Raw genomic sequence first — 119367 nt, forward strand, 5'->3', positions numbered from 1 at the left:
GGGCAATGTAACCACAATGGCAGCTACTCTCATAGTGTTCCTATGGACCATTGCCTCACATCCTCAGCACAATATTGCTCTTAACAACACTAGCAGAACTGTATTGACACAAGAGCAAAAAAAAGAGAAAAGACCAACAATAAAGTAATCATTATAGCATTGCGTCATTTATTAAACACTCCATCCTGCCAAAAAAACAGTCTACCACTACTACTAATTTTTTATTTATACCCCACCCATCTGGCTGGGTTGTCCCAGCCACTCTGGCCAGCTTCCAACACACATAAAAATAATAACAAAGCATCAAACCTTAATAGTAACAATCAGATTGTATATAAAAAATCACAATAACTTTAAAATAAACAGGTTATATCAAATAAAGCAATATTCAATAATCCTACCACATCACATTCACCAGCCAGTAACTTTATATTAAAAAATGAGATTGGCACGGCTTGTTTTCGAGAAACCCATGCTGGGTCTTAGTAATCACAGCATCCTTTTCTAAGTGTTCACATACCGACCATTGATTGATCTGTTCTAGGAGATTTCCTGGTATCAATGTCAAGCTGACCAGTCTTCTTTTCCCCGCTTTTTGAAGGTGGGGATAGCATTTGCCCGCTTCCAGTCTGCAACCTCAGCTGTTCTCCATGAATTCTCAAAGATTATAGACTGAGTCTCCTTTAGTACCCTTGGGTGCAGCTCATTAGCCCCTGGATATTGGAATTCATTTAAAGTGGCTAAGTGTTCCTTTAATCACCTCTTCCTTTGTGATTTCCCCCCTTTTAAAATCAACCTCCCTCTTTGTGTGTGGATTATGCAGTTTTCATTATATAAGGATCCACAGTCAGAGAATGAATTTACTGTTAGCAAGTATGATTTCCAAACCATCATTTAAGCAAGGAAAGAACGATGGTGAAGATGATTAAAATTTGTTAGTTGTTTTATCTTGCCCAGGGCAACCCACAGAGACTTACAACCAAACAAGCTGAAAGAATAAATCTCCCACAAACATACATTAAAACCAAGAAGAACAAATAAATACATTAAAACATCCCACCCGCTTCTAAAAGGTCATGGATAGTTAAAGGCCAAAGGTCTGGTTATAGAGGAAAGTTTATGACTGGTACCTAAAGATATATAATGATGGTAGCAGGTGTTCCTCCACAAACAGGGAGCCACTGCAGAGAAGGCCCTTTCTCATGTTGCCATCCTCCACACCTCTCATGGAGGAGGCACATGAAGAAGGGCCTCAGATGATGAGCAGAGGGTCCGGGATGGTTCATACAGGGAGACACAGTCCTTGAAGTATTGCGGTCCAGTGCCATTTAAGTCTTTATAGGTCAAAATCAACACTTTGAATTGGGCCTGGAAACTAACTGGCAGCCAGTTCAGTCAAGTGATGATAGTTTGTTGTATTATTTCCAAATTCCACCCACCCTTTTAGACCTCTCTCAAGGGCAGGGAGGCTGTTTATAGAAGGAGATATTGCTATTTACAGGCTCGAAGCATCAGGTTCCAAATGCCACCAAGACTAAATGTAGAGGGGTGGTGTTTCTTTTTTAAAAAGAAAGTATCAAGAATAGTATCCAGGAGTGGCTGCCAGATGCATGCCTACACGAGTTGGGAATGCACATGGCAGGCAGAGAAGTGTTTCTGAGATAGCTGCGGTTACATGCCCTTCAGTAAATGTTCACAAAAGAGTGGCTCCAGAAGATTAAGTTCCCGACCATAACATGAATGTGTTCACTGACAAATTACTAAGGGAACAATTCTACCACCACTGTGCAGAATAGTGGAGGAAGGTGGTATGGCACATTAGGAACTTCTCTGCAGAAAGGATGCTGGCAGATAGAGGAGTACCATCATTGATGGATGGAGGTCCCAGCTGGGTCCAGGTGGGTGGAAAGGAGCTGTTGGTGGTGGCAAGCATAAATCCCTGAAATGGGTGTTTGGGGAGCACGGATTTTTTAGGATTGAAATTGTTGCACTTTAAACCGACCAGCAGGCCTGATTAGGCCCCCGAAACAGACTTTGGACATGCCTGGCTTAAATCATAGCACCATCATGGCAGAACAAAATGGCGTTGGCTTCTGCCACCCTGATCTATTTACATAGAGAGCAAAATGTTTGCAAAAGCGTCCAGTGTTACTCAGTGCGACACATGCCTAGTAAACAGCTTTCCTAACACAATGAAAGTGCATTCCACTCCCTATAATAGAATCTTACCCTCTCCAAAGAGGAGAGGTGGGCATTGGCTTGCTTTTCTAGATGCCTAAATGATTGTTTGATGGCATCAATTGAACCTTTCATAAAGAATTCCTGGTGGTATTTGGCAGCTTGGGGGAAAGATCCATTTGTTGCTTGTGGTCTCGGAAACACTTATCCTTGAAAAAGCAAAATCAGCTTCCCAAGGTTTGAAAGCAGCTTTGAAGAGTTCCTAAGGGGTCGTGGTAGAATTGTAAAAACATGTGTAAGGGCAAGGTCTGAGTGCACATGAGGCAGTCATCTTGCTAGTGCTAAGCAGGTTTGGAGCTGGCCTGTGCTAGCATGGGAGAGCTTCTGAAAACCCCATCTGTGCCACCTCAGGCTCCATGATAGAAGAAAGATATAAAAGAAAAGAAACATTTGGATCCCAGGACTTGGTTATTATGCGGATAGTGTCATTATAGGGTTTAGTCACTAGGTGGCACAGAATTTCTTTGTATCTGGCTGGTGTCAGAAATTTCCTGTGCCTCTCCTGTTCTTCTTGTTTAAGGTGGGGTCGAGTGTGTGAGCCCAAGGCTATGGTACATAGTGGCATTGTGACTTCCAAACAAGTTGCACAGTTCGGTGACATGCAACGTGTTTTGTGCTAGATGCTGCAAGGAAAAGAGAGGAGAGCCACGCAGTGGCAACAGTTTCCTTTTTTAGGCTGTTCAGAGCCTAAAGCTGTCGGACTTCCAGTGAAATTTAAAGCATCCCAAATCTGAGACCCAAATGTGAATGTGCTCTCAAGCTTCCTTTACCATGACATGGAATCAACTCGCTTTGGCTAGGTGTGACTAGACAATTTCCTAGGTTTGTGCCTAGCATGTTAAGAGCCAGTTTCAACTGCACCCTTTCCCCGCAGCTGACGCAAAATGTGAAATGAGAAGAAAGAGACAGATTTGATATACTGCTTTCTGCCTGTTGAAAGTGGTTGAAATATACATTTATCTTAAACCGCATGGTATGCTTAAAAAAAATCTTTTGGATCAGTGACTCACTCTGCATGAAATCCAGAAACAGGCATTGCCAAAATCTTGTTGATAAGATCTACAGCTACAGTCCTTAATGCACTTACTGTAAAATAGTTTGACTGAAAATAATTTGAATATTCAAGTGAGAAATGGACTTCTAGGCAGCCTTTGCCAACTTGATGCTTTCCAGCAATTTTTGAAATATATTTTAAAAAAAATAAAAATTGTCCAGTAGGACCTTAGAGACCAACTAAGTTTGTTCTTGGTATAAGCTTTTGTGTGCATGAAGAAGTGTGCATGCACATGAAAGCTTATACCAAGAACAAACTTAGTTGGTCTCTAAGGTGCTACTGGACAATTTTTTATTTTTTATATATATATTGACTGTGTCAGACCAACACGGCTACCTGCCTGAATCTAGCAGTTCTTTATTATCCAGCCAGCATAGGCTGTGGCTGGTGGGCATTGGAGTCTCACCGAGTTTGGAATGCCTTGCTTCAGTAGTGACTTCTTCATGATGCTTTTTTCAAGGGCATCTTGATGTATCTTTTGTCCCAACTGTCTGGACTAGATCTTGCGGTTTTTCCTCATGTTTGACTATGTTTCCCAGCTCAATTTAGAAGATGTTTGTGAAGGATAAAGGAAGCAGCAGGCGTAGTGTGTAGCATACATGTGAGCAGATGTCAGAAGACCAATTGCTTCGTGAAACTTTCTTCTTTTCATTTGATGACAAGGCTAAGGAGTGCCCAGGGAGCCGGGTGTTTAACAGCCAGAGACCCCAAGACAGTCATTGTATTGTTCATAAACAACAAAATACCTTTGCTTGATCTATATGGTCTCTGTACATGTGCGGCAGAGTCTTGTTCCATGTCAGAAAGGAAATGAGACCTGCTATGTTTAAACACCATTGAAGCTGCTAATGAAATGATCTTTACATCAGAGATAAAAATTATGCAGCAAGCTAATGGAATTGGCTTGTCAGTCTTTCTGACAAGCAGTTTCTGTAACTCATAGTCTAATCAATAGAGATACTTGGGAGTAAGTCCCACTAAACTCTGTGAGAGTTTTCTGTTGTTTTCTGTTGCTTCAGCAGAAGTTGTTCTTCCTTATGTCTAGTAAACATACCCCTGCCGTCTGGTACAACAGAAACCAAGTGTGATAGATATTTTGCCAAGATGTTGGGACAAATCATTCTTTGGAAATAAAAAAGCTCATGCAGGCTATTAAGAGGTTCTCCAGTGAAGGGTCTCGTTCTGGAGATTCTGTCTAGAGATTAGGAAGAACTTCTTGAAGGTACATGCTGTTCGCCAATAGAACAGACTGTGTCAGAATATAGTGAACTTTTCCTTCATTAGCTGTCTTTAAGTAGAGGCTGGGAGGGCCCTAGCTCAGTGCTTTGCATGTAGAAGTTCCACGTTCAATCCCAGGTGTAGCTGGAAGTGACTCTTGCCTGAAATCCTGGAGAGCAGCTCATAGTCAGTGTAGACAATACTGAGTTAGATGGCTCAGTGGTCTGATCCACTATCAGGTAGCTTCCTATAATCCTATATCCCTGTGATGGCTACTTGTCAGGGCTGCTGTAGTAGGAGGGTTTGATCCAGTGAATCCAGGAGGTTGAACCAGTTGACCCTTAAGGTACCACATGAGCATTTTACATGCAATCACTTTGCCTCTATCAAACTTATTCTTGTACACACAGACCTCTTCAAACCCTTCATGGATGCTTTCCATGCCATTTAAATGCTGAAATCCATAGAATCTTTCTGCCTCAGTTCCCCAGCTGTAAAATGGGTAAAATAAGGAAGGTGCAAATGACTTTGTAAAAAGTGTCCTTCGGTTTCCTACAACTGTGCCAGGGGTGTGGTACCATTTTCAGTCTGAGGGCCACATTCCATTCTGAGCAACTTTCTTGGGGCCACATGCCATTCCTGGGTGAGGCAATGGGTATAAATTTTTACCTTTGTACAACAGCCTAGTTTCTGTATGCACTCCTGCACCCTTCTTACTTCTCTATCTTGTCTCTAAGCAAGAGGACACATTCCAGAGTCGGGAAAACAAAGCAAGGATAATAGCAGATGTAGAGGTTGTGAAGCAGAGACAATGGTGTGTGTGTGTGTGTGTGTAGAAACCTCTGACTTTGCATGGCAATGGTAGCATCCATTGCTCTGCTTCTGGTCCTGCCCACCAGTTCCATATACCTCCTGGAAGGTGTCCAATACAGTGGTACCTCAGGTTAAGTACTTAATTTGTTCCGGAGGTCTGTTCTTAACCTGAAACTGTTCTTAACCTGAAGCACCACTTTAGCTAATGGGGCCTCCTGCTGCTGCCGCGCTACCGGAGCACGATTTCTGTTCTTATCCTGAAGCAAAGTTCTTAACTTGAAGCACTATTTCTGGGTTAGCGGAGTCTGAAGCATATGTAACCTGAAGCGTATGTAACCCGAGGTACCACTGTACTGAAATATGACCCTTGGGGTGAAAAAAGCTTCTTCATTCCTGTGCTAGAAGGTACACTGAATTTTCCACAAGTCTGTGCTGATTCCTCCAATGCAATGCAAGCCCCTTGAAAATCTTCCCTAGAGGGTTGAGGGTTCCCTAGAATTCCCACCAGAACTGCATGGTATATGGTATAGAGCAGTGTTCTTCGACATTGGGCCCCCAGACAACCCCCTTCATTCCTAAATACTGGCTAAGCTGGCTGCAGGTGATGGGAGTCATAGTCTCCCATCTGGGTACCCAAGGTATAGAGGGCTACCTATATGTTGATGAAAGTGGGGTGCCTGGCCTTGCGCTAGTGGAAGCACTTCTACCAGCACAAAGCTACCACTGGCTGCAATGCAATGTGTGGGGTTTTCATAGGAGACCAGTGAAACATATTATCTCCCCCGCTCACCTTCTGAAATGGTGCAGCCCCAAGAGGGTTTGGCCATGAGCCTCCTCTGAATGTTTGAAAGAGCTCATCAAGCCAAAATCAGGAGAGATCAGCCAAGTAGGAGGCGTGCTAATCCCTTATGTAAACAGAAGCACTTGCAGTGGAGAGGAATGATTCAGTGCAGTGCAGCTTGGTGCCAATAATAAAAAAGAGATAATATGTAAGATGACATACAGGAAAAGAAATAGGTTTTGGAAGTGTGCTCTTGGCTGGGATGGGAGTACTCATCCTGGGATGGTAGAGTCTTCATTTGATGTGTTTTACTTTAACACTGTATTGGGAAAGGCAACAGGCAAAATCCTGGAAAATACAAACGGGTGTCTACCAGGGATTGGCCCCAATTACTGTTTCATGGCCCCTTCTGCGCTGTTTTCTTAAAAAGCAGTATAATATCACTTTAAATATTCATGGCTCCTCCAAAGGAATCCTGGGAACTGGATCCTGGAAGACCCCTATTCCCTCACAATTCTCAGGGTGATTTACCAATCAATCCCGGTGTCTCCCAACACCTCTCAGCAAACTTTTAATTCCCAGGATTCTTTGATGGAGGCCATGAGTGCTTAAAGTAGCATGATAGTGCTTCCCATGTTTGGTGTGGACAGGACCATATCTAGAATTCAAATGATTAGATATTCACAGGTTTCCATAGCAACTTTGAGTGTGGGTGGGTGGGTGGGGTGGGCTGGCAGTGGAGGAAAGCATCTTGACTCCACTGCAGTATTTATTAAGAATTTTCCTGTTGCCTTAAAAAAAATACAGGGTTGCTGTCAAATCAGGGGTATGAGAACCAGTTGCCCTGGATATGTTGTCGGACTAAAACTCCCATCATTCCTGACTAGTGGTCATGCTGGCTAGGGTTGATTGAAGCTGAATCCAACAGCACCTGGAAGGCCACAGACTTACCATATGTGGTATAGGCAAGTGGCCAAAAGCTTAATTTTGTTTTTACGATGGCCTCTTTAGAAAGGAATGACACATTTAAACATCAGCAAATTGGCATGTTCCATACCAAAGGCTGAGTTCACTGGCCCAGGGTCAGTTTAAAAGAGACGCACATCTGTCAGAGCAGAATTGCCATCCTTTTGATGGCTTCATAACTTTAATGCCTTCAAGATGGGCAGAAACTCTTCTCACCACCGTATGTCCTGATCTATCCTCAACCATTCATGCTCTAGTTAGGCAGCTCTGTAACACAGTCTTGGGGGGAGAAGGGGGCTGTTCTATGAATAGGTTGTCTGAAAGAGCCCTGAGTTATTTAGTATTCATTTGACTTGGAAGTCAAAGTTATTGACTAAAAGCCATGCTTGAAATCCAAAACTGAGCTACGAGGGAACCACACACAGTACCTGCAAACTCTGCCAGGGTATGAGTCAAAGTTGGGCATTCTTTCATTAGACGACAGAACTTTAAATTTATGAACTTGAACAAACTCATTAGATTCATCCTGAATTTGCAGTTTTAAAAAATGTGGCCAAGTAACAGAAGAGCTAGTTTCTGCAGTGTGCAGGGGCGGGGGCTCCCCACCACTGGTGTAGCATACAGGTGTTAGATATGACAGCTGTTAATTCCTCATTTATTCACTCATGTAGGTCAAGTGTCTGAGTCTGTGACCTCAAGGTTAGAACAAGAAAAGGAGGAGAGTCACAGGAAAGCTGAGAATTTCCCTGCAAAACAAGGACTCATTATATAACTGAAAAGCCACACAAAAGGTTGGCTGTGTTTGTAAGAGCAATTGCCTCCCACTTCCGCAGAGTGCTGAGTTCAGTTTAGCACAACGGGATGTGCAGGTGATAAGCATTTTTAAACATCCGGCTCTATTTAAATGTCTATTAGGAAGTGGGGAGGGGGTTGCTGCTACTGCTGCTTCTTTTGGAAAATCTTTTCCTCACCAACAATGGGATGTTGAGAAATAAACACTTCAGCAAGCAAAATCTGTGTAATATAACAGTTGCAGAACAGACTGCTGTGGGGGTGTGGAAGGGGGAAACCAACTTTCATTTTTATTTTTTTGTCCCATTCATGGTCTGTATAACAAGGTGGGATCATACAGCTCAGCATGTGATGGCTATTCAAAAGTTGATTCCATGGCAGCTCTAATCATGTGGAAGTTCAGTCACTAAGTAACCTCTGACTATATGATGAATCAAGTTGGACTGCACTTCCTAATAATGGAAAGCAGTGTTCAATATGAAATTATTGAGCTTATCAGAGAGCAAGTCTTGCCTGAAGCTTCACTTCTTCTGCAAAGGTAAGCCCAGTCTTGATTATCTTCTAGTTCTTCAAGAGTGTCAACAAGCTTGTGAATTGAGGTGGTCCAATAAGCACTGCGTACTTCGACTTTCAGAAAGCCTTTGACAAATTGTCACTTTTCAGACCTTCTGGAACTTACATCATTTGATAGAAAAATAGGAAACTAATAATGAGCCTGATCCATTACTGGCAGCGGTTCAGCATTTCAGGCAGGGGGCATTCCCAGTCCTACCTGTAGATGTCAAAGATTGAAACTGGGACCTTCTGCATGCAATTTTTGTTTCATAATAACAAGGCTCATAATTAGTTGGCTTTAATTACTAGGAGCTCGCAATTATTGCTATTGAGATGATCCCAAGACAGAGTAAACTGGCAGGTATTCTTTAACTATAACCATCACTGCAGCCCCCTAGATAAGAATAACTTTGCAACTAATGATTGAATGGAAACTTGCATCCTTTGCTTTGTTTTTTGTAGTGTTACCAGTGCCTTGCATCTCTCTCTCCCCCTGATACTCTATTACTACTTGGCTGCTATGCCATTGGGGATTTGCACCAAGAACAGATACTTCAGGGTTAACTTTTCAGTGGCTTATTTTTTGAGTGGGAGGATACGTTGCTAAGTTCCCCTTTTCCTAATTGTTTTTTAAGTTGATTCTAGCAGTCAAGATTCCAGAGTCTGCATAGACTGTGGGAGAGATGCCCATTATACTAGAACACTTCAACATCATCAAACTGCTGCCAACAATGTTTCCTGTGGAACATTGGTTTTAATCTTGTGTTATTCCTCCAAACACAGATGTTCAGGATCCTGTTAGGTGATTCTTAGCCCAACTGGGGTCATGCCTAGTCTATAAGTACTATGGCATCATGCCCAGAACGCCACGTAATGAGATGTACTCTACTGTTCTGTACTATCCAGGAAGATTCTCTGAAATAGATCTAAGCAGTAGGTAATTTAAGATGACACCTGTTATATAAGAGCTGAATTGTCATTACTAATTCCTAGTGTACAGAGACTTTAGATGCTTTTTATTTTACATTTAATTTCGCTCTCTCTTATTAAAAAATGGCTTAAATGTCATTTAAAAATTGGATCTAGTACACCCAATTTGAGTCACACAACTCAAACAGATTAATTTTTGTTGTGTACGTGTGTATAAAATTTGTTGTACATATTTCAACAAACCTAAAGTTTAAGAGTTAGTAGCCCAGATGTTGTAAAGGTTGAAGAAGGTAACAGTGGTTACCCAGACCTCCTTACTGGTTGTGAAGAGGCCCCCATAACAGTTCAAGCTTCAGAGCTCCAAAAATGTAGGTCCACCACTGCCTACTGTATAAATGTAAATTGGTATTCATTGTTCTACCCAACACTGGCATGTGGCCCCTGGAAAGTTACAGGGGCTGAAGAAGCTCCCCCACACTTGCCTTACAGGATCTCTGACATGGAAGGCTGAGGCCACCCAGTGTCTGATATGGACCCCCTGCTTCTGCCACCTCCCTTTGCTGCAACACTGTCTACTTTGCTTTCCTTTTCCCATAGGCATGGATGGCAGCAGTTCATTTATAAGCAACATGTACGCAGCCAGTGATTTTTTTCTGGGGGTACACAGGGAAACGCATTCCCCTAAACATTTTGTGAATCTAAATTTGGCCTCATTGAGGGGCAGTATTTCAATATAAGTAGGAAAATGACAGTGCCCCTAAATATTTTCTTAGAAAAAAAGTACTGTACAGCATATAAGCTACAGTGTGTGTGTGTGAGAGAGAGAGAGAGAGAGAGAGAGACAGACAGACAGACACAGACACACAGAGAGAAACTATTTGTCTATTATTACCATAATAACCCCAAATGTTGAGAATCAAACTGGCTCTTTTCTGCATAACTCTGCCTCCTCCTCTTCATCTAGAGCTCCTTCATTAGTCATACTGGTCATGCTAGTCACTTTTGGCACTGACTTTGAAAAAGATTAGAAAGAAAGAGAAGCACAAGGGGTTTTTTGTATGATCCAGTATGTCTTGGAAGAATCATATAAACATACAAAGTTGCCCTATAGATGAGTGGTCTGACAGTGGTACGCCAGGGTTTCCAACAAAGGTTGTTCCCAGATCTTTGTGGGTGGAGAAACCAGGGATCGAAATGTTCCAGCATTGCAGGGGGGTAGACTAGATGTACAATCTTTGGGGTGGTATGTTCTGGGCCCGTACGACCAGTTGCTTCCGTTTCATCAAGGGGAAAGCCATGCACCTAGTGTATGAAGAACAAAATGGCACACAACACAGTGCTGCTAGTGAACCTAACGTGGTTCAGTCATTGGCACCACAATTGCATTGGATGCAGTGCTGAGTTTATTGGCAACTTGAATATTTGACTGGTCCATAGCTGCGCAGGCACTGGGCATCACATGAACACCATGGTACAATTAGGGCGGATCTGGCTCACAAATCTGTATTAGAACACATTCAGAGTCGGAGGCCCACGACTGTAAAGTGGGGATTAACATATCTTAGAATGGCTTACTCTGTGGTATCAGAAAGCATAAACAGCACCACGTAATGCCAATGATGAATATGAAGTTTTGAAATATTCTACTAATTATGGGCATAAAAGTACTTTGGAGACTGATAACAACTCTGTGAGACTGTCAAGAGTTCCAAAAAGGATCTGAAAATTCACAGCAACACGTTTGTTGGCTCAGCTTCCCAAACATGTGCAACTTAGTCATGTCCACCCATTTGCCCTGAATCCCTGATATTATAACAACAACATCCTCTGCTTCTGCACTTCAGTCTCTGCAAGCTCTTTGGGGTGGAAGTCACAAGCTTCTTGCACTTGAGCCTTGTGCTGTGTGGTGGGTCTATGCCTGGCAGATGTTAAACAATGATTTTTTTAAAAAAAAAATAGCCCACCTGGAGTAGGCAGCCTGGGATCTTCTCTGAAGTGAAACTTGATGCTTTTCAGCAAAGACACACCTCTTTCAGGGTGTTGTGCAAATTTCTCTATTTTAACCGTAGGGACAGGAAATATGAAATGGGACAGCCAGGATCCAAAGATCACGTAGGCCGAAGTTGACAAACAGTAAATTAGAGGCTTGTGATGGAGCTGTTGCCACGAGTACCGTGAATTGTCAGAAGGTTGGACATTTGGGCAAGTTGCTGCCTCTATGCTACCAGGTTTTTGCAGCATAGACATTGCTCCCTCTGTCTGAAACAGCTCTGCAGGGCTTTTTTTCCCTCCTCCTCCTTGCTTCTCATGCTTGATTATTTCCTGACTCTGCAGTGGGATGGGTCTGCTGCAAAAGATTCTGGTTCTTTTTGCAGGACTGATCTTGGCCTTCTTTTTTTATTCGGGAAATGAAGACTTTAAGCCGGGTAAGTTGTTGTTGTTTTTAAGTAAAGACATTTTAAAATAAAAGCAGGGGGGAGACGGAGGGGGAGAAAGAGAAAGGAGTCACACTGGAATGGTTTTTATACAGGAACTGGTGCAAGCCTAAAACGAAACATGTCTGGGTGTTGCTTGCATTGCCGATAATAGAAGGCTTTGCTTGGCAAGCCTTTGAAATACATCATGCAACAGGCAGGGCTTTTTTTTTTTTTCTTCCTGCAAACAGGTGTGGTTAGGAGGCTTGCCATTTGGATTCTCCAACAGCCTTTCATATTCTGTCTATTTTGAAAAGGATTGGGCTTTCTTTAAAGTTGCTTAATTGTACAATTGCTTCAAAAACTTCAAGAAAGCTGAACGTATGAAGTGGCTTGAAAAAGAAATGCATGTTCATGTTTAATTAGAGTAAAATAACAACAACAACAAAAATAAATGGCTGTCTTGGCATTCTGCATCCTTTTTGGAATGTTAGCAATTCTTATGACTGCTGGTTTCTTGGGAGAAGAATGCAGATTAGACTGGAAGATTGTTGGGACTGGGCAACTGATCGGCAGGCAGAAATGGCTGTTTCTCTTCTTGAGCTTCTTGCCCTTTTATGATTTAGTATTGGGTGGTGTGTTTAATGCGATCTTTATAAATGGCTGTCCCTATATCTTGCTCTCCAGAAATGCTGAAAGGGAAGCGTGTGATTGTTACTGGGGCAAGCACTGGAATTGGTGAGCAGATGGCATACCACCTGGCACGCATGGGCTCCCACATACTGATCACTGCGCGAACAGAAGCCAAGCTCCAGAAAGTAAATGTCATATACTCATATATGCATGCCTTTTACTGGGCATGCTTCTGTAGAGTCACCTGCACACACAGGTGATAGATAATGTGTAACCCCATGAATGTAAAATTCATATTTATGTGCATTGGGATAAACATTCACATACGGGTGACAATAAATTGCCAAACATGACAGGAAGGAAGGGAGAGTCGTATGCTTTACTAAAATTCAGATTTATATAAATTTATTTATTTCCAGATGCAATTTAGGTTTTGCAGTTTTACCACCAGCAGAGTGTGAATGCATGTCTCAATTTACAGGAATATCACTTTACAGGAATATCAATGCATTTGCTCATAAAAATGGAAGAGAGAGGCAGTAGGTGCCGTTACAGAAGTGTGACTCATGGGAAAAGGGATCCACATATAAGGGCATTCAAAAATTATGAAAGAAAAGATAAAAATTTGGAAAATTCCTGGTGGGTTGCATGCAGGCCTTTTCTTGTGCTTACATTACTTTCAGGTTGGTTATGGGATGTTTCTGAGCATTTTTTCCCTTTCATTCTGCAAATCCTCTCTCCAGTGGTCTGTACTCTGCAGCATTCCTGGGTGCCTGCATTTCCTGAAAAAGCCATGATGTCCTTGGCTGCACTTTTCTGTAAGCATGGGAAAGCGGGGAGGCTCCTGGCAGCTATTGGCTGCTGTTGTTTGAAAAGTAAAGGGTTTTAATTTTATTTTTTCCTTTTAAAGAAACCATTGAAAAATGATTTTTAAAGGACTTCCTTCAAAAAACAAAACAAAAAAACCCCACCAAATCAGTGATCACACTGTTCTCTGTGCCTTGGCAGCCAGCCCTCCTGGCTTCCTATGTTTCAATTCAAACTCAGGGGAAGAAATCATGCAGTAACATCCCCCCATGGGCCTTTACCAGATCAGGAAGTGCAGGCTGCTGGGAAGACTGTGGAGCTCTGGAGAAACATTTCATGGAAAGAAAAACACAAGACGCACCCACAGCCACTTTGCAGTGATAAGATAAGCCTGACCCCTCATCCACTCAAATTCTAAATCCTAAAGTGAGAAAGAGGCGGGACGGTGGAAGTCTCTTCTGCAATGGAAGAATACTTTTTCAGAACCTGAAGAACAGAGAGTTCAGTACACAGCACTAGGAAAAACCACCCAAGGGTCACCATGCATGTCAATAATGACAAACAGCAGTGTGAGAAGCACAGATGTGGGAAGATTATTGCCCTAGAGTGGAAAAAGAAACAACCCAGGAGGTTTTATAGACAATAGACAATAGCAACCCACACAGCGACTTGAAATGCTGGAACTCAACTCCATTTGTTCCTATTTGCACCCTTAGCCAGGCAAGAAGAGGCAGTGTGTATTAGGTTCATTAAGGGCCACAACTTTATTTGTGTTTTATACAACAAATTCACAGTGAGACTTGAAGCTGTGCAGCCCTAAGGCCTGCCCCTCCTAACCTGAATTGTTCGCATTGCTCCCGACATACACATATTTGTATGCAACGTCACCTAATATCTTTTCAAGGATTTTCTCCCAACATTTTAGAGCATTCGGGCTCATCCTGCCATGATCACACAGAGCTGTGGGCATTGCCTCTGCTTCGCTTCTGGCCACTAAGCCAAGCTGATGAAATTGCACTGTCTGAGTAGAGAACAGGGCATTGGCAATGCCATTATCCAATTCTGGGACATGGCAGGCAAGAAGCAGTACTTTAAAGATAAGGCACCATAGTGTAAATGACTTCACCAAACCCTTCTGATTTCAGAGTTAGGAGATTAACAACATGCCCTTTTGCAAGATTGTCAAGCCAGAAATGGGACATGGAGTTGGCGAACAATCAGACACTGCCATCATTTCAAAGAATTCTAAAAATCTAAGGTCCTGTGATTGCATGTTAGAGCGGGATGGGAATGCCTATTGGCCTGCTTCTTGGTTGGTTGCCTTTGCCATTAATCCAGGCGTAGGCAAACTCAGCCCTCCAGATGTTTTGGGACTACAACTCCCATCATCCCTAGCTAACAGGACCAGTAGTCAGGGATGATGGGAGTTGTAATCCCAAAACATCTGGAGGGCTGAGTTTGTCTATGCCTGCATTAATCTATCCCTTCTTGAGACACATTAAATTTAACAACATCCAGCAATATCAGTCCCTGGACCCTTATGCTCCACAAGTAGCTATATTTTCCCCAAACCCCAGTTGCACTAGAACAACTGTTTACAGGGGGAGTTAACCACCAAGGACGCAGGGGGTTAAGCCTGGGACCTTTTGCCAGTGTAATCTGTGCATTAGCACTGAGCCAATGCCTGCTTGGAGCTGTTAGGATAGTGTTGGTACAGCCAAAGTCTTGCAGCACAGGAGGGGGGGGAAATCTCTTTGCCAGCAGTGCCCAACATGCTCCATCACTCACTGCAAAGTCAAGGAAGAAGGGCTGGTGAGGGGTGGAGTGATTCCTTCATTGATGTGGCTTCAGCCTTGAAGCTGGTGTGCCCACTTGCATGCATGCATCTGCATGTCTAGTGTCGAGCTTGCTTCTTTCTGGCACGGGCGCACTGCCTTTCCTCCAGCCACTCATGGGAACACAGGAAGTTGCCACTGGTCCATCTAGCTCAGCACTGTCTCCATCAGGGATAGCCAGCATGGAGCCCTCCAGATCATCCTTGAACATCCATCATCCTTGAACATTGGATGATGGGATCTGTAGCCAACAACATCTGTTGGGGGCAGCACATTGACTACCCCAGCTGTTGTTCAACTACAACTCCCATCATCCCTCACTAGCAGGACCAGTGGTCGTGGAAGATGGGAATTGTAGTTCAAAAAACAGCTAGAGACCCAAGTCTGGGAAACCCTGCACCAGACTTTCAGCCTAGCAAGTTTTGGCAGAAGTGGGTCCAAGCTAGGGATCTTTATCTTTGTACACTGACTGAATTACTTAACAGAAAAAGTAACAAAGCCTATGATAGGGTTAACTACTGCAACTACGCCAGCACTCTATGCTTAGTACATACTTATGCATCACCTTTGCTTAGATTTTAATAGCCTTTATATTTAAATTATTTGTTATATTGTAAAGAAGAATGCAAAAACTAGTTACTAGAGAGCCAGTGACACTTACAATTAAGTCTGTCAAACTGGAATAATGAAGAGGATTTTCCACCTGCCCTGATTATAGAAAATCCAATGGACTCCTGAATATTGTTGCAGACTTTAAAATGCAGCTCTTGCTCAATACAAAATATGGTCATGATTACAGACACATTTTTAGGACTTCCAATACATTTGTAAAAGCAAGCTAGAAGCCTGACATGGCTGTGACAGCAGCTGTTGCGGTGACACCAGTAAGGGATAAAGTTCTAAAGCCAGAGCCCATACCCAGAATTTGCAAGTTCATTTTAAGAATGTTCAAGCCCATTTTGCTTCATTTTGATTTTTACAATTGAGAAATTTGGTGTTCTTGCAGCTGGAAACTTTGATGAAGCTGCTTTTTCCATTGGAAATTCCCCACTAATAATGCTGACCCTTTAAGCACACAGCCTCCACCCCACCCCCGAAAAAATGTTGTGCTCAGAGTATTCTGGTAAGCTGAACTAGCCAGCTGTTTCCTTGCAATGCTGCATAGCATAGGAATTTAATTTGCTGGGATGCAAAAGGGGCTGAAAGGGCAACGAGCCTCCAGAATTCTCCTTTCCTCTTTGTTTCAGGTGGTTGCTCAGTGCTTGGAGCTGGGGGCAGCATCTGCCAGCTACATAAATGGCAGCATGGAAGACATGGCATTCGCTCAGTCTGTGGTGAAGAAAGCAGAGGAATTGTGGGGTATGCTTACTTTATAAGGACATCAGAAGTGCTGTGCTGGATCAGACCAAAAGCCCATCAAGTCCAGGGCCCTGTTTGCCACAGTGGTCAACTAATAATAATAATAATAATAATAATAATAATAATAATAATAATTAATACCTTTATTGTCAATGTACAACCTGTGTACAATGAAATTAACCGAGCCTCCCCCCCGCCGACAAACACTCAATCTCATTGCAGTCTGTGTGCTTGTCACACAACACACCAACCCCGAATGTCAGTTGCACTATATTATTTTCCATTCAGCAGCCTAACAGCCCATGGATAGAAACTGTTTTTTAGCCTGTTGATATGACTGATTATACGTCTATATCTCCTACCCGAAGGTAGAAGATTAAAGAGGTGCTGGCTGGGGTGTGAATCGTCCCTGAGAATTTTTCTTGCTCTCCTAAGGCAATGATCCCTTGCAATGTCATCTAGCGGGCTCAGGGAACAGCCCATGATATCATGTGCTGTGTTCACCACCCTCTGTAAAGACTTTGTGTCCGTGGCTGTCAAGCCAACGTACCACACTGTGATACAATATGAGAGGACACTTTCTATTGTGGACCAGTAGAAGGAGGTCATCAGCTGTTGTTTAACATTGTTCTTTTGCAAGACCCTGAGAAAATTGAGTCTCTGTTGGGCCTTCCTAACCACCTGAGTTATATTGTTTTTCCAAGTGAGGTCTTCACTAAGGTAAACTCCCAGGAATTTAAGGGAAGAGACTCTCTCCACACCAGATACCCATAGGGAGCTCATACGCAGGACATGAAGATAATAGCCCTCTCCCACTCATGATCTCATCAGTCAATATTCAGGGGTAGACTGCCACAGAACCTGGAGCTTCTACACAGCCATCATAAATTGATAGCCTTATCCTCCATAATGGATTGTTTGGTCACCTTTTAAAGCTGTCCAAGTTGGTGATCATTCATCACTACATCTTGTAGCAACAAATTCCAGAAATTAATAGTGGAAAGTTTAGTGGGTCAGAGCAATGCAGGAAACTCAACCCTGCCATCAAGTGCCTCGCAACTCACCCCTGCTGTATGTCTGTCCACACTGGCGCAGCACCTATGGGTGCTTCCAGGAGGTGTTTATTGTGGGATGAGCACTCCCCGTAGCTGCAGATTTTTCACAGCATCCACATTGGCACCAGTGCCAGCCTGTTCTCCTCTATTTAATCTAAGTGCATCCTTTCTAAGGAAAATAAAACCTGTTACCAACATCGTTAGAATATTAAGGCCCTGTGTGGAAGTGCTGTGTATTACGAGTAGAGAAAAGAAGAATCCCAAAATCATCCCTGTAAAAGCGTGGGAGGATAACGGACAAAACACTGGAATGCAGTGCTTATCTGTATTCCCTGTAATATATGAATGAATAAAATATTCCAGGGGAAAGGCAAGTTTGGAAGCAACCTGAATCTCACACATTCACTCAATTTGAAGAGATTCTTCTAAACCTGCTCCTCACAGTCCACTTGGATTTTCACTATGCTGAATACCGTAATTTGGTATCATTCACAACCTTGGTCACCGCAATGCTCACTCCAAATCATAATAATGCGTTCCAATAGAACTCCTTGGTGGAACACTAGACTACTTACTCCCCTGTTTTTGTTAAAACTGCCCTTTTATGCCTAATATTTAGCTAATTAACACATACTACTATGTTGTGGCTTTGGTGAAGTACTCAATCAAAGAAAAGATGTCCTGAAATCTTCAGTTCCAAAATGGCCACTACCATAGTAGTATAAGCATCACTCATTAACCTGATACAGAAAGCTAGTCCGAGTTCTGCTATGCTATTAAGTGCTCTTAAAGCTTTCCAAAGCTTTCCAAAGCTTTAAGCTCTGTTTTTGATTCTCATGGGCTGCAACTCTCTGTGAATCAGGAATGTGGAGCCTTCTGGCCCAGTACGACCCCAGTTGCTCACACTCACCAAACCATTTTGCAGAAGCTTTTGTGACATGATTGCATGGCTGACACACTGGGAACTGAACCATGGACCTCCCTAGCTAGAAGCACACAACTGGAAGTACTCCAAATCTACCTGAAGAGTTTGGCTCCGGTGTGAAGTGTTAACAGCCTTATATGCCCTGAATCAGGCACAGGCTTGTACGGAGCATCATAACTCACTGAAATATAGATGGCCTGATAGAAAACCTTGCCCAGCCTTACCTCTGCTGAAGATCAGAGCTAGATCACACCCAGGAAAATGTGAATCATTGCTTCAGGGTTGTCATTCTAACATTGTTTCCTTGAGATAACAAGCCTGTTGCAAGCACAAGCTGAGTCCAGAAACTCTGGACCAAATGCAGGAAAAAATGGCAGTGACACAGCTGAGTCCTTCAGTTAGGCACCTCAAATTATACAGACACATGGGTTGGAACCAGGCATCCAAGTATCTTTTATTTTAGAAATTAAACAGCATTGCTAGGATAGCAGAGCAAGACAATTCTAACAACCCTTTTCTGTTTTTAGGAGGTCTAGATATGCTTATTCTGAATCATGTTAGCCCTGCCTTCTTAAGCTATTTCAATAGTGATGTTGCGTATATGCAAAAGGTCCTGAATATCAATTTCTTAAGCTATGTGACCATGACAGCTGCAGCTCTTCCCATGCTTAAGAACAGCGGAGGAAGCCTCGTAGTGGTTTCATCCTTGGCAGGTGAGTACAAACAGCATTTGTGTGAAGTAGCTCTCAGCGGCCCTCAGAGCCTTAGAGCTCCTTAAAACATTTCTGATTTCCCTGCTATGATCGCCGTGCACGTTGATGACTGCGAACATATATGACTGCACACTCAGCTGGTTGCAGCTTCCAATTGTGCATACCCTCAGCCAACTCCAAAAAAGATCACGTGTGGTGGTCAGCTCACATCTTTAATGTGTTTTCTTACCTGAAATGCTCCCATTAATGAAAAAAACCATCTCTGAGCTGCTCACCTTGTTAAGGAATAGCAAGGCTAAGGAATTTTCCATAACAGTGACTCTGGTGACTGTTCTCCTTTGTAGGGTGCAAAACAAACCCGGTGTGAATTATATGGATGGGTCTACTCAATTCTTCCTTTGGCACTTCTGCAAGGATGCCCTCTAGTCCCTTCTCCTCTCTGCTTGTGAGACAGGCCAGGGGCTAAATTTTGAATGTCTCCTGCCACTGCTCAGGGAATGGTATCCAAGTGTTCTACTATTGGTATCTCAATTGAATTTCATATATTCATAATAATCCTCATAGCAGCTTTACCCTAGCACAGGGGACGGGACTCTATAGTCCTCCAGGTGTTGCTAGACTACAACTCCCATCAACCTTAGGTCCTGGTCAGGATGGCTAAGGGACAGGGATGATGGGAGTTGTAGTCCAGCAACCTCTGGAGGACTAAACTTTCTCCACTTGTGCCCTAAGCATTTGACAGGATCTCTGGGCCACAGTCCGGCAGCCTTGTGCTTTTATTAATATTAATAATAATATTAATATTTTGGATTTGATATCCCGCTTTATCACTCCCCTTCAGGAGTCTCAAAGCGGCTAACATTCTTTCCCTTCCTCCCCCACAACAAACACTCTGTGAGGTGAGTGGGGCTGAGAGACCTCAGGGAAGTGTGACTGGCCCATGGTCACCCAGCAGCTGCATGTGGAGGAGCAGGGAAGCAAACCTGGTTCACCAGATTACGAGTCCACTGCTCTTAACCACTACACCACACTGGCTAATACTCTTATTAAGTATGGTTCTGTACAATTCTTCATTGCATTTCTATCAGAATGTTTCTGTTCTGCTTTAAAATTTCACAGGCTATAATCAGAGTTGCATATAACTGCTAATATACAAAACAGCCCTATAGAGGGGGCGGGGAGGGGAAAACAGTTCATCTTGAGTGCTTTGAAAGATATGCAATATCTTTTTTAAAATTCTTACAAGGTCCAGTTATGCCATAAGTTCAAGTTTCTGAGTGCTTACATAACTTGGAAACATTTTATAAACAAAATAATAAGTAAACAAATGGAAGCAGGAAGGGGGAAAATATCTCTCACAGAGATGCAAGCAATGCTGGTTTTACTTTGCCACCTGCAGGAGTATAGTGGAATTTACCCATGACTGTACTATTGTTATACTGTATTTGCAGGCAAAGTTGCATTCCCATTCACTGTTTACTATTCTGCAACAAAATTTGCCCTGGATGGGTTTTTCAGCTCCTTGAGGCAAGAATTTGCCATGCAGAACACCAACGTTTCCATCACACTCTGCGTCCTTGGACTCATCGATACAGGTACAATTTAACATTTTGAAACCTGACTATAAGGACCTGGTTTTCATTGGCAGGTTTGTGCTGTGCTCAAAATCCTTCAGATCTCAACTTCAACAACGTGAACGTAAATATGGATCATTTGTTTATTGCCTTTTTTCTAATCTAAAACACCATAGATTGTAATGCCACGAAATCGCCAAGAAACGTTTTCTCAAGTAGGGCTTGCCCATAAATTATGTTTGGACAGTGAAGCCAGTGGATAAGACATGCAAATTGCTTCTGAAGTGAATATGCAAGCTTTTGCATTAATGATGAAGTGTTATTTCTAACTCAAAAGCATCCATTTGCATCAGTAGAATATAAAATGGTTCCTCAGTTCTTCTCTATATTTCATATATTATTTAGAAGAGAAGGAACAGTGCTGAAGAGAAGAGGGCAATGTTTAACGGTACATTTCTAGGTCTGGAATTGACTGTAAGCTTTCCTTCCCTCCAAACCATGTGAGCTTCTTTGACTTCCTTTTACATAGAGACCCTTTTACATAAACACACCCATGCACATGCAACGGCACAAAGACACAAGAGTTACCATTGGAAACAGCCAGCACATGTAACTCAAAATTCCTGAGAACTTGAAAGAGTGATTTCTAACAAATCACTTGTCTAACGCACAAGTTGTAGGGATCCACTTGGGCAAAACCATGACCGGATGGCAACCACCACAAGCTGTAATGTTTCATCCTATGAAGGCAGTACCAAATATGGTCTACAGTACACTCCTGATGTGGAAACTGCCACTGCAATTAATCATCTGAATTCCTCTGAAATCGTCTATTCTCACATACCACCCCCACACACTTGGAAATTCAGTGATGCACTACAGTGGTACCTCGGGTTAAGTACTTAATTCGTTCCGGAGGTCTGTACTTAACCTGAAACTGTTCTTAACCTGAAGCACCACTTTAGCTAATTGGGCCTCCTACTGCTGCCGCGCCGCCAGAGCACAATTTCTGTTCTCATCCTGAAGCAAAGTTCTTAACCTGAAGCAATATTTCTGGGTTAACGGAGTCTGTAACCTGAAGTGTATGTAACCTGAAGCGTATGTAACCCAAGGTACCACTGTATTTAGTGGAAACAAAGCCAGGCAAAGTTTCTTATCAGCTCCACTAGACTGAAATCCTTTACACATTTATCTGAGGCTGAGCCCCATTAAACCTAATGGGGTTTACTTCTGAGTAGACAGGTATAAGCAGGGGTAGACAATCTAAGGCTGGATGTGGCCCAATCGCCTTCTCAATCCGGCCCATGGATGGTCCGGGAATCGGCGTGTTTTTACATGAGTAGAATGTGTCCTTTTATTTAAAATGCATCTCTGGGTTATTTGTGGGGCATAGGAATTTGTTCATTCCCCCCCCCCAAAAAAAAAAAATATATAGTCCGGCCCACCACATGGTCTGAGGGATGGTGGACCGGCCCACGGGTGAAAAAGGTTGCTGATCCCTGGGTATAATTCACTCTGCCCAGTAGGCACTTGTTGACTAACTTCTTGAACAGAGGGTACCTACTTAACTCGAGTTCCTTTTCTTCCCTTAGAAACGGCCATGAAAGCAGTTTCTGGAGTGGTCCAGATGTCTGCAGCACCAAAGGAGGAATGTGCACTGGAAATCATTAAGGGAGGAGCACTGCGCCAAAGGGAGATTTATTATGAATATTTATCTACAAGAATCCCTGTATTGATCCGGGACTGGGCTCCAAATCTCCTGGATTATATCATTCAGAGGAATTATAACGTTGAAAAACTGAAAGATTAACTGCTCTTTAGCTTTTCTTATTTTATATATTAGCCACATTGAGTCCCTGTCAGGGAAAAAGGCGGGGTATAAATAAATATAATAGCACCTAGAACTTAAGAGCACTGAGAACTTAGTGCACTTGGAAATAAAGCTCTGCCCAAATTTCAGATTTGGCACCCACATGCAAAAATCAAATGTGAAAATTTGAAGTCTTTGGGGTTCATTTTTTTTGACAGAGCTAGTTTTGCTGATAAAAAGGTAAAGTTATAGGTCTGTATCCAAAGATGTCACTCAACTGACTGTAAGTCTTCCATTGTCAGAGGAGGGAAGGGAGGGCGTTTTATGACAGCCCCCCCTCCCAATCTGCATTCCCCCTCCCAATCTGCTGTGAGACCCTTCAGAGTAGATTTAGGGAGACATGGGGATTAGAAGAAGGAAATAGATTTCCTTACTATATCACTTATGGAAGCCTTGTTGTCAGTTGAGAAACGACGATTGATACATCCCATGAGGTTTTGCACTTTAAAAAATAAACCAACAGAGAAACACTGAACTACCTAAATCCATATTTGAAAATGTTGTAAAAAAAATGTGTCAGGGAAATATAAAGTTGATTTCTTGCAAGAAATTGTCTCCAAAATTTTAGCTCTAGCTGCCCAGAATGGGTACAAGGAGACGTAAAATTAAAGCTATATGTAATATTGCTTTCCCTCCTCCCTCCAGAAAAAAAGACATTATTTCATTTTTAAAACCTGATCTTTAAAGTTATAACATACATATTATGCTACTGATTTTATTAAGGGATGGTTTTGTATTTATGGCCTTTTAAGCAATGTTTTTTTGTGCATCCAATGGCTCCCCCATCTGGTGGATTGTGGATTAGATTCACAGGCACCACATTGATCTGAACACATGCCAGCGAGCTGAAACTAGGGCATGGCAGCTCTTGAAACCACGCTGTGCTTTAATATATTGCTTCTGCGTAAGAATTGTCTACTTTTAAAGCTACTGTTATATAATCTTGTTTGTGGTTTATTTGAAGGGGGAAGCAAGTTACACCACAGTTTAGCATTATTCAGGAAAACCTAACTGTAAACATGAGGAAATACTCTATCTGTCCCACAGCCCCCACCACTCTGGAATGCCCTCCCAGTAGGGATTCCTGTATTTGAGCCCTACTTATTTTAGCCACTGTTCATTAGGTTGGCAATGTTCCTGATGTTACTATGATTTATCTTTGTCTAGATTTGTCTCTAACTGTTGTTAAATAGCCATGTAGCATCTTGATCTCAAGCTATCCTCTCCTCTCCAGAGAGTAAATATCATTATTAGGAAATGCACCTTATTTCAGAGTATTCTTGTCCCAGCAAATAGGCTTCCTATTCAGAGATTCAAATGAAGTAACTCCTATGGACTGCCAGTTCCTGTCCCCTGAATGACCAATATCTCATTCAAAGACTGACATTGCTCCTTAAAGTATTACTTGATTATATTTGAATAGAAAATGCAATACTGCTTAATTTACCCCTAATTTCAAGGTGTTTTCACTTTGATTATCTCTCATTCAGAAAGATTGTAACCCTCACTGTGAGGTCCAGGAACCATAAGGGGAAAGAGCACAGTTTTCTGATTCTCAGAAATATTAGGCATCCAGCAGTTTTTGTTCTGTCACATTTCTCCTAAAAGCTCAGCATGAGAAATGAGCTGTATTGAAAACACAGCTCTTCTCATTTTATTGTATCAAAGGCTTAGCTTAGGCAAATTGTTAGACTTGCAGCCTGAAAGCTTTGCTCATCAGGAAACAAAATTATTTTAAGCTTCTCCAACTGAGCCTGTGGAGAAATGAAGACAAATTGTTGGGCAAAGCTTGCTATTTGAACCCAGATGAACACAGAGCCAGATGAATCAGTGCAAAAGGGATTGATGCATGGGTTCATGGCAAAATGTGAAGGATTTTAAAGAAGAAGGGAAGGCCTAGAAAATGAAAGGGTTTGTTCTGTTGTCCCCCGGCACAGTAAAATCAATACAAGTTTGAAGCTGTACAACTATGATTTGTCCCATTGGTGAGGTCAGAGGTGAGAGGCATACGTTGCCTTCTGACACCATCAAAACAAATAAAATCTCAGTTTGGTGGCAACCTGGGAAAATTTCCTGTCTGCTGTACAGGCATGGAGGAGAAACTTGATTAGCCAAACTTACCCGATTCTCACTCTCTGAAATCATTTGCAAACTAAAACACAACCATGCTTCAAAATTCACACTTTCCAAATTTTGTGGTGCAGTTCTCCAGCTAAGTAATGTGTACAAAAATGCACATAGTAGGGTAAAGTCTGAATAACAATACATCTATTGGTGAAAATAAGATACAAAATTGCATTATATTAGCAGAAGTTGTTTTGTTTGTTTGTTCCAGAGCATTCCTAGCAAAAACTCTGCTCAGAGACAGAGCTTTTAAGTGCGGGCCTGTGCCTGGAAAGAACAGGGCAAAGGGTAGGCGTGGATAAGCCCTATATGAAGCAAAATTCACACAAAAATGTTGATGAATTTTCATGAGGACTTATTTTGAAAAAATGCAAATTGACTTGGAAGTGTAAAGAACTGAGCTGAAAACTGGAAAATTAGAAGCCAAGAGAAACCAGATTAACATCTTCACCCATTCCTACTCCCATATCACCTATTTATGCCATCAAATCAAGACTCACTTCATTTTAGAGCACCCCAAATTTTACAGTACTAATATTTACAATACTACAATACTAATGTTATCACCTTGTTTGTTTGCCACTCTTGCCAGCCATTTCTAAGCTCTGCCTCTAGAGTTCATTTTCCAATGTTCATGACTGGACTTAAACTTTGTTTTCAGTAGACTTCGCCCTCTCTTTCAGTATCAGTATTGTGTTTTTATAGTAGGAAGAATGACAGGTAACATAATGGGATCCATCGGGTGAATATTGCTTTAAACAGTGAACTGGTTGGTGTGAACTTGCAAATCGGTCCCCAAGTAATTTTTCAATTAAACTGATGGGATTATGCAATGGAGGGAACTGGGCTCTTCTGTGACTGTGAGATGCTTGTCCTACAACTTCTCACAGCCTACTACTGTAGGATTGTACACCAAGGAAAGTGCCTTCTAACTAAGGGCATACATTAAAATAATATCTACTAAAACAGTTGTCTGTGCTATTTTTTTCTCTCAGTTGTGACATCCTAGTTATTGACTTTCCTCGGGACAGTTCGCAAAGCATCTGCTCTTATATCCTTTCCGCACCAAAGGCCTATTTATTTCCCCAAGCCTTTAAAACCAATCTTAGTTAATATTTTTTATAATCTGCTGCTATGGCTTCAATTTTTGCACCAATGGTCGTGATTTATATTTCATCTGGGTTTTTTAAATTTAAATTTTTTGTTGTTGTCTTGATTTCATTACTGTTCTTTTTAGCATTAGCAATTGTGGGAGTGTTTGTAAGTAAAGGTGGGATAAATATTTAAACAAACAAACAAGCTAGAATTTGGCATAACACAGACACCATCTTCAGTGTTGCCAACAACCTGCAGAGGAAGAGGAAGAAGTAAATCCTGCTGTATTAAATGCGGCTCACTCCCAGGAAAGTGTGAACACTTGCAGCCTAAGTTGGAAGTTTATAGTGTGCTTTAAGTTGCTCATAGTATTATAGATACAGGATGGGTCAATGGGCCACAGTCACTAGTCTAAGGGCACATCTTTTTTAAAAAAATTGAATTGTTGGCAGAAGTCAGAATGATGGAGGACTTCCTGGTTGAAAGCTCACAAAAGAAACCACTATTCTACTGCCACCTTAAAAGCTTGACTGTCACAATGCTTGAGAATGGATGAACATTAATTTCTTCTCAAATCAAGGAATTCTTAATCCAAAAGGTATCATGGCTGATGCCATTATATCATGGTTGACTCGGTTCCAGGGTGCAAACCACAGTCCCTTGGAACGAAGTACAGGCTCAAGGCGCCAAAACAGAAATTCAGCAAAGAACTGTTGCTGCAGTCCCAATGATAGTGAAAGAAATACATTGACTGCCCAACCACAATGAGGTCAAACTATTATACCATGAACCTGCTTGCAGAGTTGTGGGCTTCCTGTCTCCTCCCTTGTCATATCAGAGTAAGCCAGAATGAGAGACAGAGAAAGAGAGGAACTAGGGTAAAGTGTTGTGGCTTATAGTTCCTGTTTTGTTTTGTTTTTTGCTTTTCTTAACGGAGCAGCAAAGTGAAGCCGTCCGAATGAAAATGACAGTTGCAGCATGTTAGTACTTGATAGCTAAACGGGCATCTTCTCGTTTGTGCCTCGGCAAGTGAAGAGCCAGGCTTCTCGGATCTTGTTGAGTTCACTCGGGCCCAGCATGGAAAAGCAAAGGTAAGGACTTCCCTTGTTCGTAATGACCTTCCATTTTCGTTTGTGGATTATAGAAAGCAAACGCAATCTACAAAAAGGAACGTTTTGCTTTTGAGCCTCTGACAACACAATTAACAACGTGCAGCCATAACATGAGCAGGCATTACTTCCCCTGATTAAACTGGTGTGTATGCGGCCATGCCTGCAAGGGAAAGATAAAGGGCATCTGTGTTCATCCGAGGCAAATACTTCGGCCAAGACTGGAAGAAGGAAACCAATAATGTGCTTAAAAGGCCTCAGCGGTGTGCCCAGTTTTGTGGGTTAAATAAAGAGAGCACTTCTCACCTTCATAGTCTGGTTTTAATCTAAGGTAAAAACCTTGTAGCCAAGCAGCTACAAAATAAAGTAATGGCATCCGGAGAAGGTAGGTAGTTCCTAAGCTCTCTGTGGGGGGGGGGGGAACCTGTTGCATAAGTTTTTTGGGGTACAGAATTAATTCATATGCCAGGCTGAATGGGCTTCAAAATCCTCATTTAAAATATTGTCTAGTTTTAGACTTTGAAATGGATTGATTTTTGAAAATAAAGAACTGGTTATGTTTAGTATAAAATTACATGATATGTCTGAACCTTCCACTTTTTAAAAGGAACTCGCAGGAAAAACCAAACAAACTATGACTGCAGTGGTGGTGGACATTAAGAGGGAGTGAGGTGGTGATCACCATACATTTCTCCCCCTCCCTGCCTTTATGACAGTTAAACACTTACAGCACACAGCTTTCATTATTTCTTCAAGCAAGCAGAAATAGCAGCTTTTCATGCTGCCTCTCAGTCTAAACTGGACGTGGCAGAAAATAGAGGAGGGAAAAGGTGGCATGGAACCAGTAAAAGAGAATGAGGATGAAATAATGTGTCAGCTAAATAACTAGACCTGCTGGTATAGGGTGGGATACAAATTTAATTTAACGATAATGATAATGTTAATAATAATAATGTAACATATCTCATTCAGGATATCTCACCTGAGAATTTTGCAGGGCCACCCCTACCAATAGGAAATGAGATGCACCTGCCTCAGGTAGCAGATACTGGGGGACGGCAGCAGCAGCCCTCGGTTGTTCCTGCTAAGACAAGCCTGGCCATTCCCCTCTGTTGGAGGACAGAGCTGTGTTTGCTACATGGCATGCCTTTGCCTCTCTGAACCGACTTGCTGCCTCACATGTTGTGCAGGACACTGTCCCATCACCCAAGCTGAATAAAGATTTAGCTGCCAAGCTTCTAGGCTTGGAATGCTCAGAGAAGGACACCCTGTACTTTGCCTCAAACAGCAAAATGTCTTGGTCCAGCCCTGGTATTTGGCTCATAAAATGTGCCAAGACAAGATGTGCAAAGAAAGTCTGAATGCAAGAAAAAAGCAAGGAAATTGCAAAACAAACCTATTTTCTGTATGCCCTCAAGCAGGAGCTTTGGTACAGTGTTCCAATACTAGAAAGTAAATGGAATTAAATTCAGACAGAATTTTGTAGAAAGAGGACAGCCTGTCTAACAACCATGTGGCAAATGCAAATGTGAATATATTGTGTGTGCGTGCAGAAAAATGAACAATTAAATTTTAGTGGCAGGGAGACGAAACCTGAATTGCTTATTTCTACCATTTTATCTAATCATTTGTGAACATCAATTGTGGTGGCAATTAGTGAACAACTTATGGAACACGTATTGCAGTTCCCACCAATTGGCTGCCTCGTGTCATAACAACAGTGTTGTGGATAAGAAGCTAGCCAGCAAGGACAGATACTTTTTCAGCTTTTGCAGCTTTCTGTTATTTAAATTAATACTTTATTATATCCTATAATTATTTCTATCCTGTTTTTTAGGATATAAATCCTATGAAGGAAGTTTAATCGCAAACATATGCCTTGACTTTCCACTTAACCCTGTCTGTATACATTGTTTTTTAAATATTCTGTTGGGAGCCACCCAGAGTGGCTGGGGAAACCCAGCCGGATGGGCGGGGTATAAATTATTATTATTAGTAGTAGTATTAATCCATTTACCTTTATAAGGCTATCCAGTAGGCCAATGGCATTGTCCAGTATGGGAAGAAGATAGGTGCTCAGGCTGTGAGTGGGAGAAAGAGTTGAAAATGAAGAACAAATTCCTGAATGGTTTTTGATAAAAAGGTTATGAAGAATACAAGTAAAAGGAATCCTACTGAATAAACATTAAAAAGGCAAAACATATTGCTTATTGTGGCTCCTTGATACAATCTTTTTTCACTAATCTTGGTATTCTTCATGTTATCTCATTGGACTAGCAATAAGCAGCAAAGGTTTTGGTAGAGACCCTATGCAGATTGGAGATCCAAGCACGATGAATTTTGCTAGGTGCAATCTGCCTCCAGTTTCTCACTGCACCAGAGGCAGATTTCCTGCAGTGCTAAACTGGGAAATAGGGACTGATAATATATATTGGATAGAGTTAACACTACAGCAGATCTTTCCAAGGAATAGTGTGTCGGCTGCAGTGTGTAGGTGTGTTGCACGAACACTCCCTGCACTTCTCCTGGGGCTGGAAAGGGGTCAGTTTAACTTCCGGTTTGCTAGTAAAACTGAATTACCATGTCACGAAATTATGCATGTCTAAAAAGTGTGTTGCCAACGTGAAAAGTTTAGAAAGCTTTGTGCTACAGCAAGGTAGCCAGTAGGGTTCTGTGCATGAACAGCATAGCCCTCAGCAAGTCTAGCCAATGTAATGCCCTCCAGATACTTTTGTACTACAACTCCCATCATCTATGAACACTAGCCATGCTGGCAGGGCATGATGGGAGTTGGAGTCCAATAATATCTGGAGGGCACTTCTTCTGCACTACAGTCTTCCTTTTAGATCATTCCAGCAATACTGATCCTGATAATTTCAGGTTGTCATGAAATGTGAGATAAAGATGATTCATTTGAAAGTCATCCTGTGAGCCTGCATTTCTGTGGTTGGCTACATGAATGTTTCAAGTCATGTATAAATTATCCACCCTTTGTGTTAACTCTTTCAATTGTTTTTAAGAGACTATTCCCATCTAAGAAGGAAATACTTTCACAAGAGAAAGACTGAAAATTATGTCAACCATATACTTATTTTTAAACAGAGATTGCATTGCACCTCAAAACAGGAGATACATAATAGGGAGGAGCGCCTTTGCTTTTTGAGATACACATGCATAATCACACATACATTCATCATAGAATTTTCCTAATTTCACTGGCTCCTGCCAGAAGTGGCCTGAATAACATACCCTCCAACCTTTCTCCAGGGAAAATAGGGACGTCCCATTTCATAATGATTATTTTACTATTTATACGCCACACATCTTACTGGGTTCTCCCAGCCACTCTGGGCAGCTTCCAACATATATAAAAACATAAGGGGGGGGGGACAGTAAAAAAAATCCTTCCCTATACAGGATTGCCTTCAAACGGATTGGGAGTCAGATAATTCCATACCTTCCACCATTTCACCAATGAAAATAGGAACATCCTATGGAAAAGTGGGACATTCCAGGATCAAATTGGAAACCAGGACGGCTTCTCTAAATCAGGGACATCCCTGGAAAATAGGGACACTTGGAGGGTCTGGGATATTGGATCCAGTATGCAAAATGTGTGGCAGCTGTCTTCTTTGGTGGGCAGCAATCATGTGTCTTCTAAATCCAGAGAGTGAAGCTTGCTTTGAATAATATTAGTTAAGCAAAGTACACATTCCATCATGCACTGTGGGTGCCTCTATTTTTTTCCTCAGTAGAGAAAACAGCAGCTTGAGGAGGGAGCAGCTGAGGTTGGGATACAGTGGGAGGGAAGGTTTTCAAAAAACTACTTCCCCAGCATTATTTCTCAAGTCCTATTAGAGGAGAAGAGACTGGGGGGGGGGCGGTTTAAAAGAGAAAATCCATGCCTCAGGAAATCCATTCTCAAAGTGTAGTTTGGCCCTGGATCTTCAGTGGGTATACAGCTGTGCCTAGCATCCAATATGCACTGACCTTTGGACTAAAACAAAACCCCTGTGTTGCAATACAGAATAATCTTCTCAAATACAGCCACAACACACGGCTAATAAGTATGGTAAATGTATTTTTAGTAGTAGTAGTTAGAATATAACCCAAAATTTACAAATCATAAACATCATTATATAACGTATATATAAATCCATAAACAAGAAATAGTCAACGTAATGAACTGCTGTCAGGGAACACCACGACACAGGCAGAATGCCTTTCAACAGATATTGTCCAACAGTATTGTAGTGGTGGGTATGTAGAATTCAATAATGAACAGCAAACAAGCAGAACAGTGTTTCCAGATTAAGTCAACTGTTTCAAAGATGAATCTTCGACAGCTAATAATAAAATTAAATACATTACATACAATGAATGAAAACAAAAATAACAGTGACCAACCTGCATATTAGATAATCAATAAAAAACGAACAAATGTGGAATACATACCAAATAATTTCTAATAAATTATCCATTCAGGTAAATGGGATACTTACTAATAATACATTTACCATAGTTATTAGCCACGTGTTGCGGCTGTATTTGAGCTGACCTTTGGACTGGCAAGCAATGAGGGAATGAAGATGGGCAATTTACCAAGTGCTTAATGCTGGGAAATTTGTCAGTTTCTTAAAACATCTGCTAAATAAAGCACAGTATGCTTGAAGTGCAGCAGCAGAGAGGCCTGTGGCTAGCTCTGTCACACACAGCAACTGCTCTTACTTCACCCAGTCCATTAACCAGCTGTGCTGCTATGGTGTGACACAACCTATGCCTCCACACATTGCTGCAGCACTTTGTCTCTACTTCCTGGTTGCATGTTAAGGGAAGCAAATGATTCATACGTTCTGAAACTGCAAGTCTATATATATGTGGGCTAATGGTGTTGTTTCAAAAAGGTGGATAAAGTATTTTTGAAGTTGTCTTTCTCTTAGGAGGAAAAAAAATCTGCCTTTAAGAATAGATGGTGCTGCTCTTAAGCTTGCAAAGTCCTCTGCTTATTTGGGCTTTTGTTTGATTTTTAGCCTATAAAGCTATATCGTGTAATGTTGTAGATTATCTAGGGTATTTTATATCCACAAGTCATAGAATCATAGAATCATAGAGTTGGAAGAGACCACAAGGGCCATCGAGTCCAACCCCCTGCCAAGCAGGAAACACCATCAGAGCACTCCTGACATATGGTTGTCAAGCCTCTGCTTAAAGACCTCCAAAGAAGGAGACTCCACCACACTCCTTGGCAGCAAATTCCACTGTCGAACAGCTCTTACTGTCAGGAAGTTCTTCCTAATGTTTAGGTGGAATCTTCTTTCTTGTAGTTTGGAACCATTGCTCCGTGTCCGCTTCTCTGGAGCAGCAGAAAACAACCTTTCTCCCTCCTCTATGTGACATCCTTTTATATATTTGAACATGGCTATCATATCACCCCTTAACCTCCTCTTCTCCAGGCTAAACATGCCCAGCTCCCTTAGCTGTTCCTCATAAGGCATCGTTTCCAGGCCTTTGACCATTTTGGTTGCCCTCCTCTGGATACGTTCCAGTTTGTCAGTGTCCTTCCTGAACTGTGGCGCCCAGAACTGGACACAGTACTCCAGGTGAGGTCTGACCAGAGCAGAATACAGTGGCACTATTACTTCCCTTGATCTAGATGCTATACTCCTATTGATGCAGCCCAGAATTGCATTGGCTTTCTTAGCTGCTGCGTCACACTGTTGGCTCATGTCAAGTTTGTGGTCAACCAAGACTCCTAGATCCTTTTCACATGTAGTGCTCTCAAGCCAGGTGTCACCCATCTTGTATTTGTGCCTCTCATTTTTTTTGCCCAAGTGCAATACTTTACATTTCTCCCTGTTAAAATTCATCTTGTTTGTTTTGGCCCAGTTCTCTAATCTGTCAAGGTCGTTTTGAAGTGTGATCCTGTCCTCTGGGGTGTTAGCCACCCCTCCCAGTTTGGTGTCATCTGCAAATTTGATCAGGATGCCCTTGAGTCCATCATCCAAGTCGTTGATAAAGATGTTGAATAAGACCGGGCCGAAGACAGAACCCTGTGGCACCCCACTAGTCACTCTTCTCCAGGATGAAGAGGAACCATTGATGAGCACCCTTTGGGTTCGGTCAGTCAGCCAGTTACAAATCCACTGAGTGGTAGCATAGTCAAGACCGCATTTTACCAGCTTCTTTACAAGAATATCATGGGGCACCTTGTCAAATGCCTTGCTGAAATCAAGGTAGGCTACATCCACTGCGTTCCCTTCATCTACCAGGCTTGTAATTCTGTCAAAAAACGAGATCAGGTTCGTCTGACATGACTTATTTTTCAGAAATCCATGCTGACTATTGGTGATCACAGCATTCCTTTCTAGGTGCTCACAGACTGTTTGCTTAATGATCTGCTCCAGAATCTTCCCTGGTATTGATGTCAGACTGACTGGGCGGTAATTATTTGGGTCCTCTCTTTTCCCCTTTTTGAAAATAGGGACAACATTTGCCCTCCTCCAGTCTGCCGGGACTTCGCCTGTTCTCCAGGAATTCTCAAAGATGACTGCCAGTGGTTCTGAATCACATCTGCCAGTTCTTTTAATACTCTTGGATGCAGTTCATCTGGCCCTGGAGACTTGAATACATCTAGACTAGCCAAGTATTCTTGTACTATCTCCTTAGTTATTCTGGGCTGTGTTTCCTCTGCTGAATCATTTGCTCCAAATTCTTCAGGTCGGGCATTGTTTTCTTTATCGGAGAAGACTGAGGCAAAGAAGGCATTGAGGAGTTCAGCCCTTTCTGTGTCCCCTGTTTGCATTTCACCATCTTCTCCTCTGAGTGACCCCACTGTTTCTTTGTTCTTCCTTTTGCTACGAACATACCCATAAAAGCCTTTTTTGTTGCTTTGAACCTCTCTAGCAAGCCTGAGTTCATTCTGTGCTTTAGCTTTTCTGACTTTGTGTCTACACGTGCTGGCTATTTGTTTGAATTCCTCTTTGGTGGTTTCCCCCCTTTTCCATTTTTTGTACACATCCTTTTTTAATCTTAACTCAGTTAAAAGTTCTTTAGATAGCCACCCTGGCTTCTTTAGGCACCTTCCATGTTTCCGTCTCATTGGTATTGCCTGAAGTTGTGCTTTTACTATCTCCTTCTTAACAAACTCCCAGCCATCATGAACTCCCTTTCCTTTTAGTATTACTGTCCATGGGATCTCACCCAGCACTTCCCTAAGTTTTATGAAGTCGGCTTTCTTCCCTAAGTTTTATGAAGTGGTTGTTGTTGTTTTTATTAGCTTTGTAATTGCCATGTGTTCAGTCACTAGGGTTGCTAGACAATCAAGTCTGACCTGAAGAGTCTCCAGGTGGAGCGCAAGAGTACTACTACTACTACTAATAATAATAATATTCAACCTGGCAGGGCCTGGTTGAATGACAGTATTGATGCTCTGAGGTGTCAGCCCACCTCTGCTCCCTTCTCCCAATTAATCTCCATCTCTAGGGCTCACCCTTATGACACCATCAGGGGCCGCCTCCAGGTCTCAGGGTTGGGCCCTGAAATCTCAGGTTCTGGGATGCTCCTGACCTAGGAATGCTAGCAATCATAATCACAACCAAAAAGCCAATTCAAGATGGAAGGAAACCCCTAAAATAATGTTCACCTCACACCAGTGCTTTTTTCCTGGGGGGACGGAGGGGGACGCATACCCCTAAACATTTTGTGAATGTAAGTTTGGCCTCATTGAGAGGCAGTATTTCAATATGAGTAGGAAAATGAGAATGCAGTACCCCTAAACTTTTTTTGGGGGGGAGCACTGCCTAACACATTGAAATCAAGGCGATTCTTTTTCTAGGGCGATTTCTTTTTGCTGCTGTTTTTTATATTTGTTAGCTACGGTAAACTGATAATTTTTAAACTATATAGAAATGTTTTAAACAAATTGTCAATGAACATGCTCCACCCCTACACTGAGTGTGGAAGATATTTGCCCCCAAATATAGTATTATAGCCCTGGGCATTAAATATAAAAAGCCAGGATATAAACGAAATAATGGGGTTGGCAGAGTGGACTGTACCATTTCAGACTTTGAGGGGGCTGTCCCATTTTTTTTTATCCCATTCCCACATTATCATCATTTTCAGCACTATTATAAATTGTTGATTGCTTGTAAAACACACCAAAGGTCTCCAACTTATTTAAGGCCGTAAGCAAAACTGCTTATAAGTTTTTTTTAAAAATGGCATTCATAAAAAATAGAAAAGCAAGCCCCAAAAACATTTTTTTTTTAACAGAAGGCAATTCACCAGCAACTTGGAATGGTACAGCCCATTTTGAAGCCCCTTGCATCCCACCTTCATTCTGCTTTGTGTTAACATGGGGCTCTTACCTTCACTTTGGAAGTGAGGTGAGAATCGCTTCATCTGCCAAGGGGACAGACACCCACCTGTCTGTGATGGGGGTTTTGACCTAAAGAGAAGCTATCCTGGTGGAGCAGGCCTAGGAGTCCTACAGTCTAGTAAGCTGCAGGCCCAGAGCACAGACTTGGATGGAGGACATTGCAGAGTAGTCAGATCAAAATGCTGCAGCCAGAGATAAAGGCATCAGCTGGGAGAGGGGTGACTTTTTAAGCAGCTGAGTGCAATGGACACCAATTACGTTCCCTTACACATCTTCCAGCTGTGCATCAAAGAGGTAACAGTGCTTATTTTATTGCAGTGTGGTGAGGCTGTAGGTAGGGATTGTGTTTCTCTCTCTCTCTCTCTCTCTCTCTCTCTCTCTCTCTATATATATATATATATATAAAGAAGTGGTTATTTTTAAGTTGATTATTTATTTTTAAAATAAGGATAATAACCTGAATTTCAATACAAACATTTGATTTGTAGTTATAATTGAGTACCTGGCTTGTGTGAGAACATTGCATTTTTGCCTTTCTCTGTAAGAGCCGAGCTACAGGTGATGTTAGTTACAGAGTTTGGCTAGTTTTATGTTTTTAACTAATACCTTGGGGTGGGGCTGAGCTGGAGCAGGACCATAGTATGGGGAGAAGGATTTAGCACACCGCCCCCCCACGCTCCAATTGGAATCACAACCCCATCTGGTATTTGCAATGCGGGGGGGGGGGGGCTACCATTGTTTCCAATACATTAGCAGTAGTTCATGTATTTGATTTTTGTGGTACATTATGAAGATGTATATATCTTATAAATCAAAGAGCATCAGTATTTACTTTCCATTGTATGAAGAATAGCTGTTGCAGCCAGAAAGTGCTGGCCATTACTTCTGGAAGTCTGGGCATGTTAGCTCAGAATCCAAAGAGTGACTTAAGTTCACAAAGGAGCCATTACACTATACTAACGGGTTTTTTAAAAAAACTTTTCACTTTTCATTGAACTGATGATCCCCCTCCCTTATCATCTCTCACGAACTGCTTTTGAAACACCCCTGTTTTAAAAGCAGTTTTACATGCAACAGCTGCTTGAAAAAAAGCAAGTAAACCCTTGGGCTTACAAAAGCTAGCTTCATAGTTCTTTGGGTCCTGGCCTTATTCAGAACTTCTCCCAAAAGAATGTTGGGAACTGTAGTTTTTAAGGTTGCTAAGAGGTTTTAAGAAACCTATTCCCCTCACATATAGTTTCCAGAGCGATTTAACAATCAGTCCCTCTGTATCACCCTTCAATAACACAATAAAACATCAATATAAAATAAAATACAGCCCAAAACAGCAAGAGCAGCAGTTTAAAGCAGTGTAAAAGCCAGACCCAATAAATTTGCTAAAAGTCAGGAAGAATAAAAAGAGTTTCTCCCAGTGCCAAAAGGATAATAATGTTGGTATTAATTGAGCATCACTGTGAAGATGGTTCCAAAGTATGCAACCACAGCCATACATCCTGGTTTCTGCTTGCCCTCTTCAAACTGCAACGCAGAGCATCTGTTGCGAGTGCTTCCCTGCCCTTGGCAAGCTGCTGAGCTGTAAGTAATATAACTGTTCCAATGATCAAAATAAAGCAACAGTCCCCTTGATTGCCATGTGTTTAATTCCCAGTAGGTGAAGCCTCCGCAGTTCACGGAAACCGTCCTCCACATTGGTCAAGCCCAGAAATCAAGACTCCAAGAAAGAGGTAGGTTGCAGGAAGAATTGGACCAGATCATACAAAACACACACTGGGACCAGATCATACAAAACACACACTGAACCTGTGAGTAATGATACTTGGAATCTGCAGAACCTTCTGCAATAAACTTTTTGAGCCCTTTGCTCCTGTTTCCCTGATTATGGTTCCTTCTTCATCTCGGGTGCCAGACATTGGTCCGCTTTTACTCTTGGTTTTCTTCTCCCACGCCCACATTGTCGCTTTCTGCCATGCTGCTAACCAAGCTAGGCTTAGTATTGCAAAACTGAGACAGGTAGGTAGATATGAGACTAGACAGTCCTTAAAGTACCTGGGACCTAAAGCTTGAAGGGCTGTAAGCATCAAAAGCAGCACCTTGAATTGGGCTTGGAAGTGAACTGGCTAACAGTGCGCATTTCTCAAAACTGTCAAGTTACGCTCCCATCAAGCAATTCCACTTAAAATCCTGGCTGTTGCATTTTAAACCAGTTCCAGCTTCCTAGTCCGCATGGTCAAGCATACTGTTGCAGCTAGGTAAAGGGGACCCCTGAACATTAGGTCAGTCGTGACCGAGTTTGGGGTTGCGGCGCTCATCTCGCTTTATTGGCCGAGGGAGCCGGCGTACAGCTTCCGCGTCATGTGGCCAGCATGACTAAGCCGCTTCTGGCGAACCAGAGCAGCGCATGGAAACACCGTTTACCTTCCTGCTGGAGCGGTACCTATTTATCTACTTGCACTTTGACGTGCTTTCGAACTGATAGGTTGGCAGGAGCAGGGACCGAGCAACGGGAGCTCACCCCGTCGCGGGGATTTGAACCGCCGACCTTCTGATCAGCAAGTCCTAGGCTCTGTGGTTTAACCCACAGCACCACCCGCGTCCCTTTTACTGTTGCAGCTAGATAACTGTTAAACTGGGGAGAGTATGGACAGAAATAAAGCTCTGCTAGCCACTAAATTGTAGTGTAAGGCCAATCCTGTTCTAACCTTCTTTCCTGAATGCCTAGCATGCTCACATGATCCTCCTTTCAGCCACCATTCTTAGAATATGCACAGGGATTATCCCACTGGCTTAAAGGATGGATAAGGGTTTTTTTTGAAGTTTGTTGGGTTCTCTTTCCCCCACCCCCACTACCCTGTTTTCTATTTCTGATGGAAAACCAAAGAATCGAATCCTTTCATATAGTTGACTCCTAGGACAAATTACGTACATACTTGTAACATATGAGTTGTCAAGATTTTAATGAGGGAAGGAGGAGGTTAACAACTCACTCTTTATATAGGGACAGGGTCACAAGGTAATGCCAAAACAAAGGCATTCATTCTTCTGTCTGAATTCTGGCACAACCTGCCTATGTAACTTGGATTAAGTCTGATATACACGGAAAACTGCCTTTAGCTGCAGTTTTGGGGCTTTAGTTTGTAAGCCTTCTTCAAGGTGAACATAAATATATTTAACTGTGTAGCATTAAGCAATAGAACATGGCATCCCTAATACAACAGCCTTTGGACAGTGTGGAGAACAGAGAAAGTAAAGCTACTACAGGAGGTAAGTGGTGGCGGGGTTTTTTAAAGGAACAGTGGCATGCCTGCTCATTGTTACAATGAGCTTTGCCCTCAGAATTTGTCATCTCTAGATGTTCCTTTGATGACTCCCAAGCAATCTGCAAAGCACACTCTCTGCAGCCCTTAAACCTAAGCAGAAGGTGAAATGCAAAAAGCATCTGGAGGAAGAAACCCACTTTCAAAAATTGCAACTATTGCAGATAGCTGTGTGCATTAACCAGTGATTTTCCTAGTCCAAAAGCTTTACAGATCTTCAGGGAGATAAAAAAAAATACTCAAAATATTGGGCACTACATTGGATTTCTTTTGTATTTTAGTAGTAGATTAATTTTAGTTTCATTGAAAAATCACATGCATTTTAAAAAAATCATGGAATTTGCATTTTGGTCCAGCATAAAACGGGGGGGGGGGGGGAAGGGTGAGTGGGAAGGTTAATTAGATGAATGATCCTCTTCTAAAATATTATTCTAGGATTTTCCCACATGTTGTTGAAATCACAAAAGACTTAAATAACAGGAGAACAGTAAGGTCTGGAGCTTTTAAAATAACCCTGCTCAAGTGAAACAGTAAAATTTCCACAATATGCAATATGATATGAACAGTACAGTTTGCTTCATCTTCCAGAAGCTCAGAATTTAGTTACCCTACCCTCATGACAGCATATTTGATTTTATGAAAAAACGTTTTCATTTTGGGGTCAATTGCATCCTATTCCATAGATGCATTGTGTGTATTATTGTATACAGAAATCTCCCACAGCCTAACATCCTGCTAACTTCTGTTCTCACAGTTTCCCCAGGAAGGTGACTCTCAAGTGTATTTGGAAAGTGTTCTGCACTGCCGTGTCTTGTGCCATCAGTATGATAAAAGAGATTTTCAAATCCCATGGCTGGCGTGGCCCCAGGCATGAAAGTTATGAAGAAAAATATGAACGCCGGCAGGAAAAGCGAGAAACCCTGCGCAGAAGGAGGAACAGGACCACATGCCGTCTCACGGATAAATGCCAGAGCAAAGAAGCCAAGGAGCTACTTCAAAGACGCCGAGAAAAAGTGATACTCAGAAGAAGAAATTTAATAATGGAAGGGCCAGGAAGGAAGGAAGTGCATTTGACTCCTGGCACAGACATGTCCCTGGTTCCTGAGAACAAACCTGGAGATTTAGGGGAGAGATCAGCATATTTGAGATCTTTGCCTGCTAACCAGGTAATATCTGAACATAAGGGCAATGGGACTTTCTCCCCGCACAGGGCTACAATTCCCATAATTCCCTGTGAAAAGAGATTGATTGTTACAACTCAGAGAATTGTAGCTCCATGAGATGATGGAGGTCTTTCTCAGCATCTATCGCAAACTATTGTTCACAGATTCTTTGTGTGAAGCCATGGTTGTTAAGGTGGTATAATAGTGCTTTAAATGAATGATACAAATGTGGCCTCAGTGACTTCAGTGGCCCATTTTCCTTGAGAAACGTCTATCTCAGTGGTAGAAATCCCAGGTTCAATTTCCAGCAGCTCCAGATAGGACTGGGAATATCCCCTCTTTTGAACCCTTCTGGAGAGCCATTGCCCATCAGTGTGGACATACCTGAGTTAGCTGTATCAAAGTTCTAACAGAGGCCGCTCCTGATGTTTTATAACTTCCTGTTGATCAAGGCTGGGGGATTAGTAATGAATAGCCTCTGGTTTTATCTTTTGTTAAACTGCTTAGAAATCTTTGGCTAAACGGTGGCATATAAATGTTTCAAATAGCCATGGCGGGGGGGGGGGGGATGACTTACCAACTTGAATTAGCTAAAGGCAAAGCTAAAATATTTTATTTTTATATAGTGTGGTGTGATTTTACCTCATACACAAATCAAAAAGCTATTTATCAAAGCTTTTATTCAGATCATGGGAAAGAGACTTAAGTACAAACTATAATATGGTGATGACTGAAATTTCCAAGTTGCCAATGGATCTTACACACAGGGCTTACTACATAAGAAGGAATCTATGTTAAACATACTACTTCCTATTAGTAATTACAAGATGTAGCTCTGCCGTTCTTCTTGTTTGTTTTCACGTTTTGGAAACAAAAGAATCAAAACAAATATTTCAAATAAATAAATTAGCCCCTGAATAGCTTTCATAAATTACTCCAGGGTCAGTTTTTGTTCTTGTAGTCAGAAAGCTTCAATTACTGGTGATGACAACAGTGTTTTGTTTTGTTTAATAGCAAAGTAGTGCTATTTTGTCACTTAAATGGTTCATTTCCTCAAATTATTTTATTTTTTAAGTCCCATCCTTCCACGGGCAGACAATCTGATACTGGGGCAATTTAGAGGTAATTTGGCACTAATACCACCCAACTCTATTTCAATGTGGCTTGAGACCAATATGTTGAAGAGACACATGTTCTTACTTTGTTTCAGGAGTCTTGGGATAACTGTACCTCTCAGCTTCATACCAAATCTGTGCAGCATAGCTTCACTGACACTTTTGCACAAGGCAACTTGAACTCCTCTCCCGAAAACATGTTCACTGTGAAAGTTTACACAACCTGTAAAGGTAAGACTCTGCAAACTTTGAAATCAGTTTAGCAAAAACTAGTATGCAATTTATTTCTAAATTTTACATGATTCCACTTGAACTGGTTGGACATTCTTTCAGATAATGGCAAGACTTCAAATGTCCACTTAGGTAGGAATAAGCCTCACTGAACACAGTGGTATTTATTTCCCATAAACATGATTAAAATGTTGCCATTAAGATGCAAATGCTTCCATTTCAAAGACTCTGGAATGGAAGTATTTCCCCCCTCTGCTGTTCCTTTCATAAATAAACAGCATACGTAAACGCAAAATAAATATGTCCAATCATATTTAACTTTCCATTCTTGAAAGGAGTTATATGGAATTTATTCATTTTTTGTTTTTACAGGTACCCAAACCACAGATGAGTCGAGTACAGTAAAGAAAAGCTCAGGCCAACAGACAGAGTAAGGAAGCACATTGTTTGGTTTTTGTATGGACACATTTGATGATTACCTATACTATTCACTAGACACTTTTGATCATTTACCTCTTTCCTACGGCATCATTCTTTGCAATAGTGGCACATCCTCTTTTGACATAGTCTTCTCCTTTTTTTCTTTTTCAGTTGTGGAACAGCAGTTTTAGATAAGGTATGGAATACAAGAAATGTGAAACCTATTTTAAGACATTAATGATTGATATACTCTGTGTAGCAGCACACATCAGATCCTAGAGATAAAATATATTTGGTGGTAAAGACTATAAGCTGCCCAAACGAACCTGTACATGTGTTTCCACTTTAGCTTATAGTAATACTTTCCTTTTCTGCTGCCTGCCTGGGATTGCAAAACAACCACAGCAGCATCATACCAATTTGAAACTGGGTTTGGGGAATCCTTGAAAAATACTGACTAAGCTCTGGAAAACTTCTCAAAGAAAACAGCTTATATTATATTTTGATGGGGTTGGGGTTGAGCTGGATGACCTCTAGATCCCTTCCTTGTGAGCTTTTTAAACAAATAATGAGACTTTCATTTTCTGCTGCCTGTCTGGGACTTCAAAACAGTCGCAGGGTGGGCAATTGTTAAAGGCCACTGAGCCATGCAGTGACTTTCATCTTGGATAAACCTGGGCAGGTCATATCACTGTGCTGCAGCCAATTGTGGATTATTCTCCAAATCAGCCTCCTCTCCAGATGTTTTGGGCTACAATTTGCACCAGACTGATGGGAGATGTAGCCCAAAACATCTGAAGCACACCAGGCTGGGACGAGCTGCCTTTCCCAATAGTCTTTGTATCATAGAAGGCTTTGCCTTGAATACTTCTTATCAAGTACCCTTAACTTTGCAATGCCCACCAGTATCCATAGCCTAAACACACTGAATGTTTGGTCTATCTGTTACCTTGCCAAGAATACAAGCTTCATTTTGAGGCTTGCAGATTGATAGTGCCTGTTTAATTTCCTTGACATACGCTAATACTTCCATGTTCAACTCAAGCAGAACTTTAAATCCATTTATTTCAATTTCAGGAGATTATTCAACTTTCTAACTACCTCAAGGTGAGTAATTAACACTAAATCAGAACATTTTTCAAGAAGAGTTGTGCCAGGACTTTTTTGTTTCTTCTGAAAGGACTTCTGTCCTTCAGATGGGACCATAACTGTAAATGAGACATGCACCAATTGGGGAAAATTACCTCAGATTTTGCTCTCAGAGGCTTGAGAAAAGCATTATTTAGAGTCAAACATTTCCTCACATTTGGTGCCTTAGCAAACACCTTGAAGGCAATACCAATGGAGAAAAGTTAGCGTGTGGCTTTAGGCCTTGTGCATATTTTCACTAGGTAAAGGCTGCTACCCATTTTCCTGGACATTTGGATTACCAATAGTGCTAAGTATAAAAACAGACAGTTAGATTAATGGATTAATAATCTTTTAAAGTATTTTTTTTAAAAAAATAATCCCACCCCATGTGAATCAAGCAGCAGGTTTAAAAAAGAGAGTTTAAATTATTTAAAATGCAATTAATTGCTTTGCCTACAGTACATCCCTGGTTCAATCCCTAGCATCTTTAGGTGAGGTGAGGCTGAACTCCTGGAAAGTCCTCAGGTTCTATTCATGCAAAGCCAACTTCTCCCTGCCTACTGCATCACTCCTTGCCATATCCTTGCTGTTCCAGAAGGTCCCCCTAACATCAGAAGCATCTTTGTAGAGGACATAGGAAGCTGTAGTACATGGAGAGTTGCAGGGATGGATTAGCAATAACTAGTTGCAAGGGGACGCAGGTGGTGCTGTGGTCTAAACCACAGAGCCCAGGGCTTGCTGATCAGAAGGTCGGTGGTTTGAATCCCTGCAACGGGGTAAGCTCCCATTGCTCGGTCCCTGCTCCTGCCAACCTAGCAGTTTGAAAGCACGTCAAAGTGCAAGTAGATAAATAGGTACTGCTCTGGCGGGAAGGTAAATGGCGTTTCCATGTGCTGCTCTGGTTCGCCAGAAGTGGCTTAGTCATGCTGGCCACATGACCCAGAAGCTGTACACCGGCTCCCTTGGCCAGTAAAGTGAGATGAACGCCGCAACCCCAGAGTTGATCACAACTGGACCTAACAGTCAGGGGTCCCTTTACCTTTAGTTGCGAGTAAGTGCTTTCTGCTAGTGCAAAACCACATTTTTTAATAATAATAATAATAATAATAATCTGCAGTTTTGCGCAAGTTTCATCAAGCAGTCATTACAATGCCATCCAATTTATTGCTGAGCAGTATGATTGTGTATGTATCTACTCAAAAGTGAACCCACTTGAGTTCATTGGGACTTACTCACCTGCGAGCTTGAATAGGATTGAAGTCTATGAGTTGCTCTGTTGAGCAGCAGCCTTGGTCCTTGGAGGTGGGGAAAGGTCTGAAAACCTAGAAAGCTTCTGACAGTCATTGGAAAGGGCAAGCTAGAGGGACCAGCGGTCTGATCTTAACGCAACGCTGGGATTTCCTTCTGAAAGCCTAACAGGAATGATAACAGTGGTGTGCAGGAAATGGCATCTCAGGCACAGATAAGTGAAGAAGATAGAGGGGAAGAGTTGCGGTTTAAAGGTGGCCCCTTGCGAGCAATGGGGTCAACAAATGCAGGTTGATAGCCAGCTTACGGGAAGCTGGTGTGAGAGCATGTGCAGAATCAGAGCCCCAGAAGAGATTTGTCAATGCAGGGTGCCTCTTTTGTGTGAAGCAGTCAAGCTGTTCTGAACCAGCCTGGCAGCAATTTCTACTGGGAAATTAAGGGAAACCTTATTACTGACACAGCAGATGGGTGTGACATCCACAGCATATATTTAAAGCACATGACTTCCCCCAAGGAATCATGGGAACTGTTGTTTGTGAAAGGTGCTGGGAATTATAGCTCTGTTGGGGGCAAACTATAGTTCCTGGGATTCTTTGGGGGAAGCCATGTGCTTTAAATGTATAGTGTGGATGCATTGGGGAATAAGTACACCTTTTGCACACTTTGCTGAGCCTGATTCCTCCTTTCCTTTTTTCAGGAGGCACTTCATCGGGAGCTACTGCTGAAGCAGAAGATGGCCATCTTACAGGAACTTTTTGCCGCGTTGCTGCAAGCGGCAGAAAGGTCCTGGAAGGTACTGATTAGCCATGCTGAGATTATCTATAGCAGGTGACAGGGTGGGGTGGTGACACTCACCTGCTCTTTGATTTGCCATAATGCTGCTGTTTACCAGGAGGTAGAGGAGTAAGGACAAGGCACCTGCACATCTTATCACTATCTTACCCAGAGTGATCAGATGCATCAGTGAACATGGTTCCTGGACCTTTCATTCTTAGGTCCAGGTCATTCCTTGTCCAGAAGAGACAATTTCAGTAGGTGCAGTGCTCTGTTGTGACAAGGTGTGCTTGCCAAGAATCTCCCTTTCTAGGCATCTACAAGAGGGAAAAGAAAAGTACCACATTCCAAATATGAGTTGAACATTTCCTGGTAAGTACGCTTAAGATTTAGCCATGCACTCATATGCACCAATGCTCAACTTGACCCTGTGTGCAAAAACGACTTATCTGCTTTCCATAGAACAAAGCTCAAAATGCATAAAAGCATCAGGTGTTTCAGATAAAAGCTATGGACTTAGAAACCATAACCATGGTTCAGACTGACAGAATATCAGGATTGTTATTTATTCCTTCCTATCCCATTTCTCTGCTTCCTTCTTACCTGGCTTTTATTCTGTTTGAAAAACTTAATTTTTTAAAAAACCCCAATTTTTTATTATTATTTTTATTAAAAAACCCAATTTTTATTAAAAAACCCAATTTTATCAGAGTTAGCACCCTGAAAATTAGAAAATGCATTTTAAGTGCTTGAGACTTGTGTAACTCTGTCCAATCAAGTGCTTCATGTGCCACCACATTTGTCCAAAGTGTGTAAACAAGGCTCACAAAAAAAGAAGATTGTAGCAGACCTGGGGCCTTTCATTGACACTTCAGTATTGCAGAGAAGTATCACAATCTGAGAGTGATTTTGCTCAGTATCACTTTGGTGACTCCAGTCCCTGTTTCACTATGATCAGACTAGATAACCAGAGAGTAGGAGTCTTGCTCCATGGTAGAGTGCCTTCATGTGGGGCAGAGGGCGGGAGAACATTTGTGCTCATTTTATATCAAGTTTTTAAATTTTAGGTCAGTGTTAGTAGTCTACTACAAGTGGGAACTCACTCTGTTGAGGTGAGGGGGAAATGGTTTCTGAAAACAAGGAAACAATCTTTAAATAGCAGGCCATTTCTGTACTGGGCTATTGCAGTGCATGTGTTTTTTCTGCGGTAATATCATAGGCCACTTGCAAATAGGTGCCTATAGGAGCCATACAGACAGGCTTTATCACCCTTTTGAGAGGAGGAATCAAGTTTTTGTGGATTCAGCAGGGATCATATTGAAAAACCGCCAGACCAGTAAAAGCACATCCTTTTATGGGATGAAAGAAATGTGTTTGGGTTGTTAGCAAGGATGGTCTTATTGTACTGCCCCAAAGCCCCACAAAATGTTAGGTCCTCTCTACAGCCTAAACAGCTTTTTACAGTTAGACAGGTAGGCAGCATTGAAAGTTAAGCCCTTAAAATGCTGCAGGCAGTTTAAAAAAAGAAAAGCAATGCAAAGTAGTTTGCCCAAAAATAAGATCAGCAAGAGCTCTGACAGAAGAGAAATGCCAAAGAATATGTGCAGTCTGATGCTTTTGTGGTTTGAGACTTCCTCTGTGAAAGACTTCAGTCAAGCTTCAAGAGGAGTGAGGAAAAAATAGCTTGACACCCTCGCTGGCAGGAAGTGTCTCTGAAACCTCAGCTTAGCAACAGGTGGGTTTGCACTTCACCTCTCAGCAGTGATGTTGTAGAAAATAGTTTTCCACTGCAGCCTTTGTCTTAACAGCTTACCTCTAGAGAGGAACAAATAGCCTGCTGCTGGGATTTCAAAAACAAACACAGATTGGAAGGTTTGAGATTTGGCACGGCAAATGTCAGATGAGAGATGAGTTAATTAAAAAACAAGAGCCTCTTTAAAACCGTAGGTGGCATCTAACATTTTCAGTGCCTCAAAATGTCTAAGGAGCAAACTTGACGTGATGCCTGTCTTGTAGTTTGTTCTGCCATGTTTGATTTTTAAAGAAATAAGCAGTTGGCACAGAGTCCGGATCAGGAGTGTAAGTGGGGGGAAGCTTTCACCCCTTTTTTTCCAAATAAGAGAAGAGAAATAAATCTGATTTGGAAATGGCTATGTGGCTCCTCTGGAAACCTATAGGCTAGTGTCCTGTAGCATCCTTTAATTTCTTTCCTAGCGATGCTCATAACTATGTCCAGCACACTCCTGAAGGGACCACATGCTCTTTTCTTTTCTTTTCTTTTCTTTTTGATCCCTCAGATTTGCACAAAACCAGAAAACTGCACAAGCAAACAGCATTAAATATTTGCACACCAGCTATTGAGCAGCACCATTATTCTGAAAAGTGTATGCTGACAATTTACGATTCTTTTAATTTTATTTTCCAGCTATGCAGACAATTATTTCTGGAGTGCTCTTGAATGGAGAAGCATAGCCTTCCATATCTCTCAGATTTGAACAAAATCGGGAAACTGTACAAGCAAACCACATGAAAATTGGGTGCTGAGAATTTACAGTTCCTTGACTGTATGCTATTGCACACTTCCTGGACAGGGAGATTTAAAAAACAGCCCCCAAGTTGTGCACACAGCTATCTGGGCATGCCCTGTCTGTGCCTAATAGGCATAATAGAATTTGCATAATAGATTCAGCAGTTTGGAAGATGGGGACAAACACAAAAGAGAACACCTACTGGTATGAACAGGAAAAAACAAAGTTGTTCCTCATACACATGTGATCTAATTTGAACAAGGGAAGAAGTGGATTAACAGCTAGATAATTCTCCAGTGCGGACATGCCCTGTGAATGTGATTTCTGTCTGTTGCCTCAGGATCGTGTGGTGTTACTGAAAGTGTGCTGCAACATAGTACCTCCTTGTAGGTGTTGTTAGCCCATTTTGGACACAAGTGGAAGCACTAGTTTGTTACCATGCCTTAAGAGACTCAAGTACCTAAATTCCCCTTTCCTTGGTATTTCAAAGGGTGCTGCCCTAGGCACCAGCTCCATTAATTTTGAGCATTGCTCTTTGGAAAGCAGATTTGCCGTTTTGCACATTGGATTAATGCACAGAGGCATTTCCTAGGGATCTGAGCCATCGTTTTTGTGCTTCATCACAAGCATATTAAGAAATGCTCCACTCAGGTTTGGTGTGCAGTACTTTGCTAGGTAGGTGTTTAGAAGAGGAGATTCTGGAAGGTACGCCTTGTCATGACAGGGCTCTGCAGTGGTGAGGAAAGCAGCACCTATTGAAATGTTCTCCTCAGAGATGGCTTCCACCCAACGACGAAAGGTCCAGGAACCCTGTTCTGTGATGCACCAAGTCACTCTCAATAAGACAGTGATAAAATGCATAGATACAAATAACTAGGGAGTGCTGGAGATGGAGGCACTTCCAGACTGCCATTATTTCAGCTGAATTGCTCATATTTTGCAAAAAACAAAAAACAACTCTGGAAAACATGAGTGAACCAGGGCACAGGGATATGGGGACGTGGGTTCGTTTTCTTTTTTGTTTGTTTGTTAGACAAATCTTTGGAAGTTGAGGATGTAAAATTCCAACCTTTTCCCCGCCCTCCTCTTAGGGTCAGCTAAATGAAGATAAACTCAAGTGCAGGCTGAGTGCCCTGGAGAATCAGTTGCAGACTTGCACCCAGGTAACATATTCTTAATAGTTTTAACATTGTTTCAATTCTATAAATGTTTGGTTGTTTTTTGTTTTTTTTTTTAAATGTTTTTAGCTGTTCCTGTTTTATATGTCAGCCTCATTGAGTCCCTGTCAGGGGAAAAAGTGGGGTATAAATAAATATATAATAATTATAATATAATGTAATCATCTTGGGCTCAAAAAAGGACGGTTTCTCCCCTCTGAGAGAATCTTCATAATTATGCCAGCAATGGCCAGTCTTTGTATTCTTGGGGCTGCTCTGTGTTTCAGAGATGAGTGCTTGGGCATGACCTACTTGACTCCCTCATGGAGATTCCAATTCTGTTATAACATTGCCATGCTCTAGATCACAAGTGGGCAACCCTTTTTTTCTCCCCTCCTTTTTAAAAATTTCTTTTCCAGTATACCCCCAATAATAGCCAAATTATAACAATAACAATTAATTCCCAAATTATACAATTATCAAAAAAACCAAGCAATTTCCAATTAATACATTTTTGTTAACGTGGCTCCCTGCATGGTGGTTTGGGTGCATTTCCGATCTTATATCACTGCTTCCCATAATCTTACTTAATGCCAGTTACATTTCACTTATTATAATAATCCCTTAGTCAACAGCTACTACATAATTAATGATTTCCGTTCGTGATGTTACAATATATAAATTTATAAAGCTTCCAGTGAGGAACTCAAACTATTATCTTTTATTCTGCCCTGTATGTGAAAACCATTATGTCCTTGGAGATTCCTTCTGTCCATATATGGTGTTGTCTCTTTCACTTCCTAGCTGTTGTTTTCTCCCATCATGGCTTGGGGTGGAACTGAATCTCGAAGTTTCTCAGAGCTCTTATCTCTCCGTCCCTTGCTTTGATGTCTCGGAACAGGCAACAGTCTGCTCGAAACCATTCTGTCTCACTAGCAAAACATGTCGCAAATCTCCTTTCCAACTTTCCAATCTCTGTGGCGTTCTAATCACAGCCCCCAAATTCTTTTCCTTCCAGCAAGAGATTTATGGCCCAATTAAACTTTATCTTAGATTATATTCCGTCAGTAGCACACACAAATCTCAGTCTCTTTTTCCTTGTCTATTGTTTTTAAACGGAGGTGAGGTGAATTACATGGTCTTTCCAACATAGTCATACTTGAGCTTCCCCTCCCCCTCCTTCATTTCAGATCACACGCAGTTTCCATTTTTCCTTGTTAATATCAATATTACTCCAACGTCCCTTCCTCACTTATGAATATCCTTTTATATTATATTCCGGAGAGGGTTGCTGAATCATAAATATATAAAAGAAGCTTAGAATAAACAAACCATGGGTTTCCCTCTCCCCAACCATCTCAGGCCAAAGAAAATCTTATCTCAATTCAAACCTTTGATCCATGTAACTGCAGTATGTTGTTACAACCCTTTTCCATCATGTGCTGGGACAGTGGACCCTCCGGATACGAATTAAATTCGTACCGGGGTTCCGTACTTAACCTGAAAAGTCCATAACTGGAGGCGCTGCTTCTGCACACGCATGGCGCACAGAGTGTTTCGGCACATGCGTACGGCGCACAGAGCACTTCTATGCATGTGTGCGTGGCAAAACCCAGACGTATACACTTCCGGGTTTGCTGCGTTCACAACCCAAAAGTTATGTATCCAGAGCGGTATGTAACTCGAGGTCCACTGTACTTTAAAACCAATTAAAGATCCAATTAAACGGAGAACCTCTGCTTCTTAATGGCGGCATAAATAGGAGTGTGTGCACATCCACATTCTCTAGCAAATGGGTTTAATAATTGCCCAGTGTGAAAAAATTCCAGGGCATGTTGTCTACTTTGGTGAACTATGGGTCGTAATGGTTTTAATATTTTTAAATTGGGCATTCTTCTTCAGTTCTCCGTTTGTTTGTTTAGAGTCACTCAAAGCGGAGCTTAAAGAGGATTCTGCTGGAGATGGAAGATCAAAAGCAGAACTATGAGCTGAAAGCGAAAGAGTCTCTTCAGAAACTCCTTGAGGAGAAACTGCAGGTGGAAGGGCAGCTCCAGAATGCCCAGGTAGGTGTGGAATTTCAGCCTGGAACAAGGACAGGATTGGGCAGCAATTTACACAACATGCTCCATCTTTACATACATGTGGGAATTTTGTTGTGCATTCAGTACAAGGCTGAAGCTCCAGAGCAATGTGAGAGGTGTGTTTTTGGAGCATGGTTGCTGACAATAACCACTTGGCTGCATCATTGTGGTCAGGTCTGCCTGAAGCATAACCTTAACCACATTGCTCAATTGAAAGAGCATGGTGGGGATTTTGCCTGCCTTCACTACACCAACTTCCACAGGCTTTTCTTTACCCTGCTAAGCATGTTATTACCCCACGCCATGTACAAGGGGGTTATTTCAGGTAACATGTGTAACAACTCTGCAAAGCAGCCACATGTCTTTCTGTGGTGGGTGGTTAATTATGTACCTTCAGAAAGTATTAAGCTGGTGCAGTATACTTACTAAAAGACTTGAGCCAATCAGGCATTCTCTGGCTCAGATGTCACCTCTACTACTTTTTCTCTACCTAAAGCTCCAACAAGGGGTGTGTTCACATTACCTCCTTAGAGTGTGCTTAAGTTGTTTGGGTTTTCGGATGTATTTCATAGGCTTAAGGACTCCAGTCATTGTGAATCTGGTTTGAGAAACAATGCATCAAACACCAGCATTTTTGAAGCAAGGTACAGTCATACCTTGGATCCCAAATGCCTTGCAAGTTGAACGTTTTGGCTCCCGAATGCCACAAACCTGAACATTTTGGAAGTTGAACGGACTTCCGGAACGGATTCTGTTTGACTTCTGAGATACCACTGTACAGGATGCAAATGCATTTTGGATAACTTGGTGTGAACATGGATTAAAAACCCAGTGCTTGGAATGACGTGTGCACAGTAAACAGGACTGTGAACACAACCAAGGCATCTTACTGTACTTATTTTTAAATGTTCTGTTAGCAGTATACAATACTGCACAAAGGAGAGAAAAGCTCTAAATAAAATCCCACATTAATAAATGAATGCATTTATCAATCATTTGAATTAATTTTCAGCAAAGCTTCAGTATTCTACAGATCCCAAATAGAGCCCGACATAATAACTAACACAGACACACATGTGCACAGTGACTGGCTACATTGCAGACCTTTTATTTTATGTCTTTGAAAACTGGTTGTCCAGCAGCCACATGGGGAGGAGAGTTAACCTATTCCTCCTGCACCATCTCACAAAGAGAAAAAGGCCTCATCCCTCTTGCCCTTTGGAGCAGCTATTTTCTACAGCAGTTTTAGAGGGTAATTTTTCATTGGGAAAGTATCATATAGAGCAGGGGTTGTAATGTGGTTCCCTCCAGATTTTTATTTTTTGGACTACAACTCCCATCACTCTCTACCATTGCTCATGATTGGCTGATGGGAGTTATAGTCCAAGAAAAAGAATATATGGAGGGAACCACATTGGCTACCTTTGGTATAAGGGAAGACTTCGCTTCCTTCCTCCGCATTTCCTAGTCCAATTTGGGGACCTGCTTGTGCTATTTGTTTTTGGAAAGAATGAAGGATACATAAATGTGATCAAATATTAAACATATTATCTGGATTGGCCCTTCACATCCCCACTAGATGGCACCATATAGAAAGCTACCGTATGCGGCATAAAATAGAAGATTGCTAGTGGAGCAAGATCTGTTGACTGAAATGTTTGAGCTTTTGTTTCATTCAGCCATCCTTCAGGCAGAAATATCAACTGCTGCTTTATTGCAGAGAAATGGGGGAAATGTGTCTGGTGATGATGATTCCCCTCTTGCTTCTGAGGTTGCCAGATAGTATTTCTGGAAGTAAATTTGAAAATAGCAAATGCCCAAAGCTCTCTTTAATAGCACACATCTTGAAGGAAAACAGCAGTAGGGAGAGGATTAAGGTTAGCCTAAGGTATCCACATCCATAAATTTCAGGGACAGATCAGTTATTGTGACACAAGCAAATAAATGCAGACAGAAAGAAGACGAAAATTGAGTTGCATGACAGAACTTCTCTGCCCTCTTGGGAAACCCCAGGAACAATTTTTTGGGAGGGGCAGAAGAGATGGAAGGGAAGTTCCGTTGTGTTATAATGAATGTGGTATTTTCCATCTACAGCAGGTTGAATCACAGAATCATGGAGGTAATTAAGCCCAATTCCCTGCTCAGTGCACTCAATGCACACATTAGGGGTGGTTAACTGGAGGTCTGTAGGCTTGTGTCTGTGGGTCTGTGTTAACTGGAGGCCTGTGGGCTTGTATGGAGATACAGCCACCGATTTTACCTGCAGTAGTGGAATCTGTGGCCAGTGATATTGTGGTGCTAGGATGGGCCGTGCCCAGTGCTATGATGGGAAGGAAAGCTTTCCCTGCTCTTCTGTTGATCTGTATCAATCAGAAGAGGAGCTCTGTGCCTGCCTCTGTGTGAGAGAGACTTGTGCTCTGTGCTTGTATGTACAAGACTGTGAGTTAGCCACATACACTTTGTGGCCACCCCCACTGCTGATCTGTGGCAGGACCAGAATGAGACAGTGTGGCCCTTAGACCCTCAGCTAGCCTGGAACTACTGCATGCCTGAGAGCCTCCTAACCTCTGCTTAAATTCCCTCAACAAAGGAGAGAGCCCAGCTCCTCCTGGGACACTGTTAGGGAGTTTCATTTCCGTGCCATCTCCTCCTGTTGGCTCTAGTCCTGCCACCTGAGACAGTTGACCTCTTGAGTTCCCATCCCAAGCCATGGAGATCACAGCTTGCTTTATCCACGCCACCTGCTCCCTTTGTCGCTGTCGAGAAGGCATGCTTGTCGACTTTCACCCTTACATGTGACCATGTTCTTCCTAGAGAGCCCTAGCCGTTGCAGAAGAAGACTGTGCCCTCTGGAAAGAACACTACAACACATTAAATGAAGACTGGAGCCAGCTGACTGACAAGCACATTGAACTGGAAAACACTCTTCATGTCCTGGAGAACAAACTTCAGGTAGCTTCCTTGTCCTTCTGTGAGACCAACTTTCCTTGCACAGCAGCAAGTCTTGCAATCAGTTCTCAAAGTCAGAATTTAAAATAGGAATAATAGTGGCTAACACCACAGGATTCTTGAGAGGGTGAGTCATGGCCAGAGAATGAACGAATTGTTGCTGAGAAATGCACATTCCCCAAAGCATGCTGGGGATTATGCGTGTTGGCTGGAGAATGTACAAAATTCAGTGCAGATATGCATATTTCCCAGGGCCTGTTAATAGCATGCGTAATGAACGGAGACTGTACAAATTTCAGTTTATACATGGTTTTTTCAAAAAAAATTAATATTGATATCTTATTGGAAAATATAATCTACATATAAAACAATATGTACATTTCTGAAGACCTGTTGGCGACTATGTATAATGACTGGGAAAGGTGCACAATTCTCTATTCACAGGCAGATTATATGCTTGAGGCCTGAATATGCGCAATGGATAGTTGTTATACACATTTACTGCTCAACCTATATTAGCCCTGTCCTGCCCTTTTAATGCCCATGCACCTCTCAGGACAGCTTACAACCATTAAAAATCACAATACAATATTAAAACAACAATAAAAATACATAAAATATGCAGCATTAAGAGCAACAGAGATCACTGATAAAAATGGCCTCAGATAATACTTAGCAACAGGGCATTTTTTCTAGAAAAAGAGGTGTAGGTACTTGTTGACCTTTTTTTTTTTAGAGAGAGCTCCCACCACAGCCACAGCAGCCTAGAGAGGAATGTTCAAGCTGGAAAAAAAAGCCCTGCTTAGTAGGCAAAAGCATCACACAAAACCAAAAAATTAATCACCATCCTAAAACAACAACTAGAGAAGGGGCCATCTGCATTTTATGGTATTCCAAAGTGTCCGTGCAGCAGTCCCTGAAAAGGTCTTATCTCTTGTTGTCATCAGCCATACCCATATCCTAGTTGTGACACAGAGAATGGCCTCTCTTTCTGATCTTATGGAGCAGACAGGATGAAGGATGGGAGACAATGATCCTTTAAGCATCCTGGGCCCATGTTAGACCTCATCCTGAACGTGATGGTCTAGTTCATAGCTGCTGTGCTGAGAATAGTGACTCATTATGCCAGTACAGGAGGCCAGTTCGGGGCTTCTGTTGCTGCGCTTGCACCACACCATCCCCCCACTTGCCACCTTGTTCCTTTTCCCATCTCCCTCCTGGTGAGCAGCAGCTGCTCACCTGCTGGAATGTCAGGTAAGTGGCCCCCCCTCACCACACCACAAGAATTCCCACAAGCCTTTCTCTAGTTATTTCTTTGCTAACCAGTTCCTTGTTATTGCGACTGTTTGCTACCTGCAGTGGTCCGACAACCAGAACTTTCAGCTGCACCAAGCCTTGCAGAGCTCTGAGACTGAACGTGCCCAGCTCTATTCCAGAATTAATAATCTGCAGGAAGACTACAAGGTCACAATTGAGTGTCTCAGTGTAGTGGAAGGTAAGACATTTGTAGAGGAAACAGGAGATTGGATGCTGACTGATCTGGGTCTTAAGCAGAGCAGGAAAATGAAAAGTTACAGGTTTCCAAAAATAAATAAATACATGACTCTTAGAACTAACCTGCTGTTTTGAGCATAGTGTCAACTGTTAGGTTTCAGTCAGTTATTTTTAGGGGGAAGAAGGTGATTCAAATGTTGGTGAGAAACAAGTGACACAGCCCTTATTTACAGCTGTACCTCCTCTGAATGGGCAGAGTAGATTGCTTGTCTGAAAGATGACTCTAATGTCTAGCTTGGAAGCTAGACTTGAGGATACTTCTTACCAAAAGTGCTAGCTTTCTACATGCTGCGCTAGAGATTCTTGTGAGCAAGCAATTCTCTGTATGCATTCAGTCATATGGACGATTGTACTGCATACCTCCCTGAACATGTGGGTATTTATTTTTTGTTTTGAATATGCATATACAGCCTGCCATGTAAAATATATTCAGGCAATGTACAAGAAGTCAAAGTCAGGTCACTTCCTCAGGAAAAAATAACTTTTTGGGAAACGTGGATCCTATTTCTGTTTGTGCTGGGAGCTGCTTGAGGAATACCAAACAAGGTATATAATGCGTAGATCTGTTTTCCCCATCTGAGCAGTGGCAATAACACATTTTTGATTCCTATTGTTTCAGTAAAAGCAAAACATTTACAAATTGCAAAACCACAGTGTAGTGCTGACTCCTCAATTTCAGTGGGCTGAAGCATGAGTCCCACCTGAATACAACTCTCACCTGTGGTGGCAAATACTGCTGTTTGGGAAAAGGAAAAGCCCTGCATGGAGTCAACTGTGTTGTTCCTGAATGGTTTTGTTAATTTCAGGCAAGCTGCGAAGTGAAGAAAGAGATAAGCTACAGCTGGAGGCAACAATTAAACATTTGCACAGTAAGTAAATCATAGCGATCCAAAGAAATTGACAGTGAACATGCAGGACCACAAAGAGAGCGTTCACACATTGTGCTTCATGGTATAATAGCCCTATTTAAAATCCCTCTGGGTATAATTCATTTGGTTCCTATAAAAGTGTAAATATTTGAGAGTACAGAGATAATTACTGTATACTTCAATTTTTACAGCTGTTTTCCTTTGCTACAGTCACTTGTGGAGAGGGACAGGAAGGGGGTGTTGCCAGCTGTACATCTGAATGTGGCAATAGTTTTCTGATTATGTTTAATAATAGGTTGTGTCATTGAAAGAGTGCCCAGTAAGGGATGACATAATGAAGGATGCTTTGTGCAAGAGGATTTTTGCATATGACCACAACTCCCATGTTGGCAAATAACATGTACTTCTCATGTACACCACACGGAGCATTTGAACATGTGGTGCACAGGCAGGAAAATGTTGTATACATTGATCTTTGCAAAAATAGCTGCGATTTGTGCTCCCACGTTAACTCCTACTTGCAAAGGAGCCAGCTGTCCCCAATCATAACGTGTGAAGTGCACACATTTGATGATTCAAACTACCAAAGATCAAGAGATTTTATTTAATTTCTCAGAACTCCTTGGTTACTTGATTACCAAAAGAATAAAAGGGACAGCATTGCTCAGGTTTTCAGCAGATCAACCTTTGGAGCAACTGATGAGCAATTTTCAGTCCCAAGTCAAGTCCAAAATACCTGCTGGCAGGATAAGGTGGCAAGTTACCGTATTTAAGGATGTGCACCTAACCCACCATAATAAGTGCACAGGTTGTTTCAGTGTGTGCTGGTTCCCTGCTTGTCCTTTAGACTAAGTAGGGATTGTTGCAGCACCAGTACAGTCTATGCGGTCTGCAACTGTTTGCAACACTTATGCAACTGTTTGACTTGTTTGTGAAGAACTGAATTGAGTGAGACAGAAAAGCAGTGTGGAAATAGAGAAGCAATTGGTTCGTGCAAACATTCTGCATTATGATCTGCTCTGGTTTCTTCCATTTGCAGATGGGATGCAGAATCAGTCCAGTTCACGAAGATGAGATGCAAAGAACTCATCTAAACTAGTAGTGGGACTTCTGGGCATCTGGGATTTTGTGACTGGTACTCTAAGAACCACTCCTCGCAGGATAGGACTGGATCTAGACTCTAGTTTTATGTGTGCTCTCAGATTAAGAATCACAAATAGAAGCATTCCACATAGCGTGTATTGTTACTGGTCTGCAAAAGGCTGCTTGAAATATATATCAAACTGTTAGAAGTTTTCTCCTCTGTTGGCATGAAGCTGTATCTATTGGAGCAAGCTTTTATTGGAGCAAGCTTCTTGTACAATAAATGATTTTTGCTCGAACATTGATGTCCACTTTGTTTTTGTTTTTCAAAGTAGTTTTTATTAAAGATTTTCTTGGGTTACGTAAAGGTAAAGGGACCTCTGACCGTTAGGTCCAGTCACGGACGACTCTGGGGTTGTGGCGCTCATCTCGCTTTACTAGCTGAGGGAGCCGACGTACAGCTTCCGGGTCATGTGGCCAGCATGACTAAGCAGCTTCTGGCGAACCAGAGCAGCACACAGAAACGCTGTTTACCTTCCTGCCAGAGCGGTACCTATTTATCTACTTGCACTTTGACGTGCTTTCAAACTGCTAGGTTGGCAGGAGCAGGGATTGAGCAATGGGAGCTCACCCTGTTGCGGGGATTCGAACCACTGACCTTCTGATCAGCAAGCTCTAGGCGCAGTGGTTTTTTCTCCAGATCAGTTACATTCAATGTGAGACATTAATGTTTTATACAGTACAGCATAAGGTTTGGGGAGTGATGTCCAGCTTTGTTGATTTTACCACATTGCTGATTTTTTTATTTTAAAAAATTAAACTATGAAGTATAAACAGAGGAGAGCACACTGGTGCTGTGATGCCTGCTGAGATTCCCAGATAGCTCAGAGAATTGTGAAAGTATCCATTTTGTTCTGTAGCTAGCAGGTCTGGACTCAGCTCAGCCAGAACCAAACAGTCCAAAGACCACGAAGGGGGGAGAGAAAGCAGCCTGGAGGACCAGCTGCAAAAGAGGACATCCCAGCTTGCAGCTAAGGAAAAAGAGGTGAGGAAGTGACTCAAGCAGCTAATGAGATTAAAGGATCTCATTGGGAGATTAACTGCTATTTTCAAATGCCTTCCAATGCAGATCCGAAAACTCTGGATGGCAACAGACACCTGCTATGTGTGCATCATTTCAGTGTGTATACCTGATAACCAGACGGCTGAAAACTCATTAAAAAATAAAAATAAGCACATTGATTTGAAAGTCTTGCTTTCAGCCACTTTTTCCTATTGGTTGCATCTGCATTCAGACGTTAACACTGAAGGAGTGTTCTATCCAATCTGCAGGACTTTTCCCAGCCTATAGCCCAAACTTGGCCCCCAGGCCTTAGTTTTCCTGTCTCCATTTGAACTGGACATGGTAGTGACAAACCTGTGTTACATCACTGTAGTACTCAATGCCAGAGTAGGCCCATTGAAGTTAATGGAATGACTAACATCGGTTTATTTATTTCTTTGGAGCTACTTAGAGTATAACTTAGTTGAATGCAACCCATGGTGGTGGCATTCTGGGTTTATCAGCGAAAGAGGCACTCGGGTATTGAGTAAGAACCTTCCCTCTGCTTGCTGCTCCCTGCCCCCACTGCCTTTTTCCCAGCCAGACTCACCTGTGGTTAGTTGGAAAGCATTGGGAGTATGCAGACTACATGGATTGTGCTGCAGGTACATGAGGATTTAACAGACTTTACCTCCATCCTCCTTTTGCTCTTGTGATTGGATACCCCAGATTTAAACATATTTAAATCTACTGCACTCATGTCTAGTTTGGCTCTAAGTCAGTGTTTGAAACTCCCATTGTTCTGGGCACACTTTGCATCAGGGAATTTCATTAGCACAAGCAGTTTCTGAGCTCTGGGTGCAGTACTGGGGCCAAGATTTCAGATTAAAATTGCAGAGTGGAAGGAAAGGAGGACCTTTTTCTGCCTCCCCACTTACAGCTGCTCTCTGAAGCTTCATACGAATATTAGCGGGGTGGACAAGGGAAGGACTAGACCATGTAAAAGATGAACACAATATTTTAGCTGCAGTTCATTCATTTTCAGCTTTGTATTGTTATAAAAGTGTGCCTAGACATTCCATTATTGTGCCATAACCTAGGTTTAAGGTGTCATTTAGCTCCTAGCTTTTATATATCAGTTTCTAACACTGCTCTAAGCAACATGCCGAAAGGTAAGGGAGACACAGGTAAGCCTGTTACCTGCATATCCGGAGTTTTGAAACAGCTTGCATTCCATAGTTCAAGGAAACAAAAAATATACAAGTTTACAATTTTATTAAAAGATTCTTAGAAGGACCTGTTCACAATTGTAAAATATTTTATTAGCAGTGTAAATCTATGGCACACAAAAGGTGGGAGTTTTAATTACAGGCTGTAGGCATATGAACAATGGACATTCTAGCCCTCGTTAGATTTTGATCGTTGGCAAATATTCCATATCCTGCCAGGAGTCATTCTCAACAGTCTTTAAATATTCTGAACATTTTCTTCATGAGATCATTGCTTCCTTCTGGAACAGAGTATTTTCTGAGTACATGCAACTTGAGTGACAAGAGAGCAGAAGGGACATTTGAAAGGTGACTTAGATGCTTTTAGAGGTTATTGTTGTTTCTGTGCTTTATAGAAATCATAGAATTGTAGAGTTGGAAGGGACCCTGAGGGTAATCTAGTCCAACCCCGTACAATGCAGGAAAACGCAGCTGTCCTATATGGGGATCAAACCTGCAACCTTGGTGTTAATAGCACCACACTCTAACCAACTGAGCTATCCAGTGAAATGAATATTCATAGCAATGTTCCTATCAGTCAGAGCTCATCCTAATGACCCACATCCAGTGTAAGTTTTCTTCCTGTTTTGGAAGAAGCATCCTCCTGGACGTGTACAGAACAGCAACCAAACAAAAAAAGCAGGCTAACATCTTATGTGCAGACTTCCAAATTGTGATTCCCTAGGACACGTCAGCTTGAAGAAAACAAATCACTGCTGATTCATGTGACCATCTGTAATCATTTTGAAATCCTGCACACAGCATGCAAAAATATTGCCCAGGATGGCAACTGCATACTATTGACTAGTTGGGTGTGGACAGCCAGCAGATAACAGTTTGTTCAGGTGGCTCTCTGGTGTCTACTTTGAATGCTTGTATGAATTGGCTTTGAGAGCTAAAAACACAAAAGAAGGGACAGACTCAGGCTATTAAAAATAAAGGCTTCGCAATAACTAGAAACTCCACATTTTTCAAACCAAAGTTTCTACAAATAGATGCACATGCGTGGTATTCTCCAATATTCTGAACTAAATGTGATGTCAAAAGCACATGAACCAACTTGACAGGACATCACATCCAATTGCACTATGCATGTTCAAATATTAATGTAGAAGCAGCAAACCCCACTGTTTGCTAGGCCTTGGAGTCAGGAGGAGAGACCGGATGCCATTTCTTTCTTGGGGGAAATTGTATGAATAGCAGCTGACAATGAATGCTTTTTGAAGACCATGGATTGACTCCCACAAAGCGATTGTGCAAATGGAAAGGTCTCTGCTCATGCAATGCTAACTCTCCCTGCACACGGACCCCAAACTTGCTCTGGAGGGATGGGGGAGAAAACAGGCAGGTGTTTACAGGGGAAAGTTTACTTGCGGAAGTTGTTCTGCTCGTGCAATGACTTTGTTGAATTCAACCCCATCCCTGTTCATTAGGATAGGAAGACTTGTATCAATACACTTCATTCACAATAACATTTATAGGAACTAGAAGTCATTCAAGTTCAATGTCATTTTCTGGCATTACATGCTGCGTTAACTTTATTCATAGCCTGAAACAAGAAGGAAGTTTTTAGCCAATGGTGAAGGAAGCCCTAAATGTGCTGTGAAGTAAGGTGTGTGAGAAAGCCAGGTTTAGGACAGTAGAACTAACCACCCTGCTTCAGGATCAGGGATGCTCAAGGTGCCACCACACTAAACTTATTGGTAACTGCTGCCCTCAAAACCATTTGATAAAACCAGAGTGAACAACCATACTAAACACTTATTTGCTTTCTTGCCCAGTGCATAGATCTCCGTTGTGAGCTAGAGATTCTGAGTGACGAGTACCGCAGCTGCCTTGCCAAGTTACAGCAGTGCCGAGATGAGATCAAACACCCTCAGAGCAAAAAGACCAAAGTAGGAATTCACTCTGAATGCCCCCTTTGTGCTACCTCATACTGTTGATATAGTCTGTTGATAGAGCGTGACATGTCAGGCATGGGCGTGGCCAGGATTTTTGTTGGGGGGGGCAGAACCTCAGTTAGCAATGTATTTTCATTTTTATTGATTTGGAAGGGCAGAACCTCAGTTGGCAATGTATTTTTATTTTTATTGATTTGGGAGGGCAGCTGCCCCCCCCCTCCCAGCTACACCCATGATGTCAGGTCAAAATGTGAGTCAGTGGTCTTAGATTTCAGCACAAACTAAAACAGTAATGCTAGGACAACCATCGTGGACCAGCAAGATACGGGAAAGTGCAACTCCTTCAGGTTCACTAGAGTGGTCGGTTTTGGCAGTTCTTGTATTTTATTGATGATAAGTTCCGAATGAATCAGTCTTCAGCATCTATGCAATGAGTCTCATTTGTTGTATTTGCAAAGTGGGGAAAATATTCTACTCCCAAAAATTCACTAATATCACCGTTCCATGCAAATAGAACCACAGACTTTGTTGGAATAAAATACAAAAGGGAAGTGTAGGAGAGACTAAGTGTAGCTGATCGAATAGAGGGAGGAATTACAGAGACACATTATACCCTAGTTTGTTTATCTTATTAGATTTCTCTCTTTTTTTCTCCCAGAGATGGCAGGATCATTGGATTCCTCTCCTACTGGTAGTGACGGCAACAGCTGTAGTATCCTACTTAATAAATTTTGTACCCTGAGTACACCCTACCTTTAGTTTTGCTTATGTTACTGTTTTTACATTTGGGCATTCTGAGTTGTCTACAGAGAGTGACTATTTTTGTATCAAACATGTTTTTAATTTCTTACAGAATTTTGAACTTTGCTATCTCCTAAAGGAGTTTGTTGGACTGCTTGGCTTTGTATGTTGCTTCATTTGGCTGTTGTATTCTTTTTTTAAAAAAAAATTAAAGGCTACAATACAAAAAGTGTCTGTCTGATGCATCCACCCTCCAGAGGGTTTTGAATGGAAACGTCACACAATTGTCCCATAGCTTTGGAAACCTCAAAACCCACAATCCAGCTATGTGCTGTCTGACCATGTAGGACAAGGCAAGGGAACCCATGTCCCATCAGATGTTATTGAACTACAACTTCCATCATCCTATACAGTCAAACCTCGGCTCTTGAATGCCGCCTCCGTTTTGGAATGTTTCAATTCCCGAACGCCGAAAACCCAGGAGTAAATGCTCCCGTTTTCTAACGTTTTTGGGAAGCCAAATATCTGACACGGCTTCCACTTGAGTGCAAGAAGCTCTTACAACCAATCGGAAGCTGCGCCTCGATTGTTGAACATTTCAGAAGCCAAACGGGCTGCCGTAATGGATTACATTCGACAACAGAGGTTTGACTGTACCAGTAGTCACACTGGCTGGGAGATGGAGTTCAACAGCTGAAGAACTGCAGCTTCCCCATCCCAGGCCTAGGAGTTGGGACTGCTAAAAACAAAGAAAGAAACAGCTGAAATATTTGTGGCTGGGGTTAACAAGGCTTCATTTTGAGAAGACTGAATGCAGGATGGCTTTCAAAATGCGGCTTTATATACCACCTATATATACACTGAGTCTGGGTATAGACACCCACAGAAATTTGCAAGTGAGAGCCTCCTGTCAAGGAAGATGGGAGCTTTATTCCATCAATATCTAGAGGGAATCGTATTGGCTACCCCTGACTCCAATAGAATAAGCACTGCACCATTTTCCCACTTCCTTTTCTTAAGCAGTGAGTCATATTCCCCAAAATACTTCTCAAATATGGCGTGAGGAAACATTGCTGCATGCCTCTGGATTGCAGCCCACATTTACAAGGCCACTGCTGCCAGAGCAACGACTTCATTTGTAATACAAAGATCTGCAAAGTCTTTCTGAGCTTTAAAAGCATCCTTGAGATTTTCGCACCACGCGTCAAGGCCTCTTTTCATGACGGGATACAAGAGGTCTGGGATGCTAAAGGAGTAAAAGCGTACTCTAAAATCGTTGCTTATCTTACAGAACGTGGCTTGGACAGTGAACACCCTCAGTGGGGTCAGAGAAAGGCAATTGTCAAAGCTCTTCTGAACAGGGAAACTGTAAGCAGCAGGATAGCCCAGCAAGACACCAAAGAGAGTGCATAGATTCCACTTTGAGCAAAAGACCGCACTGGAGGAAAGCATCTGAGATGTGTCTGCTGCCTGGGCTTTAATATGATTCAGTATCTCTGACAGGTGGCCTTTGATGAGACCCACGTTTTCCAGATCACAAAGGCTAGGGCATGTCCTGGAAGCAGAAACGTCAACAAAGGGGATGTTGTCCTTAAGCAGGATTGTCTCCAACCACAGCAGCATCAGCCCCAAGTTGACAATCAGAACGTTTTCAGCTATGCTCAGAATGTGTAGCCGGCATCCAAGCGGATTGATTGTCTGAAGCTGCTGAACGTAGCTTAGGATCTGAGAAGTCCCAGCGGAATTGTAATCGTACAGGAAAGCTGGCTTCAAGCCGGCGGCTACAGCCAGTATCTCGCCAGCGAGGTTCAAGGCGGCTGAGCGGGATAAGACTTTCTTCTTCCCGATTCTGAGGTGTTGGCGGGCTGCAGCGATGAGGAGTTGAGGGAAGGGCTCAGCCATTCTTAACCCTGCGGGTAGAAGTCCTAGACTGGGTTTGCTCAGGGAACTGAATCACCTCATTGCATCAGGCCTTTAACCATCAGCTGCTTCAGCCTGGCTCTAGGAATAAAAATCACAGCAATCAATATAGCTAAAGTAACAACAACCAGTGCACTTTTTATCTTTAGAAAGATAAAAGTGTCTTGATGAAACTATGGTAGAACTCAGGCTTCATGAGCATGTGGCCTCATTTAAGCCACAGTAGTTGCATCTTGGAAGTGGAAAACGGGTATTACAAAAATGAAAACCGATCAATCAGCCTTGCTGTAACAAGGGCTATAAAAGGGATTGAGGACTAAACCACATCCGCAGGCTCTCTGCGCCACTTCAGCACCAAGGACTAGCAAAACAGCCCACCTTCCAACAACCAATAAAAATATTCACCACTTCAACCTAAGATCATCCACTTGGACAGGCATCTCACCATTAAAACCTGAATTGTCTAGATTCACTTTCCCTGCAAAAAAATGTGTGGTGGCGCCTGAAAGACCAACAAGCTTTCCTAGAGCAGAGCCTACTTCATTAAACGTTAAATATTAACCTCCGTCTGCGTGTATTATATATGCATGTGACACAGACGGAGGGAAGGCAGGGTAGAGACTCTTGTTAATATGAGGTCAGGAGTCTTAGCGATGGAAGAGATAAGTATGCCACATCCACTATTGTTAGCTATTCAAGAGTTGATAAGGACTTGGGGAAACAATTAAATTAGTGCACATAACATATATAAAACAGGACAGGGCACATGCACTTTCATTTGCTTTTTTAACTAGATCTTTTAACTATACTGCCCTTCATATGAGGATCATAGGATGGTATCAAAACACAAAAGCATAGTAACAAACAAAAACAATACCCCCTGCCACACAGTTCAACAGGCCATAGATTGTTTAGTTAGCCAAAGGCCTGCGAAAAGAGCAACGTTTTTGCTTTGCACCTAAAGTTATGTAACTAAGGCAACTTGCATTCTGCAAGTAGGAGGCCACCACTGCAAATGCCTCTTCTCTTGCTGCCACTCTCCAGACCTCTCATGGGGGACGCTGCGAAGAAGGGCCTCAGGTGATCACAGGGTCCGGGTCGTTCAAGTTTGTAATTCTGAAACGCTTAAATGAATAGTGTTTTTACAGGCTCAGTCGCTGGAGCATGAGACTCTTAATCTCCAGGTCATGGGTTCAAGCCCCGCACTGGGTTAAAGATTCCTGCATTGCAGGGAGTTGGACTAGATTGTTTAGGGAAGTTTTTAATGTTTGGCGTTTTATTGTGTTATATTCTGTTGAGAGCCACCCAGAGCGGCTGTGGCAACCCAGGCAGATGGACAGCATACAATTATTATTATTATTATTATTATTATTATTATTATTATTATTATTATTATTATATATGACCCTTGTGGTCCCTTCCAATTCTACAGTTCTAATGCCCTATTCTAATTTTTAAAGTTACCTGGGAGGAGAAGCCGCAGCTAGAGGCGCATGCCCTAGCAGCAGCCAAACTGCAATGCATGACTTTGGTCTCCTTGTGCATTAAGCCAAAACATTTTATTAGACCCAACGCCTTTCAGAATTAAGCAGCCCCTTCTTGGGGTTGAACTCGCCAGCAATCTCCAAAGATAAAACTGTAGCAAAGGAGAAAAGCTGCAAGAATTTGAAGTCGCGACGACGCCTGTAGGTAATTTCTTAATTCTGAAATTCGGGGCTCTTATCAGAACGTGCTCTTAGCCCTCCTTCCCCGCCGGGCATCCCCTTCCCGCTAGGTGGGAGTGTGCATGTGTGAATGCGTGTGTTGATGAAGCACCGGCTATGCGTGTTATCTGCACAAGGATGCTGCATCTCCTTCGGTTCCCTGAGCAACCGGGGTCGGAGTTCAGGTGCACAGGAGGATCCTCTACCGGAACATGAAGCGACGCCGGGCAGCCGGCCAACTGCTTCTCCCGGGCTCCCGCCTCTCCGCCCTCTGCACGCGCCTCACTCACCTCTCGCCCCGTTCCAGCCCGAGCATGCGCCCTGCCGGGCGAGCGGGCGGCGTTTCCGCTTCCCTCGCGTGAGCGGAGGAGGCGGACGCTGAGTTCGCGGCAAGGGGCACCGTCCGCGTAGGCGGCGGCTCTTAAAGAGGCAGCATCCCGCGGGTCGACGCGCTGCCGGGGCATGTGCAGAGCGCCGGTCTCGCGGACCTGCCCGGGTGGAGCCGGGCGGCAAGTAGGAGCCGCCCAGCTGTGCAGATCCGGCCGGTCGGGAGTTAAGAGAAACCAAGGGGAGCTACTGCCGGCAGGCTCCACCTGCGAAGGTTGGCCCGGGGCGTGCGAGTCGCTCTCCCTGGATGGAAAACGTGGCCTCCGAAGTGTTACTGGACTGCAACTCCCGTCATCCTGGGCGTGGCTGGGGATGATGGGAGTCGGAGTCCGGCAGCAACTGCGGTATGGGACCGGTTTTCTCATCGTTGCAACAAGCCCTTTTTATGGCTGCTGCAAGTTCCACTAGAACTGCTTGGGGACAGGCTGATCTTCTTCATCGCCTTGGTGTCTACGAAATGAAACGTTATCTACCTTTTGCGTTTCTTTGGTATAGGGCAGAGAGGCGGCTAAGTTCTCTCTCGCAGGCTCTCAGGTTTCTGCATGGTTTCTCTTCTAGCTTTTACCAAGTATGTCAGTGTGTTCAAAGACTTTCGCACACATCACCTTACAGCAAGGCCAGTAGTGGGTCGTCCCATATTGCAGACAGGATACTTAAGCTGAGAATGAGATAATAGTGGCTTAGCTAAGGCCATCTGCCCCAAATCGACGACTTTTAAGGCTGCAAACTTAGGCAGATGTACTTGGAACTACATCTCATTGAATGCAGTGGGGCTCATTTCTTCAGTTCACAAGCAGTGGGCTAGTCAATAATAATAATAATAATAATAATAATAATAATAATGCCCTTGATCCAGGGGCAATTCACAACAGAAAAATACAAGATGAGAAGACAAAATGCAGAATAAAAGAAAACCAGAAAACAACCAGTAAATAATGTCCGCTCCCACAAACACATTTAAAAAGACATACTATGTTAAGTAGGATGGCCATCTGTCATGGATGCTTTAGCTGAGATTCCAGCATTGCACCGGGCTGGACTAGATTACTGCCATCACATAAGGGGAGCACTTCAGGCCTCATATTTAAAAATATATATTTATTCAATCTAGAGCAAATATGAAGTCATTCAATAGCTATTAAAATAACACTACTATAATGTTAAGAAGCATTTCTGATGCTCTCTATGGACAGTGTTCCCCCACTCACCCAGCTCTCCCGATTGCAGGGCTGAAACCAAACATGTAACCATAGCCGCCTTGTAGCATTTTATTTTTGTTGTTGCTATAGCATCATACCAGCAAAGCAGCTTTAAGCAGGTAATCCACCCCTTCACCTTCACTCTCCTAAAGTAATTAGTATAGCATAGTTTTAGGGTTGTATTCAAAGTATTTATTTTATAAAATTTATTGTAAAAGAACTCAAAAGTGGTTTACGAAAAGATAACACCCTAAAATCAAGAAAATTACAAAGTAGCACTACGGAGAACAGCATGTCAGTGCAAGGATTTTTTCCTGCACAACCAAACATTCTTCTGACCCTCTAGGGTAGCTTTGGGGATGGTGTGGGGTACACAGGGGAGGATGCGAGCCCTGTTGCATCCTTGCACCATCACAGATATTTAAATACCAACCACAGTTCTGCATTCCCTTGTCTCCACCACAAAATAATTGCATTTTGTCCAGAACTGCCTACAAATTAAAAATATTCACACATTCCATGCGTCTCCTGCAATTGGCTCAGAGGGTTGGGAGAACCCCCAGAACAACACATTAAGGGGGATCATTCCATCTGGCAAGCTGAAATTATTGCGCACATGGAATGTCTGTAATAGCATAGCATTGAATTCCACCATAGGAAAACATTTGCAGTACACAATATATTTTCCTTCCATTCAGTTCAAGATGTTTCAAACAAAATGCTACATAGGACAGAGCTGAATGCTAGTTTTCTTGGATGTGCAAGTTAAATATACTTAACTCTTGCTAGTAAAAGAGACATGAAAACGTTATAGTTAACCAGAAACTTTATTATGGGACATTTTAAGGCATTTTCCAGCAGAGGAAAGAAACACGCAAAAATGCAGCCATTTAACCAGTTCAGAACAAAGCTTAGCATTGAAAGCACTGTCATATTTAAAGCCAGCTATATTACATCTCAAACAGTATTCAGATTTCCCAGGTTCCACAGTCTTCTTACATCTATGTCAAACAGGTCCTGCACAGAGCAAGCAGAGGGCTTTGGTGCTTTTCCCTATCTTCTAGCAATCTGATATACTTACAAACAATGGAGACTTTTTGGACAAATCCAGGTTAGCAAAGATTAGTCCAACAGAAGGCGCCACCAGTTGCTGTACTGAGCTGCAGCATACAACGTGGAACTACAATAAAAGCAGCTTCTTGGATTTCCAGTTAACAATTTATTATCATCCGAATACCTTAGCTGTACTTCATTTATTGTAAGATCTGGCTCAACTGATTGTAAAGTAACTTTAATAAGAACTATGCCTTTTAAGACTTAAGTCATTATTTTGCACTATTCATCTGTAGTGTATACAGACAGGAAATACTATCAAATAGCAGTGGAAAATCCAGATAACTTCTCAGTCTACTACTACTTTGCAAAGCAGTTTTACTGAACAGTTAGAATTACGGCCACTAAAAAAATGTTTTGCATTCGTTCTAACATTTCACATGTGTGCCAACAGCACTGGGGTTTTTTATATATTAAAAAAATATACAGAAACATGCAATTTATGTAATAAATTTGACTGTGTTATCAAGCCAGTGGGTGAGAGAAAACTAGGGTGAAAGTGTTTTTGTTAGCCTCGTGAAACTACTTTTTTAAAAGAGCACTTGACTGCTGATCACATATACAGAGAAAACTGTGTGTAACATTTAACACACAAATTAAGGCACAAATTAAATGCCATTTGATATATTTACATTAATTGAAGAGAAAGACAAATGTTCTTGTTTACATGCATTAATCCAGAGCAGTTTTTGCAAAGTATAAATTTAAAACAGATTATGTTGTACATAATACATTCCTGTTGCACTTACTCAAAAGACATTTAAAATTAATTGAAATATAAACACACAATCCATTAATCCAGCTAATTCCTCATTTAGGTAAAACCAGGTCATCACTGTGCTGCAAGGGGCGGGGCCATCTCCATGCTTGGTGGCTGCATTGGCCAGCCTTCATTCTGATTTTGCAAGAGGCGGTAGAGTTGCTTCAGCTGAGCAACTATGTTGTCCTTGATATCAGGGGTAGAAATCTCAAGCCGTACACTGCCGCTGTCAAAGGAGCGGGTGAAGTCACCAGAGAACATCTCATAGATTATGCGAGCTACAACTGGAATTACCTGTTTGGAAAGAAATTATGCAGCGTCAATCCAGATGGGATTTTCAATTGCATCCGAAAAGAATAAGCTAAAAGCTCAAGTAGAAGGTGTACCAGCAACACACACAAAAATTTTCACTCTTGCATTCATTTTCATTTTGAGTCATTATTAGTCATGATAGAAGAAAGATAGGATAAGTATGTAAGATAAATAAAGGAACATATGTTCTCACAATGCGAGCAGAGTAGATGCACTGGTAACTATTCTGAAATGCCTACCAATTTAGGACGTTAGCTCCAATCATCTGTAAAAATCCAGTCCTCAGATAAAACATTTGGCCCACGTGGTCTGCACTGCCTTTCAAGTAGAATTGGTTGCAGACAGGTAGGATGCTAAGCCAAGATGCAGCCAAGATGAAAGAGCAGTAGTATGAACTACTGCACAAACTCAACAAACTTATTCAATTATTCTTATGGTAGCTGGGGACCCAGTTGACCTGTTAGCTAAGAACATGCCTATCACTGATGGAATCACTGTCCCTTCGTGGGCAGGTTCTAGCCTGGGGGTGCTCCTGGACCTGTCGTTACTCCTAGATTCTCAGGTAGCAGCTATGGTCATTGGCCATCTACAGTGGTACCTCGGGTTACAAACACCTCAGGTTACAAACGCTTTGGGTTACATACTCTGCTAACCCAGAAGTAGTACCTCAGGTTAAGAACTTTGCCCCAGGATGAGAATGGAAATCGCGCGGTGGCGGCGGGAGACCCCATTAGCTATAGTGGTGGCTCAGGTTAAGGGCAGACCTCTGGAACAAATTAAGTTCATAATCAGAGATGCCACTGTATTGAAATGGATCGGTTGGCACAAACACATTATGCCTATTCCATAACACCTACACTGAAACCAGTTTGTTTCAAGGCAGAATTCAGAGGTGCCAGTTTTTGGTGGTTTTGTCTTGTCCTAAGCAACTCAAGGAGTTCCTTCTCCCAAACGCATACAGATACCCCAGAGGGCCATACTCATGAGTTCCGACCTCAAGATCTTTCTTTGAGGAAGGCAAAGTTGTTATCTATCAGACCGAGGCTATTTACACAGATGTTCCAAGTTGCCAGGTGACTCTCCCAGGGACATTACATTCTCTTCCCTGATATTTTTTTATTCTCTTGGATGTTCAGGCATTAGTGGAAAGACTATGCTTTTAGGTAGTTTTAAACCGCTATTACTTCAGTTATATTTCCCCCTGTTTCGTATGAGTAGTTTTTATTTGTATTTTAAAGTGCTGTAAAAACTTTTCATTGGAAAGGTGGTCTATAAATATTGCAAATAAGCATGTCTGTGTTGTGGATGAATACGCAAGTGCTGAAACTGGTATCGGTACAGTGTTCAACACTATAAGAACCCCAGCTTTCAAATATTGAGGCTGCTCCAAGTCTTAAATGTTTGCAGACAATGGACTTCCAGTGGCCAGGACTCTAGCGTCACACATTGTTCTTTGCATTGCCCACGCCTGATAAAAGCAGAATGCGTGTTAATGTGTACATTTACATAGGCTGAGGAATTAAAGTTTCTGGGTTATAAAAGGGCACATAGTTATATATTGTGAAAACTAGGAGTCAACTAAATGTTCTCATAGTAAGTTCTGACAATTAACACTCCTTAGCAATTCATTGTTCTCTTACCTGAACAACAATCAGTTTCCTGTCTTTGGATTTTCCATCTGGCCATTCTTCTCCAAAACAAAAGTAGATCTCAAATGGGGGTTGTTTAGCAATCTGTCCTTTCTGATGAGCAATCAGTTCTAAGCAGGAGGGAAAGCAAAGCTTGTGATGTACAACACTATTTCCCACATATTGGATGCAACACTATTTCCCACATATTGCCTCTTCTAGTTCAAAACCCAATTCTCCTACTCTCTTTTCTATCTTCTCTCCCATAATCCTTTTGTCTAGAGATGCCATAATGATATTAGCTATCAATGCTATTTTCCCTTTGACCCTGTATACTATAACAAATATAAGGGATGCCACTTCACTGACCATAGGCAAGAACTTCAACCACACCTATGCCTTCTGGTGATTGATTTGCGGCAAAAAATAAAGGAAGAAGGGAGAATTGCTTCTCTTCAATCAGCTATGATAGAGCACAACAAACATCGAACCAATGCCCATTCACTAATGCCTGCATGCAAACACTATGAGGTGCACATTGTGAGCCCAGCAAGTTCTGCACAAATTGTTATCTGCACCATACCAGTAACACCAGACACAGCCGCAGGTGACTTAACTGGTTGGGACCCAATCCCAATGGGCTGCAGTACCATAATCGGGTATACAAAATGTTTCAGGGATTAAAAAGAACATATTGGCTACTCTGTGATGGTGAACCAAGAGCATTATAATTACTCACCACTCAAGAATGTTTCCAAGCAGAACACCTTGACTTTTTTTTGTCTTTCAATCAAGTTTGGTGTGGTGCCAGAAGGTGCGCACGGTCCAGACCAATACACTTTGCACTGGCAAAGCCTGATAGCATAAATAGCATGGCCACTGACTTCCAGGATCAGGCCCCTGTCCATGACATCAAGTAGACGGCTTGTGAAGAGCTTTTGCTTTTCATTGGTGATCTGTTCCGGTCCTGGAAACTTTACTTGCTCCAAATTGATAGGACCAAAGAGTTCTTCTTGATCTGGCATTGGACCCAGTTCTCCATAGAAAAGTCTGCAGCCCTGGGGATTGCTCACAGTCATTGTTGGCCCAAACTCTTTGCCTCGATACTCAAACTTGATTTCAAGGTCTGTCACTTGATTAGAAGGATATATTGTTAGAATATCAGACACTGCAACAGAATCCAAAATTCCAACAACCTGCATTGTCTATCATAGCACTTTTTTTAAAAAAAAGTTTTTATTTATACTTTTCAAATGTATACATTTCATTAATTTTACAATCATTTTAACATTTCAAAGTTTGACTTCCTTCCCCCTCTTTCTGCGGTCCCTTAAATTTATTTTTTAATATCTTCTGCATATCCAAATTCATTTAATTTGCTGATTTAATTATCTACTTTAAATATAAACTCTTATGAAACTGCAGGTTATTACAATAATCCTGCCAGTGTTTCTATCTGTTTGCAATTTATCTGTAAATATTCAATAAACCATTTCCATTCTTTTATAAAAAGTTTGTTATCTTTATTTCTTATTCTTCCGGTTATTATGGCTCTTTTTTAGGGCTGAATGAAATTGGCACAGAATAGGGGCAGAATTATTAGTCTTCCTTACAAGTGCCAAGGAAACCAAGAGCCAACTCCCAAAGTCAGGGTGATCACAAGATAACACCAAATAACGGCAGCAGTACTTCATATCACAGATAGGCTTGCTTTTCACACAAATGCAGCACTGATCAGTAGACACAAACTTATCAGTTGGTATGGCTGATCACGACCACCTCAAGCTTCTTCTTACACAAGCTTCTAGTGTAAGAAGTTACTTCTGACACACACTATTCCAAATTCAACAGCAGTTTCCAGCTGGGTTTCTTTTGTTCATCTGCTGATGTCAATGAGTACATTACATTTTCAGACACAGAAGGCTCTCTGGGCTACACCAATCTAAACAGAAGTAACTGCAGGGGGGAAACGGTACACGTTCAGCATGTTTTTGCAATATGTAGTATACTCCCTATGTGGACTTTACATGCACACAACAATCTAGATGTATCTAGCGACATAGTCAACAAAAAGACTTACTTGGAAGAGAATTAATCCAGACTTCAGGAGAGCTGAACATATCATGGGGCATAACCGGAGGAGGCATAGGCATCTCAATGTCTTCAGGTTCATTCTTTGGCCACGCAGCTTCAGGGCTGCAGGTCTCCACACTGGTGGGTGCCATTGGGGAATCTAAGCATAAGTAGTACATTTTATGTAAGCTAGACTGGTGACTGGGGGTGGCCACCGGGACCACACAACACTGGTCCTGAGAGATCTGCATTGGCTCCCAGTACGTTTCTGAGCACAATTCAAAGTGTTGGTGCTGACCTTTAAAGTCCTAAACAGCCTTGGTCCTGTATACCTGAAGGACCATCTCCACCCCCATCGTTCAGCCCGGACACTGAGATCCAGCGCCAAGGGCCTTCTGGCGGTTCCCTCATTGTGAGAAGTGAGGTTACAGGGAACCAGACAGAGGGCCTTCTCAGTAGTGGCGCCCGCCCTGTGGAACACCCTCCCATCAGATGTGAAGGAAATAAGCAGCTATCTTCTATTTAAAAGACATCTGAAGGCAGCCCTGTTTAGGGTAGTTTTTAATATTTAATGCTGTATTGTTTTTAACACTCGATTGGGAGCTGCCCAGAGTGGCTGGGGAAACTCGGCCAGATGGGTGGGGTATAAATAATAAATTATTTATTTATTTATTTTTTATTATTATTATTATTATTATTATTATTATTATTATTATATCCTGAGGGACTGCCGACATTTTTAAAATTACAGTTCAAGATGTCACTCAGACACTTCTCATACTAGAACGGCAAGCATAGCTCAACTACTTTATGTGGCTAAGAATTCAAGCTTCTACCAATGGTAATTTATCTTCCTTTTCATTCAGTCTGACAAAAAAGAACTTGAAAGCTTGGATACTCTGGCTTGTGTCCAGAGGTTTCCATCAGCTGAATGGAGAGGGAGGCAACTTTTGTTCATTCCGACTCCCTCTGCAGCACCTCCTCCCACACTGCTCTAAAAGGTCCCACAACCCTCTGAAGCAGTTTGGAGCTGGTGGTCAAAGGAGTTGCAGGAGAAAGGAAGAATCAACAGAAATGGTGTTCTTTGTTCTGCTGCTGGAAGCCTCCACTGGATCAAAGTGCCTTCAATCAGCAAACGAACCCCAGTGGTTACAACTCCCCCCCCCCAGTAAGTAATATCTTGGTAAGAAGCAAGAATGCAGCTTGCATTATCTAGCTCCAAGCACAGTAATGACATGATATCACTTAATAATTTACCCCATCTTTCTGTACAAAATATACTCAACAACTTATGCTTGGCATTCCTGCCGTAAAAAGTATAGTATCTTGGAAATAATTGGCAAGGTTAATCAGCAGCAATTTCCTTTACTGAACACATTGGTCAATGCCCTCAGATTTCTCCAGTGTAATTCTAGCATCACAGCCAACATGTCCCAACTTGACCTAAAATATCTTTCAAAGAGTACACAGAAAAAGAAAGATCAGTCTCTAGGCCCTTTGCAAACTTACTGAAGGAAAACTCCCCCCATGCAATAATAAGTGAACTCGCCTATCACTTATAACTGAACAGTTTACTAGACAGTAAAATATGTACCCCATTATGAGATCAAAGAATTAATATTGGTAGAGATGCGCCAGACAGACAATTAGATTGCAAGAGAAAATAAACATTTAAAAAAGGTTCATTGAATGAAAAGTGTATACTATAAAATGCACCATAATAAACACCATTTGTGGATTAGTAATATTATTTCAAAACACATCACCATCAAAATATAACTTTAAACAAGGTCTGGTTCATGGGAAATTTATGCAAATGTGTCTGCTGAGACAATATTACTGTTAAAACCTGTTAAACCAGAACCACACTCCAAGGAACAGACTTACAAAGCTGCATCATCATTATAGGCTACACACTGGGCAAAAAGGTGTGTCTGCTCTTGCTACACTGTGGGAATTAACCCTCTTATTAGAATGCTAGCTAAGTGACTGTCACAGTGACTTGTGAGGTCTTGGCATAGTGCCTAACAGACTGAGGTTGAATCCTGACAAGATAGAAGTACTGTTTTTTGGGCACAGGGGGTGGGCTGGTGTGGAGGACTCCCTGGTCCTGAATGGGGTAAGTGTGCCCCTGAAGGACCAGGTGCGCAGCCTGGGAGTCATTTTGGACTCACAGCTGTCCATGGAGGCGCAGGTCAATTCTGTGTCCAGGACAGCTGTCTACCAGCTCCATTTGGTATGCAGGCTGAGACTCTACCTGCCCACAGACTGTCTCGCCAGAGTGGTGCATGCTCTAGTTATCTCCTGCTTGGACTACTGCAATGATCTCTATGTGGGGCTACCTTTGAAGGTGACTTGGAAACTACAACTAATCCAGAATGCGGCAGCCAGACTGAGCGTGGCCGACGAGACCATACAACACCGATCCTGAAAGACCTATATTGGCTCCCAGTACGTTTCCGAGAACAATTCAAAGTGTTGGTGTTGACCTTTAAAGCCCTAAACGGCCTCGACCCAGTATACCTGAAGGAGCAACTCCACCCCCATCGTTCAGCCCGGACACTGAGGTCCAGCGCTGAGGGCCTTCTGGGGGTTCCCTCCCTGCGAGAAGTGAGGTTACAGGGAACCAGGCAGAGGGCCTTCTCGGTGGTGGCACCCGCTTTATGGAATGCCCTCTCATCAGATGTCAAGGAAATAAACAACACTATCTGACTTTTAGAAGACATCTGAAGGCAGCCCTGTTTAAGGAAGTTTTTAATGTTTGATTCTATTTTTAATATTTTGTTGGGAGTCGTTGCAACAACCTGTTGCCCCACTTGGAACAGCATCATTGGAACCAAAGGGGAAGGCACAAATATCTCTGCACACCCTGCCCCAGTCGGCTTCACAACTCTCAAGGGCCCAGTTCAACCCATGACAGCAGCACAGATTTCAAGGGAATGGCCTTTTCCTTCACACCTAGCTAGCTTTAGGACAGCTAGACCACACTAAACATGTGTATGAACACATCGACACAGAACAATAGGAATATTTCAGTTCAGACTAATCTTGTACTTTTCATATAGTGCAGACTTTGCCTTTCTCCTTTTGCCATTTTCTGCAGCGTACTGGTCAAGCAAATGGTAGCTGAGCTGCAATCCAGAGATTTTTAAAAGACTGTTTTCTGAAAGCATGGTTGCTTCATATTGTAATAATGAAGAGAAAAATGCCATTTAAAAAATAGGGTTTGATGTGCACTCTATGCCAGGGTCTATCTACTAACCATTGATATTAAGAAATGGAAAGGTATCCTGAATAGCTACATGAGATTGAGGCTGGTTTAATTCATCCTCATCTTCATCATCAAGCTCATTATCCTTCTCATCCCATGGAGCGGAACCAGTAGAACCTGTAGGAAAAGTGCAGTTGGAGAATTAGCAAGTAATATGGAATTTTATCAACTAAAGAGAATAAAGAAGTGGAATGGACATTTGTGTGACCCACAGAAGTTACACAGAAAAATTCTACTAGTAGCACTGTGTACAATCATCTCTTTCCTGGGGATTTTTATTCCAAGTACTGTTTGATTTGCTTCATAGCTCCAGAAACAGCACCAGAGCCAATAGTCTTTTCATGCTTCTCAGCTTATGCATGGAAGACATGATAGCATGAAGCAACTATCTCCCAGCCCTTGTACTATCCAACCAGAATCCCACAACCGGCCTCATCCAAGCTCTCAGCTGGTTTGGACAAAGGTGCACAGCGGGCCAGATGAACATTTACCTGATTCCAGAACCTGCTAACCTTCTGCATCCAACAGCTAAGTCCAAAAATGTTTCTACCAGGTACACATACATGTGCCCATTGAGGTCCATTTCTTTCAATGGTAAACATGCAGGGGAAATTCCCAGTGAATTTCATTTAATGAAACACTCATTTCTGGAAGAATTGAATTTTAAAGACTGCCATCTTATTAGAATGCTTGCTTAGGGACAATGTGCAAAAGAGGGAACAAGGGAAATGAAGGCCAACTGAAAGCCCTTAAGCCCAGACACCATGCCTTTTCCCCTCTTGCTTCTGGCTTTTAGTAGCATGCACCTGATCTTCAAAGCTTTCCCCTGAAATCTTTTCTCATTTAGACTTGATTAAAAACAAAACAGAAAGCTGAACAATTAATAACATCCCTGTGTTGAATTTGTGGGTGAGCAGAAAGCAACCTTGACTAGGCAGAACTGTCACCTACAATTCACTTTGTGTTAGTTACGTTGCACAAATGAGAAGGTGAAATGCTTACTCAATTAAAAACGAGTTACCCAGCAGGAGTCACTAACAACATAACATCATGGCATATAGAAGACTTCCTGTTACCAGACTTCCTTAAAAACCAACAGAGTCACTGTGCATCTCACCTGGATTAATTATTGCTCCCTGGGATTGTGGAATGTCACACACTTCATAAATTTTAATAGGATTCATTGGCACCTCTTTGGTGCCATCGTACATCAGGTTGAATTCCCGGCTTTTATTGAGAGCACACCGGAGCTGGGCTTTCCATTTCGCAGGGTCAGGATCATCAACTCCTTCCTGATACTTTCCTGTTTCCACAGCCCAGGCCTGGGAGCAAAGTACATCATGCTCAGTTAAGTACTGTCATCATGCCAGCTAATGTTGAATCATGCTACCAAACAAACTTGCATTTATCACATAAGTCTAGGCAGTAAATACTTAGTGCAGCAGCTAGTCAGCCAGGCATGACTGCCACTGTTTTCCCTTCCCCAACATAAGCAGACAAAAGCAGCACAAATCATTTTAGGATTATCCAAACCAATTTTTTATGCATGGTATGACAGACCATTCCAGTAGAGACCACCCAATTGTGTCTAAAGGAACCCAATCTAATGGCAAACCAGGCTCTCATTTATTTACTTATTTGTATGTGGGATTAAGGTCCCAGATTTATCCTGGTAACATTATTTATTAATTTTCTATGCCACCCTTCATCTGAGGATCACAGGGCAGTTTACAATCTAAAAACAAAAAAAATACATAACAGAGTAACAAACAACCCTCTCATATAAAAGGCCATAGATTGTTTACTTAGCCTGAGAAAAGAGGAGTGCTTTTGTCTGGTGCCTAAAAATATGTAAGGAAGGTGCCAGGCAAGCCGCCACAGGAAGAGCATTTCACAGGTCACCACAAAAGCATGGCTTTGCTCAATAATCTTCTAACAAAATCTCTTAACACAGAAAATTTGTAAAATTCTCCTTAAAACAGTAGCCATTGCTAATGCCTAGGAGTTTGCTTCCAGAACGTATAAGATGATCTAAAATAATTTCTGCATCAAATTCAGTTCAGTCTGAGAACCAAAATATAAACAGTTCATCAGAACAAGGTCAAAAACCAACAGCAATAAACTAGAAGAGCCTTGTGCAGTGCAAGTCTATGCAGGTTTACGGGACTCAGCTGGCATGCTGCAGGACTCTTAACTTGAGAAGAGATGAAGACTTAAGAAGTAGATAACTAGAACCCTGATTCTCAGAAGGGAAGCCACTAAAGAGCTACCTTCAAAGAGAAACAGTCAACAACCAGATAAAGGACAGGAAAATCAACTCTGCAGGAGCACAGAGTACACAGAGTGATGATAAGGCAAAAAGCAGCTGATTGGGAGGGAGGAAGCTGTATCCCACAAGTCGTCTTCTTCTTTGGCGATCACTCATAGCAGAGTAAGATTGTCTTCCAGAAACATGGTTTTAACAATGAGTCCATAAGTGACTGTGGAGGCCAATTCTGGACCCACACGTCCTTCCACAGTGGGGACATTGGTTCCCGGGCGGGAGTTGATCATGCTGTGGATTTGCGAAGCGTGCCTTCCTCTTAGCACATTTCTCCCTTGCGTTCCGAGTTCAAGTGTCTTCAAAGTCCATGACCCCTTTGGTAAAAGCTGTTCTCCAACTGGAGCACTCGCAGGCCAGTGTTTCCCAGTTGTCGGTGTTTATACTACATTTTTTTAGATTTGCCTTGAGACAGTCTTTAAACCCTTTTCTGTTGACCACCAGCATTACGCCAAAATTATCAATCTCTTTAAAAATGTGACAGAACTGATTGCAGAAACTATCGAGGCATCTCTCTATCCCACAAGTACTTGAAAGATGAATGATTTAAATAGAACAGCCCCTTTCACATTGCTTTGCCACAGTATTTCCCAGTACAAGTCATATTATGATCCGAGCACACATTCATGGTGCTGCATATCTCTCTTCACAGCTCTAGGATCATATTTGCTTTAAAAGCACAGCTGACCAATTTGATCCCATGGTAACTAAAACACCATTTAATAACAGAATACAGTGGCATGCCATGATGTCCAAGTTTAAAGCAATTGCTATCACATGAACAAAACAAACGAACACTAGGAAATGCATTAGCCTTCTAAACGGAAGAAGTGGAGGCAAACACATATTCATTTAGAGCAGTGATCCTCCTGGAGTATGAAGCAGAAGGTGCTGGCAAACAATGGTCTTAGCTGCTGCAAGTCACCTGTAATACTTTTTATTACATTTGCATCCCACCCTTCCTCTAAGGAGCTCAGGATGGCAAATAAGGGTGGGGTTTTTTTCTATGTTATCCCTGTAATAACTCTGTGAGACAGTATAATGATTGACCAAGGTTAGTGCATGGCTGAACATGAATCTGGATTTCACCAGTCCATGACTACTAGTTCATCTACACTGGCTCTCCAAAGTGGAATGGAATTATTTCATTACCTTAAAAATTGTGTTCTCCTCTTCATGTTGAGGGCTGTGCCGAGTTGCATGCTTCCAAGGGATCTGAAATCGCTTTGCAACCCTGTTAAGCCATATGAGACCAGGATACATACCACTGTCTACCTGAGCTACCAGCCAGGGTTTCAATCGAACTCTCCGTGGATGTAACGCCATTATCTGGAGTGGGGGGGAGAGCAAATGCAAATAGCATTTCATTTTCTAGATAACAAAGCAATAGAAACCAATTGTGGCTGCTTTAAACACCATGCCAACTCCCTGAGTTTTGTTGAAGGTGTGGGAGGGGAGAATCCAGTCAACTTAAACTTATCAAGATAAGCTTGGAAATACTAGCTGAACTCAGGTGAGCATAGCCCCCAAAATTATAAATAAGAATTCTAATTTAAAATCTCAGCCTTTATCCATTTTTAATACACTGAGAAACCAATTCTAAGATGGGATAGAACAGCTGAACAAATGGGACTAAGTTATATGGTACAGTTTTAGTTTTAGTTTTTAACTAACTGTGGCCTCTAGCCCCTCCAAAATTGTGTCTGCTTCTTTCTTCCTACCAGTAACATCTAGGACACTTTACTTTTGTCACTACATCACACTGTGGGGCATGTCTCTGAAACCATTTGAAAGCAGCAGCCACACAAAGGAACACAGGAAAATGGTTTATACTACCCATGCTGATAAATTAATGCTAAGCCATGATAGAACAATACACTGGGCTCCCCCAGTCAGCTCATTAAATAGTATGAATCAGGAATCCTGGCTTAAAACAAACTCTGGTTAAACCCATCAGCTTCATAGGTCATGGTCTGAAGTTGGCTTGCTTTGAAATGGCAGTTCCTCTGTACATTACATGTGGCTTGGTTCACACATCACGATAACTATGGTTTACCGGTACTGCACAAAGATGTAGGATTCCAGAGAGTAACTTAAATTCACCTTGTTCCTTTGTGGTCTTTTTTACTCTTGCACCCCACTGAGTTAAGTAAAGATTTGGCGAAGCGTTTCATCCAAACCAGGCTCATCCAAACAAGGTACAGGTCATATGGCTAGCTAGAAGAGAGCCCAGGTTCAGACAGCACAGTCAGCCAAACCTTGGCTATGTTTAGGGGTGGAAAGACCAGGAAGGAACAAAGCAGCTGCAAGCTTCTTGCCAGAAGCCGGCACATTTGTGCAGTCCCAGTAAGTTTTGTTTTGCTTACTGTGGCTTGTAAACCAGGCTAATCAGTAAGAGCATTGGTCTATCTTGTCAACACTGGAGTTCTCTAGGGTTCTAGATAGAGGAGCCTTTACTAGACCTACCTAGGGATGCTGTGGGGTTCAAATTGGGATCTTCTGCATGTGAAGTATGTGGCCTACCACTGAGCCCTTCTATCTAGGACACATGTAATCCCAGCCTTATTCTGCTCCAAGAAGAAATCTGAATAATAATAATAATAATAATAATAATAATAATAATAATAATAGGTCTAATACAGGGATGAGGAACCTGAGGTCCTCCAGATGTTGCTAGACTATATTACTTCCATCATCTGCAACCAAGGACTGATGGGAATCGCAGTTCAACAACATATGGAGGAACACTGCCTCCCCACCCCTGGCCTAATAAATGTGTACACTCCCTAGAAATATGCCATAGATTGTGTCTCTGTTTTTATGCTCCTGTTTTAATGTTTTGTTTTTGTACACTGTTTATAGAGATTTTTAAATATTAAGTGGTTTAGAAATGCTTTTAAATAAAACGAATTAGCCAGAAAGGGCACCACAGCACAGGCAGCTGCAATAACATGCTTACTTGCCCTGGGTTAGCTTTCAGCTATGAAATAAACAATCAACATAAATATAACCAGTGTGATGTCACAATAATGTTAAGAGATCTGCACCAATGGATACAGCCGATTATTTCAAGTGGCTGCAAACTTCCTCACTCTTTTCAGTTTCCTTCATTTCCCTGGGTCTAATCTCTTCTCTTCTGCAGCACCCCCTGTTTCAACCTTCATTTTCTAAGATGCCCTCTGGCCCTCTTGCTTTTTCTGCTCCTCCCATATCCAGAGAATCATCACACCACCACCACATCTCCTCATGCATTAAAATACTTATTTTTTTGGAGCACATGGTTGAAACATTTTCATTAAATATTATACTTCTGGAAGTGCTCCTCATAGATAACACATTTTTAAAATCTGAACCAACACATTTTTTTTCTGTTTGTACTTACAGCTTCCTTTTTCTTCAGAATTAGTCATCATAATATTAAATACTCATCAATGCAGTCAACTAAAGCATCCATTATCAGAGCATGGTGCTACACAGCAAGGGAGGAACATATGATCCACAGCAAGTCAACAGCTCCATCACTGAAGAAGTGGAGCCACACAAACAGAACTACCAAGCAGCAATGCCTTATAAAAAGGTAAAGGTAAAGGACCCCTGACAGTTAAGTCCAGTCGTGAATGACTCTGAGGTTGCAGCGCTCATCTCACTTTACTGGCCGAGGGAGCCAACGTTTGTCTGCAGACAGTTTTTCTGGGTCATGTGGCCAGCATGACTAAGCTGCTTCTGGCGAAACCAGACCAGCACACAGAAACGCCGTTTACCTTCCCACCGGAGTGGTACCTATTTATCTACTTGCACTTTGATGTGCTTTTGAATTGCTGGGTTGGCAGGAGCTGGGACCAAGCAACGAGAGCTCACCCCGTCGCGGGGATTCAAACCACCGACCTTCCTAGGCTCAGTGGTTTAGACCACAGCACCACCAGCTTCCCCAGCGATGCCTTATACTCAAGTGCAAAAGTAGGGCCTTACACTCAAAGTATGATTGGGCATTTAGACTTCATGTGCCAACGCAGAAGATTGAAGTTCCAATGCAAAGACACCATCCACCACTGCAAAATCTTAAGGAATCAGTGGACAGACACCCAGTCACCCAGTAATGAATCCCTGCAACTGCTCAGGTGTACTGCCAGAGCTGCAGTGGTACGTCAACAGGTGACATCATAGCCCAAACACACATAAAAGCAATAAGGAAACAGACAACACACACACAGAACAAAGCTCATTCCCCACTAAAAAACAACCCTATAAGAACAGAAAACTAACACAACAGCAAATATGACAGACAAGAGGAAAAACAAAGGGATCATTGGTGAAGAGGGATGGTTAAAAAGGACAAAAGACAGAAGAGAAAGAAGGTCAGCTTCCTCATGAGGCTGTTGGCCATAGTGCAAAGACAAAGCATCCAACACATGATAAATAGTACCACTATTACAGCATAGCCATTATTTGTGACTATGATCACTAGAGAATCTTTGAACAGCAGCAGCTGGGATAGTCAAATCAGCAGCAGAAATATCTAAGGCCTTGCCACCACTTCTGCTCGTCCAGTGTCTAGAAAAAACGGGTCCAAACAGTTTTCCCCTTGCCCCGCTCCTTTCCCAGGGTAAACCCACTCTCTAGCTTTAAGCCAGAACAAACTGCAATCCACGGAAAACCCAATTGCTGTTTGCTCCAACTGACCACTAAAGAGCAGTTTTCCCCAGGGAAAGCAGCAGTATAAGAGGAACCTGGCGAAGAGAAGAAAGGCTGAGCCATGCAGAGGCCAGAAGGGGGGGAAGGGGGAAACACTGGAGTGTTTACAAATCCCATTTAATGCCTTGAGGACATGACATTGAATTGATGTGAATGGTGTTCCTGGTTCCTGAAGGGACTTGGGGCACAGGTGGTCTTTTCATCATGACTGGATGAAGGAATTGATGGGATGCCCATCAAATCTGCAGATGACGCCAAATTGGGAGGTGTAGCTAACAACACAGAAGACAGAATCAGGATTCAAGATGACCTTAATGGATTGCAGAGCTGGACCAAAACTAACAGAATGAATTTCAATAGAGACATACTGGTATGTAAGGTTCTACACTTAGACTGGAAGAACCAGCTGCATGAAAATAAGATGGGGGACATCTGACTTACTTGCAGTACATGTGAAAATGTTCTAGGAGTTTTAGTAGACCACAAGCTTAACATGAGTCAACAGTGCGATTGAGCAGCAAAAAAAGCTAATGCTCCTCTAGGCTGCATCAACAGAAGTATGGTGTCCAAATCAATGGAAGTAATAGTCCCATTGTACTCTGCCTTAGTCAGACCCCCACCTGGAATACTGTGTCCAATTCTGGGCACCACAATTTAAGAAGGATATGCAGAGGAGGGTGACCAAGATGATAAACTGTCTGGAAACCAAGCCTTGTGAGGAATGGTTGAGGGAGTTGGGTATGTTTAGCCTCGATAAGAGGAGACTGAGAGGAGATACAACAGCTGTCTTCAAATATCTAAATGGCAGTCACATGGAAGATGGAGAAAGCTTATCTTCCCCGGCTTCGTAGGGTAGGTACTGAACCAATGGCTTCAGGTTACAAGAAATTATTCTGACTAAACATCAGGAAGAACTTTCTGATGGTAAGAGCTGTTTAACAATGGAATGGACTCCCTCAGAAGGTGGTGGACTCTACTTCATTGGAGGTTTCTAAGCAGAGGTTGCATGGCCATCTATCATGGATGCTTTGGTTGAGATTTCTACATTGCAGGGGGTTGGGCTAGATGACCTTTGGGATGCCTTCCAACTCTACAATTCTATGATTCTTTGAAGCCATAAGACATGGGGAGCAGATATTTTCAATTACTCTCCCCACCACTATTTTTAAAAAGAACCTTGTGTTTATTGTTTATTATTTTTCACTTATTGTCAGATGCTTTGGAGACCTGCTTTCTGCAAAAAGATGGGATGTGTATAAATTTAAATAAGCAGATTGCTATTGTTATTCTGTTAGCCACAGTAGCGAAAATGACAATCAATACAAAAAAAAAGGAAGCATTCAAGAAACTGACTGCAAACCTTTACAGCAGGCGTGTGCAGCAGCAAACACAGTTTCTCCAACTACGTGCAGTATAAGTGAAATGAAGTGCACAGGTTAACTACAGAGCAAGACTCAAAACACTATATTTGTAAGCAGTGCTCGCCAAACACCTTGCAAGAAGCCAGCCAGAGGGGTTGCCACACAACTCCTCATTTTTCCTGCAACAGGCTAACAGATACATTGCTTTCATACAAGCTTTCGCGAGCCACTTCATCAGAAGCATGTGTTAATGTCAGCATCAGTTATACCATGAGAGAAGGAAAAAAAATGAGGGCAGGAAGGAATGTGAAGCCAAACAATGTAAAAGATTACCATGCAGAGCACAAATGAAAAGGTGATCCGGCCAGACTAAGAGATGAAATCATAGTAGGCGTGACTTACTCTCAACCGGTGATGAATTGGCAAAGGAAGATTAGTCACATGTATAAGCACCTAAAGAGGGACAACAATTTTCTGTAGGGAGCTAGCCACTCCCAGTCTCTTATGTGAAGCCAAGTCTGATAGTTTCAGTTTTGTAAATGAATTCCTACAGCTGTGTGCTGGAATCTCCTTTTAAAGGTTTTTGCTAGTGTGGCACAATGACGAAGACATAATGTATATGCATAACTGTGCCTGATGATAAAAGGCATCCTCTGTCCCTCCTGTTGAAATGCAGCTTCCTTCCTGCTCAAATACCATTCTTTAAAGAATAAAGGTATTTCTGTAATAGTTATTGGTTATTTTAGCCCAGACAAAATTTGACCATATGCAAATTTGTCCCAGCCTTTTTAAAAAGGTGATTTCCATTATTACAGTGAAACCAAATATATACTGAAGGATATTTCTCTGACAACGACAACTGATCACAAGCCCTATCATAAAAGAAAAGAAAACTTCCTCATGGGAGCTAAGGAAGTACTGTAGAGCAGTATCCAAAGTACAGTGGTACTTCGGGTTACATGCGCTTCAGGTTACAGACGCCGCTAACCCAGAAATAGTACCTCAGGTTAAGAACTTTGCTTCAGGATGAGAACAGAAATTGTGTGGCGGTGGCACATGGACAGCGGGAGGCCCCATTAGCTAAAGTGGTGCTTCAGGTTAAGAACAGTTTCAGGTTAGGAACGGACCTCCAGAACGAATTAAGTTCTTAACCCAAGGTACCACTGTACTGCAGTCACTTAACATTAGGCAGGGCTCTGGCACAACCAAATTAGGGAAACCGAAAGTACAAATCCCACCTCTTGCTTCACAGACTTGTATGTCAGCAAACTAGGCAGACAGTTATCTAAGAATGTTCTTCAGATACTACTGCAGGCTATTTGTATGCCCCATGCTGGTAGCTTGAAGGCATGCTGCTCAAAATGCTTTTATGCAATTCTTATCCTTAAGCTCCTAAATGAGTTGAATAAACCTTCCCAACACTTTTCTGACCCTGTGAAGTCATTGCTGCACATTCAGTATATCTTACTTCACCAATCTCAAATGCAGTTTTGTTTTCCTTAAGTTGTCTCAAGTACACCCCCTCAAACATTCCACAAAGAAAAATACAGACATGCTTCCAATATTCTTGTTCTCGCCTACGGTGTGTCAAATAGCAGCCTGTGCAGCACATAAACACATTTGCATTCATGTGCACATACTTATATGCATGTGCACTAGAAGCAAGATGCATCCCCCAGTCATATTTGTCTCCTTGGGAGCTAAACTTCAAAGAACGACTGCTGGAAAACAGACCAACACTATTTCAGTGTTCCATCCTCAAAGGGTAAAAACCAGCAAATATCCAAATAGGACTGCTTCATTTCCCTCCTCCCCACTCCCAACTGAGATACAGTGCCTTTAACAGGCAGGCAGAAATTCATTAGGTGCAGAATTTCCAAGCACAAAAATGCAATTGTAGGGATATTTCACCATATGGAGACATCACGTAAGAAAATCACAACCCTATCCTCAAAATTGTTCACAGGGACCAACATCCTACCCATTAGCCCTTATCTGCAGCATATTTATGCCTATGAACTAGGTTGGAAAGAAGTGGCATACTTATTGTTATTAATTTATCATTATTAAGTTTTAGAAGCAACTTAAGAACATTTTATTTCATATATATATTTGATAGCCAAAAGACATGAAAAGGTAAAGGACCCCTGACAGTTAAGTCCAGTCGTGAACGACTCTGGGGTTGCGGCGCTCATCTCGCTTTGCTGGCTGAGGGAGCTGGCGTTTGTCCGCAGACAGCTTCTGGGTCATGTGACCATCATGACTAAGCCACTTCTGGTGAAACCAGAGCAGCGCATGGAAATGCCATTTACCTTCCCGCTGGAGCGGTACCTATTTATCTACGTGCACTTTGACGTGCTTTCAAACTACTAGGTTGGCAGGAGCTGGAACCGAGCAACAGGAGCTCACCCCGTCGCGGGGATTCGAACTGCCGACCTTCTGATTGGCAAGCGCCACCCACATCCCAGAACAACTGGGTAGGTTTGTTTAAATAAGAATGTCTTACCACTTCGATGTCCGGCTCCTTACCCAGCTCATTTGGGAGGAAGGATGGGATAGAAGTTAATAAATAAATGCTTCTCTAAACATCCAGAGTGGGGAACCTTTTACAGAATGAGGGCTACATTTCTAGGCCACAAGATAGTGATGGGCAGAGCCAAAAGCAAAAATGAAGAAAGAAATGCAAATTTAATCTTTAAGCTGTACTCCCTCCCCCCCCCAACCAACTAAGAGGCACTCAGAGTTCAAGGAAACACTTCAGAGAGGCAAAAACACTCAAGGGGGGCAGGGTATGAAGAAAGGCTAGGGAAGGGAGTGTGGCTGAGAAGGATGTACAGTCTGGGGAGAGGACCACATGCCAGACAGAGAGGCCTGGAGGACCCTGGGCCTGAGGCTCCTCACCCCTTACTTTGCATGGTCGTACCTCCAATACTAATTTTTAACATAATAAACTATCAAACTTTAAAGCTCTGCTTTCAGTTTTATTATTCCATACTGAATATCACCAAGTGTCATCCACAGAGATAAAGCTCCCCACTTTATTGTAACTAGGCTATCTGGCTTTTTAGACCAAATACCACAAAGTTAAGCCCTTATATTAAATATTATTAAACCCTGTCCTTTGATGAGGCACAAGAAAAGGGGTCATTCTAGAAATAAACATAAGGTAACATAAGTGTTTACAACTCCTCTCTGGTGCAGCTGCACAAGGTCTGCTATAAATGAAGACTTTAATCTCAGATCTGAAACTTGAGGACAATCTGCATAACAATGCCAAACTAAGTTAATCAACCTGCATCAAACACTTCAGTTACCATGACAAAAGGTCTGTCTTAACTCAAATAACCCACAAGAGAAATGGACTGAGGATAGCCTATTATCCTCAGACTGAGTTGTAAGCATGGTAGATCCTTCCTGGATCCGTTTAACTGGACCCAGTTACTTTGTTCTCAGGAGTAGGCAGGAAGTTCAGTTCCCAGCCAACTCTGCTCCAGTTGTGTGTCCCAGCGTACAAGGACAGTAGCTCCATAGCAAAGCCCATGCTTTGCATACAGAGGTTCCCATTCGGAGCCCTGGCAGCTCCAGGTAGGGCTGGGAAAGTCTCCTGTCTGAAATCCAGGCCAGAGGAGGGGGGCTCTGTAGACAATATTGAGCTGACAAAAATCTGGGCACAGGGCAACTTCCAATATTCCCCAAATCACCTGGAAACTTTAGGCTCAGGCACATTCCAGCAGCAGGAGCTACATGCACTAAAGAGCAGCTCCTACCAAGTTCAGTATTATCTAGTGCAGCGCCCTTGCCTTCCCCATCTACTTCACAGTAAACACGCCAGAGTCGTGTAGCACAACAGTCCTGTAGATCGTCCACTGATTTAAATCCCAAGAGGTTATTTACTTGCCCCAAGTAAAGCAACTCCTGCTTGTGTGGACGGCCCCAGAGCAGGAACTTTTCTTCCAACCCAAGGCTATAGTCAAAGGAGCCCTTCTTTCCCTCAGGCTTTCGCAGTGTCCTCTTACTACCAAGCCATTATTTGCAAGGAAGCCTCCATTAGATTCGAGCCCAGAGCAACGAGGGCGAAGTTTGGAGTGAAATGAGGACTCTGGGAAACAGAAACTGTGAACAAAACAAACACCAGCCTTTTAAAAAAATGCTTTGGAAGAGTGAGGGGGTGGGAGGGCAAGAGGTAATAATACTCCACAGAGGGCCAGACAAGGAGGAAACACATGGGCGAGAAGGGAGCGCGGAGAGCAGGGGGATAAGCAAAGCGCACGAGGGTGGGAAGCTGGAGCCGCCAAAGGCCTGGGCAAGTTTCTGGAGCGGGAATGACCGTCGACCGTAGCCCAGGAGGGGACGGAGCCTACCTGCAAGAGACGGGTCGGGAGGGGGAAGTTTCCTTCTCGGCGTTTTCGCCCCCCTCCCGCGACACTCACTGCTCGGTTGCTCCTCACCTGGGCTGCGGCTCTGCTCCGCGGCGCGCTCACCTGAGCCAGGTGCTGCCGGGCGCAGGCGCTGCCGGCTCCGCCCCTGCAGGAAGGAGGAGGAGGGGGGCGCGGGCGAGGAGCAAGGGAGTAGGAGGCGAAAGGGGCGAGGAGAGGCGGGACAAAGAAACGGGCCGCTTTGCGGAGAGGCACGTCGTGGTTGAGCTAGCCTAGGACTGTAAAACAAGTGGTCCTTGCGCATGGACAGAGTGCTCTTCTCTGTGGCCGCGGCATAAGCACAAGCTGACCCTCTTCATTCTCTCCCCCCTCTCCCACAACAGAGGTAAAAGGATGTAGTGTATTTGAAGCTTAAAAAAAAAATCCTCTCGTTTTCATGGGAAAGTGTTGGTGTCGGTGCAACTGGTTTAACCAGTACGCCCCCACTCCCCTTCTCCAATATCAGGTGTCTCTTTTGCTTCTCTGCCTTGCGGGTTTAAAACTTGATTTGAGTTGCAGAACTCTGGCTGCCGCTGCTACTCGTACTTAAATTACTCAAAACTTCTCAGTTTCCTTGAAAGTTAAGCGCGGCAGCATAAGAGCGGTTCCTATAAAATTGCTGATGAGCAATTCTCCGATGAAACACACCCATCAGCCACGCTGGAGGGGAATTCTGCTGCTGAAATTGTGAGGGTCAAATTAGATGTCATCCAGTAGATATGTGTAACTGTCTCCCAATGCTGTTGGGTTTTGTCCTGTTCTTGAATGAAAAGCAACTGTGAGAAGCACCAAGCTTGGAGAGAGGAGCTGCTGAATAATAATAATAATAATATAATTTATTATTTATACCCCAGCCACTCTCAGCAGCTCACAGCAGAATATTAAAAATACGATAAAACATCAAACATTAAAAACTTCCCTAAACAGGGCTGCCTTCAGATGTCTTCTAAAAGTCAGATAGTTGTTTATTTCCTTGACATCTGATGGGAGGGCGTTCCACAGGGTGGGTGCCACTACCAAGAAGGTCCTCTGCCTGGTTCCCTGTAACCTCACTTCTCGCAGTGAGGGAACTGCCAGAAGGCCCTCGGAGCTGAACCCTTCCCCTCCTTTTAGCCACTTCCCCACACAAAACTGCCACATATCCTAGTTCTCTTTCAGGGAGACTCATTCAGGTGCTGATGTGGAGTAGGGCCTCCTTTGTGGAGTTCCGTTTCCAGACTGGTATGTCAGGTGCTGATCCTGTTATCATTTCAATAACAAGTGGATATGTACCTGGGGAGGGTGTGTGTGTGTGTTGTGTCCTTAGTTTTATGTTGTACTCCACCCTGGTATCAGTACGCGATGAACAGCCGACTATAATTTTTTTAAAAAATAAATAGCTTCCCCTCCCCACACAAACATACAAGGAGGATAATAAGAATATATTAGTTTTTCCCTGCACAAGACTTGAGCGCATACATATATGTGTGCACATATTTTCTCTCCGCTCCATGCAACTGATGAAGTAGTCCCTTGCCTGCAATAGCTCCCACAATAATGTGATTGCAATGCAATGCATGCTTGCCTGAACATAAGTCTCCTGGAATATAGTGAGACTTCGTTTTGTGGTCATGCATAAGAATGTGCTGTAAATGGGTTAATGTTTGTGGTGCCCCAAAAGCCTTTGTTGTTTGTGACAATGAAGTCAACCAAATACAACAAAATACCAAAGTTGCTTTGGGTTTCCTTGGGCAATATAAAGAGGCAAACAAATTTTAAAAAACAAATAAAATTCTCTCTGAGGATACATTGCTGTATACGCATTATCGACTTCAATATCATTCTTTTTCTCAATTTGGGTTGAAGCTGCTTTGGAGGGAAATACATCAAAATGCAGTATTTCATAAGAAATGACAAGATAGATACAGGTTCAAAATGGATTGTGGGTAAACTTGCTTCCCAGACCAGCAGTGGGGACATACTGGAGGCAGTGTCTGTTTACACAGCCTATAAGTGTCAGTGGCAGGCAATATGAAAAAAGAGAGGGAAGAAGTGTTCACACTCACAGTTGTGATATGTTAGCGGTACCGGTACCGGTAACTCTTAGCCTCCTTTAAACACCATCCGTTTTAGCTGGGCGAATGCCAGATAGCCTTGATCCACAAAGCAGTAAACTAAATTATTTCTTTTGGTTTCAGCACCATCAGTAGATCAGAGAGCCACATGATACACTACATGGTTTATTGTTACTGCATGATACCCAATGTTAGTCATTCGCAGAGCAGACTCACTGTAATCAGTGGAGTTGCGTAACTTGAGTCAATTGATTTCAGTGGGTGGGCTATGACTATGGCTTAGTTGGCTATCTCTCGCTGTTTGAAATTGATGCAAGCCATTCTGAAGGTGTTCAGACTGAAGAATATGGTAAGAAGAGTTTGTAATAAATTAAATACTTGCTTTATATTTTTACTATACATCCTCTCACATTACTTTTTCAAGCAGCAACCTTTTCGTTTTCTGCCATTTTTACTGTCACCTTTTCGGAGAAACGTTTTGTTCATTTTTACTCTTTGCATGCAGCATACTATAATCTGAACATGTCACAAAAGAGTCTTACAGATGTGTTTAAATACAAGGTTCTGGGCTTAATGGCCATGATCTGCCTCCATGGTTGGAGGCAGTATGTTTCTTAATACCAATTGCTGGAAATCACAGGAGGGGAGAGTGCTCTTATGCTTGGGTCCTGTTTAAGTGTTTTCCACAGGCATATGGTTGGTCACTGTCAGAACAGGACGCTGGACTAGATGAGCCACTGGCCAGATCCAGCAGGCTCTTCTTATGTTCTTATTTATCCTTATTTTATTTATATCCTGCCTTCCTCCCAGTAGAGGACTCAAGGAGGCTCAAAACTTGAACTGAAACAGATACAACTGGAAACATACCAATCAATATACAGTGGTACCTCTGGTTACGTACTTAATTCGTTCCGGAGGTCCATTCTTAACCTGAAACTGTTCTTAACCTGAAGCACCACTTTAGCTAATGGGACCTCCTGCTGCTGCCGTGCCACCGGAGCACGATTTCTGTTCTCATCCTGAAGCAAAGTTCTTAACCTGAGGTACTATTTCTGGGTTAGCAGAGTCTGTAACCTGAAGTGTCTGTAACCTGAAGCGTCTGTAACCCAAGCTACCACTGTAAATATTTTTTTAAAAAAACAAATAAGTTGCCATATTAAAACACCACTGAATTTGAACACTTAAAACCATTAAAAAGCATGACAATGAAGAAAGAAAAAAGTACAACTCCCACCCTCGGAAGACCCTGCCACAACAGCCACTTAGTGGCCTTCACAGAAGATAACGAAGTCCAGGCAGGCACACATATGACTGAACAAAATGTTTGAGTCTCCTCTTGTCCTTTCATTCTCTTCCTAATTTGGCCCTGCATTTTATTTTTATTTTCCCTACCCACAAAATGCTTTGGAAGCACCTTACAGTGAAATATTCCAGTTCAAATATAGTTAATGAACGGTATTATCTTTTGTAGTAGTTCTTTACAAAAACAAAACAAAACTTGGGCATTGCAAGCCTACGACACTTAACTTCCTTATTTCAGAATGAAACAGTATGCTAGTATTCCTTAGTGCCATCCTCTGGAACCTTTATAGAAAACAATTGAAAGATTAAGAGCATCAGAATGCTCCATCTACTCTCACTTCCCCTCGTACGAAGCAGCTTACCTTTGCTTGTAATTTCTGGACAGCATACTCTTCTCTCCAACAAAGTCTTCTCCAGTATGTTCTTGATATGATTCTTCACTCACATTACCTTAAACTAAGGTGGGGATCTATGACTCAACAAATCTTGGTTTCGAGAGAGCAAGTAACACACTGTAATTCTATGGAAATGAATCAGGAAAAAGGAAAGCATTTTCCTTTTTTGCTTCTACCCACACAGACAATAGTCTGCTTCCAAGGTGTTGCTAATTTTGGAAAGACGGGCTTGTGCAAGGTTCAAAACCACAAACTCAAAATTAGTTATGAGGCATTTCTGGAAGATTTTAAAGCCTGGATCCCCCCCCCTTATTGCTTTTTCCTGCTAGCCTTGAATCAATATCATTAGGCTGTGTGTGTGTGTGTGTGTGTGTGTGTGTGTGTGTGTGTAATATACTAGCCTTCATCAAAAGATCTCAGGGCAGTTCACAATATAGCCCATCACCATATGTGATTGCGTATGTAGCTTCTGCAGGAAGCTACATGTTATAGCTTGTAGCCATACAATGTAATAGATGTAGCCATGCTTTCACTCTTGTTTGTTTTGAAAGTAAGATTGTATTCCGATGTTAGAGAAACACACACACACACACACACACACACACACACGGCATACTTGATTTCAGTGGGATTAAGCCTCCCTAACTCTGTTTTGAATAGCAGCCACTGCCTTCAAAGAACTCCTTTTCAGATTAAAATTTGGAAAAGAAAAAAGGTATACAAAATGGGTGGGTACAGTATTGATCAAAGCACACTTGAGAAAGGAACATGCCCTTCTTTTCCTGTTACAATAATGTGCAGGGGAGAAAAGAGAGGGAAGGAAGGCACTGTGTATGAAAGGAAGGCGAAGGAGAAACAGCTTTTCAAAAGAGCCAACATTTATTGAATTCTAATGCATCTCAGAAATAGAATTTTCTTCTTCAGGGGCAGCCTGGGTAAGGATGCTTCTCAGCTGTAGGACATTCCTAAATAAAACAGCTAGTTCAAGTAGCATATGTGGCACATGGTCTTACGTTTTCGACACTGTTAAACATTTCATCCTTAACCTTTGCTAGATGCTGTCAGGCCACAGACATGGAATCTGGAGTGGAATCCTCTTTGTTTGCCTGTTTTGATGCCCAGCAAAGGCAAACCTACCAGTTAGTGCAGATCCCAAGCAGATGATTCTGTCCTGGCTACAGCTACTTTCTGAATTTCCTTCAGGCTTCAATATAGCTGGCATGTGGGAACATGCTCCATAAGCAGTCTGAAGGAAAATGAGTAATCTGTATTGCTGAATCCTCCCAGGCTGTCAGCTTGGAAATATCTTTGCTCTCATCACTGTTAATAATATGACTCACCTAGCAGAGCATATTATTGAATGTAATCTGTTCCTTTGTACCTTGGTTACCCAAGTAGTTCTCCCTGTGGCATCTGTCTAACATGTTTCCTTACTTGATTGACTAACATCAGGCTCTCACACAGATTAATTCATTTACTTGGCTTCATAAAACAGTGTTCTATTGGGAAATTACAGCACTATTTCAAATAAACTAAAAGAAGCACATATGGCATCAGGTGACACATGAAGTCTTTCCACAGCGACTCTGGATGCAATCCTTATATAGGAGTAAGGGTACTTCCAGACCATTGCTATTTTGGGGTGGGTTTCAGTCGCACACTGGCAAATTCAGATCGAGCAATTAAAGCTTTTGCATAGCAAACACACATCCCTAAAATAATTGTGCTTTTTGCAATAAGGAAAGTGATCAAGAAATGCACTTGAAAGTGTGGAATAACACTTACTTGACATGATGCCATCTAATCTCCCTGCAAACAAATCAGAACGACTGCTTAATAAACAGGTCATCCGGAAGCAACCTAAACCCTACTGAACTCAATGAAGCTTGCTTTTCATTAAACATGTTGGATTGCCCTGTGGGTTGCAATCTTAAGAACACCTTCAGGAAGGATTAGGTTATCAATAGCTATTAGCTATGATGGCTATCTACTACCTCCAGTGTTTGGAGGCAGTGCCTCTGAATACCAGGTGCTGGAAACCACCCATGGGGGAGTGCTGTTGCCCTCAGGTCCTTCCTGCTTGCAGGTTTTCCCTGGGCATCTGGTTGGCTGCTGTAAGAGCAGATGGCTGGGCTAGATGGGCCTCTGGTCTGATCCAGTGGTGCTTGGCATATGTTCTTTTGGGAATAAAGGCAAATAATATGATTTACTTCTGAGTAAACATATGAAGAACTGCACTGCATGGCTTCACAGACCACTTTCTGCACAGTGTACTACATGCACCCCCTGACGTTCTTGCTGCTTCCCACATAGTTCCTCAGATATCTGAAATAGTTATGACTTGAGTGGGGTGTCCTCAGCTTCTAAGCTTCTCAAAAGAACCTGCTAGCAGCAACCAATGAACAAAAGTCCAGTGAAGCAGGGCTGTTGGAGTCAGGTCAGTGACAGGTCTCTCAGCAGGAGCTTTCTGAGCAAAAACATCTTCTGTAGGGCTGCCACAAAAAGGTAAGCAAGCTAAAGAACAAGGCTCACTACTTCCTGTAGCTAATCTTCCTTCTACTACAGCTTCTCCTTCTGCAGCTCCTATCACTCCTGCTACTTGAATCACGGGATTGGAGAATCTCCACTACAAGGAAATGATAAACATTTTACATTCCAGTCCCCCATTTTTGTTTTGTTATATGTGCATCTGTCCTGATGGTGACTTCTTTTTACATCTAGTTCCTGCACTGAAATGACAGTGGAACAAATTCAGTGGATTATCATAATCCAAAACTGTTCTACAAAGCTGTAGGGAGGAAAAAAGGTTCACAGGATCCCAACTAGTAACTGCAAGAATGTTCAATCTAATGCCTACACAAGTATTTAAAAAGACCAGCTGCCCAATTCAGGAAACCCAATTCATTCCTTCTGGTTTATTTTCCAAAGTGAATGCTGCAGCACTCTTCTGCCTACCTGGGAAGAAATAAGTAGAATCCGAGAGGTGCAAAACAAAGTGATGCGATAAGAATCTGGGCATGTGGAATCCTGTTGCACATTCTTAGCAGCTAAATTTCAAAACACAGCAGTTTCACAGACAACAGAACAGCAGAAAGTAACAGGTCTCAGTACGCTCTCTCCCTATTTTTGATCCCATCCACTTACAAAGTCTTGATATAATTACAGTGCACCGTTTTGTAAAGATAATAAAAACTAAACAAATGCTATACTACTAGTAAAACAGTGGAGAGGATTCAAATATTACTACATTAGTGTATTAATGTTGTGGTCATATCTGCATGAGAGCGGGTCATGAAGGCATGAGTGTGACCCATCTCATTTGGATTATTTGTACAGACACAGATCTTTAAAAGGCAGAGTTGGCTCTATGAAGTGAATCAGAGCAGGTAGTTTAAAAAGGGAGAAGGAAGCACAGCACTGGGGAACAGGAAGGCTCTCCACTGATAGCACCAGGGACATTCTCGAACAAGCAAGCTTTATATGCTGGGTTTTTATTTATTTCTTCTTACATTTCTATCCCGCTTTTCCTCCCAAAGGAGGAAGGAGTAGAGAAGGGAGAAAGAACTGAACAAAACAGGAGGAGCAGAATTGGTTTAAGTATTTATTTATTTTAAAGTATCTGTACCACCCACCTTTCCAGTTTGTGTTTAACATGATTTATAAAGGCAAATGCCTGATACTGATGAAATATATAAAATAAATAAATAAAATTGTCCAGTAGCACCTTTGAGACCAACTAAGTTTGCTCTTGGTATAAGCTTTCGTGTGCCTGCATACTTCTTCAGATACCCACTTACAAAGATACCCACTTACATGCGCACGAAAGCTTATACCAAGAAGAAACTTAGTTTGACTGCATCAGACCAACACGGCTACCTGATACTGATGTAATCTAACTAGCCAGATATTTGTGTAGATATGATTGATTGATTGATTGATTGATTGTAGAGGGTGTTTTTTATTAGCTTGTTTTTATGTAAAATGACCTGCTCTGTAGATGACCCCTTTTAATCATCAGTGCCTTACTATTATTACAGCAGAGACTATTGTTTCCTATTAACACTGTACCAATCCTCTTAGAATGGAATCCTGCCTGCTTATCAGAAGAGATCAAGTACATTTATAGCCACAGGTCATTTGTTTCCAGATAACATAACAACATAGATTTGGTCTTGGATAACCCAAAGTAACAATGGCTTTTTTTTTTAAAGGGTCATTGATAGAAACAGGGGTCCTTTCCTTTGAACTAATACTCTACTGCACATTTTTTGTTTTCATTTCTGAAATTTCTCTGTATTAAGGTTCATATTATTAGGATTCTTTTAATATCTGTACAGCACTTGACCACTTTAAGCACTTTGTAACAGTAATAATGAACTTAATGATAAAAAGGTGTGTTTGATAAATCTACAATTTTATATGTGAATCTCATTTATTTTAATGCTTGCTGGATCCAGGGGTTAGAAGGATCTCAACCTACTCCACCCACAAACTCATAACAGTAATAATAATCATGTTCCTGGTCATCATTGTCTTTATGATGTGGCTTCCTGCAGCCCCCAACTTTTTGACAAAACCCTCAGGAATTTGGGAGCAGAGCAGACACAACTGAGCAGAAGCTGTGCAGAAGTCTTTCACTCAAACAAATAGATCCAAAATGCCGCATAAGGTTGTCAGAGAATTGCACAGACTTGTGGCTTATCCACACTTACCTTTTGCCCTGCTGTTTTCAGACACAGGTCCAGGCTTTAACGCTCTATGCCCAAATGCTTTTCTTTTTGCCCCAAGCTTTCCCTGTGAAAACCCGCTCTTTAAAGCTGAATCGAAGCAAACACCAATTCGAGGTTTCCTTGGATTGTTGTTTGTTCCACATGAACTTTTGAGAGCAGGTTTTTGTGGGGAAAGCTCCTCAAAATGGAGACACAGAGCTTTAAGTTGTGGGCCATGCCTGGAAAGAGTGGAGGAAAGATATGTGTGGATAAGGCCTTACAGCAACTGTTAGAGCCACTATGGTGTATTGGAAAATGTGTTGGGCATGGACTGTAGAGAGCTGAGTTTGAATCCTTGTTCAGCCACTAAGCAAACAGTGCCAGCCAAGCTATTACAATTCAGCCTGATCTCCCTCGCAGGGTTGTTATCAGAATAAATTAGGAGGGCCATGGAGGCTATACTCCTTGGAGGAAGGATGACATGAAAAATACTGAATGAAAAATAAAACAGTAAATGTGTACTTACAATATTTTATATAATAATATAATATGATTTTTGTTTGCTATAAAATATAGCCATTCAGATTTTACTTTGACGAGGATTTGTTTCACTCAGGCATATAGGTGATTTTATGGGAAAGGGGAGTCATTTCTGTATCCAAAGAGCTGTCAGGTATGATAATACTTTTAGCCCTGAAGTTCTACTAAGGAGCTCAAAGCAAAATGCTCATTTGTAAGAAGAATGCAAGATGTTTCTGTTTTTTTTATTTAGTTTACTTACATACACTTGAAGAGGGATTTGCATACATTTGAAAATGACAATTGATTTTCAGAAGTACATAGTTACATCGTGATTCATAGGCCAGAGACAGTAGGATATACACACCAAATTTGCATCCACAGAAATGTTGGGTCCACGTATAGATAATGGTGATTTACATTTAATTTTTCTTTGTTGTTATTTCATATGATTTAAGAGAAGCAACCCCATTCACCTGTATTTGTGACGACAACTGAGAACAGCTGCAATAGCTTTGATATGTTCCAAATGCAGAATCATTCAGAAAAGTGTTATAAATAGTCTTAACAGGGGAGCTTTCAGGTCTTTAGACTGGCATCAGAGACCCCAGTGACCTGACTTGGGAAACACTTCTAAATGAGACATTGACCTGAGACCTCTGAAGGTCTCTGTGACGTGTATGGGGGAATCTCCTAATGTTCTTATACTTTCTTATCTTGTGCTGGATTAACTCAGGGGATCCACTCCCAGTTGCGCTTGTATGAGAATGACACTGGAAGGCTGAGTAGCCGCTGCATGGAAGACGGGTAAAAAGAAGAGGGAAAAATGATAAGGAGAAGCAGCCCAGCATAATTGTGCAATATTCACCAAAGCAAGAAAAAGAAAACTCACATCGCAAGTTTTTTTTAAAGTTATTCAAGAAAGAAAATACCAAGCTGAAAGAGAAGGGAGAAAATCCCACCACTTTCATTTCGTGAAACAACATGGGACAACGCTTAACAAATGAGGAGGGGGAACAAGTTGAGATTGATGTGGCTGAACTGCAGGAATGGTATAAGAAGTTTGTGGTGGAATGCCCAAGCGGGACTCTTTTCATGCATGAATTCAAGCGATTCTTCGGAGTACAGGATAATCAGGAGGCAGCAGAATACGTGGAGAACATGTTCAGAGCTTTTGATAAGAATGGGGTAAGCATTATTCCAGCATTTGCTGTTTTAAAAAGCTTTTGATTTAATTTAATTTAGATTTATATTGAAAGAAGAAAAGTCACTTTCCATTCTTTTCTGAGGCAGCTTCCAGACAACCCGTTTATTGAACCATCTTCTGGATTTGTTTTCAGGGAGGTTAAACAATGTTGGATATTTACTGAGCATTCATTGCACCACACATGGGTTACTCCACACTCCCCATTTTATTTGCCTGTCACTTTCCGGATCTTTTTAGGAAGTGGGTATGTTGCGCAAGACCTCCAAATCAACTTTAATTGCACAACCTGAATTTTCTGGTATGTGATTGCATCCCACCCCAAAATTGCAACACTCTGGAAGCACCTTAAATGTGGATTTTTCCTTTGGACTAGACCTTATTTGTTAAGTGTTATTTGTTCAGAGGAGTTACCGATGTGCCAAACTTGCAGGAGGTGGGTAATAATTTCCAGAACTTCCCAGAGAGTTAACTAATAAAATTTAATTTTGTTCAATATTCCCTCCAGCCCAACCCCACCCCAAAATTGGGTTCTTTGAACCTTAGATTTATCTGTCAAATTCTAGGAACCTACATTTTACAGACTTGTGAAATGTACATCAGATTCAAGGCAATAAACGGTGAACAACCTTCAGAAAAACAAAGCTGGACACATTTAAAGGGGTTCTCTCTATTGTAGCCATTAATATAACTTTAATATTTTTATGATAATCATTTATCTGGGTAGCAAAATGATTTTCTGATGAAACAGCCTGTTGTCACTGCACAGTGGAAGGAGAGTGGTTTTGGTGCACTGATTTATAGCAGTCACTGCAAGGTCACACTGACTATTGTTACATAAGATGTCACTTGACTATGTTCTAAATATCAGCGAGAGGAAGGAACTCTGCTGACTTAGTGGCCTTAGATCATAAAATCATAGAATTGTAGAGTTAGTAGGGACCCCATGGGTCATCTAGTCCAACCCCCTGCAATGCAGGAATATCAACACGCAGCCCCCCCAATCCAATTTGAAATCATACTGGACCCTGCTTAGCTTTGCAGATCTGCTAATGGTTTTATTGCTGCACCACTAGGACAAGTCGCTTTGTAACTAACAAAGAATCGGTAGCCAGAACATCATTTTGTTGTTGAAATTACTGTAAATAACATTGGAATGCCACATTTTTATTACTGTTCAAGTACAGATCAAATATTGAAGATATTTTTTAGCCAACCTCCATACCTATATTACACACTTCTTGTAAATGTCATAGTAATACATATCAGTTTAACTTCATATTCCCTGTTCCAGGAAGAGAAGCACTATACAGTGGTACCTTGGTTTACAAACTTAATCCGTTCTGGAAATTTGTTCTTAAAACCAAAGCAGTCTTAAACCAAGGCGTGCTTTCCCATAGCAGCGGGGGACTCAACTGACAAATGGAACGCACTCAACATGAAGTGGAACATGTTCTGCTTCCAAGGCAAAGTTCACAAACCAAAACACCTACTTCCGGGTTTGCAGCGTTCTTAATCCAAGTTGTTCGTAGACTAAGCTGTTCTTAAACCAAGGTACCACTATATAGACATAGAAGGAGTGCATTGTGTTGAACTGGACATATGAAAGATGCAGCTTGTATCCAAGTTGTGACTCAACACGTTCTGAGAAGTTTCAACTTAGATGGGCTGAGTTGCAGTGTGGGAGTGAATTAAACTAATCACAAAACCGGCTCAATTAATTAAAAATGAGGTGTAGTCATCAACTAAGTTCTACTCAGGGTAGACTTGCTGAAATTAATAGGTCTAACTTAGCCATGTTCATTAATTTTAATGGGTCTACTCGCTGAGTAAAACTTAGTGGGAGACCCCACCCAACTCCTGTTACTTCCAACACATAATTATCACGTGCTTTGATGGCAAGGGAAATTTCCAGCAGGAAAGCACCAATTCAGGGCAACAGGCTACAAATGGATAACACAGTTGAGAGGTAAATGTCCTTAGGAAGAATATTCTAGGATTTGCATTTTGTATGTTGGGTGTTTTTTAGTTTGACATTGTACAACTGCATATACTGAATGCAAGCTTTAACTAATTCACAGCAAGGGTAAGAGCAGAGGGGAAAGAAAGATGCATATGCAGTTGGATAGCGCAGATTGTTCTTGTTGGCATCCACCCATCTCAGGAAACAATGGAGTGTGCCTCCAAGTTGAAGTCAAACCACTGGAGAATCACAGCACCTGCTGTGGCTGCAGAGACTGATAACTCGTAACTGCTGCCTCCTGCATTGTTTTTGCTATATTAGCAGCACCGAAGTGACCTCCCTGAGGCACAAGCCTGGGCAGTGTGTGTGGAGGTCCTGCACTGTCCAGACAACAAGACTCCCACCTCTTGGCCTTGCTGATGTGCTCCAAAGGAAAGCAGAGCAATACGTTTGGCACCAGCTTGGCTGCAGAAGTTGCTCCTTAGTGGCCCCCAGTTCTCCAGAGCTGATTTCGAGGGTGCACAAGGGCTGGAGGAGAGGAAGAAGAAGTTAAGAGAATAAGAAGAGCCTGCTGGATCAGGCCAATGGCCTATCTAGTCTAGAATCCTGTTCTCACAGTAGTCAAACAGATTCTCAAGTGACCCCCGAGCACAAGTTCTGTGTGCACATAGAAATCTGTTGTGCCAGCAGAGCTGCATTGTTGGAGGCCATCCTTCATACCAGCTTGAGGTTTGTGCCTGAAATATAAAAAGTCAACAGACCCCAAGGAAGAGAGATGAATGGGAGTATAGGCTTTTGCATGGCCTGATCTTATGAAAAAGTGCTCCACTCTTAAGAGTAGTAGAATTTGACCTGATTGTTTCAGTGTTGGTATCAGCTCGAACTGGCTTGCCGTGCAAGAATTTCCATACAGTCTTTTGTATTAAGTGCCTCTGGGCTGGACGTGAGCCATTGGCTTGGGGAATAGAGGCAGAAAAATTCCCATAGGAATCAAGGAGAGCACAGAGATGCACTGCTCAAAGCTGACAGCAATGAAAGCAGTGTATTCTATGTGAAGAAATATGATGAAATGCACTTTGGGGACTGCAGAGGAATTTATTGCTTGCACCCCTCTAGCTTAAGCCTTACCCATTAGACTGGGCTGGCAATCACTTTAAGCTTTGTAAAGACACTTAAGGGTGTTAGTGGCTTATTTCTGCTATTTCTCATAGTACCGTATTTTTTGCTCTATAACACGCACCCGACCATAACACGCACGTAGTTTTTAGAGGAGGAAAACAAGAAAAAAAATATTCTAAATGAAACAGTGGATGTATGATTTTTGTGGTTCATGCTGTGGCCACAGACATGTGATCTGATAGTGAGTTTGGAGTAGCCCAATGCAAAAATCCTGAGGATCCATGTGGATCCATGCTTTGTAACCACGTTTTTGCACCACTGCAGCCCCAGGCAACAGTGGGTGCGTGATTATTTTGGTGCAAGATGTAGCCATGGACATGCTATGTGATCTGATGGTGAATTTGGGGTGACCCAGTGCAAAAATCCTGAGGATCCATGTGGATCTGTGCTTTGTAACCACGTTTTAAGTGGGGAGGGAAGGAAAAGCACTCAAGGGACAAGGAGCACACGTGGGGTGTATGGAGAAGGATGCTGTTAATAATGAAGAAGAGGGGTAAAAGAGGAGAAGGCTCCTCTCCCACTTTGCTCCTTTAAATCAAGCAGGCTCTGCTTTTCTACCTCCTCCCCGCTCATCCCCGGTTTAGCAAGCTGAAAAACTTTGCTGCTATGTAGCGAGCTGAGTGGGGAGGAGAGAGGGACAGAGAGCCTGCTTGCTTTAAAGGAGCCAACCGGACAGGAGCCGCTCCTTTAAAGAAGCAGGCTCTCTGTCCCTCTCTCCTCCCCACTCAGCGGCTCTTCTCCCGCTTTGCTGTTTCAAAGCGAGCCACGGAGGAGGGAAGGAAGGGGAACCATGGATCCTCTGCTCACGACTGCAGCAGATCTCCCCCGCCATCCGTAGGCATTCCCTCCATAACACGCACAGGCATTTCCCCTTACTTTCTAGGAGGAAAAAAGTGAGTGTTATGGTGCAAAAAATACGGTAAATGGAAGCTCTGGGGGTTGGCAAAATCCCAACTGTCTTAGGTGTATGCTCCAATTTTGAGAACATTGTATGATTGACAGGACATCATGGTCTACCCAGCATAAGTATATGTTCAGCCCTGAGGTCAGTTCACATATATCTTAATGGCAGGAAGATCAAGCCCAGCTAATTGAAGCTATAGCAGACCTATCACTGCATGGCTCACAATTAAAAAACTGGAAGAGCAAGCTCCTACAACGCTTAAGAACTGGAAAAGCAAGCTTCTATAACTTTTCTTCTTGAGGGAAGTTGGCTTCAATCAGATTTGACCATATACAAATTTAAATAAAGATTGTGCTTTACAGAGAGCTGAGTGGATGTAATGAAAAACTAAAACCGAAAACAGTCTGAAGACTAGTTATGGAGGGTGCTACAGCAGCTACACTGTCTACCCTACTTATTCTAATCCTTATCTCACAAAGCCTGATTCTGTCAATAATGAATCCTGCTCTCTTCTGTCCTTCAGTCAGGATGCCAAAGACTGGCTTTGAGAAAGAGGATACTGTCCATTGTTCCTGTTCAGTATAGTTAAATGGTATGCAGGACAAGAACAGGAAAGCCAGACATAGAGATTGTAGGCACCTCCTACCTTTAGGAGTTTTATTACAGGTGTATTCTGCAACATATCCTTGACATAATAATAGTGCATTGGTGATGGATTCATTTTGATTCATCATTCGTTCTACAAACAAACAAAAATGTAGGCTACATTTGAAGCTGACAAGCAGAGGGCCAATTAAGATTTAGAATAAGCAAAAATACATTTGTTTTCAAACTTCCAGTGCTCCTTTAAAACCAAAGAAAAAGGCGCTATATTCTGTACAATGGTACCTCTGGTTACGAACACTTCAGGTTACGAGCTCCACTAACCCGGAAGTAGCTGCTTCTGGTTGCAAACTTTGCCCCAGGATGCGGACGGAAATCACGCGCCAGAGGCACATGCGCCGTGGGAGTCCCCATTAAAGAAAGCGCGCCTCAGGATAAGAATGATTTCAGCTTAAGAACGGACCTCCGGAACGAATTAAATTCGTAACCAGAGGTACCACTGTATTTACATAGTGTCCTCCAATGGCAGAACCTGTGATTTTTAATATAGCATATGCAATCGGTGATTTCTATCTAACATGTTAATACAAACAAATAATGGTACGAAGTGTTTCTAAAACACAGCACGCCATCCAACTTTTTCATTTCGAAAACCAGGACACACGTCTTCTGCGACATGCTCCCAGGTGAGTCACGTGACATGCTTTGCAATCCTGCCCTGAAAAAAGTGCTTTTTCAGGGCGAGAGTGCAAGAGAGAGCAGCACTCAAAATGGCCGCCACAGTCTTGCTTTAAAAAATAGGGTGCCCCTTTTTTCTGGGACACTCGGCATGTATGACACAGTTGCCATCTGAATTAACCAATTCAGTTTCTGTCTGAATGGAACCTTTGGTGGAGAAGATTCTTGAGAATAACTCTCCATTCATGTAGCCATTCAGGTCAACTAATCCATGCAGGCAGTTCATGTGCATGTCAATATAGAATATGGTGTCAGGTGTTTGGTACTCTGTGTAGGGAGAGGGATGTGGAAACTGACATCAAAATAGGAGCCAGAAAGTCAGACATGGGAAGCAAAGTTGTGTATCAGCACCAGAAGAGGATCAAGATAGTGAAGTCAAATCAGGTTTATATAGATCAAGGAAACTAGGTGTCAATAGTGCAGGGTCAAAAGTCAAGAAGATATGCCAAGTAAGGAAAAGAAAGTCAAAAGAGTAAGCAGGGATTATACGCTTCATATAGGATTAGATAAACAATGGAAACATGACCTCAGCACGGCCGCACAGGAGCAAGGAGGACAGAATGCCAGTGATAATATGGTATAGAAATGCTAAGGTTGTGTACCACACACTATACTTTTAAAGCACATCCAAAGCACATCTAAAGCACCCTCGCTCAAAGAAATCTGAGCATCGTAGTTTGTTAAGGGTTGCTAGGAATTTTCACTCTGTGAGAGAAAACTGTAGTGCCCAGAATTCTTTAAATGGAAAGAATGTGCTCAAATGTGCTTTTAAGGTATAGTTTGCACATAGCCCAAGTCCACGTCTGTTGTTTCAAATATACAAAAGATGATTGCACCATTTGGAATCATTGCACACTTCCACAGAAACCGCTAGTGTCTGCTGTGTTCTAAGATTAAAGGTCTAATCTTCAACTATTTTCAAAATTCAAATGTAATTAAAGTCACTTTTTATTAGCTGAGTTTTGTGATAAGAATCAATTTTAAAAGATCTTCAAATTATCCTTGTGAGAATCTAAAACTTAAATACTTAGACACTGGATCACCCATTGCAGGGTTACTGCCACACCCAAGGAACTCTTTAGACTAGATTATCCTGAAATAGGTTGTATCACAGGATCACTGGGAAGAGTAGAAACTACTCTTTCAATTCCAAAGGTCCCCCCCCCCTTTAAAGAAAGTTTTCAAACAATATATAGTCTTTAACAAAAAACAAAGAAACCATTAGGCAAGAATGAAGCTTGTGAGAGTGAAACACAGTGTTGTTGGTTAGTGGTTTAGTTGTGTCCAACTCTTCATGACCCCATGGACCAGAGCATGCCAGGCACTCCTGTCTTCCGCTGTCTCCCGCAGTTTGGTCAAACTGATGCTGGTAGCTTCGAGAACACTGTCCAACCATCTCATCCTCTGTCATCCCCTCCTCCTTGTGCCCTCAATCTTTCTCAACACCAGGGTCTTTTCCAGGGAGTCTTCTCTTCTCAGTAGGAAACACAGTAGGAAGGCAATATTTATAAACAGCTGACAAAGTATTTGTAGCCATGCTGATCATTTGGAATATAGCACACATACAAAAAGTGAGAAGACACCCTGATTCAAATGTGAATGATCTTTTACGTTACTCCAGGGGTGGTGACCACATAAGCGCTCTCTCGGAGACCTTTACAAATAATCCAAATAAAGTCTACTGCTACAGCCTGCATTTAAAATAGTGAAGGGTTCCAGCTTTCTCCCTCTATCCTAAGACTGAAAACAAGTCAGAAGATAATATATGCTAGACACAATAATAAGACCTGGTGTGTGGATAAACGTGTGTGCATGCAGACACATGGTACCAAGCATGAAGAAGTGTACTTGATAACTTCATTTGATAACAGAAATCTGCACAACGTAGTGTGCTTGATAACATAAGCTGTATTTTTGCTACAAAATGTTGGGCAGCTGCTGCCTCCAGAAATGGAGATGGGATCTGGCCTCAGGAAGGACTTTACCACAAAGACTTCGTGCGATTAGGATTCAAGGTGCACAAATGCTTCCTGGGACAAAGCACTAAGTGAAGAATGGATTCCTTTTGGAAATATAGAAACCTGACGTAAGGCACAACTGGTTGGTAATGATAATCTAAGAGATTTTAAGATTACATTGAGTAATTACGTCAGCCAAAGGTTATAGGAGAAAACAAAAGTAGATAGCACATGAGTAAATATCATAATGACTAGGTTTAGATTTCATCAGGGAATTGAAATTATGGCGTGCAGCCATCATTCTAACTCCATTTCCATTAGTTTAAGATCTTTTTGACAAGTTCACTCTACATTTTGCTTCACTCTTTCCAAATTAACCCCTCCATGTTTTTTAATCCACAGGACAACACCATTGATTTCCTAGAATATGTGGCTGCTCTGAATCTTGTTTTACGAGGGAAGTTGGAACACAAACTGAGGTGGACGTTCAAAATATATGATAAGGATGGCAACGGCTGCATAGACAAACCTGAGCTCTTAGAAATAGTTGAGGTGAGTAGGAATTTAGTATTTGCTGCCAGACACTCTGTCTGATTTCATAACTTGAGTTTGGAGGCTTCTATAAACCCAGTCCTGCTTGAAGAACTGCTGCAGGGTTTCTCAAAAATGGGACATTTCAGCCATCCATAGAGATATGTGAAACCTAGTGTCCGGCACTGTCATGACACTAGATCTGCTGCTGTGAGTGCGAGACCTATGATGTTGATCGCTCACCTTCCCTCTTGAATTGTTTCATTTATTTGTAGCATTTGTATAACTTTTTTTTTTACAATACATAAAACAAAATAATTTAAATGCAATCTAGGACATGAAATCATAAAAACAAAAGGTACATATAAATAAATACTCTCAAAGTTAAAACACAGATTGAAAAATGGGCACCATAATCCAAAACCCATTTAGCTGGGAGGGGGGTATCCTGATTCTGCCAGTCTTTGCCTACAGCAGTGGTTTTCAACCAGTGTGCCGTGGCACCCTGGGGTGCCTTGAAGGATGGTCAGTGGTGTCGCGGGCAACACTGGCCTCTGCCCCTCTTTCTTTCCCTCCCTCCTTTGATCCCCTCTCATGTCTCTGCCTCCCAAAGGCTTGCACAGCTGTTTGTTGCAGCAGCCCTGGCTACAAGCTCTGCAAGCGAATGGTGCCTCTCGGGCTGACCAGGGGGTGCTGGTTACCAGAAGCTGAGGCGGCCTCGGAGTAAACAAGCAAGCAGGCAAGGGAGCCCAGCCAGCCAGTCCACCAGCCCTTGCTGTTGGGAGGCTGGGCAGATAAGCACTGCTTTGGCCTTTCTTGTGCTTGCTGTGTGCAAGGCCTGCCTGGGAACTGAGTGCCCACTGCTGCCTCCCAAGGTAAGCTGCTGGCCTCATGGTCACTTTTGGCTATTCTTCATTGGACCACTAAGGCTGGGGGTATCCTCTTCACAGGCCTCTCTTTGGAGCAGAAGTGGAGGGAAGCTTAGAGATCAGGGGCGACAGCAGCAGCTGCCCAGAGGACTCCCAAAGAGAGCCATCATACAATCATCCAAAACAATTTGTCTGCCTCCTCCCATCATGGGAGCATCAGGGCTGCAGATGCCGCAATGACCCCCTAACACCATTAAGCTGCGGTAGGAGCACCCAGGGTATGAATTTCAGCCTGATCCAGGCTACAAAGATTATTTTAAATACCTGGGTGAACAGAACGATCTTCCTCTTGTGCCCCAAATGCCACAAAGATGGTGCCAGAAAGGCTCCCTGGAAAGACTATAGAGCTAGGGTGCCACAACTAAAAAGGCCCTCACTGGAGGAGCAAAGCCCCCAATGAAAATGTTAAGCTTTTGGGAAGATGCACATGGGAGAATGTGGTCTTTTGGACAACCCCATCTAGGGCTTTAAGGTTAAAACTGGCACTTTAACTGGACCTAGACCTGGAAACGGACTGGGATTTTGAAATCTGATTTTTTAAAAATGGTGCTTTTGTTTTGCTCTGTTCACTTTCACTGAGGTTTCCCAAATGATGTTATTGACAGTAAAAAGTAAAAATCTTAACTTTTTTGCCTGTCATGTTAATATGCACACGTCATGCTTTCTTAACTTTATGTGCATGGTCAGAAAGAGTAGTGACAAGGAATGGGCTTCAGTATCAAGGAAAGGATCCAGCTTCTTCTAAATTATCAAAGACTGACAAGTTGGGTGTGATGCAGTGGCTTTCCTGTAATGCTTCTGATCATGATGAAAGTACAGTGGTACCTTGGTTTACAACCATAATCCGTTCCGGAGGTCCAATTGTAAACCAAAACAGGTTGTAACCCAAAGCGCGCTTTCGCCAATGGGGCCTCCCCCCCAAATTGGTTGTAATAAAAAAAAATATGGGTTGTAATCCAAAATGGTTGTAATCCAAAGCGGCTGCAAACCAAGGTACCACTGTATTCGAACAAGGTGGGAACACAATCTTGAGAGATAGCAGTGGATTCCAGACAGTCTGAAGGAACAGAGTACAGGAGATGGTAATGGGTGTCTATTCACAAGTGGGAAGAGTGCTGTTGTGCTCAGATCCTGCTTGTGGGCTTCCCATAGGCATCTGGTTGACCATGGAGAGAACAGGATGCTGGACTAGATGGGCCATTGGCCTGATCCAGCACTTTCTCTCTCTCTTTTTTAAATACAATTTTTATTAAGTTTTACACAATTTTTCAACACAACATCTCCAACACTACATAACAAATCCTTGGCTATCATAGCCTAGGGTTTCCATCAACCCCTTCTGATGGTTTTCTGAATTCCTTTCTAATTGTGCATTTTATTACTATGCTTATTGTTTTAAATCCAACCATACCGTAGATTCCGGCGTATTAGGCGACTGGGCGTATTAGATGACCCCCCAGAATTGGCAGCTGCAATTTGGGGGTTTGTCTTATAAGCCCAGTCTTTCTCCCGGTGCGGAGCCCGCCACCCGCCACCCATACCCAGCGTATAAGACGACCCCCAACTTTTTAACCTGGGGTTAAAAAGTCGTCTTATACGCCGGAATCTACGGTATGTCAACTAATCTTAATACTTCTCACAATAATTTGAATAGCTCTCCTTACAAAACTCATGCAATCCTACAATTCAAATACAATATAAATTTCTTCCAGTCCTTTAGGAAAGTCTGGTCCCGCTGGTTTCAAATTTTCCCTGTAAGTCTTGCCAGCTCGACATTGTCCATCAATTTTATTTGCCACTCTTCTTTTGTTGGCATTTCTTCTTGCTTCCATCTTTGGGCTAATAGTATTCTTGCTGCAGTGGTCACATATAAAAACAGTTTTAAAAAATCATTTTTATGAATTTCTGTACCTACCATACCCAGTAAAAGAGCTTCTGTTTTTTTGATAAATGTATATTTCAGCATTTTTTTGCTTTCATTATAGATCATTTCCCAGAAGTCTTTCTCTTTTTTGCATTCCCACCACATGTGGTAAAATGTGCCCTTTTTTCTTTACATTTCCAACATTTGTTTTTTGTTTTATACATTTTAGCTAGTTTCACTGGTGTTACGTACCACCTATACATCATTTTCATTATATTTTCTTTTAATGCACTGCAGGCAGTAAAATTTATTCCCTCTCTCCATAACCTCCCCCAATCATCTATTGGTATATTATGTCCTATTTCTTTAGCCCAATGTATCATTACTGATTTGACTTCTTCATCTTTTAGATGCCATTCCAATAGTAATTTGTACATTTAAGTGATCCAGCACTCTCATGTTCACAATGGACAAGTAAAGGTCCCTGGAGATTAGAACAGTGTCAATCCAAATGGAGAAAATGCAGCTAGGTTGTTTTTTGTTTTTTTGGTAATATATACCAGAAAAGAAAAACAATGCTATGTGATCTGAGGAGCTCTTTTTACACACACGGCATGCTGTACATAACAAAGAGCAAACAGTGTAAAGGAGTGATTGGAAATTTATTGGAAAAATTTCTTGCTTCAGCTAGCATTACGTAAGAATAAGGATTATAGAGAGAGAAATCAGGACTAAGCCATTGCACTTATCACACTAGCCATTCTTTCTTTCCTGTATCCAAGACCAACTGCATCCAGTAGTTAATTGCTTCAAGTAAAACAAAGCCATAATTCCTTTGGTGAGTCATAAGCATCAGGAAGATAAGCAGCCAATGACCTGTGCCAACAAAGAGGTCTGCTTTAGGCAGATTCACAGTCCCAGTTTTAAAGTCCGCAGAGAATTGGCCATAGCTGGGTAATGCCCTGGCTAATCCACAGTCTGGTTAGATGCCTGGCCCTTGTTGAAAGATGTAAAGAAAATCAAGGAGGGGAGAAGAGAATTCTAATTCTTAAGCCTGAAGGGGAAAGAGAGGCCATGACTCAGAATCCCCAAAACTGCAAAAAAAAACCCCACACAAATAATCCCACAAATCCATCAGAATGTAGAATCATGAAGTTTGAAGGAACTTCAAATGTATTCCCAACACCTGCCAAGGCAGGAAAACCACTACTCCAGCTCCCCTCATAAGTGGCCACCCAACCTTGGCTTTAAAAACCACTAACAAAGAAGAGCCCAGCACTTTCTAAGGCAGTTTGTCCCACTTTTGAACAACATATGATGTTTAGTCTAAATACCTTATTTAAATTTGAACCTACTCGTACTCTCTGGAGCAAGAGAGTACAAATTTGCTCTATCATCTGTGCAATAGCCCTTCAAATATTTGATGACGATCATCATAAATAAAGCCTCTTAATCATCTATTTCATGGGCTAAACATACCTAACCCCTTCAACCTTTCCTCTTAGGTCTTGTTCCCCAAGCTCCTCACTATCTTTATCAACCTCTTTGTCATATGACACATTCGATTTCTATTTTATACAGAAGTTATATTTTCACTTACATTTGAATGGAACTGCTATCCTAAGCACAGAACTAAGAAAAAGTAGTGTTCAAAAAGAGAATATGTGGTTTAGAGGAGGATGGGTGATTACAGAGTTGGAAGTGATCAAAGGCCATTGAGCTTAGTCCTTAATCACACAACAGCTCCATCAACTTGTCATGTTTTCAAAGACCAATCTGCACACCACATTAAAGTACTGTACTGTTTAAATTAAGTTGTGGTTTAATGTGAATGAGCAGCATGCTTCTCCTCTCTGCTCCTTTCTTTTGCGTCTGGGAAAGAAGAAAAACAGAGGCTGGCTTGCTGTTGTGTGTGAACCAGCACTCATAGTTCATTTCTCTCTTAACAAACCATGATGGTAAGCCTAAAACAAACCATAGCTTTCCAAAGTAGCTGTTTGGGAGAAAAACAAATCATGAGCATTGGTTTGTACATAATGGCAAGCAAGCCTTTGGTTTGTTTCCTCCCCAGTGCACTGAATAAAGGAGCTCAGGAACAGCATTGCAATGCATTTTGTTTAGATCATAATTTAGACCAGCATGGGTCAAATGGTATACATTACATGTGATTGCATCTCATAATAGCCTAGTAGTCTTGTTAAAAAAAAACACCACACAATCTGGAAAAGTCATTTTGGGAACGGCAACTATGGATAGAGAAGGGGTAAATCCTTAACCTCTCTCGCTGCCCACTCCCTTCCTGCTACAAATAGCACCTCCTAGCTGTTTTTCTGTTCAGAGCATCCCAGGTGCATGTTTCCTTGTGCAACCAACAGGAGAAAGCAAGGTACACTGCACTGAAGTCCCAGCAAAGCAGACAGGGAGACTTTACGTACTAATCCTCAAGATGGTTCTGACTCAGTGACCATGAACAAAACTTACCTAAAGGAAATTGAGGAGGTGGAGGTGTATGTCCACCTCATCTGACGTGCTGTCTCTTGCTGTGCCATTTTCTGATGTCTCAGATCCTGACATGCACAGATTATTTCCCCAGATTACAAATGTGAGCAAAATATTCATTAGATTTTTCTGCATCTCTGTCTCGGAAACTTAAGTTGCTTTCTTTTCTGCTCTTCTCTTACCAGCAAGTGTTTGTTTGTTTTTAAAAACCATGGTTGTTTTTCTGTCTTCCAGTCTATTTACAGGCTTAAGCAAGTATGCCAGCCTGATGAAGAGCAAGGGGCACCTCGTCTCACTCCAGAAGAAGTTGTGGACAGGATATTTCAGTTAGTGGATGAAAATGGAGATGGTAAGAAATTTACACCTTGGGTGATATTTGTGTCTGGATCTGTAATCCTTATGCCATTTCAATTATAAATGTTTACACCAAAACTCACGGGAAGGAGCATTGTATGCATTTTAGTACAGCCCGAGTCAACTCATTTAAAATGTAAGGGCATTGGGTGGCTCATTTGGTAGATCATGAGGCTTTTGATCTCAGGGTTGTGTGTTCAAGTCTCATGCTGGGCAAAATATTCCTACATTCCAAGGGCTGGACTAGAAGACCCTCATGGTCCCTTCCAACTCTACAGTTCCACGATTCTATGATTCCCTAGATCAGGGTTGAGGATCCTGTAGTCCTCCAGACATGGCTTGACTACAACTCCTATCATCTCTGCCCCTTGACTCTGCTGGCTGAGACTGATCTTCGTTTGATTGTTGGAGCTGGGAGTCCAACAATATCCAAAGTGCCACAGGTCCCACCACCCTTGGTCTACATAAAAGCTTCTACATTTTTGAACCTTTACTCAGATTTTCTGTGGACCATCATATCCAATCATTACTGGTGCTGAGCCAAATCTGAATGTTTGATTTGCACCTGAGCACCTACTCTTGGCTTTTCCCTTTTAGACTTGCTCAGGCACTTCACAACTCCCTTGAAAATGTTTGAAGAGCACGAAGGGCGGGGTGGGGGGAACTCAGCAAATAATGTGTCTGAAAGTGAAAACTCTCTTAAGGAGATTCTGGCTGACTTCAGTGCTCTCAACACTCATAGTCCTGGTTGGTAAGGATCTGAAGCGACTACAGTATATTGGAACATTCTGATAACTTGTTTTCCTACGATGAATAAGTGCAGTAGCACCATTTGAGACCCACTAGCATGAGGATACCCATTCCCTTCTCTCTCCACAACAAAAATGGCAGGTTGTAGGTGGCAGGAGAGTCTCTGATAGCACATGGTGGCAAAGAAGTGCAGTGACCCAAGTGCTGGCATGCAGATGTACAGAATAGGTAGAGCTTTGAGGGCATGCTTCCTTTGTTCCCTTCCATCTTTGATAAATGTCTCTCTTGCATTGATTCTTTAGGGCAGCTTTCTCTGGATGAATTCATTGACGGGGCCCGAAAAGACAAGTGGGTGATGAAGATGCTGCAAATGGATGTGAACCCAGGAGGATGGATTGTTGAGCAGAGGAGGAAATCTTCGTGACCGGAAGGATGTGGTGTGGGTCAGCGGGTGGTTCAGTGTGTTGCATTTCCAGTTGTAACCAAATGGAGAGTGCTTCCTTTCATTCTAGAATCATTTGCTTAATCGAAAGCATTCTCCAGCAACTCTGTGAAGCACGCGTATTGAAAGTACCATGGGTACTAACCTATGTGAGCCACGGCTGGCCAGTCATGCTAGGAAATAACCATATGCATAAATATTGTCCTGTTTGCTGGTCCAGGTATCAAAAGGGACTGACTTAGAAGAGTCTCAAAAGTGAACACTGAGTGTCATTTGATGCTCAGATGCACAAAGGGACTGATTAGTAAGTCACAATGCTTTCTTTGTAGGTGTATGTCTGCTATTTTATGTCTGAGGAGAAAGAGATGAACTTGCTGGAAGAGAGGAAGTTCTTTGGTAACAGAGTTTGAGAATATGGCTGGTTTGTTCTGATTCTGAGTTTGTGTGTTCCAAGGGTTTTACTTGATGTTAATATTCTGCTGCTAACCTAAACCATTTGGAGACTGTTTCATCACAAGTGAGATGTTCCAACTTTTTGTAACATTGCAAACGCACAGCCAAGCATATATGGAATTGGAAACAGGAAAAGAACCTATTTGCTATATGCAATGAGACTGCAGGGAGTAAAGGCTCTTATCAGACCAAGTGCAGTATATTATGTATACTGGACTTGCAGCATCATACACCTATTGTGTTCTGAGTCTATTTCCCTCTGTCAACTCACTGATTGTCTTAGGGCAGATTCCTCTACATGGTAGATCCTTCTTCGGAACCCTTTTCTAGGAATTTTAGTGTCATTGAGGAAACTTTGGTCTGGTTAAGATGATCCTCCAGACTACAGTTTGAAAAATCAGAAAGGTGACATAACATCATGCGCTTGCAGTAGCTGTCTCTCTCTTGCATTTTCTTGTGGCAGTTCCCACTCCCTTTCCTTATTTCTTCTAACCATGGTTTGCCATAATTATTGACTTGGGCAAACTGTGATTAGCAATAACCAGGACTAACTCCAAACAATGATTTGCAAGCCTATGGTCTCAAGGCATAGTTTGCAGGCAAGTATTACCCTTAGTTTGCCATCTTTGGACATCACAACAAACTATGGTTAGTGGAAACCTGATAATGGAGTGGCTCAGTGTGCATCAATGGAGGTGAGAGGGGGAAGAGAAAGTGCGAGAACACTTGGTACCTTCCCAAACTTCCAAACCATGGTTTGGAGTACTGGATCATGATGTCTGCCCAGGCCTGAATATGAGGATGGTGACAGGGCAGCATGTTCTGGTGAGAAATGATGCTAATTGTGAAATAAGCAGTGCAGATTTGTCACATTTGCACTAAAAGTTTGCAGATGAATTAGTGAATAAATAAGGTGAGGCTCCATTTGCTGAGCCTGTTGCACATTGTGAATACTAGGTATAAGTGCTCATTAGCAAATAGGTGACATTGTATTATATTTATTAAAACCCTTCAAATACAGAAGAACTCATTTGTTTGAGTGGCCTGCATTACATTCAAGCTTTCCAGAGACTACAAGCCAGGATCAGTGCCAGGTTTAGTGGGGTATTTGGCACTGCACAGGTGCCCCTCTTGCCTTGATAACCTGCAGGCCCAGCAACAGAAAAAGCTGGTCCAGCCAGCAAGCTATGCTATATTGGAGCCCCAGAGACACTGAGGGAGGTTAAAATGACAGGAGCCACCCACAGCTATGCGGGAGCCAGTGCTGAGAGGACCACCAGGCCTCAGTGGCCAAATCAGAATTTGGTGGTGCTTCCTTAGTGAGGGTTCAGGCCCTTAGCAATGGCCTGGTGGTGTTGACCCCAGTCACTGGACAGTATAGCAATAGCATGGAATGGTCTGGCCCAAAGCTCACAACAGACTGATCATTCTCGTGATCACTCAATATCTTCATTTTCACATAACTCTTTGGCTGCACATTCAATTTGTAAAGCATGTGGAAACACCAGAAATAAAGTCATATAGGCAATATTTTTGAATATTCATAGATATGTAATTATGGGAGGGGTCTGTTACATCTATCAGATATATCATATTCTGGTAGAATTGTGTAATACAATAAGAAGACCCAATTGCTAAACTAAACCAGCTGAATAATAATTTTCTCACCTTACCTTGAATGTATTTTATTTGCCATTTTCTTATTCTTCAGACTCATAAGACAAAATCCACTCTGTACAAGGTTGGAATAATATGTATATATATTTCTGTGGCCTTTTGTTATAAACCCTTTGCTTCTCTTTAGTGTCTGTGTTTTACATACTTTGTTTGCTTTCTTACATTTAGGGCCATTGGGGTTGGTACATGGGTGGGTAAAATAAAATCAGTGTTTTCAGCAATCCAGTACAAGTGTGATTGACATATCTCTACATTCTAATATGCTTGCCTCTACTATCAAAGAAAATATATCTTTTATGAAAAGTGTCACTAAAAGTGTTATTATGTATGTTAACTTTCTTCATCTTCATTCACTTGCAACCAAACAAACTTTTTACAATATAGGATTTTTCCAATGGCATTGTATTTGCTTGTTTGTTTAGATACAACTTCTATACTGCTTCAGTGTAGGGGGAAAAGCCTCAAAGTGATTTACACAAATGATAAAACAATATAACTATCACCAAAGATTTACAACCATTAATTAAAACATAAAGTTAAAACCACAATAGAGCAGACTAAAATAAAACACATTCAAACTCTCTGAACAACAAGGTAGGTTTGTTTAAATAAGAATGTCTTCAGCAGGCACCAAAAAGAATACAGTCATACCTTGGATCCCCAATGCCTTGGCTTCCGAACAGATCGGCTCCCGAACAATCAAAACCCGGAAGTGAGTATTCTGGTTTTTGAACGATTTTCGGAAGCCAAATGTCTGGTGCAGCTTCCTGCAGCCAATTAGAAGCTGCACTTTGGTTTCTGAACGTTTTGGAAGTCAAACAGACTTCCAGAACGGATTCCGTTCGACTTCCAAGGTACAATTGTACAGTGAAGATGTCTGCCTGCTATCAATAGGCAGGGAGTTCCAAAGTGTTGGTGCCACTGTCCTAGACAACTGAGTTCTTACAGATGCGGTGCAGGTATTATGTGGCACCTATAAAAGTGCCAATTCCTCTGATCAAAGTGGCCGTGTGGGCACATATGGGATAAAAGGACCTCTTTCTTCTGTGCCTGGGAATAGCACAAAAGAAGCTGGATATTCTTGAAGGACACTAAGGCCATGTCCACACTTCATAGTAAACCATAAACTTGGCTTTGCCGTCTGAGGGCTACATTCCCTCATGGACAACCTTCCAGGGACCGCGTTCCAGTGTCAGGTGAGGCCAGAGGCAAAAGTGGTCAGAGCAGTGGATGTGGCTCTTCACTTTGTGCAGGAGGTTTCATTCCGACAACACAAAAGTCAATTTCCATACACCTCTCTCGTCGTCCTCCATCCAAACAAGTAAAAGACACCACCATAGTTCATGAAAACTTTCCAGCCAAGCAAAATCACTCAAGAAGAAGAAGAAGAGTTTGGATTTGATATCCCGCTTTATCACTACCCGAAGGAGTCTCAAAGCGGCTAACATTCTCCTTTTCCCTTCCTCCCCCACAACAAACACTCTGTGAGGTGAGTGGGGCTGAGAGACTTCAGAGAAGTGTGACTAGCCCAAGGTCACCCAGCAGCTGCATGTGGAGGAGCGGAGACGCGAACCCGGTTCCCCAGATTACGAGTCCACCGCTCTTAACCACTACACCACACAAGGAGGATGCAGAACCAGGCAGTCAGGGGTATGGCCTAGAGAGATAGAGGTGTGGCCTGAGGAGAGTCCCGAGGGCCAGATAGAGGGATTTGGAGGGCCACATTTGGCTCCCTGCCCTGAGGTACCCCATGCACCACTGTGCCTACTTTGCTCCTCTCCACTCTACGTGGCTCCAATGCAAAGGAAGCAGCCTATGATCCCTGCCTTTGTGTTACATCCAAACCAGAGATCATAGCTTGATTTGATCCAAAAACTACTGTGAGTAAAGGAAGAACAAACCTTGCCCACACATGGCGGTTTGTTGGGAATGAAACAAGTACTGTAAAATAATGCTTCTCCATAGAGTAGAACTGAAACAATTGTTTTAATTCATTTTGGACATCAAACATACATACACAGTAACAGCTAAATTTCCTCTTTTAAAAAAGTTTATTTTTGAGAAACTCAGAATTGGGGCATAAGACATTTTGAAGTGGGATAAAATAAAATTTAAAAATAGAGGAGAAAGGGCCTCAGCTGAAAGCTTTTTAAATTCATTTATGAAACAGGGATTCTGCAAAAAATATATATCTATGGGTGCACTTTTCAGAGATGTTTTCTTCTTACTGAATCTTGCCATTAGTTCTCTAAGAAGGAACCTGACCCGCTCCCTCCAATTTGATTTAACCCCTGGGCTACTTACGATGTCAGAAACTTTCTGTAATCCATTTTCCAGACCTACAGCCTAATTAAGATTGGATTGACTTGATCCGATTTCTCATCAGGCTAATTTCGGAAACTGGGAGGTGGGCATCAAAAGCTTAGGAGGAGCAAATCCCAGTTGAAGTTACGAGCTGATCATAGCTGGTGCTTCTTTGTGATGTTGCCCCAAATAAGAGAGGATTGAAGATAGATTCATGGGGAAAGAAGGAGGAGAGCCAGTATACCTCCTAGAGCACAGTATTATAGACTGCTGTATCGAGACGAGAATGTGCAGTAATAGTGTTTCTTAGGAATATGTAAAAGTTCTGTGTTCTGTTGGATACTGAACAAACACATGTCTTTCCCACAGAACTTCCAAACTGATTGAAAAAAGGGCTCCTTACACATTAAAAAATTTTGTCTGAAGAGACATGCCATGCAACCAATTATAGTCTGAAGCTCTTTTGACTACAAACCCCCAATTCTGGTTCTATGCCAAAGTTTTGTGCTAGAAAACTCTCTCTGCACTCCTCCCAGTGGTCATTTCTCCTCTAATTACTGCTGTGGATATTATTTTATTTTATTTTATTTATTTATTTATTTATTTATTTATTATTTTATTTTATTTTATTTTATCTGCCCTTCATTAGCAGTTCCCAATGTAAGTTACAACAATTTAAAATTAAGAATTAACAACAGTTAATAAGAATTATACAATGAAAAACTGTAAGGGTGTTCTGAATTCTTTTATTCCCTTTTCAGCCCAGCTTGAATTCAAGCTTTACCTGCATCTCCTGCTTGAATATGAGCCACATCTGCAAAGGAAGATTTTTCCTTTGCAGCCTGGCTTGAGTTAAAGCTGTGAACTCATAAGCAAGAAAAGAGAATCCCAGAAGTGCATGTGGCCAACCAACTCCAATGCCTGTCAGGTCTCCTTTGGCACATTGGCCAGAGGTTCCTCACCTCTGGTGTAGCAGTTAGAGCCTGGAATTTGGCTGGGAAGAGCAGGGTTCACAATTCTGATCAGTCATGTGGCATGGCTGCGATCCTGTTCATGGTCACCTGGGAGTAGGC

At 42.2% G+C, this 119367-nt stretch overlaps 5 protein-coding genes and 2 long non-coding RNA genes across 18 annotated transcripts; 3 read left to right on the forward strand and 4 right to left on the reverse strand.

The window, feature by feature from the left end:
* Positions 1–11189: 11189 nt before the first annotated feature.
* On the forward strand, positions 11190–25622 carry HSD11B1 (hydroxysteroid 11-beta dehydrogenase 1). The gene is made up of 6 exons (XM_083617598.1): positions 11190–11773; positions 12449–12579; positions 16284–16395; positions 18903–19088; positions 20540–20683; positions 22255–25622. The coding sequence occupies exons 1-6, from the start codon at positions 11686–11688 to the stop codon at positions 22470–22472; spliced, it is 879 nt and encodes a 292-aa protein (XP_083473724.1). The 5' UTR covers positions 11190–11685; the 3' UTR covers positions 22473–25622.
* Positions 24460–34428, reverse strand: LOC310764195. Its single transcript, XR_014549051.1, has 3 exons — positions 34350–34428; positions 28878–28941; positions 24460–26003 (listed from the first exon to the last, which is right to left on the reverse strand). It is a non-coding gene; the product is annotated as an uncharacterized lncRNA (long non-coding RNA).
* TRAF3IP3 (TRAF3 interacting protein 3) lies at positions 25992–62038 on the forward strand. Of its 8 annotated transcripts, none has more exons than XM_083617463.1 (16): positions 25992–26842; positions 36889–36964; positions 39318–39720; positions 40928–41063; positions 41436–41493; positions 41655–41679; positions 42561–42590; positions 44560–44655; positions 48256–48327; positions 50244–50384; positions 53217–53354; positions 54711–54846; positions 55712–55774; positions 57778–57902; positions 60949–61062; positions 61727–62038. In XM_083617463.1, exons 3-16 carry the CDS (start codon positions 39379–39381, stop codon positions 61808–61810), a joined length of 1560 nt encoding a protein of 519 aa, XP_083473589.1. In that variant the 5' UTR covers positions 25992–26842; positions 36889–36964; positions 39318–39378; the 3' UTR covers positions 61811–62038. The 8 variants fall into 8 exon arrangements, with proteins under 8 accessions (XP_083473589.1, XP_083473590.1, XP_083473588.1 ...); XM_083617464.1 differs by having other exon boundaries at positions 36892–36964; XM_083617462.1 differs by lacking the exon at positions 25992–26842 and adding an exon at positions 26965–27245.
* LOC310764164 (UPF0739 protein C1orf74 homolog) lies at positions 59158–66336 on the reverse strand. Of its 3 annotated transcripts, none has more exons than XM_083617607.1 (2): positions 65723–66094; positions 59158–63810 (listed from the first exon to the last, which is right to left on the reverse strand). In XM_083617607.1, exon 2 carries the CDS (start codon positions 63709–63711, stop codon positions 62911–62913), a length of 801 nt encoding a protein of 266 aa, XP_083473733.1. In that variant the 5' UTR covers positions 63712–63810; positions 65723–66094; the 3' UTR covers positions 59158–62910. The 3 variants fall into 3 exon arrangements, with proteins under 3 accessions (XP_083473733.1, XP_083473735.1, XP_083473734.1); XM_083617609.1 differs by lacking the exon at positions 65723–66094 and adding an exon at positions 66293–66336 and having other exon boundaries at positions 61432–63810; XM_083617608.1 differs by lacking the exon at positions 65723–66094 and adding an exon at positions 65639–65679 and having other exon boundaries at positions 61432–63810.
* GUCA1B (guanylate cyclase activator 1B) lies at positions 65100–116041 on the forward strand. The gene is made up of 5 exons (XM_083617633.1): positions 65100–65418; positions 98679–99130; positions 106894–107043; positions 112549–112663; positions 113721–116041. The coding sequence occupies exons 2-5, from the start codon at positions 98927–98929 to the stop codon at positions 113840–113842; spliced, it is 591 nt and encodes a 196-aa protein (XP_083473759.1). The 5' UTR covers positions 65100–65418; positions 98679–98926; the 3' UTR covers positions 113843–116041.
* On the reverse strand, positions 67827–92827 carry IRF6 (interferon regulatory factor 6). 3 transcript variants are annotated; one of them, XM_083617498.1, is made up of 8 exons: positions 92682–92827; positions 79648–79824; positions 77293–77497; positions 76167–76292; positions 72912–73064; positions 71571–71963; positions 70844–70962; positions 67827–69185 (listed from the first exon to the last, which is right to left on the reverse strand). In XM_083617498.1, the coding sequence occupies exons 2-8, from the start codon at positions 79819–79821 to the stop codon at positions 68964–68966; spliced, it is 1392 nt and encodes a 463-aa protein (XP_083473624.1). In that variant the 5' UTR covers positions 79822–79824; positions 92682–92827; the 3' UTR covers positions 67827–68963. The 3 variants fall into 3 exon arrangements, with proteins under 3 accessions (XP_083473624.1, XP_083473623.1, XP_083473622.1); XM_083617497.1 differs by lacking the exon at positions 92682–92827 and adding an exon at positions 88910–89086; XM_083617496.1 differs by lacking the exon at positions 92682–92827 and adding an exon at positions 88997–89075.
* Positions 72061–72903, reverse strand: LOC310764217. Its single transcript, XR_014549077.1, has 2 exons — positions 72252–72903; positions 72061–72147 (listed from the first exon to the last, which is right to left on the reverse strand). It is a non-coding gene; the product is annotated as an uncharacterized lncRNA (long non-coding RNA).
* Positions 116042–119367: the final 3326 nt, after the last annotated feature.

The sequence above is a fragment of the Podarcis filfolensis genome (genome assembly GCF_964270895.1).
Source record: "Podarcis filfolensis genome assembly, chromosome: 6".
Lineage (NCBI taxonomy): Eukaryota > Metazoa > Chordata > Lepidosauria > Squamata > Lacertidae > Podarcis > Podarcis filfolensis.

Bases quoted from the DNA above. Each gene is read 5' to 3' on its own strand.
- TRAF3IP3 (XM_083617461.1), top strand. The intron at 39,721-40,927 runs GTAATATCTGAA...ACTTTGTTTCAG, and splicing joins GATCTTTGCCTGCTAACCAG to GAGTCTTGGGATAACTGTAC. The intron at 42,591-44,559 runs GTGAGTAATTAA...TCCTTTTTTCAG, and splicing joins AACTTTCTAACTACCTCAAG to GAGGCACTTCATCGGGAGCT.
- IRF6 (XM_083617498.1), bottom strand. From the start codon at position 79,821: ATGGCGTTACATCCACGGAGAGTTCGATTGAAACCCTGGCTGGTAGCT. The intron at 73,065-76,166 runs GTTAGTAGATAG...ACTTATGCTTAG, and splicing joins TCCATTTCTTAATATCAATG to ATTCCCCAATGGCACCCACC. The intron at 70,963-71,570 runs GTGAGTAATTAT...CCTCCTGCTTAG, and splicing joins CTTGGAAACATTCTTGAGTG to AACTGATTGCTCATCAGAAA.
- HSD11B1 (XM_083617598.1), top strand. From the start codon at position 11,686: ATGGGTCTGCTGCAAAAGATTCTGGTTCTTTTTGCAGGACTGATCTTG. The intron at 12,580-16,283 runs GTAAATGTCATA...TCTTTGTTTCAG, and splicing joins CAGAAGCCAAGCTCCAGAAA to GTGGTTGCTCAGTGCTTGGA. The intron at 20,684-22,254 runs GTACAATTTAAC...TTCTTCCCTTAG, and splicing joins CCTTGGACTCATCGATACAG to AAACGGCCATGAAAGCAGTT.
- LOC310764164 (XM_083617607.1), bottom strand. From the start codon at position 63,711: ATGGCTGAGCCCTTCCCTCAACTCCTCATCGCTGCAGCCCGCCAACAC.
- GUCA1B (XM_083617633.1), top strand. From the start codon at position 98,927: ATGGGACAACGCTTAACAAATGAGGAGGGGGAACAAGTTGAGATTGAT. The intron at 99,131-106,893 runs GTAAGCATTATT...TTTAATCCACAG, and splicing joins GAGCTTTTGATAAGAATGGG to GACAACACCATTGATTTCCT. The intron at 112,664-113,720 runs GTAAGAAATTTA...TTGATTCTTTAG, and splicing joins AGTGGATGAAAATGGAGATG to GGCAGCTTTCTCTGGATGAA.